The sequence below is a fragment of the Beta vulgaris genome, chromosome 4 (assembly GCF_026745355.1).
Source record: "Beta vulgaris subsp. vulgaris cultivar EL10 chromosome 4, EL10.2, whole genome shotgun sequence".
NCBI classification, from domain to species: Eukaryota; Viridiplantae; Streptophyta; class Magnoliopsida; order Caryophyllales; family Amaranthaceae; genus Beta; species Beta vulgaris.
The window spans coordinates 56875843-56994932 of record NC_079205.1 but is presented as its reverse complement, the minus strand read 5'-3'; the positions used below and the strand labels follow the sequence as shown (position 1 = coordinate 56994932).

The following is a 119090-nucleotide window of genomic DNA, read 5'->3' as shown; positions in this document are numbered from 1 at the left end:
AGAAGCAAGGGGGCAATGATTTTCGGGTTAATGAAGCTGAAATTCTTCGCAAGGTGGTTCGGGATTGTAACTTTGAAGATCTGGGATATATTGGTCATGATTATACGTGGACAAATAATAGGGGAGGGGAGCAGAATATCCAGGAACGCTTGGATAGATTTTTAGCCACTCCGGCTTGGCGCGAAAAATTCCCGGGAACGTTTGTAACGCATCTTTCAAAGCGTAAGTCAGATCATTTACCTATCCTTTGTTGTGCTCGGAAACTTGTTGATGTCACATCGAAAAAGAGGAAGTGTAGGCTATTTAGATTTGAGGAAATGTGGTTGAGGGATGAGCATTGTGAACTGGTGATTGAAAATGCGTGGCCTGGGGGAGGAGATTTTGTTTCTAAAATGGCGCAAACAACGAAGAAGCTGGGCACCTGGGGGCGAAGCAAGTTTGGGGATTTTTTGAAGGAGCTGGCGGATTGTAGAGCGAAAATGGAGAATCTAATGAAGGAAACACAAACGGAGAATGTAATTGCACAAATGAAGGCCCTTGATTATAGAATGGATGAGCTCGAGAGTAGAGAGGAGATGTATTGGAAACAAAGGAGTAGACAAAGTTGGCTTCAACATGGAGATAAAAATACCACCTTCTTTCACGCAAAGGCCAAACAACGTGAAACCCGAAATAATATTGTGAAATTAAAAGATGCCGCTGGTAATGAGTACAAAGATGAAGATCAAATCACGGAGCTGCTAGCCACATTTTTTGAAGAGCTCTTCACGACGAGTGGCAATGTCGAAGTCGAGGAGGTCCTCGATATGGTGGATGCTCGCATTTCGGGTGAGCAGATCACCCAGTTGGCTGCGCCTTTTACGGGGGAGGAAGTGTATGAAGCGATTTTCCAGATGCACCCTACTAAAGCGCCGGGACCAGATGGTATGTCTGCTATTTTCTTTCAAAAATTCTGGCATATTGTTGGCAAGGATGTAGTCGAGAAAGTGTTAGATATCCTGAATAGTAATGGTGAAATTGGTTCTATAAATCAGACTTATATTGTGCTTATCCCAAAAAAGAAAACATGTGAGTCCCCTGTTGATTTTAGACCAATTAGTCTCTGTAATGTGATTTATAAGATGGTTTCCAAAGTATTGGCAAATAGATTAAAGCTTATCTTGCCTTCAGTAATTAATGAATCGCAGAGTGGATTTGTGCCGGGAAGGTTAATTACTGATAATGTGCTGGTGGCCTATGAATGTTTCCATTATTTACGGAAAAAAACAAAGGGCAAGAAAGGTTATTTGGGGCTTAAGCTTGACATGAGCAAAGCTTACGATAGGGTGGAATGGGTCTTTTTAGAGAAGATGATGGTGTGGTTTGGTTTCCCGGATGTGTATGTTCGAAATGTGATGAAATGTGTAAATTCTGCCTCCTTTAAAGTCCTAGTCAATGGACAACCTTCTAGGGAATTCACGCCCAGCAGGGGGCTCAGGCAGGGCGACCCCCTCTCCCCGTTTTTGTTTATCATGTGTGCAGAAGGGCTGTCTGCTTTGCTTTGTGACGCGGAGAAAAAAGGCAGTATCCATGGTATCAAAATTGCCAGGCAAGTTGATCCGATCTCTCATTTATTCTTTGCTGATGATAGCCTTCTGTTTGTGCGAGCTAGTGAAGAGGAAGTAGAGCATGTGATGGATATTCTTACTACTTATGAAGCTGCTTCAGGGCAGAAACTGAATATGGACAAGTCAGAAATGTCTTTTAGCCGAAACATTGATCTTGAAAAGAGAAATTTGCTTCAGATGAAGTTATCTTTTAAGGCTGTCGAAGGACATGACAAGTATCTGGGATTACCGACTTATATTGGTAGTTCGAAGAAACAGGTGTTCCAAGTTATTCAGGATCGTATCTGGAAAAAGCTTAAAGGGTGGAAAGAAAAATATTTATCTCAGGCAGGAAGGGAGGTTCTTATTAAATCGATAGCTCAAGCAATTCCTACGTATGTAATGCAATGTTTCTCTCTTCCAAAGAGCATTCTAAATGATATTGAAAAGGTATGTAGAAATTTCTTTTGGGGCCAAAAAGGGGAAGAGAGGAAGATGAGTTGGGTAGCATGGGAGAAGATGTATGGGGCGAAAAAAGACGGAGGAATGGGATTTCGAAATATGCAGATTTTTAACAAGGCAATGTTGGCGAAACAAGCATGGAGAGTGATGAATAGAAGCGACACTCTGATGGCACGGGTGCTAAAAGGCAAGTACTATCCAAAGTGTTCCTTTTGGGAGGCGAAGGCGAGCTCAAATATGAGCTATACATGGCGGTCAATATTGGGTGCTAGGGAGGTCATTGAGATGGGAGCAAGAAGGATCATTGGGAATGGGGTGACCATTAATATCTGGAAGGATCCATGGGTTATGACACTACCAAAAGGATGTGTGGCCTCATTACCAAGTGCTGACGAGGGCTGCCCTCAAATGGTTCGCGAGCTGTGGCAAAACCGAGAATGGAATATGGGGCTGCTGGGCTCCCTTTTTTCTCACGATGAGATAGCAGCCATTAGGCGCTTGCAAGTGCCGATGTTCGATAGTGTGGATAAATGGGCGTGGCAACATTCGAAGGATGGTGAGTTCACGGTACGGAGTGCATACTATATGCTCTTGAAGGAGGAAAAAGATAACCAAGCTGCATCATCTAGGAGGAGAGATACTTTCGAGTGGAAACGGATATGGGAGACGAAATTACCTCCAAAAATCAAACATTTTGCTTGGAGAGCGGTTAATGAGGGGTTGGCAGTGAGTACACAACTTGTGAAGCGTGGAGTGGATATGGAAACACGATGTAAGATGTGTGGGGAGAAAGAGGAATCGGTCCTCCATGCACTTGTAACGTGCGCGGAAGCGAAGCGTGCATGGTATTTATCTCCTCTACGACTGGAGTTTGTTGGGGATGAGTCGCGTTCGTTTATGGCGTGGTGCAACTCGCTCCATGAGAAGGTTAGAGATATGGATTGGTGGACCATTTTCTGGAGTATTTGCTGGGGTTTATGGCTAAGAAGAAATGGGTGGGTGTTTGAGAGTAAGCAAAAAAGGATAGAAGAAGTGATACAACGGGCAGTGGAGATCATTGGAGAGTTTGAATTTGCAGTGGAAGTGGGGAAGTTGCCAAGCGCTCGTCCTCCTTTGCCTACGGTGTGGAAGCCTCCGGAGGAGGGTGTGTATAAAGTAAACTCAGATGCCGCCATGTTTACAGAGGATGGAGTTGGTCTTGGCGGGGTGGTGCGAGACAGTATGGGAGACATTGTGATGTCTACTTGTATGAAGGTGACTGAGGAGATGGAGGTTGTATTGGCGGAAGCTCTAGCGGTGAGGCATGGGTTAAAAATAGCATTGGAAGCGGGGTTTGTTAGGCTTGTGCTGGAGACGGATAACATCTCGGTTTTCTCGAAGCTAAAGAAAGGTAGCTCGGAGGCGACGGCCCTTGGAAGTATTCTTCATGATATACATGTCTTAGCTAGGTCTTGTCTTTGTGTTTCTTTTGCTTTTGTTAAAAGAGAAGGGAATGGGGTGGCTCATGCTTTAGCTAAGCTGAGTTGTAATTTTGAGGGGCCTCGGGTGTGGATGGAGGAATACCCTCCTGAGGTTCACACTGCTGTACTGGCAGATTTACCTGCCTGAATGGAGTTATAATATTGCACCTCTTTTCTCGTCAAAAAAAAAAAAACATGGTCATGAACCTACCAAAGTAATGAGGGCTAGGCTTAAGGCAATGTCGTTGAGCCAACAAAAATCTGCCTACTACCTACTCTTTTCTTTTAAGGTAACAAGGAAACGTAGAACTTAAACAGTTAAACTTGAAAATCCTTTGCAGACCAACCCCTGATTTAAATCTTATACTCTAGTGTTTTTTTTTTTTAATTCAAAACTCAAATAGTCAAGTATATTATTCCCATTTATATATTATGAATCTTATACTTCAGTTTTCCTATAATTCATCTAGTGGTTATGTTTGAAGTGTTGTGAACGATAAGTCATAGGTTCGAATCCCCCCTTTCCTTCTTTGTACTGCATTCGTAGCTCGTATGGATAAAAAAAAACATGGAATATTCCATTTGGTATCCATTGAATTTTTGACTTTTCCATTTGGTACCACTGTTATTTTAAAATTCCACATGTACCACTCTAATTTAATATTAATCTTTATCATACCATTTTTTTTAAGTAAAATGTTAGTTAATTGTTGAATAAGAATACGATTTTGTTTGGGTTTGCATGTTCCTATTTGCAGTTGCAAAAATTCAATAAATTAAGATTTTAGGGTGTCGTTTTAACCCTTAAAGTTCTATTTTTTAGTCAAAATTTTCATAAAAATGATCATAATATTTTATGTCTTTTTATTGTCAAATATGACATCAACTTTGACCTTAACGACTAAAACGATTACTAAAACCTTAACGCAAATTAAAACATGTAAATCGAAGTAAAACTCTAGCATATTCTAACTTAAATTAACACTTTACTAAGTTGAATGCTACAATAGAGAATAAAATAAAATTATAGTGGTACCATATAAAATATCTGAAAAATAGTGGCACCAAATGGAAAAGCCAAAAGTACAATGGTACCAAATGGAATATCCCAAAAAACATTACACTATGAGATTGCATGAGTTATTGTAGAAAATTATCGTAATGCTTTTTTGGGTATATTAAGAAGCACAAATTCAAAGAATTGTATGTAAACAAGATTACATCTCAGGTTTTGATTACCAACCCTACAATTATTTTACAACTAATTTAGCCGTCATCCACAGAACTAGGAATTCATATGGTTAAACACTTAAGTTTTGCGACAAAAACTATAAAATGGTTCTTCTCGCAAAAAGTTGTACTGAAAAGTTTTGTTTTGACAAAATTTGCTAACAGTGTGTTTGGTATAGAGGAATTGGATGGAAAAGAAAGGAATTGGAAAGAAAAAAAAGATTTACTTATGTTTGATAAAAAAATAACAAGGGATTTAATAGGAAAGGAAGTGAGGGGAAATAAAACCTTATAAATCTCCCCTTATCTTTCCTCCCAAAATTGGAGGAATTTGAGAAAAAAGAGATAATTAATTAAAAATTGATTTATCTTTTCCCAAATTTTACTTCCCTACATTACGTTATTTTTTCCCTCTCACATATAATTCTCCCTCCAAAAAATTATACAGATAATAATATACAAAGGTATGTCTTCTATTATCAGTTTTTTTTAGAGAATTATATTATCTCAGTTTTTTGCAATTAAATTGGTGTATATAATTCGTTGTTCTTGCCTGCAATTTCTTGATTTGCTACTTTCACGATTTCATTTATACCCAGAAACCTCTATCAAAATATTACTATTTTTCTCCTTGTTTTGAACATGACCCAAAAAAAAAATCTCAAACATTAGCTACTTATTTGTAACTTTTGACTTCGATCCACTTGTTAAAATCACATTATAAGAAATCCCATTATATTAGAATGTTATATGGTTATGAACCTTGAATGATTTGTGGTTGATGGTACATAATATAGTTATTGTGTGAACTGACTTGCTTTTTTTTTTATTATGCTGCTAATTGATGAAGCTAGTGTTATTGCACTTGTACACCCTGGTACTATCAATATATCTCTAATATATAATTTATTTTATAATATGTTATTATAGATGGAAGAAAATTTTACGAATGATAACTGGGATATATGAGAAGATGAGCAAGTTCACAATGATAACGAGGATAGTGAGTTTGAAAATTGGGTTGTGATTTGGGATAGAATGAGAAATTGAGCTACCATCAAAATGATTTGTTTAGTTACATATGGATTATACTACTAGAAAAAAAAAAGTTATAATATAACTCATATGCCTTCCAGAGAACAAACAATTGAATGGCATGCAGCAAGGAAAAACTACATTATGAGTTATAATCATTATGAGTTCTTTTCCTTCTTGTTCTTCTAAACATAAGATTTCTTTCCTTTCCTTCACAACAAGAATGTCACTCTTTTTCGTCCGCCAAAATCGGACGCTAAAAACACGGGATCGAACGCTAAAGAGATTAGCGTCCGTCAGCGGACTCTAAAAGGCTGATGCAAAACCCCTGGTCGCTAATGGTCCAATTAGCGTCCGCTAGACGGACGCTAAAAATTTAGCGTCTGAATTTTTAGAGTTAGCGTCCGCTTTTAAGGTTGGACGCTAATTAGCGTCCGATTATTGTCGGACTCTAATTAGCGTCCGTTTGCAATCAGACGCTAAATACCGTCCGATTACAATCGGACGCTAATGCTCATAATCGGACGCTAATTTGGCGCTGACACCAAATGCTCATAAAGACCCATATCAGCTTTCACATGCCCAATGTTTTACTTTCTTATTTTTATTTAATTCATTTTCTTAACTTTCAATTATTATTTCAAAATGAACAATGCCATAATAACAAAAATTGAGAATCTTATTTAAATTAAATATATATAATTACAATCTAATACCAAAATTTAGTAATATAATAGTATATTTACATTGTAACTAAAATCTAATACAATTTCAATCTAATACTAGTCGGAACCACTGCCAATGCCGAGCTACTGCACCACCGGGCCAGCCACCGCACCACCAGAAACCTCACCAGCAATCAAAATTAAAAAATCAAAGAAAATCGACAAAAGAAACTACATAATCAACAATCAAAACTAAAAAAAAAAACAAATTTATTAGTTAAATCTGAGTAAAAATACCTAATTTTGTGACATCTGAAAGAAAGAGAGGGCATCAAAACGTGAGATGAGAGTGAGGAAGAGAGAGAAACGTGACATGAGAGTGAGGAAGAGAGAGAAACGTGAGATGAGAGTGAGGAAGAGAGAGGGGCGTGGAAAGAGTGAGGAAGAGAGAGGCGTGGGTTTTTAGGGTTAATATTTTGGTCGCCTTGCGGTATTTTTTTATATTTATATCTCTTATTTAGCGTCCGTCTTTCGGACGGTAATTTAATCAAACGGACGCTAATTAGCGTTAGTTTAGAATGACGGACGCTAAATATCAGATAGCGGACGCTAATTTGCGTTTGTCTTTTATCGGACGCTAAGTTAAAACTTATCGTCCGCTTATACAGTCGGACGCTAAATTCAGACGCTAAAAAGGCGGATTCTTGTTGTGCTTCTTATTAACCAAACATCAGAAAGTTTAGTTTTTTTCTTTTCCCTTCCCTTTTACTTAAAAAAATACCAAACACACTGTAAATAATAATAGTGTTATTGATAATAATTGTGATAATGCAAGAATTAAGAGTCTAAATCTTCTAGAGTTTTAATAAAACTCTACAAGATAGAATTGTATTTGAACTATAGATTATAAGATCAAGGGCTCATATTGGTCAGAAAAAGCGGTAAAAGAAAGTAATTCCGAATCCAAATTGTAGTAGTAATTTGAAGGCGTAAGAAATTTTAGGTAACATAAAACTCTGCTCTCTTTATCGTTTATATATATTCATACCGAAGTGGTTGATCATATTATATTTTGTTAGGTTTACATTACAAGACTTGACGCAAACAATTCTTTTTACCACAATATTATTGTACCTAATAATGTCAGCAATCCAAGATGAAGTTATTGCTACATATGATATCATCGTCGTCGACCTCAATTCTACCGATCAAGAAGTAGTAGTCATGGTGCTAGCAGCCGTGGTACCGCCACCGGTCATGGTGCCAACAGATGGCTCAGCAATAGCAAGTTTGAAGAGGGTGTGTGCGGATGAATTGAGTGATGAATATACTGATGAAGTGTGCTCAATTTGCTTGGAAACATGGTGTAAGGAAAAAGTGTTAGTGTGTTTGCCGTGTAAACATGTTTTTCATGAGGAGTGTATTATTAAGTGGTTCAATACTAGCCATTTTTGCCCACTTTGTCGTTTCGAGTTGCCGGGTACACAAGATTGTTAAACATATATGCTAATCAAATCTTTGAAGGAAACTTTGGATCGGAGTAGAATGAGTATGTGATTGTTTTTTCTATTGATGTTAATTAGTGAGTAGATTTTATTATCCTTTTTTGTTTCTTGATATAATATCACTTATTTGAGTTGAGTTTATCAATATCTTACTGGTTCATTATACTCTATGGTAAAGATATATATGATTATTCAATACTAAATGTATGATCTATTTGGCTAGTGTGTTATATTATTGCACATACATCACCCCTAATTCATACACATTGTTTCTGCCATATGACCAAGATTGTAAGGGCCTGTTCTCTTCGGCATAAAACAGCTGAATTGAATTGAATTGAACTGAACTGATTTGAACCGAACTGAATTGAACTGAAATGAAATGAGTAGTGATATGTGAGTAAAAGTATTGTCAAGAGCAGAGCTGAACTGAACTGGTCTGAACTGGTCTGAACTGAACTGATCTGATCTGATCTGAACTGAATTGAACTGAATTGAACTGAACTGAAAATAAGCTGGGGAGAACAGACCCTAACTTTAAGTAACTTGGCACAACTTCAATATTTCAGGAAAATACTGTATTGAGCTTACTTACCATTTCCCGTAGCTTAATTGCAAATTACTTTAATTTTTCACAGTTAGTTATCTCACGTTGTTCTGTTGCACATTTAAAATTCTATCAAGATTTGGTTCTTATATCTGGTTTTTCTGTCATAAGTCTGTATGATTTACCTTTTTGAATTTTTTTAGCTCATATTTAGGCTGCACATTGCTACTGATTAATTTGGAAGGTTCAGTATTCAAACACGAGTGATGATTAGAGCCTGGATAGTTACTAACTGAACCTCGACACTCCCTGCGAATTCGATATTTCAGGATTATTGTGTATTTTCATCAGGCTCTGCTGGAGATCAGAAGGCGCTAATCTTTATGTTGTGTAATAGGTCGTTTCACTCGTCGGTGGATTGGAGGTAGCGATTGGTGGTTAGTGATTTTAGGTGGTGGCGAAGAGAGAGTTGTAAAAGCAGCCAAGGGTATAATGGTACAATGGTAGTTGGGGCGATTTTAAGTAATTTCAAAGTGGTGAATAGAAGTTCAATAGAGGGGGAGGTTCTCTGTTGAAGTGTTTTCTGATGTTGCTGTCCAAAATATGCACTGCATGACAGCATGAGAGAAGAAAGGGGCTGTCATGCTTGAAAGAAGCAATTTGGATGTAGCACTACCAAGAGATGAGGGCCCGTTCGACATCAATATTAGTTTATACTTTTTAGTTTTATGACTTTTACATAAAAATCACATATTCAGTAGTATGATTTTTACATTCATAAAACAAAAAATTGGAAACTGATATTTAATGTCGAACATACCCTAAATTATTCATCTTAATTTTGTGATTCAATAAGTGATAACAAAATATTTAGATTGGTATATATTGATGAACTAGTTTTCCGCCCGTGCAAAAATGCACGGGAAGTTTATTTTTTGATAGAATTTTGTATATCAAAGATGATATGTGTATATATTATGTTATCTATGGTAAAAGACTGCAAGTCTGCATGTCGCGTTTGTTTAAGAGGAAACGCGAAAAAAACCCTGCATCTCAACGAAGTAGATGAACATCACAAATGAATTATTAAATAACAGTAATAATAAGAGTATTTTAAAAACATTTTGAACTACGTCTTTGTACTGTACATTTATGGTAACATATGAGTTTCCACGTTCTTTATCAACTATTAATGTTTTCCGAACCCTTTTTGTTGATAACTCTTAATACGACAATATATCTTTTAGACCCGTGCAAATTGCACGGGAATTTTCCTATATTAGAAATTTAAAATCTATATATATATATAAACCTAGAAAAATCATCCAATGTGTCATGCAACCAAAGCTTTTGGCCACATGTCAGCTACTTAATGAAAGATTGCCACGTCAACTCTTGCCTGCTGCCTTGACATGTGTTGCTTGGGAAAGAATAATTAATGCTGATTTCTTCTATATATGTAGATAGTACATATATTTTGGGCAAGTAAATCAATTATGTTTAAAACTTCCATAATCACACAATGAGACGGTATCAATTATTCAGTGCAAACAAAATCATGACCATGACTATCGCAACGACGATCAATCGATGCATGATTTACATTTATAAATATTTCACCCACCTCCTATAAAACTGGTGATAAACATTAATTAATTTAAACATCTACCAATGATTTACATTTAGTACTCTTTTACAAACCTCTAGAACTCGCAAAAATTGAAGAGAGATAAAGTAATAAGTTTTGTTGTTAAAAGAAATTGAAAGCAAAATCTTCTCCAAGAGAGAAAGCAACCCAGCAAGATTGAAACCAAACATAGAGGTTAAAAAAAATGAACTCACAAAATTGAGATAATATGCAATTGGTTTTGTTCTTTAAATTATTTGAGCTAAAATCAAGTAAAAAGTTTAGCTGATTTGAGAGAACTGAAGAGAGAAGGTAAGAAATATTTGGGTTCGTTAGAGAAATTAGAACAAAACAAGAGAAGAGATAGAGTGCGTGGCGATCTGAAATTTTACAACAATCATCATACCCATGACCTATGGAGGAAGAAGGTAGAAGATGGAGGGTGACTAGGAGATAGAAAATTGATAGCCCTTGACATATGGTCTTCAATATTCATATTATTATTTTTCCCTTTTCTTTTGGCAGCTCTTCATTATCTTTTTTTTCAACTTTTGGTCTCCAATAGTTGCACCAATATTATTCCTCACAAAAAAAATAAAGTTTCATCAATAATTAAAATTGAAGGTTTTTAACATCGATATTAATTAAGAGTTAGGGTATGTTCTTCCCAACTTATTTTCATTTTAGTTTCGTTTAGTTTAGTTTAGTTTAGTTCAGTTCAGTTCATTTAGTTTAGTTCAATTCAATTCAGTTTAATTGCAATTCGTTCAGTTCAGTCCAGTTCAGTTGCAACCAATTCATTCCTAATTTATTTATTATCATTACTATATATATATAAACCTAGAAAAATCATCCAATGTATCATGCAACCAAAGCTTTTGGCCACATGTCAGCTACTTAATGAAAGATTGCCACGTCAACTCTTGCCTGCTGCCTTGACATGTGTTGCTTGGGAAAGAATAATTAATGCTGATTTCTTCTATATATGTAGATAGTACATATATTTTGGGCAAGTAAATCAATTATGTTTAAAACTTCCATAATCACACAATGAGACGGTATCAATTATTCAGTGCAAACAAAAATCATGACCATGACTATCGCAACGACGATCAATCGATGCATGATTTACATTTATAAATATTTCACCCACCTCCTATAAAACTGGTGATAAACATTAATTAATTTAAACATCTACCAATGATTTACATTTAGTACTCTTTTTCAAACCTCTAGAACTCGCAAAAATTGAAGAGATATAAAGTAATAAGTTTTGTTGTTAAAAGAAATTGAAAGCAAAATCTTCTCCAAGAGAGAAAGCAACCCAGCAAGATTGAAACCAAACATAGAGGTTAAAAAAAATGAACTCACAAAATTGAGATAATAATGCAATTGGTTTTGTTCTTTAAATTATTTGAGCTAAAATCAAGTAAAAAGTTTAGCTGATTTGAGAGAACTGAAGAGAGAAGGTAAAAAATATTTGGGTTCGTTAGAGAAATTAGAACAAAACAAGAGAAGAGATAGAGTGCGTGACGATCTAAAATTTTACAACAATCATCATACCCATGACCTATGGAGGAAGAAGGTAGAAGATGGAGGGTGACTAGGAGATAGAAAATTGATAGCCCTTGACATATGGTCTTCAATATTCATATTATTATTTTTCCCTTTTCTTTTGGCATCTCTTCATTATCTTTTTTTTCAACTTTTGGTCTCCAATAGTTGCACCAATATAATTCCTCACAAAAAAAAGTTTCATCAATATTAAAATTGAAGGTTTTTAACATCGATATTAATTAAGAGTTAGGGTATGTTCTTCCCAACTTATTTTCATTTTAGTTTCGTTTAGTTTAGTTTAGTTTAGTTCAGTTCAGTTCATTTAGTTTAGTTCAATTCAATTCAGTTTAATTGCAATTCGTTCAATTCAGTCCAGTTCAGTTGCAACCAATTCATTCCTAATTTATTTATTATCATTACTATTAGTCAGGTTAATTTAATTCAGTTCAGTTCAGTTTAGTTGCTATCATTTCAGTTCATTTCATTTATGTTCAGTTGCAATCAATTCAGTATAATTCATTTTAGTTCAGTTTAGTTGTTTTATACTGAAGAGAATAGACCCTTAGTCGTAGGTTTTGATTTATAATGTAGACAATTTATTTAAGAGTTGCAGGATAGATAATTTCCACAACTTTTTATATTTCTTAATTATCACTCCAGTATAGTATATTATTATTAGATATTATAGTAGTATACAATAATTATCTTTACGTGTTATTTGTCTACATTAATAATGTGAGGGTAGCAATCAGTTCGAGTTGGGTTAGTTTCAAGTTCACCTGATTTCTATTTCGGGCCACTTACCCATAACCCAAACCCGACTTGATTATAATTTCAGGTAAAAAATTAGAATTTGAACCTGACCTTTTCGATTTCAGGTTGACCCAAAACGAACCCAAAATTATTTGACTTTAAATTTAATCATTGCAATAACTCAATACATTGAGTGAGTTTTTAATTCAAATGTCAACTTAATAAAATTTAGAAGATTCGAGAAACGGGGTTGGTCTAATACAAATTAGATAAACATAAAATAGGTTATAAAAATTAAAAAAGTCAAGTTAATTTCAGGTTGACCCGACTTGAATTTGACCCCACTTCTAAATAAGATTATTCAGGTTGTTTTGAGGTTCCAAAATTCAACCAAGACCTAACCTATTATATTTTCAGGTCAGGTTGGGCCGAACCCATTTTTTATTTCAGGTTGAAAATTTTAACCCAAACCCGAATTTTTCAGGTTCGATTCAAGTCGGGTAATCATATTGGGTCAACTAATTTTGACAATCCTAATCAAAAGATTATATCATGAAATATAAATTTACAATTTATAATCTTTCAATTTTAAATTTAGTCATTCCAATAATTTTGGAATAAAAAAAAACTATTAAAAAAGTAAAAAAATTCATGTGCATTATGCACGGGTCCAGATAATCTTAATGTAAATTATTTCTCAAATAGTCAAGATGTAAATTATTTCTCAAATAGTAACAAATTTTAAAAACCATCTAATCTTTTATTTCTCATTTATATCTTTCTTCAATTATTTCAATAGTTAGTTGTGTATGATCACTTCATGATTCTAATGTAAATATCACAAAATATTAAATTTCTAAATTGAAGTATTTTGGGTTTCATTTTTTTTAGACATATGTTATTAATATTAATTATCAGCACATATTTTGCTATCCCGCAAATAAAAACCATGCTATCCAATGGGGATAGACATTTTTTTCATATTTAACAATATTGTTATAAACAATTAAATTCACTGTAAGAAAATTTACGTGAGCTTAAAGCGAGTTTGAGACAAGTATATGGATAATAATAACAATAATACTGATTATTATAGATAATTTATATTTCATAAAAATACATCGCACGGGTTGTAAGCCAATTTTAGACTATTCTCAATACAATATCATAAAATTTTAGATAACAAGCCCATTTAGTTCTTTTGTTTAAGGTTAAACCCATTATTTTAAACTATTCTCAATACAAGATCATAATATCGTGTAGGATATTTCTATATTCATTTCTTAGGTATATATTAGAAGAAAAATTTATACATTGAAATATATATTTCATTTATATTGTATTTATATATTACAATATAAATAAAATTTATTGTCTATTTGATAAGACGATTGACAGATTATTTTTCTAATAAACTGAATTGAAAAATGTATTTTTCTCTTTAATTTTTTTTAATTTACATTTACTATACAGGGTAAATTATAATGTCACTACTTTATGTAGGGCTTGCAAAAGCAACTCAATACGACATACGACCCGAATCTAAACTAAAATAAGCAAATTAGGGTTGGAATTTCGATCGATTTATTAACCCATTGATTAAACAGTTTAGGTTGAGGTTGACATTTTCAACTCGAAATTGGCATGCTTTGACTATATTAACTTACATATATATAGAAAGTTCTCGAAAAATATATAGATAAATCTAAAATTTGGTTTAAAAAAGTAAATATTGCTAAGATAGGTCATAATTATTACGGTTTTTTCACCATATAATCCTGGTAAATTTTATTTTGCACAATATACCCTTTCAACTTTCCGAATTCACCATATACCCTCCACTTTTCAAAAAATACACCCACTTATCCTTTTGACTTACGGTGTTAGACTTTCATTAGTCATTAGGATCTAATCCTCCCCTAACCCCTAATTAACTAACCTAAATCAAACCCTTCCGTTAGTGCATTTTGCACGGGGGTGGTGGGGAGGGGGACTACAGGGGTGGGGGTGGGGGTTAGCTTAGGTTTAAGGTATTAGGGTTAGAGTTAGGGTTAGGGGTAGATTTAGGATTAGGGATAGATTTAGGTTAGTTAATTAGGGTTAGAGGGAGAATTAAGGATTAATGACTAACGAAGATTAACGTCGTTAGCCATTAAGGGTAAGCGGATGTATTTTTGTCAAAAGTGAGGGGTATATGGTGAATTTGAAAAGTTGAAAGGATTTATGGTGCAAAAAAAAAAAAAATTACCATGGGTATATGGTGAAAAAAACTGTAATTATTATAAGAAATCTTAAACATGCATACTTTCAACAGTGAACTTTCTCATATATATTTTTAAGAAAATAATTAATTTTTTATATGATAATAATTATGCTTAAATGGGTTAAACGGGTAATTCGTTTATTAAATAGGTCGGGTCAGAGTTGAGTATTTCAACCTATTTATTAAATTTTTAGTGAACCCGAACGCGAATTCGACCCAACATGAACTGATTGCCAGCCCAACTTGGTTTCCTACTCTACTTTTATGTTTATACTATTACATATTTATAAATATATACACCGTGATTTCAAGGGAAGTATTATATAACTAGTTTTCCGCCCGTGCAAAAATGCACGGGAAGTTTATTTTTTGATAGAATTTTGTATATCAAAGATGATATGTGTATATATTATGTTATCTATGGTAAAAGACTGCAAGTCTACATGTCGCGTTTGTTTAAGAGGAAACGCGAAAAAAACCCTGCATCTCAACGAAGTAGATGAACATCACAAATGAATTATTAAATAACAGTAATAATAAGAGTATTTTAAAAACATTTTGAACTACGTCTTTGTACTGTACATTTATGGTAACATATGAGTTTCTAAAATTTTACTGTATTTTAAAATTTTATGATATTGTATTGAGAATAGTCTAAAATTGGCTTACAACCCGTGCGATGTATTTTTATGAAATATAAATTATCTATAATAATCAGTATTATTGTTATTATTATCCATATACTTGTCTCAAACTCGCTTTAAGCTCACGTAAATTTTCTTACAGTGAATTTAATTGTTTATAACAATATTGTTACATATGAAAAAAATGTCTATCCCCATTGGATAGCATGGTTTTCATTTGCGGGATAGCAAAATATGTGCTGATAATTAATATTAATAACATATGTCTAAAAAAAATGAAACCCAAAATACTTCAATTTAGAAATTTAATATTTTGTGATATTTACATTAGAATCATGAAGTGATCATACACAACTAACTATTGAAATAATTGAAGAAAGATATAAATGAGAAATAAAGATTAGATGGTTTTAAAATTTGTTACTATTTGAGAAATAATTTACATCTTGACTATTTGAGAAATAATTTACATTAAGATTATCTGGACCCGTGCATAATGCACATGAATTTTTTTACTTTTTAATAGTTTTTTTTTATTCCAAAATTATTGGAATGACTAAATTTAAAATTGAAAGATTATAAATTGTAAATTTATATTTCATGATATAATCTTTTGATTAGGATTGTCAAAATTAGTTGACCCAATATGATTACCCGACTTGAATCGAACCTGAAAAATTCGGGTTTGGGTTAAAATTTTCAACCTGAAATAAAAATGGGTTCGGCCCAACCCGACCTGAAAATATAATAGGTTAGGTCTTGGTTGAATTTTGGAACCTCAAAACAACCTGAATAATCTTATTTAGAAGTGGGGTCAAATTCAAGTCGGGTCAACCTGAAATTAACTTGACTTTTTAATTTTTATAACCTATTTTATGTTTATCTAATTTGTATTAGACCAACCCCGTTTCTCGAATCTTCTAAATTTTATTAAGTTGACATTTGAATTAAAAACTCACTCAATGTATTGAGTTATTGCAATGATTAAATTTAAAGTCAAATAATTTTGGGTTCGTTTTGGGTCAACCTGAAATCGAAAAGGTCAGGTTCAAATTCTAATTTTTTACCTGAAATTATAATCAAGTCGGTGTTTGGGTTATGGGTAAGTGGCCCAAATAGAAATCAGGTGAACTTGAAACTAACCCAACTCGAACTGATTGCTACCCTCACATTATTAATGTAGACAAATAACACGTAAAGATAATTATTGTATACTACTATAATATCTAATAATAATATACTATATTGGAGTGATAATTAAGAAATATAAAAAGTTGTGGAAATTATCTATCCTGCAACTCTTAAATTAATTGTCTACATTATAAATCAAAACCTACGACTAATGGTCTATTCTCTTCAGTATAAAACAACTAAACTGAACTAAAATGAATTATACTGAATTGATTGCAACTGAACATAAATGAAATGAACTGAAATGATAGCAACTAAACTGAACTTAACTGAATTAAATTAACCTGACTAATAGTAATGATAATAAATAAATTAGGAATGAATTGGTTGCAACTGAACTGGACTGAACTGAACGAATTGCAATTAAACTGAATTGAATTGAACTAAACTAAATGAACTGAACTGAACTAAACTAAACTAAACTAAACGAAACTAAAATGAAAATAAGTTGGGAAGAACATACCCTAACTCTTAATTAATATCGATGTTAAAAACCTTCAATTTTAATATTGATGAAACTTTTTTTTGTGAGGAATAATATTGGTGCAACTATTGGAGACCAAAAGTTGAAAAAAAAGATAATGAAGAGCTGCCAAAAGAAAAGGGAAAAATAATAATATGAATATTGAAGACCATATGTCAAGGGCTATCAATTTTCTATCTCCTAGTCACCCTCCATCTTCTACCTTCTTCCTCCATAGGTCATGGGTATGATGATTGTTGTAAAACTAGGTTTTAGGCCCGTGCATAATGCACGGGAACTATTTAGTATAATAACAATGTTTATATATCAGTTACAATGAAAACGTGTAAACGATTCTTACGTTAACTTGATAAAAAATTTGTGTTTAAGAGATATACACCTTTATATTAATTATAAAGTTGTTTAACATATACATGATACTCGTCGTTTTGGAAGACTTCTTTTTAGTGCAAAACGAAATTTATTAAGAAGTTACTTCCTCTGTTCTATTTCTATAATATTGCAAAATGAGATTTTTACACTATCCATTCACCATCATAACCTTTCACTATATATTATGATTTTTATGTAAGAAAAATATTCATGTTGGGTCTTGTTAGATTCGTCTCGATATATACTTTTAGAATATCAATTTTGTATAATTTTACTAAAAAGTAATAAAGATATTAATAGTTAAAATAGTGCATTGGCAAACGTGAAACTCAATTGTTGCAGTAGAAAAGAAGGAGGTTGTATAACATAGTCATAAGCAAAGCCAACAACACCTTAAGAGGAACTTTGAAATTCCATATTTTCTCCACACTTTCGATACGAATTGAACTGCTAATAATACTTATGTATGGGAACTTTGAAAAATTAGTGATGACATGATTTAATAAATATACCAATTTTGGTGTAGCCCCACAAAGCCATATCTAAGGTTGAGAAGACAAAGGTAAATTAATGATCTCAACTGCTTCAAAAAGGGAGAAAATTTGCACGAACTTGGTCTTATCCAGTAACCACTTAGGGGTCAATTGTCTTAGAAACCCTCTCCACATTACAGTCTTCATTTTTTACTACTCGAAATGGCCTTAAAGTGTTAGACTTCCATGTTTTTTCTCATAAATTAGTACTATTAGGCAATTTTTACTCGTGACTGAAAATGGCTACATAAAATTAGCCATGACTAAGAACTGGCTCGGGAATACAAACCTACCATGTGATAGGGATTGTCCTTGACTTTTAACACATGGCCGAAAAAACTGTCTTTTTTGAAACATCATACGAAATTTTGTTCCAATGACGAATAAGTACCATATGGGGTATAAATACCTTATTCCTCGTTGCTACTGAAATACCATAATTTCGATGATATATTGTATCATACCTTATTCCGAATTGTGTGTATTTTTTGAAACATCATAAGAAATTTTTTCCAACTGACGAATAAGTACCATATGGGGTATAAATACCTTATTCCCCGTTGCTACCTGAAATTACCACAATTTCGATGATATATTGTATCATACCTTATTCCCCGTTCCATCTGACATAATGAGTATCATACGGGGTTTCCCACTTTACTTTTTTGCCTAAATACCTTATTCCCCGTTGCTACTCGAAATAATCCTTACTCATTAGTTTTTCCTAAAAACAATTTTAGAATATATTAAGCCACCACAATTTTAATATTAAGAATAATTTAGAAAATGATAATTTTGTATAGTAAACAATATAAATACACAGTACTTGTATATGTATGTGTGTTTTATAAGTTCTCCATATGATTTACATTTCAATATTATCTTTTACATCAAAAAAAAAGAAGCTGTCAAAACAAAATGCATATGCAAATTAACAACTTTTCTAATTCGATAACTTCTGCTCTTTCAACAACAGTTTTACTCTCTTATAGACCAACTAAAATTGAATACTTATAAATCCCTCTTTTGATATAACTAACTCATTTTGTTGATTCACCTTCTCAATTAGTGTCTCGAAACTCATTAAAGAAAGCTATATTTTATAATTTAAGCACATGGGCCATGTTGCACTCTCTCTGCTAATCCTTTATTTTAGAATTTTATATATAGAATGAGCCAAATTCAAAGTGTACATTTTCTTTAAAAATGATATTAATATCAAGTGTAAGTTCATAAGTGGAAGTATTTATATTTTTTGTTTCATTTGAATGTAAGAGCGTGGGAAAATTTTGAGTAATCCTAAGGTTAACCCTCTTAGGCACAATAAAATAATAATATTAATATAGATACAATAAATTTGAGAGAGAACAATCATAAAATTAATGTCTGAATGTACTCTTGGCCAAGGAAATTTCAATAATTATAGGGTTGGCAACCCGTTGGATCACCTAATCATCTAAATTTTTTCGAACTTATATTGTCATAGTTTTGTCAAAATAAGTTGAAGTGAACCGACCTTTATATGTTGGTTTTCACTTTTTTTACCTAATTTCATTTCTTGTTTCATATATTGTCTCTTGTCTTACTTCTCTCACTTTAAAAGACTGTTCTCCCCAACCTATTTTCAGTTCAGTTCAATTCCCAAATTATTATCATTACTATTAGTTATAATTTAACTCACTGAATACTCATGTCCATGGCCGACTCATTTATTTTGCTTTTGGTTCGATTTTTCTCCGACCTTAGATTATTCACCTTTTTTTATCATAATTTTCTCTGTTTGAGGATTCTCAATTTGGTGAGATGTTTTGAAATTGTGGGTATGTAATATTTAATGGGTTTAAGCCGTTTAACATATTATTTGTGAATACTTATAGTTATAGAGTTGGTATTAGTCCTTTCTTTGCCTAAATTATAACAATTATAAAACAATCATAAATTCCTAATTAGTGGATATAAAATCGGTAACTATTGGACAAAAAAAAAAATCATAAAATGATCTAGAAAAATTGCTGAATATCCTTCAGCACAAGCATGTATCTCAAAGAAAAAAAAAGAGAGAGAAAAAGAGTAGATCTTTGCATGCATGTGTATATTCTTGTACGGATTTATAATACAGTCATTCAATAATGTGTAACTAAATTTCCTTAAATAATTTTAAAAAAATCAATGAAATCATTTTAATAGGATTGACACGTGGCTTTGAATTGTGTGTATATAAATTTCCTTAAATAATTTTAAAAAAAATCAATGAAATCATTTTAATAGGATTGACACGTGGCTTTGAATTGTGTGTATATTCTTGCACGGATTTATAATACAGTCATTCAATTATGTGTAACTAAATTTCCTTAAACAATTTCAGTATCAAATTTAAAACCATCCTGCAAATATTTTCCAACTTCAAAAAGAGTAGTTGAATGGAATATTTGACAGGAAAGGAAAACCCTTGGAAGATTTCCTTAAGTGGAGATTTCCTTCAAGTGAGGAATCTTTCTTTTATAGTCCAAAATCACGGATATATCTTCAACTTAAGGGAATTGGAGGTTTCCTAAAGCATTCAATGACTGATTTTCAAAATTTGGGAAACTAATAATAAAAGAATCAAACATAATAATTTTGATGGGATGTGACACGTGGCATCTATTTAATTGCTCTATAAATGTGGGGTGAATTGTGAGAGTAGAATTTATATGAGGCTGCCACATAGGCTAATTTTTTCTTGCTTTAATATTATATATGATTTTAGATCGCCACGCACTCTATCTCTTCTCTTGTTTTGTTCTAATTTCTCTAACGAACCCAAATATTTTTTACCTTCTCTCTTCAGTTCTCTCAAATCAGCTAAACTTTTTACTTGATTTTAGCTCAAATAATTTAAAGAACAAAACCAATTGCATTATTATCTCAATTTTGTGAGTTCATTTTTTTTAACCTCTATGTTTGGTTTCAATCTTGCTGGGTTGCTTTCTCTCTTGGAGAAGATTTTGCTTTCAATTTCTTTTAACAACAAAACTTATTACTTTATCTCTCTTCAATTTTTGCGAGTTCTAGAGGTTTGAAAAAGAGTACTAAATGTAAATCATTGGTAGATGTTTAAATTAATTAATGTTTATCACCAGTTTTATAGGAGGTGGGTGAAATATTTATAAATGTAAATCATGCATCGATTGATCGTCGTTGCGATAGTCATGGTCATGATTTTTGTTTGCACTGAATAATTGATACCGTCTCATTGTGTGATTATGGAAGTTTTAAACATAATTGATTTACTTGCCCAAAATATATGTACTATCTACATATATAGAAGAAATCAGCATTAATTATTCTTTCCCAAGCAACACATGTCAAGGCAGCAGGCAAGAGTTGACGTGGCAATCTTTCATTAAGTAGCTGACATGTGGCCAAAAGCTTTGGTTGCATGACACATTGGATGATTTTTCTAGGTTTATATATATATAGTAATGATAATAAATAAATTAGGAATGAATTGGTTGCAACTGAACTGGACTGAACTGAACGAATTGCAATTAAACTAAATTGAATTGAACTAAACTAAATGAACTGAACTGAACTAAACTAAACTAAACTAAACGAAACTAAAATGAAAATAAGTTGGGAAGAACATACCCTAACTCTTAATTAATATCGATGTTAAAAACCTTCAATTTTAATTATTGATGAAACTTTATTTTTTTTGTGAGGAATAATATTGGTGCAACTATTGGAGACCAAAAGTTGAAAAAAAAGATAATGAAGAGCTGCCAAAAGAAAAGGGAAAAATAATAATATGAATATTGAAGACCATATGTCAAGGGCTATCAATTTTCTATCTCCTAGTCACCCTCCATCTTCTACCTTCTTCCTCCATAGGTCATGGGTATGATGATTGTTGTAAAATTTCAGATCGCCACGCACTCTATCTCTTCTCTTGTTTTGTTCTAATTTCTCTTAGGAACCCAAATATTTTTTACCTTCTCTCTTCAGTTCTCTCAAATCAGCTAAACTTTTTACTTGATTTTAGCTCAAATAATTTAAAGAACAAAACCAATTGCATTATTATCTCAATTTTGTGAGTTCATTTTTTTTAACCTCTATGTTTGGTTTCAATCTTGCTGGTTGCTTTCTCTCTTGGAGAAGATTTTGCTTTCAATTTCTTTTAACAACAAAACTTATTACTTTATCTCTCTTCAATTTTTGCGAGTTCTAGAGGTTTGAAAAAGAGTACTAAATGTAAATCATTGGTAGATGTTTAAATTAATTAATGTTTATCACCAGTTTTATAGGAGGTGGGTGAAATATTTATAAATGTAAATCATGCATCGATTGATCGTCGTTGCGATAGTCATGGTCATGATTTTTGTTTGCACTGAATAATTGATACCGTCTCATTGTGTGATTATGGAAGTTTTAAACATAATTGATTTACTTGCCCAAAATATATGTACTATCTACATATATAGAAGAAATCAACATTAATTATTCTTTCCCAAGCAACACATGTCAAGGCAGCAGGCAAGAGTTGACGTGGCAATCTTTCATTAAGTAGCTGACATGTGGCCAAAAGCTTTGGTTGCATGACACATTGGATGATTTTTCTTGGTTTATATATCTATATATATATATAAAGCTAGAAAAATTTGCCTATGTGTCAAGCTATTACTCATTTCGCCACATGTCATTATTATACTTATTCTCATTTTTTTTAGTGCCACGTGTAAAATGGATCAATTACAATCTTATAAATTTGGTAAGTTTCACTCAGCAAATGGAAGTACTTTACAATCATATTAGTTCGAGTATATTTCCGACAAAGTTGCTAACTAATAATAAACAATGTTAATATTGATATAACTTACCATTTTACATTACCATTTATAATGTAGACAATTTATAATGTAGACAATTTATTTTGGAGTTGCGAGATTGATAATTTTCACAACTTTTTATATTGCTTAATTATTACTCCAGTAGAGTACATTATTATTAGATATTATTGTAGTATACAATAATTATCTTTACGTGTCATTTGTCTATATTAATAATGTAAGGGTAGCAATAAGTTCGAGTTGGATTAATTTCAAGTTCACCTGATTTCTATTTCGGGTCACTTACCCCTAATCCAAACTTGACTTGATTCTGATTTCAGGTCGAATTAGAATTTCAACCCGACCTTTTCGATTTCAGGTTGACCCGAAACCAACCCAAAATGACCTGATTTTAAATTTAATCATTGCAATAATTCAACATATTGAGTGAGCCTTGAATTCAAATGCCAACTTAATCAAATTTAGAATATTCAAGAAACGAGTTTGGTCTAATACAAGTTAAATAAACATAGGTTGGCCTGCCTTGAATTTGACCCCACTTCAAAGTCAGATTATTCGGATTGTTTTGACGTTCAAAAATTTAACCTGAACCTAACCCATTATTTTTTCTGGTCGGGTTGGGCTGACCCATCTTTTTTTCAGGTTGAAAATTTTAACCCAAATCCGAAATTTTCAGGTTAGATTCGAGACGGTTATCATATTGGATCAGCTTTAATTTTGACAGCCCTAATAAAAGATTATATCATGAAATATAAATTTACAATTTATAATCTTTCAATTTTAAATGTATTATTCCAATAATTTTGGAATTAAAAAAAACTATTTGAGAACTAAAAAAAATCCATGTGCATTATGCACGGGTCCAGATAACCTTAATATAAATTATTTCTCAAATAGTCAAGATGTAAATTATTTCGCAAGTCAATAGTAACAAATTTTAAAAGCCTCTAATCTTTTATTTCTCATTTATATCTTTCTTAAATTATTTCAATATTTAGTTGTGTATATCACTTCATGATTCTAATGTAAATATCACAAAATATTCAATTTCTAAATTGAAATATTTTGGGTTTTCATATTTTTTCTTAGATATATGTTATTAATATAATTATCGCATATTTTGCTGACCCGCAAATGAAAACCATGCTATCTAGGGGGAATAGATATATTTTTTAATATGTAACAATATTGATATAAACATTTAGATTCATTGTAAGAAAATTTACGTGAGCTTAAAGCGAGTTTGAACAAGTTTGACCACTAAATGTTACTCAAAGTTAATTAAATTAACCTAAGCAATGTACAGTATGTGCTATTAACTTAGTACCATTTAATCATTTATATGGATAATAATAATAATACTGATTATTATAGATAATTTATATTTCAGTATAGTGCATCGCACGGGTTGTAAGCCAATTTTAGACTATTCTTAATCCAATATTATATCATTTTAGATAACAAGCCCATTTAGTTATTTTGTTTAAAGTTAAACACATTTTAATTTATACGATTCTCATTACAAGATCATAATATCGTGTAGGATATTTCTATATTCATTTCTTAGGTACTCCCTCTGTTTTTTTTTATCATTCTCACTTTCTTTTGCACATCTTCCAATGCACGTTTTAAAACTTAAATATCTTTCATTATATATTAGTAAAAATTATAACGATTGAATATTGATAAAGTACTAATTGAGACGAATCAAATAAGACCCCACATGACTATGTTTTTTCTTATAAATTGAGAACATTTGAGAAGATTCTCTCTATGCATGAATAGTGTCAAGATTCTAAGTGAGAAAGATAAAAAATACAGAGGGAGTATATATTAGAAGAAAAATTTATACATTACAATATATATTTCATTTATATATTACAATATACATGAAATTTTTTGTATAATAATAATTATGATTAAATGGGTTAAACGGGTAATTCGTTTATCAAATAGGTCGGGTCAGGGTTGAGTATTTCAACATGTTTATTAAATGTTTAGTAAACCCGAACACAAATCCAACCAAACCTGAACTGATTGCCAGCCCAACTTGGTTGCCTACTCTACTTTTATGTTTATACTATTTCATTACATATTTATATAAATATATATACCATGATTTCAAGGACGTATTATATAATTTTAAATATATATTGTCATATCAAGAGTTATTAGCAAAAAGGGTTTGATGAACATTAATAACTGATATTTCTATATTCATTTCTTAGGTATATATTAGAAGAAAAATTTATACATTACAATATATATAAATTTATATATTACAATATACATGAAATTTATTGTCTATTTGATAGATGAGTTACATGTTATTTTTTTAATAAACTAAATTGAAAAATGTATTTTCTCTTTAATTTTTTTGTTAATTTACATTTACTATACAGTGTAAATTATAATGTCACTACTTTATGTAGGGTTTGCAAAAGCTAACTCAATACGAAATACGACCCGAACCTAACCCAAAATAAGTAGGTTAGGGTTGGAACTTTGACCGATTTTCTAACCCATTGATTAAACAGGTAGGTTGAGGTTGACATTTTCGACTCGAAATTGACATGCTTTGACTTTATTAACTTACATATATGTAGAAAATTCTCGAAAAATATATTGATAAATCTAAAATTTGGTTAAAAAAGTAAATATTGCTAAAATTGGTCACAATTATTATAAGAAATATTAAACATGCATACTTTCAACAGTTAACTCTCTCATATATACTTTTAAGAAAATAATTAATTTTTTGTATGATACTAATTATGATTAAATGGGTTCAACGGGTAATTCGCTTATCAAATAGGTCGGTCAGGGTTGAGTATTTCAACCTGTTTATTAAATGTGTAGTAAACCCGAAAGCAAATCCAACCAAACTTGAACTGATTGCCAGCCCAACTTGCTGGTTGCCTGCTCTACTTTTATGTTTATACTATTTCATTACATATTTATATAAATATAGATACACCATGATTTCAAGGACGTATTATATAATTTTAAATATATATTGTCATATCAAGAGTTATTAGCAAAAAGGGTTTGAAAGACATTAATAGCTGATAAAGAACGTGAAAACTCAAATGTTACCACAAATGTATTGTACAAAGACGTGGTTCAAAATGTTTTTAAAATACTCTTATTATTATTGTCATTTAATAATTCATTTGTGATGTTCATTCACTTCGTTGAGATAAAAGGGTTTTTTCGTTTCCTCTTCAATAAATGCTACATGTAAACTTGCAGTGTTTTACCATGTATAACATAATATATACACATTCTTATTTGAAAAAATTAAATCAAAAAAATAAACTTCCCGTGCATTTTTGCACGGGTGGAAAACTAGTATATATATATAGATGATTCATGGAGAAACTATAGTCTATGAGTTTTGTATCGCTTTTAAAGATTCTGCATGAAAAACAATGAATGTAAAATAGATTTTGAGATTGAATATTAAATGGTAATAAATTTTATTGAGTCTTGATATTAGAGTTATAGAAAGTACATCATATTAGAATCCTAGACTAATAACGAAACGAGTATAGTTTCATTATGATATTAGGTAAGTTTAGGATATGTTTTCCTAGTTCTATTTAAGTTAGGTTTTATACCATATCTTTCTCTTTATTCACATGCAATGTAAAAAATTATTAGCAGTTAATGCAAAATGTATCCATATATTTCTCTCTATTTGCATTCTTAATTCATGAATTACGAGTGACAACTAATTTTAAGCATGGAAAATAAAAATTGCTTTTTAGGATATTATATTGGCCTCTTCTTCCAGAATTGTAGTTATCCATCTAGGAAAGTATTGACCAAAAATGATTTCCTTCAACAATTAGTATGCTTATTATAGGGAAAATTAAGACTCAAAATTGGACGGTAAAATTTCATGACTAGGAAAACCCTAAACTTTCTCATTTCTTGGACTTAGGGTATAATACGAATCAATAATTCCCACACTATATAAAATCTAGTCATAGTAGCTAATAATAACTATCAACATGAAATGGAAGAAGCTTAGAATTCATCACATAGAGAAGATACATAGAAGTGATAAAGCTGCATGATATATGATGTGGTATTTTATGCCATTGAGTTATTCTTCTATTGAGAAAATCCCTACTAAATGCACTAATGCTACAACTATGCCTTCTATCCATGACTTGCCAATCTCAAAGCCCTCACCATCATCACATGCATCATCGTCATCACCATCATCATATGCATCATCTTCATCACCATCATCATCATCATCACTAGCATCCAGCAATGACAACTACTCTAGCAAGGATAAGCTATCATCTAAGGAAAGGCGGTTGTCGTCGTCTAAATCTTGCGTGGTGCCTTGCTTGGTTCATCTGTTATTGGGTCATGCTTATGGAAAATCATGGAATGTAGTTAAGTCAAGGTGTATGATACGTTTTAAGGCCAATAATAACAAGAGTAAGAAAGTTGGTAGTAATACAAAAAGTACTTCTCATGTTTTAGTTCATAAAAGGAATGAGAGTGCTGAACTAAGAGAGGAAGATTTAAAAGAGGCTATTCACTTTTGTAAGATTTCATGTGGATGTTAGTTGATAGATTTAGATGTTGATTATATTGCTATATTGCTGTCTAGAGTTAATATAATGGAGTATCTTGAGAAAGATGTGGTGATGATATATGTCTATGTCAAGTACTATTTCAATTTAAATTTTGTACATTGAATTTGTTTTAGTGAAGTTTTCTATGGATGTCAAAATTTGCTATCTTCGTTGTTTTGTCTTCGTGCTTGATTTGTGGTTCCTTTTCTTCATCCCCTGTTCGTCATCTCCCGGCCCCAATCCCCTGTTTGTTCGTCGTCCCCTTTCCCCATCCCATGTTCGTTTGTCGTCTCATTCACCCTCCCCTCCCCGGCACCCCGTTGCTCCCTTGATTCAGTGTTTTGAGGTTTCTAGCTTTTGGTATGCCCTCCCCGTTCCCCGGTTCTCTAGGTGTTTAGTTCCTAGGTTCCCCTTCCTCGCTCCCCTGTTCTAGTTTCGAGGTGGTTAGGTATTAGTCTCCCCATCCCCTATTCTAGGTCCGAGTTTAGTTTTAGTGTTCCCTTGCCCGTTTGTGTTCGTTGTTGTCAGTTTAGTTAGTTCGCCAAGGAAGCGATCGTTTGGTAAGTGAAGGTTACGTGCAATTTGAAGGTAGTGCGGTGTTGTTGCAGGCGTGTTTTATGAATTGGGTGGTTGTTTGTTTCGTTTATGTTCTCTGTTTTAGCGTTAGTTTATGTTTATCCGAATCCAATTACCCTTCCCATTGTGAGTATGGTTGTGTTTGGGTGCTTGTTAGTAAGGTTAGGTGGGCAATAGAAGGTTCTTGGTTTCCTATGAGAGGAGTACTCACTTTAAATCTGTTGTGGTTCTATCTTCTGGTTTAGAGATTGCAAGGTTGGATATTCAGATCTATAGTTTGGGTGAATTACTTCATTATAATTCCATCCAAGTTCACACGACTTTTGGAGTCATCACACTTCAAAAATGCATTTTGTGGGAGGCCTTCCAATTTAATTTGGGACAAGTTTCAACCTGCACGCATTTTGAGTTTCAGTCTTGTGAGACTAAACTCTGAAAACCCTCGCAGAAGGGTTATAAGTCACTAAAGGACGTGACTTATTTGTTACTTCAATCAGTAGAATCCCAAGAAAATATTTATGTTCAAGGACCTTGAAATTTATCGTCTAGTAGACATTGGCGTCTACTAGATGAGATGTTGCAATCTATTTCTGAAGATCGTTTGGGTTTTGTTTCTCAACAGGTTCCCTCTCATATCGGGTCTTCACAAGACATACAACCCACCTACCATTCATTGCTCGAGACAAGTTTAATTTGGATTAGACACGTAATAGATGATTTTTGTATTATAGCATATGTAAGAGCAAATTAATGAAGCTCCTTTAGTTTATGTTTGGTTGTATTAGCATTAGACTGTACTTCCTTTTCAATTAATGCAAGTTTTCTCGATGTCAAAAAAAATCTAGCATGAAGTAGGTGTATAAGGTAACTAGGTAAGGCTCTATTCTTTTTGACTTATTTTCAGTTCAGTTCTCGCAGTTCAATTTAGTCCAATTACTCTCTTCAATTCAGCGCAGTTCAGTTCAGTTAAATTTATTCCATTCCAAAATAACAATGTCTAACTATATATGCTATTGGCTATACTTTTTTTATACCTATATGTCATGTGTCTTATTTTTTATACCAAGATTGTGGATGGGGTCTATTACTACTAAAAAGAACTCCGACACCATGACATAAACGTTGGACTTAATGCGTATGTCATGTGCATCTTTTAATTTTGCTGAGAGATCAAGCATTAATACATTGCTTTGAGTTAAATCAAGAGAATCAATATGAGAATGAAGCTTACTTCTCCCAAGCAAAAGAAATAGAGACACAAACAAGACAAGAATATAGCATGAACCATACCTGATACCTCTACTATATAACTGCAATTAAGCTTCCTTAGAATGTTGATAAAAGACTAAACATAGCACAACTTTTGCAGTACTTATCTATGTAAATATGGCAAGCAAGCTGGCACTCACATGTAATTGTGCTTCAACTCTAGTAACATCAAACAACAGGGCTTCCTCTAGCTCATTTAAAGTTGGATTGGGCCCACATTCTGACTTCCTCAAAGCATCATCAAAGTCAAAGACACCTTCTTCTACAAGTCTTTCCTTGATAGTGAGAGCCCAAGAAGGTGCAATTGAGCCTCTTGATATCAAGGCAGGTGAACACTTGCATAAAAATGTGTTTCTCCATAACACTTCTTTTTACGGCAAATACTCCACATCTTCGACTGTTTTGCTATCTTATGTAGGTAAGGTGAGTTTCTTTTAGTTTACTTTTATCTTTCTAGCATATATGTTTTTATGAATGATTATATATGCGGTGATTATATTGGAAATAATCATAAAAATTGACGGTTTAAAATGATTTGGGATCCAATTTTGATTCTAGAATCATTACGGACCATTAGATTTCTCATGGTTATATTTAGCATGACCACCTTAAAATTTTCTAACGTATAGTAGTAAGGGGACGTTTGATTCATATGATTCTGGTATGAGGTATAGGTTTAGAATGAGCAAAACCCATACCTAAGATTTAAAACCAATACCTCAAACCCATAAGGTATGAGGTTTAGAAACCCAAGGGGGTAGGTGGGTATGGCTCATACCAATACCTCAAGGTATTAATTAGAAGAAGAAAAATTCATTCCCAAATAAAACCAAACACATGGTATTAGGTATCAGGTTCCAAACCTATATAACACCTTGATTTTATTCCTGATTCCAAACTCATACCACTATATGAATCAAACGGTGCTGCCACATTGGCAAAGTTTCGTAAAGGTGTATCCGGTCTACTGCCCTTCGAATTGTGGCTCTTTATACACCAAAAAAATATAGTTGTATGGGGGCGGCCGGCAGAGAAGGGGAAGGGAAGATTGGTTGAAAAATACATAGAAATTTATAAGTTATCCTAGTCTCAAAATAACCGAGGATGCTAATCAATTCACGTCTGCAAGTTAGACATGTGCTTTTTTTTATTGTGATGTGGTCATTGTTGTAGAGAAGCCTCGTTGGGTGCTCAAATAGTCACATGTGTTTTATGTGCATCTCTTCTAACTTATTATACATCATGAACAATGAATTGATATGTATTTTGAACTTTCATCTCACCAGGTGTAATGATGAATGATCGGAACTTCAATTTTTGAGAAACGTTTGAATTTCTATTACCAAGTTTAATGAGCTTTAGCTTTTCATGAAGTGTTGAGCTTTGGCTCTCTTGGGAAGAGCTTTGTCCCTTTTGCATTTCATTAAGATGGACTAATTACATTTTAGATTCTGGGTTGCAAAAAGTCGTCTTGTTTTTTCCTACTAACATCCTGAGCGTCTTTCTTTCTCTTTTCCCTCCATTCCCCATTCCCTTTTCATCCCCCCTCCTTTCCTTTTTACCTCTTCCATTCCCTCACATCTTTCACTCTCTCTCTTTCTCTCTCTCATCCCTTCCATTATTTCCTCCACTGAAGGACTATAATATTTAAAAATTTTCCAACAAATTCTCATTTTCCAACGACTTCAAGTTTTTTTTACCATCTCGTTATATTACGGGAAAACGCTAATGTAATTTAAATTTTGTTGAATAAAACTGGTAGAATGTCTTGAACATGGCGCTTCGAAAAACTTAGCACGGGGTCTCGCCATCAAAGAACATCTCATTACATGGGGTTTAGTGTAATCAATTCTTGTTTCAGTCCCTATTTTGACCGGTTTTATTTAGCTTTATTAGATCATTTCAGAGTAGAGTAAAATTTACCAAAAATTGACTTGAAAATGCCGAAAAAGTACCTAGGCGCGTTCAACCACAATAACATGCGCCTAAAATAGACCCTCGAACCTGTGGTCAGGCGCCTATTTCCTGTGGTTGAGCGTCTATTTCCTGTGATTGAACGCCTATTTTAGGCGCCTGTACCTGTGGTTGGGCGCCTGACCATAAGATCGGGCGCCTGACCACTTTTTCCGGCATTTTCAATTTTCAGCATTTTCAATTTTCGGAAAAGTTGCACGTATTGTAAACGGAAGGGTTGCTGGAGATGTTGTCGGAGGAGTGGTGGCGTGATGATGCCATTCTGTTAGAGGATATTGGACCGTAGGTCTATATCTACGGGCAAGGCCCATGAGGTTAAATTTATTAGGTTAAGTTTATGTTATGTTCTATATATAAGTAATATAATGTAATTGCAACATAAACTTAACCTAATAAATTTAACCTCATGGGCCTCGCCCGTAGATATAGACCTGCGGTCCAATATCCTCTAACACATTCAACCTCCTTCAGTATGTGATGAGAGAGAGAGTGATCGAAAAATTGGCCGGAGAAGTCCTTGGATGATGAGATAGTGTGAGGAAGTAGGAGAGTGGGAGAGTGAAGGAGAGTGAGGACGTATGAGAGTAGGAGAGTGAGGAAATGTATATGAGTATTAATACATAAGAAGTATGTATACAGGGTGTTAGTAGGAAAAAATAGGGTGGCATTTAGCAAAATCCTAGGAGTATATTGATTATATGTATCTCTTATACTATTTCATGTAAACCTATAACCGATCTTATCTTGGTCAGTCTTTTTAACTTCTATTTATGGAATTGAATCATTGCTTGTTATGTTTTGAAGTTTTTATACTTTCTCTTGAAATAAATGGAACGCTTTTTTCTTTTATGTGAGAGCTCTATGAGAGAAGCGTTTCACGTATTTGAAAACTGAAGAAATGTTAAATTTGAATTTTACTTATTAATAGTTATTATATAAGTTGATTTGCTAGAGATTCATGTATACCTACTTTTTTTATGATTAAAACTGATTTAACCTATTATTTAGAACTTTAATCATAAGTTTCCAAGAATTAATTAGGCCTTAAAAATAGCTTAAGTTTGATGGATGGAAGGTGGGAACTGGGAAGGATCATTCCCTTATTCTACATAAAATGAGTTTTGGTTAGTTGATTTGCTAGGGATTCATGTGTTATATATCCTCCATCCGCCCTTTGATAAAAAAAACTTGAATCGACGTGGTGCACAACGACTTACTATGCATAATGTATTGTATGATGTAATAAGTTTTTATTTGACATGATTAGTTTTTGTATGATATTGTCACCTTTTGTTCAACCAATTTTTGGGTAATGATTGGTCATTTTTATATAGTCACTTTTCTTTGTTATAGTAAGTTTTGTGTGATACAATCAGTTTGATTTCGCAATAAGTCATTACGAATTTGGTCTACCAAAGACTTGCTGGTCTTTTGATTAGCCTAGATTTTGTTTTGATCTCAAATGAGTTTTTATTAAGATTTGCGTTCCTCTATTCCTTCCTCTACGGCTCTACATGAACAAACTAATGATCTGCAGTGCGCACCCCATGGGATACGAACGAGGACGAAAACGAGATCAAGATGTGGTTTGACATGGCAGAACTAGAAGCTAGGAACGTCAAAGTGAACATTATGGATGACTTGCTTATCATCAATGGAGATGGTGGCATTGATGCCAATGGAACCAAGATTGATGGTGCCTATGACAGCATTATTCAACTGCCTTCTAACTGTTTGAAGGAACAGATAAAAGCTGTGTTTAAGAATGGTGGGCTATACATTACCATGCCTAAAATTACCAAAGTTGAGCACAAACCTATCCACATACATGTTAAATCTGTTCAATAATTACTGTTGGTTACTCCTACTAAACAAATGGTGAATAGACCAACTTAGCCTTATATATATAAACAATTAGTTGTTGGCTACTTAGCTTAACTCTAATCATTTCACAAGATAATGAATTGTTGGCTACTTAGCTTAACTCTGATAGGTGAAATGTACATATTCATATTTCTAGGCTCTATGCAATAAGATTCAGTTCCACCTATACTTTTGTTTAAGAGTTTTAATGGAAAAATATCACTTTCTATAGTACGGACGTAGTATATAGTGGAATAACAAGTTTTAAAATTAACTCACGCATCGCATGCATATGAGACTAGTAGTGTATCAGTTCAAGTGTAAGTCTGTAATGATTAATAATTTATTTCTATTTTCAGCAACCAATATTAATAAATATTTTGCTAATTTTTAACAACAAAAAAGTAATTATTTGTTGTTGTATTTAGCAACAATCATTCATAAGTCGTTGCTAGAGTTGGGAACAAATGCGCGCCAAACATAGCATAAGAAACATGGCAACAATATTAGAATATGTTGTGACTCAAAGTGAATGTTATTTTGATGATGATAAAAGATTTGTGCCATAATTTATTAAAGAAAATGTTTTTAAAAAAGGATTTTATAATAACATATTTTAAAAAAGAATTTTAGAAAAACCGAGTTTAAAAATATTTTGTAAAAATCGATTTTACGAAAAAATATTTTATAAAAGAATTTACAAAGCAAAAGGATTTTTAAGAAAAAGAAAAAAAGGAAAACTAGTTTGTGATAAACTATTTTGATAAAAAGGATTTCGAAATAAATGAGGAATATGAGATAAAAAGGAAATCAAATTGGTTATCAAGATTATGGATAAACATTGATTTAAGGAGAACTTATTTTTTTTTGAAATAAGGACGATAAAGATGAATAGGATAAAGTTTGTTTTCTTAAAAGAAAATGTTTTATCCCTTAACCTTAGGAGTAAAAGATAATCATAACTTAGAGAAGAGAATATATGCTATAAAAGGGATTGAAAATTAGTTTCATAACTCACGTTTTTAGAGAGGAAAAATCGGAGATATTAAGAGTTGAAAACAGTCTCCTAAGGCACAGAGTATAGCACTGTTTTGGTCAGGTTGAGTAACTATTCAGAATTTGTAATTGTCCTCTATTTGCTTGAATAAGAAGCACACACGCTTTTGAGGAATCATTCTTTCTGTAATTTCAATATTATAGAGAGTGACAACACTTGGACTTAAGTGTTGGGGAGCACTTTAGTAGTAGGGGAATCTTATTGTATCAAGGGTTTGATATTTTAGGATTCAAAGTAATAAAGAGTTTGGTTTGTGTGGACTTAAATCTCAGAGGTGAGATTGAACCACGTTATATCTTGTGTTTAAGTGTTGATTTCATATTGTTTTAAGTTTTAGTTTTCGCAAAAACTCAAATCAGAGATTTACGAACGAATCGCACAGTGCCTGATACAGTGCCATAACCAAGGTTTTGCGAAAATCGATTAGATTTCGTCACTCAATTGAAACCCCCCTTTCTTGAGTGTCACCTTGTGTTCCAACAGAATAGATGCATGCAATAGAAAAACAAATTTGTTTTGCATTTAGTGGCTAAAATCATATGGCAACAAGCCTTTTAGGAACTAATATTTTTTTCCAATTTGTTGGCAACTCGAGTTGGCAACAAATTTCTTGCGAGTAGCAACAAATTTTAGCAGTTGCTAAATTGATTTATTTTTGTATTGTTTGACTATCTTTTGTGAGTAATGGATAAGAAAAAGCCACGTGAGATCTTGTTTGATTCGTTTCGATATGTACTTTTGGAATATCAACTTTATATAATTTTTACAAACGCAAATTTAGAGATATTAATATTCAAACTTTTACATTGGCAATTTTGAAAAGGTAAAGTATAACTTTTAAAAATAAACGAAGGGAGTAAGGATCAGTGGATCACCACTCCAGTATATGAAAAGTAGAGGTGTCAAAAACTGGGCCGACCCACGGGTGAACCCGCATGCGACCCAGACCCAACCTGTTCCGAGCCGAGAGTGGTCGGTTGGAAAGCCGACCCATTCCGACCCAGTGTTCACCCGTGCCCAGTTTAACCCGTGGAATTAGTAATCCAACCTGAGTTGGGCCGACCCAGTTGTACCCGTACCCAGTTGCACCCGTGAATAACGACCCAGACCCAACCTGTTTCCGACCCAAAATGACCCGCACCCAACTTCACCCGCCAATGACCCAGTTAAACCCACCCAGTTATCACCCAACCCAGTTATCACCCAACCCAGTTGTGACCCAACCCAGCTATCACCGACCCAGTTATCACCCAATCCAGTTACCACCCAACCCAGTTGTGACCCAACCCAGCTATCACCGACCCAGTTGTGACCCAACCCAGCTATCACCGACCCAGTTGTGACCCAACCCAGCTATCACCGACCCAGTTGTGACCCAACCCAGCTATCACCGACCCAGTTTCGACCCAACCCTGTTAGCACCCGACCCAACTAAACCCGACTCAATGCCATTCCGACCCAACACCATTTATTTGTTTTTGGGGTGCAAGACCGAAGACGTATAAGATTACCATTTATTTCAAGTTTTATCTTTCTTTTATTTTTTTCAAAAATCGATGGAACACATTTTTTGATTTTTTCTGACAAGTACATTAATATTTGGAGTAGTTCTCGATTAGGCGGAGATGAAACACATAGTTTCTGTTGTTAGACATGCATTTAAGCCATGACTTCCGTACACCATTGGGCATAATCCATAAGGTATCTTAATTCTTAACCTCCAACTTTTTTTTATTTATGTAAATAGTTGAATTGAATTAATCATTATGTACATTTTCAGCCCATTTATATTTGGAACGTGTTTGAACGTGTTTGAACAAGTGTGTTTGAACGTGTTCATTATGTACATTTTCAGCCCATTTTCAGCCCATTTATATTATCCATAAGACTTACTTAATGTTTGAACGTGTTCGGTCCTTGTTACTTAATGTTTTAATGTCTAATAAAGAAATAGTGAAGACGTCTCTCTCTAACGATCAAACATTTGTTTTACTTAGTATTTAATAAATATTAGAAATAAAATAAATAAAATCAGACTTAAAGTATTAAATAAAAAAAATATAAAATTAAAATTGAACAAAAACTGCCATTAATCATTCCAAGCTTCCAACATCATTACAAAATCAGCAACCCTAATATAAAAGGGGCAACATCCATTACATCCATTAATCATTACAAACATTAGACCTTTACAACATTCCCTAATACCCAACAAGTTAGATTATCATTACTAATAAGCAAAAAAATTACATAATTATCATCATTTACATGGCCCAACAAAGCAGCAAAAAGTTAGTACAAAAAATTCCAATATCCTACAAGGCAGCCAGCCACTAATACCCCCTTCAATTCCAAAAAATTTCAAAAAGTTAGTAGAAAAAAGTTGGTATCTCATGACCTTCATCAATGAGAGTGTGTTCCCATGTTTCAAAACTTGGTATCGGGTGAATTCTCCATCTTCACCCTCTACATAAATCTCCAAGTCATCCTTGCTAACACCACCACCAGCCTCCAAGACACCACCACCAGCATGTACCCCACCACCACCAGCCTCCAAACCACCACCACCAGCCTGCACCCCAAAATAATCACTATGAACAACTGAACTTGAAAAACAGTAGCAAACATGGCAAAAGATCCCAAAATAATCTAGATCTGGACTCAAAAAAAACAAGTAAAGTTCAAAAAAAAAAGTATAGATATCAGATCTCACATAGTAACATTCTCACATTCACAATTTCACATTAAATTATAATTATGATTTATGAAGTTCCACATAAAAAAAAACTTAAAAACATAGTCACATAGACACATACTCACAATCTCACATATTCCGTAAAAAAAAAAAGTAAAATAGTAAAAAACTGAACTTTACTGAAATAGCAAACATGGAAAAAAATCTCACAATCTAGATCTCACATATTCCGTAAAAAACTGAAATAGCAAACATGGAAAAAAAATTCCAAAATAATCTAGATCTGGACAAAAAGAACAAGTAAAGGTAAAAAAAAAAGTATAGATCTCAAACACATGTCACATGATATTCCGAAAATAGTATAGATATCAGATCTGTAACTAACATACTGACATTCACAATTTTACAGATGATAAAAAGTAAAAGCATTAAAAAAAATCAAGATCTTCAAAAAAAAACAAGTAAAATTAAAAAAAAAACATAATATTCCAGTAAATCTGCAAACTGGACCAGCCACAATCACATGCAAGTGCAGATCTTCCTAAATCTAAAAAAAAAAAACGAAATCGAGAAAAAAAGAAAAAAGAAAACTTACCTGGTGGTTGCGACATAATTTTTTGAAGACTTAATTTGCGTTTTTTTTTGTTTTTTTGCTTTTTTATCTTCTTTTTGGCTTCTTCTTGGACGAAACCCAAAAGTTTTGTTTTTTATCTTCTTTTTTGCTTCTTCTTCGACGAAACCCGAAAACTTTGTTTTTTATCTACTTTTTTGCTGCATCTTCGACGAAACCGGAATAAGAGAGAGCTGAGAGAAGAGAAAATGAATGTATCAGACAGTGAGAGTGAGGAAGTGAGGAAGTGAGGAAGTGAGAGTGTGAGACTGTGAGAGTTAGAGAGAAACCCTAATTCACACTTAGAGAGAAACCGGAATAAGAGAGACTGAGAGAGGATGAGAGAAAATGAATGAGAGAGAAATGAAGTGAGGAAATGAGCGTGCCTCTTAGAAATTTAGGTTTATATACCAAGGGGCGTTAGGGGAGGTTTAGGGTTAGATCAAGGTTGAGATTGATTCATTTATGGTTAGATCAACGGTTGAGGTTTAGGGTTAGATCAAAGGTTGAGATTTAACCATTGTTTGAATGAGTGGGTAAGATTAATTTTTGTAAGTTCATTTAGGGTTTTTAGTTAAGATTTCTGATTTTAGATTTCATTTAGAGTTCATTTAAATTTCATTTATAGTTCTTTTAGACATTTAGTATTAATTTGTAAATTTGTTTAGTAATACTAATTACTAATTATTAATATTATAAATTAATAAAATTACAAACTTTAGAAATTTAATTACTATTTTTAATTATGAACAAGATCATTAATGTAAAAATAATTATGAATGATGTTTACTAACTGTTTTAATAATTCCTACTTACTTTAAAAGTTCAATGAATAATGATGTAATTGTATTGATGTGAAAAGTTTGTGAAACAATGAAAGTTTAAATTATTAATTGTTAAGTATGAAATGCATTAATGTGTGATTATTTAAGTAATGAAATAGACGGATTTATAGTATGCTTTGATTATTGTTAAAACTGTGTAATAACATCGATGATCAATCGTATGATCATTTGATGGTTTTGACTTTTGATTAATGTCGAAGACAATCAATCTTAATATCTTATGATCAATTTGATTTATGTCGCTAAGCTAACTAACAAACTGTTTAAGTTTAATAGTCTATTGACTCTAATACTATAAGTTTATAATCAATAATCCTTATGGTTGTTACTTGTTACATGTTAGTTGTTACTTGTTACTTGAATACTTATGCAATCATCAATAAGAATAACTAAATAAGTGAATAACTAATAGAGTAATAGGCGATACTTAGGCAATAGGCCAACTTTATGATCATTTGATTTATGTCAACCTTAACAGCTTAACTGAACGAAATTCGATCAATGTTTCATCCTCTACTGATACAATGACATGATTATTATTTCATACTGATTATAGACCATGATCTACTTTCATAGCTTCAATATTTCATCTTCATCCTTTAGTGATATAGTGTATGATTATGTATAATCTTCTGATCTTCATATGACATATTCGATTAAGTGATTAACATTGATGATTGTTACTTGTTGAGTTGTTCCATGATCGATGAAAAGTCGAACAATTTTATAATTACAAATTAATTAAGATGCTTTCATTAATGTTTTAACGTCAACCTAATTCTTTAATTCTAACTCTTTTTGTTGCTATATAGTAACTGATTCAGATTTCAGACAAAAGAGTAAGTAAGTCACTAACTAACAAAATGTTTAAGTTTAATAGTTTATTAACCCTAACACTATAAGTCTATAACTCTATAATCAATAATCCTTATGGTGTTTGTTGTTAGTTGTTACTTGTTACTTGTTATATGTTAGTTGTTACTTGTTACTTGAATACATATGCAATCATGAATAAGAATAACTAAATAACTGAATAACTAATGAGCGATACTTACTTGTTACTACTTAGTAACTTAGTCAATAGGCCAATTGCCAATAGCCAATAATGGTGAATGACCCAATAATATAAGTATAATTTATAAGTCTTATTGTAGTAACATTTCAAATTAATAATAATAATATAAGTATCAAACTATTAATGATTCAATGTATTATTAAAAAATTAACAATTACCCAACCACAATTCACAATATCAGTATAATTACAGATTATTAAATATACCATATAAGTATAAAGTATAATGACTATAATAGTATAATCTATACCACAATATCATAATACGCCACGGAGCCGCCGGTTCGATATTTAGTCGTTCCAAGAACCAAGTCGGCAAGTCCCACCGAGATCCGATTTTTGTCGACCCAACTCGAAATCCGATTTATTCTGACCCAAGTCCCAAGTCATTCCGATAGTCGATTTGTTGAACACTCAATTAATTCTGAAGGTCGATTTATTCTGACGCAATTCATTCCCATATCGATTTCTTCCGACCCAAGTAATTCCGGAATCCGGATTATTCCGACCCAAGTTATTCCGATATCGATTTCTTTCGACCCAAGTAACCCGAAAGCCAATTTCTTCCAACCCAAGTAATTCCGAAAGCCGCATTATTCCTACCCAACTTATTCCGATATCGATTTCTTCCGACCCAAGTAACCCGAAAGCCGATTTCTTCCAACCTTAGTAATTCCGGAAGTCGAATTATTCCGACCAAAGTTATTCCGATATCGATTCCGACCCAAGTAACCCGAAAACCGATTTCTTCCGACCCAAGTCATTCCGAAACCCGATTTCTTCCGACCAAAGTTATTCCGATATCGATTTCTTCCGACCCAAGTAACCCGAAAGCCGATTTCTTCCGACCCAAGTCATTCCGAAACCCGATTTCTTCCGACCCAAGTTATTCCGATATCGATTTCTTCCGGCCCAAGTAACCCGAAAGCCGTTTTCTTCCGACCCAAGTTATTCCGATATCGATTTCTTCCGACCCAAGTTATTCCGATATCGATTTCTTCCGACCCAAGTCATTCCGAAACCCGATTTCTTCCGACCCAAGTCATTCCGAAAGCCGATTTCTTCCGACCCAAGTTATTCCGAAAGCCGATTTCTTCCGACCCAAGTCATTCCGAAAGCCGATTTCGACCGACTTCACCTTATTCCATTCCGACCCAAATTCACCCAACCCAGATACCGGCCGACCCAGTCTCACCCGACCCATTTCCGACCCAGTTCCGAGATCCTCTCACCCAGTTTCACCCAGACCCGAAGTTCACCCGACCCACCCAGTTCCGACCCATGACACGGTGTCACCCAGATTATTCCGACCCAAATCATTCCGACCCAGCCTGGGTCAACCCAAACCCAGCCAGTGACCCAGATTGACACCTCTAATGAAATGTAGTTGAAATTACTAATCATATCCTTATAAAAACAATATATTTCTTGTGTGAGATCATCTTAGTCCAAAACAACTGATCAGACGGGTATCAGTTTACGAAACTATTTGATCGCAATTCCAAAACAGAATACATCCATCACTAAGTTGCTACAAGAATGGTTCTTTGCAATTTAGAGACTAAGAACATTCAGTTGCAATTTTGCCACGGTTTTGACTAGTCCTCACATTAGGGACAAAAAATATTTCAGTCACAAATTCGCGACATATATAAATTGCGAAAGGACAGTAGTGACGGGAATATAAGTCATTAATTCGTTGCAAATGCCTTTTGCGATGAAATTTCCTTTTGGTTAGCGACTGATTTTTCTGTCGCAAAAGAGCCTTCCCTGGTATAATTAAGCATGGCATCTATCATATGACTCTGTTTGGAGAAGTCTTTTAGTTACCTTAAATGATAAGGTGCTAACATATTTTAGGTGATGCTAAAATGATTAGTAGTATGTGGGGAGTACCTAAAATAATAGAATTTGAAGTGGTTAAGATGACTTAAATGGTATCCCGTCAAAAAAAAAAAAAAGATGACTTAAATGGTAAGTTAAAATTTTTACCTTTTCAAAATTAGGTGATTGAAAATTTGGGAAAATCTTTTTAAAATTTTGATAACAACTAATTTTTGCCGAAATAATTTATCAACTTAAATAACTAATTTTGCCAAACAATTAAGCTACTCATCTACCTTATTACTTCCAGCACTTTATTACTTTCAGCTTTATCTTATCAGTTTCAGTTAACGTATCAGTTTCATTTTATTTTCAGTTAGCATTCCCAAACAGAGCCTATATCAATTTAACCCATAAATTTATCAGTTTAACCCATAACATCTATCAGTTTAAGCCCATAAACTAATAAACATACTCGTAAATTGATATATAACAGGTCTCATCTCATTTGGTAAAGCCAAAAGTGATAAATAATAATAACTAATTAAACATGATAATAGACGTACTTAGTAAGTGCATCCTTTATCAAACATGATACACGTAATTAGTAAGTGCATCTTTTTGCTTGTAGAAGCCTCATTGCTTTGTTTTGATTAGACTGGATTCGCACAATTAAAGAGCTTAACAATTTCGGAAATGAGGCTTCTTATAGCAAAAAGACAAGCACACACACGCAAGACAAGAATTTAACAAGTACATAGTTCAGAACCTCATATAACTACTATAAATTAGAGTTCAGTGAATGGCTAAACATACAGCTAAACTTACCATAGTAATTACATTGCTTAGTGAAACTAATTAATTTCTAAGTAAGGTCTACTCATTAGTTATCTTCAATGGCAAGCAACGTGTTGACATGTTCTGCTTCAACTTTGGTGTCCAACAACAAGTTCAAATACAGCCCATTACCAGTTGGGCTGGGCCCAAGTTCTTTGGTGTCCGCAACTCCATCATTGAAGAGCCCTTCTTCAAGGCCTTCTGGCCGTTTGGTTGTGAAAGCCCAACAAGAGGGAAGTCCAAATTTTTTGAATCCAATAGCAGCTGAACACTTCAACAAAAAAGTTGCCCTCCTTGAGACATCTCCTTATGGTAAAAATTTCATTCCTTCAAATGCTTTGTTATGATAGCAAATATATACATCTCTTGCAATCTTGATATTGTTGCTAGTGAAGCAACGTAAATGTTTCAATTTTTATTAGTGACATCGATTTTAAGAACATATATAACAATTAGTTCAGTCTAATATATATTTTTCGGTTTTATGATGCTGTAAGAATGGCTAGTAGTAATTTTTCTGATTTTTCTATTTCTCATGTTAAGAGAGCGGAAAATACTATTGCTCATTTAGTTGCTAGATGGGAGATTGAGATGGACTCTGAATATGTACGATTTGATTCTTTTCCCCAAAGCATCCTAACTTTGGCGAAAATTGATTTAATATAATCCTCACCCTTTTCTCCTAAAAAAAAAGACTATCACTTGAAGGGAGCATGACTAAGATTTGTACTATGCTATACACAATGTAAACCATTCTTGTACATGTACATGTAGTTTAAGCACAACCAACTAATTGATTTCTACGTTGATGCATAATCCTTATGCCCCCATGCATTTGCATGCAGTGAGAACTCCATGGAATACGAGCGAGGACGAAACAGAGATCAGGATGTGGTTTGACATGCCAGGGCTTGGAGCTGACAACATTGACGTGAACATAGTAGATAACTTGCTTATAATCAAGGGAGATGGTGGTATTGATGCCTTTGGAAGTAAGATATCTAGCCCGTATGATACTAGGGTTCAACTTCCCTTTAACTCTTGGAAGGAAGAGATAACTGCTGTGTTTAAGCATGGTGTTCTCTACATTACTGTGCCTAAGGTTATGAAATTTGAGCACAAAGTTATCCATGTTCCAGTCAGATCTATCGTTTAATCATAAGTTATATGCGTATGAAACTCTCTTTTTTAATAAGATTAAGAGTTATGCTTTGAAATATTACACTCTTTTTCTTTTGCATGTTGTGTAAGATGTGTGAATCGTTGTTTATTTGTGGTGAAATTATAATAATAAGAAGATCGTTAATATATTGTGGTTATGAAAGTTTTAAATATGCTTACAAATGAATTACCCTTGAGAAAGCAACCGTGATCGATGTATATTAATTAAAGATCATTTTAGGTCAAGTATTCATTTTAGGTCACAACTTCTCTCTCTGTATCACATTATTACAGGGAGAGAAATCGTGTTCTACTCAATAATGTCAAGCTAAAAGAAGAGCCAAACAAGTTGAGCCATCGAACACACCTCTGATTTTCAAAACCGGTAAATATACGTCCCAACCATGAAAGCCTATCATCACCTCGTCATTGCTCACGAACATCGTGAGTCACCTTGTCCCTCAGCACATATTCCAAAAAACAGACATACTCAATTGTTACTACTTTGAACCACCAATCTTGATCCAACTCACTAATAATATTTTTTGATGGCCACAACCAACCACCGTTAACAACTTTACCAACTCAAAACAACGCACTCCTATTATTTGAATATTAAACGCGCTTATTACTAAAAAAAACTAGACATACGAACATCCTACAAAACTATTTGGAGAACCCGACACTAACAGGGGGAGGGGAAAGGGCAGCCCGACACTAACAAGGGGGGAAGGGGAGCCCGACTAACAGGGGGAGGGGAAAGGGGAGCCCGCAACAAGAACTACAAGGGAGGGGAAGGGGAGGCCCAAAACAACCACTACACTAAACTGGAGATTGTGCCAACTTGACAAGAAGGACAACACTCGGAGACAGTGACGAGAGGGGAAATATTGACCAGCGCAAAAACTAACCAACACGAAAACTAACGCATAAGGGAGGAGAGAGGGAGAGGGAGAGGGAGAGGGAGAGGGAGAAGGAGGGTGAAACTCGACGACCACCTTGACAAACAATGAAATTCAGGGTAACCAGAAAAAGGGGAATACCTACACGACAGCAGGGGAGGGAAGGAATCCCACGCAGCCACAGGGGAGGGGGAAACCATACGCACGACACTAAAGTAGGGGTAGCAGGACGACATGACGCGACACTAGGGATGACAAACAACGGCGGCTGGGGGCGGGGATGACGAAACAGCGGCAAAGACGCAGATAAGGAGCGGAAAAACGAACGAACTAAACCATATGCGAAACTAATAAAATGAAAAGGTGAATGAAAAAAGGGGACGGGGAGGCCCCGACTGTCGTTGTGAGTAGCGTGAGGTGGTTCGCGAGGCGGTCGAGCCCTTAGGGTTGCTGGTTATTGAAGGTTTGCGGCGGGGATATTTTGGGGGCTAGATAGAGGAATTTTTTTTTGTACGTATAACTTAAAAGCGAAAATGAGAGCTAGCAGATCGATCAGAAACCGTATCGTTTTTTTTATGTGCTATATTTTTTTTTAGATTCGATTTTAAAGTTCATTAACTATCTGCATTTATGTACTTTCAGTAGTATTTAAACTATGACATGATACATAAGATCTTGTTAGTTTGTCTGAATTTAAAGGGTTTTTTGTGGGAAGGACAAATTAAGATAGGGTTCTTAAGGGGGAAGCACTGCTTAAAAAAAACTTGGAAGGATTTTCATTATGATTTTGTGGAGGAAGCACCATATTATGATTTTCAGGCGAAATTGTCAACTTTCCGGCTTTGGCAATTGTTTGCCTCCAAAACCTCGTTTTTTATTTTGTCTTACACTCATCAAACCCATCACCTAGCAGATGTTCTCTTTCCTCCCATTAACACCATATTAGTCCTTCCTAACCATAAAAAATCAACCTTTTTCATTTTCGAATTATCAATAACCTTTTTCTCTCCTATGTCATTTGTACTCGCTCCTGTAAAATTGAAGATTATATTGTCCTTCCAGGATGATCCTGTCTAGCAAGATGAGCGGATTTTGCTATAGAACGTCCTAATTGAATCCCGCAAAAAAACATCCTAAAATACACGAACCTCAAAAAACCAAAGGAAGGACAAAATTAATTTCATTGTAATGAAATTAGAACTAGCCTTAGCTTGGTGAGAAATTATTTTAATGATTGAGTATCTTAGTTGAGGATGAGAGCTCCAACTTCAATGGTGTGGAATTAGGAAAAATTGGGGGAAATTGGGGAATTTGGGGAAACTGGAGAATTTGGGGGGAACTTGGGAAATTTAGGGCTTTTCAATAGTAAGAAGGGGTTGAGTATTCGCCTGAAAATTAAAAAAACGAGGTTTTGGAGGGAAAATAATTGTGAATGCGGGAAAAGTTGACAATTTCGCTTAAAAATCGTAACGTGTTGTTTAGTTGCCAATAGAGATGGCAATGGGTCATGGACCCGACCAAACCCGCTAGGACCCGACCCATTTATAAGGGTCTGGGTCCATATATGCTAGACCCAGAACCGGCCCGCGGACCCATTTACATATTAGAAAAAAAATTAACCTAAAATCTAAGGTTTTATTATGAGTTGTGATTTTGTGAACTCGTTAGTATTGTAACTCCATCCAAGACTTATAACTTTGTAAGTTGTAACATTTTTATATTTTATGAGTTAATTCTTAAAATTTTGTTTAGAGAATGCTTTGACCTTGGATACAAGAACCTATATATATTTGGGAGAAAATTTTTAATTACATATATTCAAAAATGTGATGAAAACTTAAAAACTAAGAACGACCCATTTAGGACCATGCTAGGACTCGTGGACTCCCTAGACCCAACAGATCTTGGTCTGAAAAATCTAGGCCCAACGAATCTGGGGCGAGTCTGGGTCCGGGTCAAGGTGGACCCAACGCAGACCCGCCCCATTTCCATCTCGAGTTGCCAACGAATGTATTTTAATTAGTTCTTTCCTTCAAAAGAAATTTTGAGTGGTGCTTATACTCAAAAATTCTATTTTAATTGGTCCGTCCTCAAAAAAACACCCAATTTAAACTATGACAAATTTGTCTTTTTTATAATGTTAACTTTCATAATTTTCTATAAAACTAATAATATTATGTGTGTCTAGCAGATAAACCGTGAAAAAAATAAGCTATGTAGTTAAACTAAAGATAGAGAGAGTAGTTAATATTAACTAGATAGAGAGAAGTTAATATTAGTATATTTAATAATTTTAGAATTTTTTTTGAATATAATAGATTTTCCTAGGACCCCTTTTCACAACTATAACTTTTTTAAGTTCTTATGTTTTAAGGATTATTATTCCTTAAAAGAAAAAAAGGATTATTGTGTACCCCCTAAAAGAAGGATTGTTATCTCCTTTTTTTCTAAAAAAAAAAAGGATTACTATCGTATTTGATGCCTTGCCTTAATCCTGAACAGAATGACTTATTACTCGATTGAATCTGAACCATCAGTTTGCGACATCTACTTCTAAGTTCTAAGTAGAAAAAGTAAATTCTAAAGGAAAAGCCTATAGATGTGAACGATATTGCTACTTTGCTAACTAGGGCTATACAGCCTACAGCCTACAGCCTACAGCCTACAGCCTACAGGTGATGAACACCTCTAAATCTAGAGCCAGGCTTGCCAATTGCCATGGTAGAAAAGATTGAAAAGAAGAGTAGAAAAGAATGAACATATGTGAACAAAAAGAAGAGTAAAAGAAGAAAAGACAAAGCTGAAATATGTTGCTACTGGGCACTGGCTACAGAGAATGGAATCCGATCAAAACATTACAATGTTATGTTTATAGCCGGCAAAATAGACTCATACTTGTTGACTCGATCCAAAATATTCGACTCGAAACCCGTTTCTCACCCGAAATAACGACGTGAAATAACCCGGCCCAAATAAAAATAGGCCCGAACCTGAAACTACCAGACCCAAATTGACCCGATAATTATGACTACAACCCCAACCCGACTCGAAAAGTTGTCATATTAGTTACTTTTTAAACAAATTTAAGGAAAATATTATCGTGAAATACTATATACGATTTAGCCATTATCCATTAATTATCTAATTTACTCTCATTAGTCTTATATGTGTTTTATTTATTTGAGAGATCGGAAACCCGATCCAACCCGACCTGATATGACCTGAAATCTCATGTAGCCGTTATTAACCCATATTCGAACAAACTCGATTGAACACAAAGTTAACCCGACCCGACCCGTATTGACCCGTTTGCCACTCAGACACCACTTATAGGAGCAAAAACTGAATTACTAATGACCGCCCTAGTTTTTACTCTTTAACGTCCTAATGCATATTTTTATACGTATAACATACTTAAAAGTTTCATACTCTCTCTTCTCCAGTTCTCCTTGTACTACTCTCTGTGTCTCTTTCTCTCATACCCTCTCATCTGCCCCTTTCCCACTCATCTTTCCACCATTGAAGAACATGAATGAAGTACTTAATTAAGTTTGTCCCACCACTGGAGCAACTCTAATATAATTATAAAATCAAGAAAATATAGTATAATTACTTTTTTGAAACTCTAATTTTTGTAATCCTAAATGATAATATATTCAGAATCTATCTCAATTCAACACGAGTCGAGCAAAAAAAATACGACAAACAATGAAATCCGACTGAATCCGACTCATTGTACTTATGCAGCCTCAATATCCACTACTATAATTGCAACCAATTCTAGTACTCTTTAATAGTTAATCTTTCAGTATTTGTCATGATAGTATATTATCACATATTGATGTACTTTCGTGATTATTTATGAGTATCAATGCTGATTGCTGCATATATTCTCTCCGTACGCTATTAGTTTACCCCTTTCTTTTACACACGGTCTTAGGAGAAATAATGTTGTGGATCATAGAAATAAAGAGAAACTACTCCCTCCGTCCCAAAATATAGTTCCCATTTCCACTTTAAGTGTCCCAAAATATAGTTCCCATCTCTAAATTTAGTTCCACATTCTTCCATAATTTGTCTAAGAAAACCGTGTCCAATCATTTATTTGCTTCTTGAATTTTGTTTTTTCTTTTGTTTATTCAACCAAAATATTACAATTAATGCTCTTTCACCAATTATTCTCCATTGTCTCTCCTAAAATCATCTTTTCCCATACAATATTTATTTAAATAAACAAAAAAATATTTACTATCCTCTTAGATTCTACTTGCATAAATTACCGTAAAAAAAGGGAAATGAGAACTATATTTTGGGACGGAGGGAGTATTATTTTATATTAAAGTTGAATGTATGTGTAATGAAAAGTTTGTAGTCCCATTCCAAAAATAGCAAAAAAAAGAAAGGGGTAAATTAATAAGGGACACCCTTAAAAGGAATACGAATACGGGTAAACTAATAAAGGACGGAGAGAGTATATTGCTATCAACAATGATCATAATTAGAGGTGATCATGGGCCGGGCCGGGCCGGGTTCGGGCCGGGCCGCGGCCAAAAAAATTTGCCCATTGGCCGGGCCGGGCCTAAATTCGGGCCGAATTTTTGTGTCCGAAGCCCGCTATTTCGGGCCGGGCTTAGCGGGCTTTTGCGGGCCAAAACGGGCCGGGCCAAAAAATAGACTAAAAAGTCGTTTTTAGCTTGCCCAAAGCCCGCCCAAAAACAAAAAAAAATGACCGGGCCGGGCCCGGCCCGGCCCGCGGGCCGAAAAATTCTGCCCAAACCCGGCCCAAAAACGGGCCGGGCCGGGCCAGCGGGCCGGGTCATGTTTGATCACCTCTAGATCATATGATGAGTAGTACAATATATATTCATATAATAGACAAGATCTTGGTAGCCTGGATTTGGAAATGATTAAAGAAAGAAAACTATAGCTCAAGTAAGAATAAATTACCTTGTTGTAGATCCTGTCTTCCCCTTTTTGTCAGGAGAAGTAGCATAATTTAGCATACTTTGGTTAAAGTACATCTACATTGGGAAAAAAGAGGCTTCTCTCATAATAAAGAGAAATTCACACATGAAAGATACAACCTTCCTCTACTACTATAAATAGGTTTCCAATAAATGAATAAACATACAACTTGTTATCTTTAGATCATTTCCATTGTTTTCAACTTTCAATAAGTTTATTATTCTTAGTAAGTTCTCTAATTTAATTATCTTCAATGGCAAGCAATGTCTTGACATGTTCTGCTTCAGTTTTGGTGTCGAACAATAGGGCACTAAAAAGCCCATTATCAATTGGGTTGGGCCCATGTTCTCTGGTGTCCTTAACACCACCATTGAAGGCTCCTTCTTCAAGGCCTTCTGGCCTGGTGGTGAAAGCCCAACAAGGGGGAAGTCCAAAGAAGATGGATCCATTGGTAGCTGATCACTTTCACAAGAAGGTTGCCCTCCTTGATACCTCTCCTTATGGTAAATATTACATTCCTTCAACTAATCAACTACTTTTGTTAGCTTTTACTTGCAAAATTATACCAATTGTGAGCAACATTTTGTATATATGCATCATTTGATATTTCTTCATGGTAGGAAGTTATAGTTGATGCTGTAATTACATACATTATCGGTTTTTTTTAGATATGTAATACTTTGACTTTTACATCTTTCACATATTCCACTTGATCATATTTTTCAGCTAATATATAAAAACATATGTTGTTAGCCTATTATGTAAGTATTATGTTGTGGACATTGCTACACGTACCCACCGGGTAGACAACCAACTACTAATAGAGGATTAAAAAAATATTAATTATGTTGAGTTGGATTCTATTACTAGAATCCTCAACAAGTCTTTATTAATGGTGGGTAGTATACCCGATGGGTAGACTAAGTTTATTTCGTATTAGTAAGCACAAAGTCAAAATCATTTAAAAAAAGCACAAAAGTCAATGTGTTGCAATTTCAATCATAACTTAGTAGCTTTATAGTCTACTAGGTGAAAGAGGTTAAGTTTCTTCTATATATATGTATAATTTCATCTAATATGAATGTTCATCGTATAAGATCACGTTCTAAGCCGTAAAAGCATCAATTTCTACTATAATTGTGTAACACTTGTATATTTGTAGTACGTACTCCTTGGAACACTAACGAAGACGAGCATGAGATTAGGATGTGGTTCGACATGCCAGGACTTGCAGCTGAAAACATTGATGTAAATGTTGTGGATGATTTGCTTGTGATCAAGGGAGATGGTGGTGTTGATGCTTTTGGAAACAAGATTTTTAGCCCTTATGATAGTAGGGTTCAACTCCCCCTTAACTCTTGGAAAGAAGAAATTACGGCTGTGTTTAAAAATGGTGTTCTCTACATTACTGTGCCTAAGATCACCAAATTTGAGCATAAAGTTATTCATATTCCCGTGAGATCTGTTTAATTTATGAGATATCTTAACTATTGTTTGCGCGCTTTTAAATTAAAAATGTCATCTATATGTTTTGAGAGATTCATTTCTAAGTGTGATTAGAAGCTTTTCTATGAAAAATTGCGACACTTTGTAATAGAGAAGCTTTATGTACTTTATATGCTTTGAAGTTTGAAGTATTATAAGTTGCACGGCGTTTTGGTTATGTCAAGTGTTACTTTACTCATTATCATAAACACGGTATGTGGTTATCTCAAGGTTAATTTTTTTTGGGTGTGTAAAGAGGCCACGCAAGGACAAGAGATGATAATCAATTTCAAAATCTCATAAATCGGCAGAAAAACTCTAATCAACTGAGTTATTCCTCCCTCTCTAGTTATCTCAAAGTTATGATGTTTTATAAGCTTTAAGCTAACTAAATTTGCTTCTTAATCAGCGAAAACTACTTTGATCCCTGAACACAAGTTCCTATCACCGACTATGACAACATTAATCTTCATTTGACATCCTAAAATATAGAATGACCTATTAAAAGCAAGGAATCCAAAAAAAAAAAAAAAAACCTTATGAATAGTGTTATGAATCTCTAACATGACATGTTCTTAGAAAAGACGTCTCAAATCTCTTACTTTATAATTCATGATCTTACTACTAAATTATAATGTGTAATTATGACAAAATATCAACCCTAAGTTATACATTATTTTTTATAACTACGACCATATATATATACACCTTTGAAAATTTCAGTTTTCGGGAAAAACTAAAAATTACTCAATCTGTCTAAAAATATCCGAACACTTGTTTGAACACATGTTTTAAGGAAATAAGTAATAATGTGGTTATCAAATGTTATTTTATTAAAAAGTAATATGATATGACTAAGTGGTGTACTTTTTTATTAAAATGATCATAGAAATAGAATTGTGGGCCGAAAGATGTAAAAAATTAATGCAAAAAATAGAAATTTTCAAACTAATCTGACACAAATAAAAAAGAAAACTATTCAAACTATTACGAAAAGGAAAGAGCACTTAATTAAAGAGTTCATATTCAAATCTTGAAAAACCTATAGTATTTTGGTCTTTATTACCAAGAATAAGATACCTTAAATTTTTTGGGCTTTCACCTTGTGTTATAGGCTTTCACCTTTGATGGTTACGTGATTTTAAAGTGAGTGCACCCAATTTACATAAATCAGGTAGACTTTTACATAAATATAACCAAAAAAAAATAAAAAAACAGAAGCTCATGATTTGTGTCCCATGGTGTTACGTGAAGAAGGAGATATACTCCGTTAATGAAAAAGCTCCAATATTTGTCACAACAAGTACTAATATTAGCAACCCACATTCCAAGAGAAGACTTAGGGCCTGTTCTCTTCGGCATAAAACAACTGAACTGAACTGAACTGAACTGAATTGAACTGAACTGAACTGAACTGAATTGAACTGAACTGATCTGAACTGAACTGAACTGAATTGAACTGAACTGAACTGAAATGAATAGTGATATGTGAGAGTAAAAGTATTGTCAAGAGCTGAACTGAACTGAACTGAACTGGTCTGAACTGAACTGAACTGATCTGAACTGAACTGAATTTAACTGAACTGAACTGAATTGAACTGAACTGAACTGAATTGAACTGAACTGAAAATAAGCTGGGGAGAACAGGCCCTTAGAAGACGAGATTACCTGGAGTCTCACCAAAGCAGGGAATTTCACTGTAAAATCAGGTTACTGGTTCTTGAATAATGATCAAAACAATCTTGCTTCTAACATCCCTTTCTGGAAGCCTTTATGGAAAGCTGGCTTCGTTCCGAAATGGAAACTTTTCTTATGGAAGATCTTCAATAACGCGCTTCCTACAGCGGATAATCTCATCAAGAGATCGATTTCGGGGATTAACCCAACTTGCAACTTGTGCAAGTCAAAAGCAGAAACTCTATCTCATCTGTTTAGAGACTGTGATGTTGTCCAAAGAATATGGATTGGGTCCATGGGTATCAACGCAAACAATGGAAATCATCTGAACATTCAGGAGTGGATAAAAAACTTTCTCCATCTTTTCAAGCAATGGAAGAAGGAGGATAGCACATCCATGGAAATAGAGTTCATCTCGACACTCTGGGGTATTTGGGTTCACAGGAACGAAATCATTTTCAGAGAAGTGCAGCCAAGCCCGGGAAGAATCATGCTCATTATCAAAGACCACATTCTAAGATCGATAAATATGGAAAAAGACCAGAAGCATAAGCTGAAAAAAGACTCTCAACGGCTAACTGCGGATCATTCCAATTTGCGTCAGCATAGATGGGTAAAAGGTAACATGGACAATATAAGTGTACAAACAATTGTAGTCGATGGAGCTTGGAAAAAAAATGCAAAGACGAATCAATGGAAAGCAGCTATAGCTTGGAAAAATGTTAACAATGACCCTAAGGAGGAAGCTGTCACAAGGATCTTTGCAACCTCGGCAGTTCAGACGGAAGCCTATGCGATTCTTAAAGCATTATCAGATATGGAATGGCGAACACCAGGGTTGATAATCAAAACGGACAACTTAGAGGTTATTAGAGCTCTGCAAGTGGACTCTATCACAAATAAGAATATAGACAGCATCATCAGAGATATCAAGAGAATAGCTAATAGTTATATATTTGTGTCTTGCGTCAAGGTAAGTAGAGAAGAGGTTAGGTTAGCGCATCATCTTGCTACCTTAGCAAGAAAAAGCTAAGCACCTCTTGTATTTTATTGTTTACCCTCTGTCAAAAAAAAAAAAAAAAATGACTTCAAGTCATGCGATCAAATCCCATTAGAGGTTCTTTGGAGGTGAGGTTTTCCATTTTCCTTACCATCCCTCTCCTTCTACAGAGTCTGACCTACAAATCAAACTGATTATACATGTGCGAGGTGCCACTTCAGTTAGGTCCTTTATCATACCAACTAAAAAAATACTTCCTCCGTTTAGAAATAGTTGCACCATTTCTATTTTGTGCACTATTCACATCTTACACTTAGATTGTCTTTGGTGATTTATATTTTAGGAAAAACATAGTCATGTGGGATCTTGTTAGATTTGTCTCGATGTAAAATTTTTTAATATCAACTTTTTATAATTTTTACTTATTGATAATTAAAGATATTAATGGTTGAAATCATACATCGGCATGCGTGAAAAGTAGAAACGGTGCAACTATTTCTAAACGGAGGAAGTACTATACTAGGAGAGATATTATTTTCTCAAATCATCAGTGATTGGTAAACAAAACACAAAAACAAAAAGTGTGAGACGAATTCATGAGTGAAAGTAGTGGTGTTCATAAATGAAGATAATTGTGAGGGAGATGATGTTGCGGAGTAAAATTGCTGCAATTCAACTTGCTCATTCTGGTATTCTTTCCAATTTTCAATTTCTATTTTCTTGTCGAAATTACAAACATAAAACAACCAATCATGTTGATGTTGATGTTGATATTGATGTTGATGACCGTCAATTGTTCCTAAAATATGTGAGACATGATTGTAAATTAGGGTTTCACAAGATTAATCATCCCTTTTCTCTCTTTCATTCTATGATATCTTTGACTCCTCTTCCTTCTATTGTTGATTTCTGTATGCTATTTTAATGGGTCATTATCGACAAAAAGTTTCGATTATAAATATAATACCATATGAGAACGATAATTCAATTCAACGTAATCGAAGCATAATTCAGCGCAATCAAACCGACAAAAGACATATTCCAACAAGAAATTGTACAACAAAATGTACTCGATTATGCAATCAAAGGAAGTGAAAGAAAGAGGAAGAAAAGCAAAGACTTATATCGGAACCCTAACCTTTGCTGTTTACGATAACACCTTCACGAGACCAACATGCCAGATAGGCAGATATACACCCAAGTGCATGTAGAGCATGGTGCACCCTTTTCTAAACTACGTCGTTTTATCATTTTTAGAGTCTATAATTTTAAAAAATTATTATTATTTGTTTCCTTAAATTTTGCAAATAAAGATTCCTTTTTCAAATTTAAATTTAAAAGGTATATGTTCTTTTATCTTAAGTGTAGATGTTCATTTACTATATGTTCTTTTCATTATAACATTTGTTCTTTTATAAATATAGATTTACACGTTCTTTAATTTTAAGCTGTGTGTTCTTTTTTAGAGTAGAAAAGTTGTTGAAAAAAGTTCGTGTTCTTTTATATTAACTGTATGTTCTTTTTGGGTGCACAATGAGCATTGTGCACCCTAGTCCATAATCCACGCTTTAATTTTTTCCTTGTGAATAAGGGCGAAATTTGCTTTTTCTTGTTTTTTGTAGGGGAAGGGAATTTGACAATTTGTCTTTTCTTTGCTTTCATTTTTGTAACGATAACTAGATTTATTTATGGGTAATGTTACATGTAGCCCTAAGGGCTACATATAAGCATTAAATACATTTCTTTAAATGGAAACAGTTTAAGAATTCAAGAAACATTTTCACATCAATTGAGGTAATAAATGCTTGATTCAATATTTTATTTCCATTTTAAGCACCTTATACATAGCGCTAAGGGCTATGTATATCATTTTCCTTCTATTATTTACTTATTTCTCAACCTATTTCGAAAATTACGTATGATTTTTCAAAATTTTAAGCTAAAAATTATCAATAAATAATCACTAGTACAGAAAAGGCAATTTGCGTCGGATGTGAGGCGCCTATTTGCGTCGGACTCTGGTGCGACGCCAAAGCCCTCGACGCAAATGATTCAGAAACAATCTGCGTCGTATGCGGAAACGACGCAGATGGTTCAGCTATTTGCGTCGCACCCGTATACGGTACGACGCAAGTGAATCTTACCAGCCCCAAATTCCATCCCCAGCAGCCTGATTTGCGTCGCATGAATCACTATGTGCGACGCACATTGATCTTGAATGAGTGATTTGCGTCGCACATGGTGAAGGGTGCGACGCAAATTTCTTTATAACAAACAAAAAAAAAAGAGTCCACTATTCCAAAAGTTGAAACAGGTAAAAAAATTCCACCATAATCATTTTCTACAATCGCTCTGTTAATTGAAACTATGAAACCAAATTATAAACTGATAAACAATCTAAACTTATAAAAAAGAAATCAAACAAAGTAGAATTATATTACGCAAATGAGAAACTTGTACAAATTATACAAAATACGCACAAATTCTGTGTTTCAAAAAGAAAAGTTCACCATCAAACAACCATAAAAAACCAGTAACCGCCGGAAAGTTCGCACATATTCTAGATCTAACACAGAAAATAAAAATAAGCAAATCAACAAAAGGAACAAAAGTTCAATGACATAGTTACAGAAATTACAAAAAACAAAACGCTTCATCTTCATTTTGAGTTCGCTACCGTCTTCGAGGACGCCGGCAACAAAACTTGAAACAAAAAAAATTCCGCCGGCGAGAAAACTACCCAGATACCGCATATTTTTTCTCTCTCGCTGGTAATCCATCGACAACAGTCCGCACTGAGAGCTCACAACAATGAAAAACATCAAAAATGGAGGAGAGAGAAAATGGCGTAGATAAAAGAATGAATTTTCAGATCTGATAATTAAAACATAAAATAAGATCTAAAAAATTAAAAACGAAATAGACTACAAAATTAATAATTTCGGAGAAAAAAAAAACGAACCTGGTGGTTGGTTCTATTCGTCTTCTTCGTCAGAAATTAGATCTACAAAATGAAAGAGTTTTCGAGGAGAGAGAAGTTATCATCCATGGTGGTTTTCAGATGCATGAACTGAGTTTTCGCTGATTCTTCAATTTTCGTTTGTTTCAAGTTTTTTCGAGTAGAGAGAAGTATTAGACTACTTTGTTATGTGAGTCGAAATTAGATCTACAAAATTAAAAAGAACTGAGTTTTCGCTGGTTCTATTCGTCTTCTTCGCTGACCAAAGAAAGTGAGAAGAACCAAAATTACTCCATAACACAACCTGGGTTTCGCCATTTTTTTTGGGGTTTTTGTGTTTTCGTGGGTGTTTTTCTTGTAGAAAAAAGAGAAATGGGTAGCAAGAAAATGTTTATGGGTGTTTTCGCTGAAGAGAGGGAGGGGGTGAGGGTGAGGGTGAGGGTGAGGGTGAGGGTGAGAGAGAGAGAGAGGGGGTGTGAAGGTGAGAGAGAAAGAGAGGATTTTGAAAAAGAGGCGCTGGGTTGTAATGTTCGCTGCAACTTTTTTTAGGGTTTGAGGATATATTTGAAACACGGGGCTTTGTGTTGGGTTGGTAATCTGCGTCGCACCATGGGCTTCATGCGACGCAGATTACTTTGTTATGTGCGTCGCACCATGGGCTTCATGCGACGCACATAGATGATTTGCATCGCACATTATTTAGATACGACGCACATAGTTCGTCTTATGCGTCGATTCATTGTTGCATGCGACGCAAATAGTATATTTGCATCGTTTCCGTGTTTGTGCGACGCAAATGGGGCGACGCAAATTGACCTTTTTCTACTAGTGAATATAAACAATGTTTTTACAAAAAAAAAAAAATCTGATAATATGCTTAGGTGCCTAATTTAGATGTCTGATTCTGGGTGAGGCCGGCGCCTGACCAGCGGAGCAAGCGTCTAAATTGGGCGCCTGACCATAGGATCAGGCGTTTATTTTGCACGTTGACCACGACGACGGAGTTTGTTTTCTCTAATTGGTCAACGTCGGTCAATGTATCATGTCGAAGATTCTACTATTTTCATATGTTATGATAGGGTTTAGTAAAAAGAAAATGAACAGTGAATAAAGAAGTGGGGTGGGTTTAGTGTGAAACTTATGAGACATGGAAAATGAGGGAAACAAACATATGCATTTTTGTAGAAAAATATAGGGTGTTATTTAGCAATACAAAGGATCTAGTTATCATTACCAATGATTCTTGGATCCAATACTCCACTGTATGGTTCCTATCTCCCACATGGGAGGAGGGGGGTATAGGGCTTGTGTGCCTCTGTGTGAGTGATCCTGTACGAGGACAGTCTAAAGGATTTTTTATTTTTATTTTTTAAGAGAGGAAATTTTTCTTACCGAGAGATTCTCGAAGGGACTGAAAAGTGAAAAAAAAAGGAAAAAGAAAAATAAAGAAATGTATTTAATGCTTATATGTAGCCCTTAGGGCTACATATAACATTACCCTTATGTTGAATAGATGAAAATAGTTTTGAATATTTGTAGCTTAATGTAACTGTAGTTTGTATCCTTGAGAAATAGTATATAGTTGTTAGGAGTATTAGGCCATAGCCCATTAGGTTAAGTTGTGTTAGGTTAAATTTATGTTATGTTTCTCTATATAAAGGGTTGTAATCTTTATGATATAACACAAGCCATAATAACATCATATTATTCTCTCTATTCTCTCTCTAATTTAATATGGTATCAAGAGCGGGTTAAATCTTGGAATCATCAAGAGAAATTTCCTCTTGCCGGTGGGTTAATAGACTAAACCTACCAGCAGGATTCACAAATTAAACCATCACAAAAGCACAATTTTTTTTTCTTCTTGTTGGGACGTATGGTGCTCACCGCTTCCACCATTATTTGTCCAAAATTCTTGTGCCACCAATCTACAAACTTGCAGCAAGTGTTTGTTGATCTCATCTTGCATGCAAGAGATTTTGTTATATTTTACTATTGCGGCACCTTTTCACGATTAGCAGTCCAATTCTTGGACTACAACTTCTCTTTATTCTAATTTGTCCTTGTGTCCTTTTTCCATTATTTTTCGGTATTATTTTTGGTTTGGTATTCTGTTCAGATCTGTTTCAAAACAGACTAGTTTCTACAAAATATCGATGACGTTCATTCCATCGAAATATTTGTTCTTTTGTTTCTGTGATGATGATCATTCCATCACAATTTTCACAAAAATTGGTTCTTTGGTCTCAATTTCAGATCTGTTTCAAAACAGATTGTGAGACTTATTTCGGCTCTCCGTGTGTCATGAGACATGGATTTTATTAGAAGCGGCTCTCTGTGTGTCGTGAGACATGGATTTATGGGTTCTCCTTGATTTATGGGTTCTCCTTGTACCTTGAGACGAGGTTTCTTCCTTGAAGAATTGAAGATTTGAAGAATAATTGAAAATTTTGAGTTTTTTTTCCCTAATAATTGTGATTGTCCAATCGTAATGTTCGTGTTACTGCCGTTACGATTGCGGGAGGGTGTTAGGAGTATTGGGCCATAGCCCATTAGGTTAAGTTGTGTTAGGTTAAATTTATGTTATGTTTCTCTATATAAAGGATTGTAATCTCTATGATATAACACAAGCCATAATAACATCATATTATTCTCTCTATTCTCTCTCTAATTTAACAATAGTAGATATAATTTATTTAGATAGTGGAAAATATAAGTAAATAATATATTAATATTTGAGTTTAAATAATATATATATAAAAATAAAGACATGCGCCTAGTTTGGACGCTTGCTCCCCTGGTTAGGCGTCTGAATAGATGCTTGCTCCACTTGTCAAGCACCTATTTCAGATGCCTAAGCAGGGTGCAGGCGCGTATCTTAGATGTCTTACCAATGGATCAGACGTCTGTTTTGGGCGTCTGTTGATGGCCTAGGCGGATTTTTTAGTCGTTATTATTGTATTGGTTTAGTATTGGATTTTTTACTGTCTAATTTTGATATATAATATATTCAATAGTTGAAAATATATCTAAAATAGTAGATCATACATGTATGCTTATTAAAAGGTTTCATACTCGAGCAATGATAGAGACGAAGTTAATCGTCATAGTAGATATAGGATAAGTGAATACTTCAATCCGGTTAAAGAGGCGGTAGAATATCTTTACGAAATCGTAGTTTCCTTAGGTTTTGAATTAGTTAAAGAGTCGTATAAGAAGAATGCTTCAGGTCATCAGAGGTCAAGTTATGTGAAATGTTTTCCGAGGACGAGATACAAGTGGAATAAGGCGGACCCGAGAACTGTGAAAAGATCTAATACGTCGATAAAGTATTGTAGATGTCCATCTCGGATTAATTTGATTTTGGAGTGCGCTGGTCTGTGTTGATTCTCGACATTGAATATGTTGGCACTTAATCAGTAATATGGAAGAACTTTCAGTTGTTACTTAGGCTATGTTTAGTTCACCTGAAATTTTCTGATCTGAACTTATCTGATCTGATCTGAACTTATTTTTTCTGATCTGATCTGATCTGAACTGATCTGATTACAAGATCTTATCTTTTAGATTTTTCTCAATATATAAGAAAAAATATGTCATGTGGGGTCTTGTTTGATTCGTCTCAATGAGTACTTTATTAATATTCAATTATTATAATTTTTACTAATATGTAATGAAAGATATAATGATTTTTAAATATAAGCATAATCTGAACTGATCTGATCTGAACTTATTTTTTCTGATCTGATCTGATCTGATCTGATTAGATCTGAAATAAGCAAAAATAAGGTGAACTGAACATAGCCTAGTGCCAGATTTTTTTTGGTTAGTTATTTTGCAACATATAGCACTTGTGACTGAAATTGTGGTAGTACCAATTTATTAGGGAGTGAATAATTTCCAGTGGCTCATTAGTGATGGATCTTTTTGCAGTAGTTAACTTGTGACTAAAATTTTCGACTGAAATTATGTGAGTATCAAATGAGGGACTGGATAATTTTCGGTGGCTAATTAGAGACCGATCATTTTTCAATAGTTACTTTGTGATTGATATTTGCGACTGAATGTGCGTTAGTAGCTAATTCAGGACCAAAATTTTATCAGTGTCAACTAAGTGGCGGACATCGGATATATAATTAATTAGCAACTGATTTTTGAGTGGTCGCAAAAATCCGTCGCTAATGGGGCTCTTTCTTGTATAATTACATATGTATATTTAATTGTTGATAGGGTAGATGATGAGTTTGTGTCTAAGTTCATGAAGAAATTCTATATAGCTTCATCAACCCTTCATATCGTTAACAAATAAACTTTTTAAAATAATTTTGCTCAATAGCACATCAAATTTGATATGGAGTGGTATTTGATAACATTGTATAACACTTTTTTTCTAGATAAGATCAAGATCTCTTGCAAGTAGGAGGAGAATTTGGGGATCACACCCTACAAGGGCAATAATCGAACTCGTGTCGCAGGGGTAAAACTTAGAAAGAGAAACTCCAACCAACTATGTCAACCTTGATTCTTATCACATACACATATAAACATTAATATACATATTTCTTACAAGATTATACATAAATCTACTTGTCTTAACCATATCCTAAATACTTGGGATAACCATAACATGAAACATGTGATCACTTTGTGTGTGTTTTATTGGGAGAATTTTCATCATTACGTACGTACCTATTTGGTTCTTTGCTTTTCTTTTGAGTAAAGAGCAAAGAATAATATGAGGAATGATGAGTCTTCTCCGAGCAAAAAGTGAAAGACAGCCTAGCTTAAGACAAGATTTCAACAAGTAATCTTATATGCCGCTTATATAGCAACTACGTACTATAAATAAGCACCCAATGAGTGCATGAACTTACAACTTGCCACACTTACATCTATTGTTTTAGTGAGCTTATTATTATTATCAATAGCTTTACTTATCTTCAATGGCAAGCAATGTATTGACATGTTCTGCTTCAACTCTAGTGTCCAACAATAGGGCATTAGGCAGCCCATCACTGATTGGGCCGGGCCCTCGTTCTGCGGTGTCCTTAACACCACCATTGAAGGCTCCTTCTTCAAGGCCTTCTGGCCTAGTGGTGAAAGCCCAACAAGGTGGAAGTCCAAGGAATGTGGATCCATTGGTAACTGATCACTTCCACAAAAAAGTTGCACTCCTTGATACCAATCCCTATGGTAAGTTCCTTTAATTGCATTTTTATCTTAAATTTGCAAGGAAGACTCCTTATAATCCAATAATAATCCAATAATAATCCCTTAATTAAAAAAACTAATATGAACTCGGTGCACACTAATTAGTGTGCACCCGATCCATATCACGTGAGTTTATGATAGTGTATATTGATATGATATAGTGTATGTTAAAATGATATAGTGTATATTAAAATGATATAGTGTATATGTTAAAATGATATAGTGTATGTTAAAATGATATAGTGTATGTTACAGTGATATAGTGCATGTTAAAGTGATATAGTGTATGTTAAAGTAATATAGTGTATGTTAAAGTGATATAGTGTATGTTACAATGATATAGTGTATGTTAAAGTGATATAGTGTATGTTAAAGTGATTTAGTGTGTGTTAAAATGATATAGTGTATATTACAATGATATAGTGTATGTTAAAGTGATATAGTGTATGTTAAAGTGATATAGGGTCACGTGTCTGGGCTTGGTCCACACTATTTTTAGTGTGAATCGGGTCCACGCAAGTCGGATTGTCCTTTAATAACACGATATAAAATAACTCACCATAACTGGGTGGATGGTGACAATTAGTTAATTTTTAATTAAATAAAATACTTTAATGTCAAGGATCTCTAAAATATAAATATACTGCTTATTTCTTTTTTACACTGTCTTCAAGACGTAATATCTTCAATTTCGTGTTAATAAAAAATATAAAAAGTTGATATTATGAAACAACATATTGAGACGAATCTAACAAAATCCCTCGTGAATATGTAATTTTATATATACAAATGAGAATATTCAGTCAAAGATTTTAAAGTTTGACCCACAAAAAATAAGTAGGCACTAATAATAGCTTTCATTATATACTAGTATTTGGGCTCGGGAATTGCTCCAGATTGGTATTATTTTCCGAACTTAATATGCATTTTTTACCCGCATTCTCGTTAAAATATATTTAGGAAAACTTCTATTTATAAATTTGCAGTGCGTACTCCATGGAACACGAGCGAGGATGATCACGAAATCAGGATGTGGTTCGATATGCCAGGACTTGCAGGTGAAAACATTGATGTAAACATTGTGGATGACTTGCTTGTGATCAAGGGAGATGGTGGTGTTGATGCTTTTGGAAACAAGATTTTTAGCCCTTATGATAGTAGGGTTCAACTTCCCTTTAACTCTTGGAAGGAAGAAGTTACGGCTGTTTTTAAGAATGGTGTTCTTTATATTACTGTGCCTAAGATCACCAAAATTGAGCACAAGATTATTCACATTCCTGTTAGATCCGTTTAATAATAGTCATTAATTACTTATTGGCTATTGCATATACATATGAGATGTCTTCTATAGTATACTCTTTCTTTGGGAGATTGAGTTATGAGTGTAACTTAAGAGCTTCTCTCTAAGATACTCATGCAATAGAGAACCTAAGCTCTATACATATATATTTGTTTTGAATTCTTTAAGTTGTATGATGATGTTGTTCCTTGGTACACACTATAATAATATAAGACATTTCCCTTTCTGTTAGTTGTTATCAGCTTGTATTAAGCTGCTTGTTAGTTATTAGTCTATTTAAAATTCTATACTTATTCCCTTAACAAATGGTGATTGATCTAAATTGGACTCTTTATAGTACTTGTTAAATTTGAGTATTGCTAACTAAAATTGATTTATACTAATAGATTAGCTGAAAGTAGTTGATTTACCATTTTATTCGTCTTTTATTCTATATAAGAGTATGTCAGCATGTGGTAATTAATCGGTGCCATCATAGGGGTAGTAGAGTGAAAGATTTGCAAGTAAGGTCGGTGGTGACATGATGGGAGACACCGCTACAAGGAGCCATGTAGGGGAGGAAGAGGAGACAAGCAAGGGCGGCATTGGCTTGGGGAGGGGGGTTTGGCGTGGGGTACGGGGGTGGGCGGATGGTAGGGTGGAGATCTTTAAAAGTAGAACAGTAAGTTAATGTGTGGCCTTGGACATCTCACTGTTCCCTTAAAGGGATTGCATGGATTTTGGTTCGGAGGAGAGGGGTATGGTTGGCATGAGGTTGGCAGTAGCAGGGAAGGAAGGGAGCGGGTGGCGTGGGTGTGGGGTTTTTGATTTGGGCTTTAAGTTGTTTGATGTGACCGCGAGATGGCTTAGCATAGGTTTGTGAAAGGATGTCTCATGCTTCTTTGGACGTAGTAGCACGAAAGACAAGGGGGCCAAGCGTAGGAGATAGGGTGCCGACAAGTGTGTCGAACAACAGTTTATCTTGGCGAACCTACATAAGAGGATGGAATCACCTTCGACGTTAGTGATTTTAAGGGGGGCATGGAGGAGCCATCAATAAATTAATATAGGTTATAGCCAATGAGGAGGGCTTCAAGTTGTGCTTTCTATATGATGTAGTTAGAAGAGGTGAGTTTTTGAATGGATTGGGCATTCATGATGATAAGGGGCTTGGAGCGTTCAAGGAGTTAGTGAGACCATAGGTGTCGTGCGCCATAGTTGAGGAAAAAAATCAAAGGGATAGATCGCTTTGTTGTGATACCATATTACCATGTAAGTGTGGAAAATATTATATGTTTTATCATTAATCAAAGGTAAGTATATATTACAACTAGAACATCAACAAAAAGGTCGCGAGATAAAGTAGCAAAAATCCATGATTTTACTTATTGATCAATACGAAGATATTCATAGAAGTGTACATTAGGAACAGAATTATGATATTTATCAATCACAGTAGCAGAAGGAATAGAAGCAGTACCATCAATAATGCCAAGTAATTGATGCGAAAGAAGTAGGCAAGTAATTTGAGTTCACCATAGAAGATAATCTTTAGGTGAGGAGAGAGTTATGGTTACCAAGATCGTGAGATTAGGGGTAAACAACTGAGGAAGACTAAAAACCATCGATGAGATGGTATTCGAGGCCGTAGGCATAGTCAGGTTGTTGAACTGCAGCGTCGGGTGGTTGAAACCAGATGGAAATCGAGGAGAGGGCCTCATAGGCTTGCTAAACGGCAGCGTGGCGGAGGTGGCATCAAAGAAAGATGTAGGCAGCTAAGGCTGGGGGATTGAGAAGCCATCAGCGGCTGCCGACATGGATAGCACGGTGGCCGAAGCCAAGTGCACACGTGGTTGCTGCGTCGTGGAGGAGGCAGCAGCGGAAGACGATGTGGCGGCAGGGGCGACGTCCATGGTGGAGGATGGTAGGCCAAAGGAAGGAAACATGGAAAAAAATTAATTTAACCTAGGTTGGGATACCATGTACAAGTGTGGAGAATAATTGTGTTAACCTGATTAGGTTAACTCCAGCATTATAATATATATAGGGTACATTACAGACCTAATATGATTAGAATTCCTCTCTATCTTGTGTATGTACAATATTACACTAATACTTAGTAACATTTCTCATCTATTTTATATCGACTTATTTAAAAAATGACCGAAGTATTATATCGTTCCGATAATTTAATATAGATATGTATGAATTTTCCGAAATTTTAATTTGATAATTTGATATAAATATGTATTGACTTATAGTTCCGATATAGAATAAAGTCATTTTCTGATATATATATATATATATATATATATATATGGGCAAGATCACATGAGAATGCTCCTTACATGAGAAATGAGAATGAATCTCAACCACACGATTGGATTAGAGTTACAACACTTGTTCATTATTAGAGTTATACCCCCTAAAAAAATTTGAACCCCAAAAAAATTTTTGAGTTTTTTTTCTCTAGTATTCTTTTTTTGGAGTTATATCACTTTTTCATTAGAGTTACGTCACTTATTCATAAGAGTTATAGCGCGTAAAATTCATTCTCATTTCTCATGGAAATGTGCATTCTCATATGAACTCACGTATTATATGAATTTTATCTGCAAAATGAATGAAGTACTTCCTCCGTTTCAAAATAGATGCTACATTGTTGACTTTTCCACTATTCATGAATGAGGTTTGACCATGCATTATTTACTATTAGGTAAAATCAAATGTTATAATGTAATATGTTGTTGGATTTGTCTTAATGTATATTTTCAGAAAATCAAAATTTTATACTTTACTCTAATACATAATTAAAGATATTAGTAGTCAAAGTAGTGCCTCGACAAGCGTTTTAGTCAACAATGTACCATCTATTTTGAAACGGAGGAAGTATTATATTGTTCCCATTTTTGTAAATTGATACTGAAGGTCTATAGATGACATCACGTCATTCCTTCTTTTCCTCTAAACCCAAAAGGGAAGAAAGCCCTGTGCAAAACTAAGGAAGTAAAAACTTCGGAATGTGTAAAACTCACGTGCCATGTCTCTTTCACTTGGATCTCCATATCCTATAGTATTATGATATTATCAATCAAATAAAAAATTATTCTATGTATCAGTCCTTATATCTCCTACTACTGTTTATTAATATATCATTATCACATAACTTAACACCTATATTGCATTTGCGGGTAAAAGAGTGATTGAATACAACTAAGAAAAATCTTATGAATAAGCTTCACGTCTTGACGGTCTTCGTAATAGAACAGACTTTTGTCGATAAGCTTGTGCTTGTTTGGAAAGATCATCCCAATAAACTTCTAAACTTTATTTTGCTTTATGAATTTTCATGAAGAAAGATAGCATTAGTTATTAAACAATTCTACACAAGCCATGAACTAGTAATTGGAACCATAGTACTCCTCCATCTTTTAAAGAACATCCTAATTATTGTAACAACAAAAGATAAGACAAGAAGGAAAGACCTTAATCAGTGATTTTTTTCCTAATTTAAATAGGAAAGAGAATGTTAAGCGAGTTTAGAATATACTATGTGTAATGTGTCTAACAAGTGGGCCAAGGTAGTTTGGATAGGCAATAAAATTTGGGCAAAATTGACCTCAACACCATGACTATAGCTCGGGTGCACCCAACACCACCAACTATACGACTAGTAGCCTAAACACCACCAATTATGGAGTGGGGTGCATTCCATACCATAATTGAGGCTGGAAGTCTAAAATGTTGTCGGAGACGATGGATTTTTATGGTACAGACTACACCCCCACCCCATAATTGGTGTTGTTTAGGCTACTAGTCATATGGTGTTGAGTGCACCCGAGCTATAGTTGAAAGTGTTAAGGCCAATTTTAAATATATGAGATCGATCGAAAGTCGAAATGAATTAAATTGAAACGTAGATCGATCTATAGAAAATGGAGGGAATTGTTCAGAGCAAAAAGTCCATTCATATCTATATCAAATTATCAATATCAACTAAGACTTTCAATCTAGTAATTGTCCTTAGTTATTTAAATTTTTACATCTCTAGTAAACCATTGTAGTCTTTCTTTTAAACTTTTAATGAAGATATCATTATAGGTATCATGCAGAAGTTTACGTCTAAGGGTGCGTTCTGTTCAACTTAAAAAATTAAGTTTCAGGTCTTATAAGTTCAGACAAGTTCAGATAAGTTCAGATAAGTTGCAATAAGGTCTAATAAGGGCAATAAGTTCCAATAAGGTCTAATAAGGTCCAATGAGTTACAATCAGGTGCAATAAGTTTCAATCAGGTGCAATAAGTTCCAATCAGGTCTAATAAGGTCCAATAAGTTCAAATCAGGTCTAATAAGGTCCAGGCTAATAAGGTCCAAATAGTCAATGTTTAATAAACATTTGTATTATTGTCCATTATTTTGTTATTCATAATTTCATATCACTATTAGCTGATCATGCTATTATTAGAATTTTAATTAAAGTACCACAATTATTATATAGTATTATATATACTTGTATTAGTGTCTATTATTTTTTATTTATTTTTATTATGCCTATTATTTTATTATTTATTTATATTATGTCTATTATTTTATTATTCATATTACTATTAGCTTATTATGTTATTATTAGAATTTTTTATTAAAGTACCACAATGTATATTATTATTGTTATGCGGAAACGTTTAATTAAACCAACAAGAATTCACAACAACCAAGCACACACACACAAGAAAAACAAGAAAGCGAATAAAGGACACACAAATTTAACGAGGTTCACTATCAACGTGATAGCTACGTCCTCAAGGCAGGGAAAAAGATCGTTTCACTATGAACGAGACGATTACAAATACAATAGGCAAGATTCAATTGAATGGATTTCTAATTGAATCTCAAGGACTCTCTCTAATCTTCTCTATTGTGTTTTCTCTAATATATCTCTCTAGTATTTTGTGGTTAATTAAAAGCCTTAAATATGACAAAACATATTTATATGAAGTCTAAGATACAAAGCCCTAAGTCGTAAAATAAAACCGGAAAATTTCGCATCCCCGATAGGTGCGGCCACACCATCATCTGGTGCGGGAGGACCAGCCCGATGTGCGGGCGCACATGCCTCGAGTGCGGGAGCACCAAAGTGTTCTGCCTCAACTTGAAGAAATCCGTCGTAGCGACGTGCGGAAGCACCACATCTTGGTGCGGGAGCACCTGACACGGTGCGGGCGCACCTTCATTTGGTGCGGGCGCACCACTCGTGCCGAGCCATTCTTCTCTCGCGCAAGTCACACTTCACAAATCTCCACCTTGACTTGCATCTACCACACAACTCCACCTCGAAACCATCTACACAACATGTATCTCTGCAACAGTACGCGAGATACTCCTTTCCCTTCCTGCTCATGCATCTTTCACCCGATGCCAGGCTTGCCATCATATGAGTCTCACCCAATCTCGCCAAGATCACTGACCACTCATCATGAACGACCCAGTCTCACAACCTATGAGACCCATGTTGCGCATTCATCTGAAACCCAATTTATTACCCGTCGGAAATCAAATCGCCTTCATTGAACCGCAAACACACTAGCTCCACCTTAATCAAGACGAGCCAGTACCCTGCCAGTTGCTCCAACTAGAGCCATTTGCACTTACGTCTAAGTACCCAAAACAAATCACCCTTGGCGCAGGGGAACTTCCGTCGAAGTTCTTCTATGCTCGCGCCGGAGCACTCCACCTCGTTCTCACTGGAACGCAGGTAACTCCTCCCGGTGACTTCTCCCAGAATCACCTCTCAACCCAACACTCCCTGGCAAAGACATGTCGCTCGAGATCCCATAGCTATAAGTTGGCACACAAGTATCGATAGAACCGAACCTTATCATACCAATCTGCTGCTGAGAGACCCTTGGTTGTTCTTCTTGATGACCCTTAGTTTCAACCAGTTGTGTAGAAGTTCCCACAAAATCTACCTCATTGTTGACACTCTCATCCTCAACCCAAGTAGTACTCTCAAACTCGGTTGTTGAACTCATTCCCGTTGACTCTGACTTCTCAACCTGTGAAGAAGCCCTCATAAGCTCAACCTCACACTCAAGACCATCACTTGTTAACTCAGAATGCAGCTTCAACTCATAATCATCTCTAGCCAGTGTCGTACCCTGCAAATCATACAAGTTACCCACACCTGACTTCACGCTACGAAGTAACTCACAAGAACCCTTCACCACACGCAAAACTCCATCCACTCCTTGGAATCGAAAACCCTTACGGTCTAACATCCCAAGAGATATAAGATTTCTCTTAAGTTGTGGAACATGCCTCACGCCTCTAAGATCCTTAACTCTCCCATCATGCATTCTAAACCTCACAGAGCCTACTCCAACCACCTCATACACCGTATTGTCACCCAAAGTAACACTACTCTTGCATAAGCTATAGGTCGAAAACATCTCCTTGTCAGAACACATATGTGAAGAACATCCACTATCTAAAACCCACTTATCTTCTAAGCGTTTCTCCTCATGGACAATTAGAGCTAAATCCTCCTCATAATCGTAGTCAACCTTATTTTGTTTTGCAAAAGAGGCCGAACCGTCCTTCTTAGGACATTCACTCTTCCAATGCCCGGTTCTTTACAATAATGGCAAAGATCACTACTTTTAGGGCCCTTCGACCTAGGTTTTCTCCTATCCCTACTCGAATCTCCCTTATTTTTCTCAGCATTTGCTACCAAACCTGCAGAATAATCACGATCCTCTACCATATCACCAGTTGCTTTATGACGCAATTTCCTAGTGTAAAGTGCCGACTTTACCTCCTCTAGGGACACAGTGTCTTTTCCAACCACAAAAGACTCTACAAAATGTTCATAGCTACTTGACAATGAAACCAACAATATCAACGCAACATCCTCATCCTCAATCTTAACATCTAAATTACGCAAGTCCAGTAAAATAGAATTCAAACGATCGAGATGATCTTTTAGGGACATACCTTCTCTCATGCGTAGGCCAAACAACCTTTGCTTCAATAGCAATTTGTTTGTGAACGACTTTGTCATTACAAACTCTCCAGTTTCAACCACAAACCTGCAGCCGTGATTTCATCTGCAACCTCTGTGATGACATCGTCCGCCAAGCATAGCAAGATAGTGGAGTGTGCTCTTTCCTCCATAGATTCCAACTCAGCCTCAGTTAGACCAGTCAGATTTCCCTCTTTTGATGTCGTTGTGAAACCCTTAATCAATGGTTTCCAGATACCTTGTTGTTTCAATAAAGCTCTCATCTTTATCTGCCATAGCCCAAAACTATTCCTTCCCGTAAACTTGTCGATCTTTAAGGTTGTTGTTGCCATGTCCCAAAAGCGATTAACCCCGGTGTTAACCTGTAGCTCTTGATACCACTTGTTATGCGGAAGCGTTTAATTAAACCAACAAGAATTCACAACAACCAAGCACACACACAAGAAAAACAAGAAAACGAATAAAGGACACACAAATTTAACGAGGTTCACTATCAACGTGATAGCTACGTCCTCAAGGCAGGGAAAAAGATCGTTTCACTATGAACGAGACGATTACAAATACAATAGGCAAGATTTAATTGAATGGATTTCTAATTGAATCTCAAAGACTCTCTCTAATCTTCTCTATTGTGTTTTCTCCAATCTCTCTCTCTAGTATTTTGTGGTTAAAAGCCCTAAATATGACAAAACATACTTATATGAAATCTAAGATACAAAGCCCTAAGTCGTAAAATAAAATCGGAAAATTTCGCATCCCCGATAGGTGCGGGCGCACCATCATCTGGTGCGGGGGCACCAGCCCGATGTGCGGGAGCACATGCCTCGAGTGCGGGAGCACCAAAGTGTTCTGCCTCAACTTGAAGAAATCCGTCGTAGTGACGTGCGGGAGCACCACATCTTGGTGCGGGCGCACCTGACACGGTGCGGGCGCACCTTCATTTGGTGCGGGCGTACCACTCGTGCCGAGCCATTCTTCTCTCGCGCAAGTCACACTTCACAATTATACTTGTATTATTGTTTATTATTTGATTATTCATATTGCTATTAAATAATATTATAATCATGGTCAAATAATTAAGGTTAACAATAATAATTATTATTATAATTACAATATTTTGCAATAATAATTATAATTACATTATTTTATTATTTATTTGTATTATGTCTATTATTTTATTATTTATTTGTATTATGTCTATTATTTTATTATTCATATTAAAAAAATTTCTTTTCTACTAGTGTTTTATAAAATCAAAACAAGACTATTAGATATATTAGTGGTGAAAGTTATGTATAGGCAAATATATAAATAGTATATTTTTTTGTTAAATTAATTATCATGAGAGATAATTAATAATCATTATTTTTTAAAGGACGAATTATAATAATTATTACTCCATAAAAAAATTTGAGGGGTAGTATTTACGTTAGTGGTAATATTTATGTTATTAATGATCAATTTTTTTGTCTAATAAGGTCAAATAAGTTTCAATCAGGTCCAATAAGGTCTAATAAGTTTCAATCAGGGCCAATAAGGTCTAATAAGTTTCAATAAGGTCAATAAGTTCCAATAAGGTTCAATAAGTTTCAATCAGGTTCAATCAGGTCCAATAAGTTGAATCAGGTCCAATCAGGTTTAATAAGTTCCAATAAGTTCAGTTCAGGTTCAATAAGTTCAGTTCAAATAAGGTCTAATAAGTTCAGGGCCAATAAGTTGAATAGAACGCATCCTAAATTACTACATAGAAGAATCAAGAAAGTGTCCCTATTAAAGTGTGGCCTACGAAGTATACTATAGGAACAGTAAAAAAATACAGTAAATTCATTGGAGAAGGGGGACCATGCATGGTATCACAGTATCACTAATACTATTACAGTATTACTAAATTTGAGCTCAAGTAACAAGTACGAACAAGATGAATCTTGCTAGTTGTTGCCATAATATAAAGACAGACCAAATTTTAGTTTCACTTTTTAAATTTACATCACTAAATGTACCACTTTATATTATTGGTAGGTCTACATTATTAGCTTAAAACAAATGTCTTATTTTACAGAAAAAAAACTAGGCAAAGAATAATTAACATCAACTAATAAAATTAAGTGGCACAGACAATGTCAAATTTGCTTTACAGAAGATTTTTTTTCATATAAAAAGATCTTCAGTTAGAGTATCTATACAAATATATTAAAAGGCGTGCATAAACAAGAAATTGTGCCACGTGGCGCTCTCCTTAGGGAGTTTTAGTTCATGTAATCTGTGTACAATAAAAAATTTAGAAATTGCATAGTATAGGGTTTGATCTTGAGACCTCAAGTACATATAATAAAGTCTTAACCACTAGGCTAAGTTGTTTTTAGTGTTATTATCATAAAGTATTATATTAATAAATGAAATTTTTTCTTACCCAGAGCATAGTCGGCCTAATAACTAGTTATTATATAAACACTAGTTATTAGGTCCGGACTATGTCCGAATAAGAAAAAAATTCATTTATTAATATAATATTTTATGATAAAAACACTAAATATAACTTAGCTTGGTGGTTAAAACTTTAGTATATGTACTTGAGGTCTCAAGATCAAACCCTATATTATGCAATTTCTTATTTTTTTATTGTACATGGATTACATGAACTAAAACTCCCTAGGAGAGCACCACGTGGCACAATTTCTTGTTTTCGCACGCCTTTTAATATATTTGTATAGATTGTATGGTGTCATCTAGCTTAATTAGTGAAGTCTTATGAAAGTAGTGCCCAAAACCAGAAATCGAATACTGTCTACATCATTACGCTTAACCGTTAATATTTTAAAAAAAAAAACATTGTACTTGCTAATAATAATTATGTTGTTTTATTGTGAGAATCCGCATTACTTTGCTTTGATTTGCGTGAAGAGCATCAAATTGTTGGGAATATTAAGAGGCTTCCCCCAGCAAAAAGCAATTACAACAGACCCACAACCTAAGACAAAGAATTTTAACTAGCTAGTAGTAGCTACTAAACATACTTTATCTACTACTATAAATAAGCTCCTAATGAATATTACAAAATCACAACTTTCCATATTTGCATTGTTTTGCTGAAGTTATTCTTAGTAATAAGCTTTCCTTGTCTATCTCACCTTTAAAATAAAAGGTTTCCTTAATTATCTTTCATGGCTAGCATCAATGCATTGACATCTTATGCTTCAACTACTCTGGTGTCAAACAAGGTCTTATGCAGCCCATTTCCACTTGGGTTGGGCCCACATTCTGTGATGTCCCCAACCAAAACTCCTTCAAGGCCTTCTTTGGTGGTGAAAGCCCAACAAGGAGGAGGCCCAATGAACATTGATCCAATGTTTGCCGGAAACTTCCATAAAAAAGTTGCTCTCGTTGACACCTCTCCTTATGGTAAATGTTCTTCTCCAACTTAAGTAAATTCTAGTTACATAAATGAGTATATTCCTCTTCTAAAATAAAAGAAGACTACATTTCTTATTGCCATTATTAGTAAATTACTCATTGACAAATCAAATAAGATTTTACATAATTGTTATTTTTTTAATATAATGTTGAGAAGATTTCGAAAAATTCTCTTTAGTGGATAACAGTGTCAAGATTCTAAATTAAATGAACAAAAAGAAAACATAGGAAGTATATTACAAATTTTATCATACACCCGGGGTACCGTGAGCATGCTACACGTAGAGGTGATCATAGGACGGGACGGGCCTAAAAAATTTGCCTATTGGTCGGGCCGCTATTTCGGGCCAAATGAGCAGGATTTACGAGCTAAAAATAGGACCGGGCCAAAAGATAGACTAAAAAGTCATTTTTGACTTGCCCAAAGCAAAAAAAATCGGGCCAGGTTCGACCGCGGGCCAAAAAAATCTGCCTAAAACCCGCACAAAAATCGAGTCGGGCCAAAATGATCAGCTCTAGGTACACGCAATGATTTTTATCTCACTGCTTATTTGAAATAATCTTAAGGAGCAAAATGTTCTAAAAAGAAGAGTTTCAAATAAACAGATAAACAAAGATTAGTCTTAGGGGTGTACTATACAATAGTAGACAGTAGTATGGTACACCTAGGCGTGTGATGAATTAAAGTTTCTAATTTTTCAGTCGCCTTTTTCCCTATAATACTTTAAATGGGTAACATCCCTACCAAGTTTAGTGACTGACATATTACTTACTGTTAAACAGTGCGCACTCCATGGAACACAAGTGAAGACGAAAGTGAAATACGAATGTGGTTTGACATGCCTGGACTTGGAGTTGACAATGTTGAAGTGGATGTTATAGATGACTTGCTTATTATTAGGGGAGATGGTGGTATTGATGCCTTTGGAAGCAAGATCATGAGTCCTCGTGAAACAACAATTCATCTGCCTTTTAACTCTTGGAAAGAGGAAATTATAGCTGTGTTTAAGAATGGTGTTCTCTACGTAACAGTGCCTAAAATTATCAAATTTGAGCACAAAGTTATCCATATTCCAGTTAGAAACATAATTTAGTAAATTCTACGCATTGCAATTGTACTAAGAAGACTGAGTATTTCTCTTAAATGTGCTGTATGATTAAAGAGCTTTTACTTGAATTACTACGTAAATAAGAAGCTTGACCTATTTTTATATGTTTGATCTGAATAATAAATCACCAAAATCATCTATTTTTTTTTTTTTTTTGGTAGGTAAGATGAATAACGCTACTAAACTGACACATCGCTCAGGTTTAACCAGTCAGGTTTACTGGTCAAACTCTTTGGAGGAAGGGGAGATTGTAAGGGAATCCTAGAGCTTCTAATGGGACTTGATCCCATGACCTAAAAATCACGAAGAACCTTTAAAACTAGGCTAAGCCTTGCTTGGTGATCATTGATCAATTTGTTCTTATAACAGGAACTGAATAACCATAGCTAGATCCATATAGAGAACTACATATACATGCATGCTTAATCAACCAATAAAACTATTAACCATATATCAACATAAAATCTAAAAATTCAAGGCCATATATTTCTATACCTACCAAATATATTTTAGAATTTTGAAAAAACAAATACTTCCTCCGTTTCAAAATAGATGCTACATTGTTGACTTTTTCACTATTTATGAATGAGGTTTGACCATGCATTATTTACTATTAGGGAAAATCAAGTGTTATAATGTAATATGTTGTTGGATTTGTCTTAATGTATATTTTCAGAAAATCAAAATTTTATACTTTACTCTAATACATAATTAAAGATATTAGAAGTCAAAGTAGTGCCTCGACAAGCGTTTTAGTCAACAATGTACCATCTATTTTGAAACGGAGGAAGTATGAAATATTGACTTACCAACAAAATCTAGTAAATGTCGGAAGTCTTAGCATTTGTGCAATATATTGAGGCATTTGTGAAATAATCCACCTAATCCTAAAATGGTTGCATCATTTCATGTTTTTTTTATATAGTGAATACATCATTTCATGTTTGTTCCACGTATACTTTCCTAAAATGGTTGCATCATTTCATGTTTTTTTTTTTTTATATAGTGAATACATCATTTCATGTTTGTTCCACGTACACTTTCCATGATGTTGAGGAGTTGAATCCACCTTGACATATGTGCATTGTAGGTCTTTCCCAAGGTCGTTGAATCCACCTTGACATATGTGCTCAGATTAAATGCAAACTAGAAGCTCAATTTCAAGCTTCTTAATTTCAAACTCTATTGTAAAACACAAAAGTACTAACTCTTATATTACTGGTATATTCTATATTTCCTAAACTCTTATTATATATCATTCGTTACTATTATAAAATATAATTAATTAATTAAGAAAGGATCATAATTAAGCTTTTTTTAAAAAAATAAGTCACAAAAGCAATATAAATCATAAATAGGAAACAAAGGATACGAACTTGTCGCAATCAGTAGGCTGTCAGTTTTAACCATTAGGACAAGGTCTTATCGGTTGGATTATAAATCTATAATTAAAATTAATTGATCATGATCATATAAAGACTAGTATTCCACATACAACAAAATGAAGTATGTAATGGAGACTTCCACAAAATATAATCAAGTCTTTATAGCACTCAATCCATTAAACCAATTTCATACTATAAATATACATGTATACAATAACACAACTAGCAGTTATAAGCGACAAATAATTGCAAGAGATTAGTTATAAGATGAGAATAGGAAAAATAAACTATAGTGGCTTAATTCTTGTTTAACTACTTAAAATAGGAAGAATTGGTTACTCATCAAAGTTTTTTGTTTTTCTTTTGGAAGGAACAACTAGCATTAATTAAAGGTAAGGTTCAATACATCCCTTTGTGGGTCACTAGTGTGCCCTCTTGGGTTTGAAATATGAGATGAAATGTAGGTTGATCATCCAAATAAGTGCTAATACAATTTGAGGGAGGGGTACTCAAAATACATAAGTTGTTAAACCATCAGTTTTCCCCTTAGCATTCTTCGCCATGCTATCAGCTAACTTGTTAGTTCCTCTTCCTTCAAACAACAAGCTAATACCTCTTTGATCTTGGAGTAACTCCCTGCACAACGGAATTTCATTTGATTCATTGATATTAAAAATTGGGCCTTGTAGTATGATCATAGTAGCATGTAGGCAATCAGTAGTGACTATAACATTTTTCCAGATATTCATTTTATCAAGCGCAAAGCATAATGAAAATTGGTTTGAAATATAACATTACTCATCAAAGTTTGGTATCCTATTTACTGCGTCTCGTTTTTTGTGCAACTCATCAAGCAAAAACAAGCAAAGTTTAGTACCTTAAACGGATAAGTTAACAAAAGTTGGGTTGAATACCTTATTTGCAATTTCTACAATAGAATACCTTATTTGCAACTTTAGTGAAAGTTCAATACCCAACATTATACTTAAAACTCCAATTATTTGTGTGTTTAAAAATAAATAAAAGTAAAACCCAAAAGTTGAAGGTGCAAACTATGGACGGGTCATTCCCTGATACAAGGCAGTTCAACAACGCCCAAGGTTCAGCCATAAAAATCGCAATTTTACATTACTTATGTACATTTAAAATTGGGAAAAATAAAGACGAAATAAAAAAAATTATAGATAATCAGAAATAGCTCACTGGTATAACATTTCTATGTTTTGATGACCCTCATTTTTGTATCATATTATTATTACAAGGAGTGATAAAAAAGAATATTTTTAAATATATGTTAATTTCTTATTCAAGGTTGTATACTAAATAATATTTTATGTTTTTACACCTGAAAAAGAGGGTTTGTTCATCTATATTATCAGTTTATTAGTTTTGTATCACACTAAATATCAATTAATCTTACAGGTAAGAAACTCCTTAAATTGTCGAATCTTAACAATATTTCTAATCTAGATGCCTACTTCGAGTACGCATGGAAAGTACACATACGGCTCCAGAATTTCAAATTGGACGGTGAATAAGTACTTTAAGAAATTCGTGAAAAAGCTCTCTTCGACATGCTTAATAATAAAATTCATGATACTGGTAAGTTAATCAATATTAAAGTAATGCTAAATTACTTTATCTTATTTACAATATGAATTGTTTCTCACTCTTTTTTGTTTTATTCCAATGGAGAAAATATTTAAATACATGCATGATAATTGTTTAATGGAATGATAAAATGGCAAAAATTATAAATTGCATAGTCTTTATTTAAATACTGAATAATAACAATTGTTTCTCTTATGAAACTGGTTTGGTCCGGACCGAAACTTTATCATACCATGGATGCTTGTGCCTATGGTGGGGCTTCCATTGTGGACGCCTCACCGTTTTTTTTTAAAAAAAAAATCAGAACTGATGGTATGGTGGTTATTGCGGTGTTATTTAATGTTGTGGTGGCGGTGGCACAGTTGGTGGTGCTGCTGCTGCTTGTGGTAGGGAAAGGGGAAGAGAAAGAGAAAAGAAATTAAGGTACACATATAATATACGGTATATAAACACTGTATTTAGAACGTTAGTAGATAATCTTAAAACGTTATTTAGCAAAACCCCATCTAAAAGCGGAAGCACAAGAAATATAACATTATAACATTTCCTTCAAGGACTACGTACCCAAGAAAAATGCGAAAGAGAACAAAATTCAATGTGATATTCTCAATTTCACCCACCCCCAGTCCTTGGTGATATACCGACATTTAAGACAATATTGTAGATACATTTCACAAGCTCCCCAGAAACTAAGTCCGTCATAACTCAAAAATCCATTCCAAGCCATATTTAAGCATCAAATATTTCTAAATTAGTAAATTGCAAGCTAGATATAAGCAAACCACATATAGACTACCACAGTACCAATTCAGCACAGCAATTTGTAGCCATCCATAATTCATAAACAGGTAGACTACACGCAGTCGCGAGACAGCATCGCTTTTTTCAAACATACATACATACCGAATATTAGCTAAGAGTACTACTAATAGCTATACCGAGCCTAGCTAGCAAAATATGACAGCCCCGAATCTAACATCCATCAACTATATCGACAAAATACTGTTGTACGCCAACGTACTAGTTCTCAGCAACAGCCTGGTCAATATCCTCAGCATGATCACGGAGTATCTTCCACTACAGCCAGAGAAAAAATAGAAACTCAAGATCATGTGGATTCCCCATCAACAAATGGAACATAACAAACAAACAAAAAGATTCCAATTGGCCAAAACATATACCTGATCCATGGTGAGTGAAATACCTGAAATGAGCAATGACTACAGATCAGTAAAACGCCATACGTAACAAGAGTATAGAGCAATGACTACAGATTAGTAGCATGCCATATGTAACAAGAGTATAGAGCAATGACTCAGTAAAACTAGGTCTTGAGTACTCCCATAAATTTTAACATGTAATAATGGAGGTACATCTTTTCGTTTGTATAGTCCACAAAGGACAGTGTTATCTATAAAAGTTGGTCCTGGGTCTGTTTCTTTGACAAAATTATCTTGTAAATATTCATATAAAAATCACCAAGAGTTAAAAGTGGTGCTAAATGCAAATTTATATTCCTAGAGAACTTCTTCCTCTATCCCCACAATTAAGAAAGGGATGGAGAAAAAAAAAAAGAGAACATAAAAAAGAAGTTTGTAAACCTAACCCTCCAATCCTTTAGAGTTTGTGCTAACCCTCAATTAGAAGGGAAAGTCCATCTCTCTACATTCATATTCATCCATTCCAATTTTCTATCTATAATAGTTTAATTTCGCATTTCCAGCATCGATTCAATTTACTTTTCTAGAGCTTGGAACATGGGAGCAGATAAGAAGAGTGGGAGGAAAGAAAATGAAGGATTTTTTAGACGATTCAAAAAAAATTGCCGATTTGTTTAGGACTAATTTTACTATTGTAAGTTTCAAGATTTGCATTTTGTAGTTTACACTTAAAACATTTGAGTAGGAAATAAGAACTTTTTTACAAAAACAGAATTCCAGATAAAAAAATCAGAACTTTTTTTAAAAAAGATCCACTGGTTTGCTAAAAAAGATCCAGATCTTGGAAGTTCAGTTGAACCCACTGAATCCTCCTTGAATATGCCACAGTTCGCACATGCACAAAAATCTCAGAAACGGATAACTATAGTTGTATTCAGAGCAAAGTTTCTTGTAGTGCAGATAACTTAGATACAACAAGTCTCAGCCTGTCAAACTAGCAACTTCACTCCAACCTCTTCATTTATTGCATAATTACATATGGTATGACACAAGCGGAAGAGAGTCCACCACCCATTGTTCCTCCTTAGCCCTCCTTTAACCCCAATACACAACCAAACGGTTCACATTCCAGTAATTGATTAATCATATTGGACAACATCTCCACATAAACAATGTTTCCCTCTAAAAACTCAGATGCCAAGGATATAGTGTCAACTGTCAACCAAAAAAGGCTACAACTGAAATCCATGCAATGGTAAAATAATCTGCTGTCGGAACAGCTTAACCCAAGGGAAACCAGGGACCACCAGCCAAAGCACCAATTAACTCCCCAAAAAAAAGCCTAATTCTAGCGGAACCTGGATGATTTCTATCTGTGAAGGATCTTTCCTATTGAGTAAGGGTCGTCTAAGGTAAAAGAGTTTACGGTAACTATCAGCCAACGATGAAACAAGAAAAAAATTGCTTCGGCAATACTTCAAGATTTACCAATTACCACTGATTAATCTACTGAAGGATAAAGTAGAAACACCCCTATAAAACCATTCCATTTTTATCATATCTTTGGCAAGTTATTGTACAAACAGGGGTTTGCTATTATTCCAGAAACGAAACAAGCAAACAAAAATCACAATAATGTTTTTCTTCTGCAACTTTATCTTTTACCCTCTTCATCCACTTGGTCACTTAACACATGACATGGGTGGTAAGTAGTCATATATCCACCATACATTCCTAGTCTACCTTACTGTGGCAATAATAGTAAGAACTGTTGGGTTTATGTGGCTCAAGTGCTCAACTTCCCTCCACTCATTGTGGCAATTAGCAACATTATTATGGTGGTACGCATCAATCGCCGATAAAATTTGGATATATAAAGATAAACTTTTTATGATTAATCTAGGACCTTCACATTAGAGCCATGATAAGCAAAAACATGAGACTGCTACATTGTTCATGTCAGCAAGCATGTATTTCTTACACTTCGGTAAACTTCATTTTCCGACTCACTTTCCCTCCCTACTTCAATTATGATTATAAAGACGTGCTTCCATTGTGCATGATCCATCAATCCACAACATATCCAAGAAGACATACATTCTATCACTAACCTTCCTTAATATAAGCCCTCCTTGTATTACACACAATCTCCCTATTCCACTATTCCATTTAATTACTCCTTCGCGAGTTCATTACTAAATAATGAGAGTTATAATTGTATCATCCATCCCTTATAATTAAGGGTCTTATATTCTCCTATTTTTATAGAGTGGATTTTCAGGTGCTCGTCGTTCATTGGTTTCTTTGCCTCTATTGCCACGTTAAATTGTGTCTCCATTTGTATTACTCTTCTTGCCATTATTTCACCCTCTGTTTATTTTTCTCAATCTTCACCTCTTTGCTTCTCCTCACACTCCTGAACTTCATGGCAAACCCTATTACATGCCATATCGCAACTATTATCTCATACACAAGAAGCAAGAGTCTATGGCTCACCAATACGGAGGCAATACCTACTGAAAACCAAATACCAATGAAAGTCCAAACTATCCTGTTAAACTAACAATTCAATAATTAAATCATAGACCAAAAATGCATGAATAAAAACCTCTCCAATTTGAAATAATTCCCTGCATCAACCTAAGTCACTTAAATACACAGAATTTACCAATCCCAGCCCCAAAAAAATCCCATATTCAAGGAAAATAACTAAAACAACCCCAAGATAAACAATTATTCATAAATTATAATAATTCTGTTCACGATTCCTTCAAAAGCAAAGATAAACTTAATTGTAACAACAAATTCTTCAAAATGCCCTAAATCAATTAACACTCAAAATTCACCATAATAATCACAAATCTTAGAATAAAACAAACAATTCTTAGTAAAACAATACAAAAATTAGAAGAAAAACAACCTTTGCGACCAGGCAATTCCTTGCCATCCTTAGTGTAAAACTCACGAATATCAACAACTACTTTTCCTTGCCAACTCCTCACAGTTACCCTCCGAGACTTCGAAAGCTAGGGTTTTCACATTCAAAAATCAAACAAAGAAAAGATAAAAAGTCAAAAACAGTAGAAAACAAGTTGAATTTAGTCGTAGGAGAGAGAAAAGTGAAAAGAATAAACCTCGCAAACGAGGATGCCATCTTCATCGTTGTGTTTAGCGGACTTCTTAGGAGGAGCGTTTCCGTCGGAATCGGCGTCGGAAGCGTCGTCTTTTCTCTTCGATTTTGCAGACATTGTTGATTTGTTGAGGATGAAGAGAGAAAGTTGAGAGGTTTTGGAAGACGAAGAGAGTGTTTGTGGAAATTTTAGCGGTGAGAAGAGAGGTTTGAATTTGTTCAAAAACATTTCGAATTTTGGCATTCCTAGATATATATGGGCTGTTTTTTCACTTTCATTTCTTCCTTCTCTTACAAAGTACCCCTCAAAAAAAAGTCTTACAAAAAATTAGTTTATCCATCTTTATTAGTTTACCTATTTATTTTACAGGAGAAATAATATTGTAGAACATAAAATAAAAGATAAACTATTATTTTATGTTAAAATGAATGTATGAGTGAGTAAGTGTGATGAAAAGTTAGCGATCACGTTCCAAGAAAAAAATAGGTAAAATAATAAGGAACATATCAAAAAAATGAATACAGATAAACTAATAAAGACCGGAAGTAGTAAAAACTACTTCTAGTTACCTTGTGGGTTATGAAGAGAGTATAAAAATAACAAATAATATTCTCGTCGGACGACTTCAGTTAGAAGCACTTGTGCTTCAGTTAGACTTACTTGAGTTTCAGTTGGTCTTTATTTTTTTCAGGTAGTCTTCATTTTTGTTTCAGGTAGTCTTCATTTTTTTTCAGGTAGTCTTCATTTTTTTTCAGTTGGTTCTTCTGCTTCAGTTAGACTTACTTGGGTTTCAGTTGGTCTTTATTTTTTTTCAGGTAGTCTTCATTTTTTTTCCAGGTAGTCTTCATTTTTTTCAGTTGGTTCTTCTGCTTCAGTTAGACTTACTTGGGTTTCAGTTAGTCTTTATTTTTTTTTCAGGTAGTCTTCATTTTGTTTCAGTTGGTCCATTATTTGTTTCAGTTGGTATACATATTACGAAACAAAGTCCAACTGAAACAAAACAAAGTCCAACTGAAACAAAACAAAGTATAACTGAAAGAAAACAAAGTCCAACTGAAACAAAACAAAGTCCAACTGAAACAAAACAAAGTCCAACTGAAACAAAACAAGTCCAACTAAAACAAAACAAAGTCCAACTGAAACAAAACAAAGTCCAACTGAAACAAAACAAAGTCCAACTGAAAATGAAAAATAGGAAAAGAATGAAGACTGAAATTAAGAATTTCATGAAGAGCCCAATTTGTCACCACCCTAGCTAAACGCCCTTCCTTCACAATCAAGTCTTCAGCCATACTCACGTAGTTGTCTTGCTCGTTATATATAATGTGCTACATTCAAGTGAAATTAAGAATGAAGACATGATGGTTGAGGTGAAAAGAGCAGCATGTTTGATTACAACGTAGTTGTCTTGCTCGTCATACTCAACACCAATCTCGTCTAAGAAGAGGTGTGCTGGTTTACGCACCACCATGGCAGAAAAGAGCTGAACACTGTACCAAGCGGCGAGTCTCTGGCGTCGGTGAGGGTGGGTTTTTTGCTACATTTTTTGAGTCCCATTTTTTTGGGTTGTTATGGAGGAGAGAGAATGTGGGAAAGTTAGGGGTTTGGGGAGGTGAAAAGTGTTGGGAAAATGGTGATGATTGAGCTTTGTGAAGGGCCAAAGGAGACGGTGTTTTGAGGTCACTGGATCAGCCCGTCTGACAGTAAGTATTTGGTCAGACGGTCTGATCCAATACTTTCACAAAAATAATATTAGTTTATTAGGAGAGAGAAAAAATTTGGCCAAAAAACGATGTCCAGCTCTTCATGATGGACCAAGAAAAAGAGGAGCAAAGAAGGAATTGGAGGAGTGAGAACATATGGTGGGTAGATGGAAGAGTCAGAACATATGGTGGGAAAGATGGAAGAGTCATAAAGTAATAAAATAGTGACCACAAACTATAGGACCACCATTGATTGTACTCTAAGGTGCCATTTGGGTGAAGGCCTCCACGCTAATGCTTACAACCTTGGCTCGGCTCCCGTCTTTGTAGCTGAAGCCACTGCACTTCTTGAGGCATCGTCTTTGCATTACAGCTTAATGTCACCAATCTCCTAATTGAAGGCGACAACCTCGTAGTTATTAACGCGATAAAAGGTATCTGGAATGCTCTATGACAAATTCAAGTACTTATCGAAGACATACAACTTCTCCTTCGTCAATTCAACTCCTGGCAGATTTCACTTGTGTACCGTGAAGCAAAAACAAAGCGGTCGATTGGATTACCAATGCGGAGCATCTTGTAGATTCATCTTTTACTATTGATCTTTGTAATGCTCTAGCTCTTTCTAGAATTGTTGTAACAGACGCATTAGGTGTTTCCCTCGAACGGAGGATCTTCTAATGCTTTTTTCCTTATCTATTAAAAAAAAGGTACGGTGTTATATCACAAAAAGAGGTTTAATTGAGGTAAGTGGATAAATTTGCCTAAAAAATTAGTATCCATGCTAATTGTAGATAGCTAATAGAAGAATGCACTAAATTTTATAAATAGGGAGTACATTTTTATATGATAAATAAACTTTTTGAATGAAATTTTAAAATGCTAGTAAATGACTTATAGTCAAATGGAGTAACATATTGTACAATTCTTAGTACTTAATAGCCGAGTTATTTCCTTTTAAATAGAAAAGTCTTCTTAAAACTTGAAAAATATATAGTAAGAGATAAAAAAGAATCAAATTAAAAGGTCGAATTGATATTTGTAAAGGTCGAATTGGCTCAAAGAAAAGGGACAAAAGAGAGGGAGGAGGAAAATTAAAAAAAAATCATATATAACTGATTAAATCAAATATACGTATGGATATAATTATTTCAATTGGTAAAGTCTTATGGAGGTGAAACTCAAAATCTAATATTGAATCACATCTATATCAATGCACCTAGTCATTTATTTACATTAAAAAAAAAATTATAAGTTACTTGGAGAAGGAACTCTTCTGGTTGAGATGACTATGGTCTATGGGTATGGAAATAGTCACTTTCAATTCTATAACCATGTGGAAAACACATGATAAGGCTAATCTTAATGAGCCTCGTAGACAAGGTTGGCTTTGGACAAACTAAATTTCAGTTTCTCCATACTAACCCTTTTCTTCTTACTCTATTTCTTTTAAATCAACATTTGTGGCTAATTTCTTTCAAAATGTACATTTGAGATTACAAAATAATAATTTGTCGTATTTGTGTCGTAAAAGAAAATTTTCAAACTTTAACCTTAACAAATGGAGTGATAGTTTCAAACTTCAAATTTTAGGTAGGGAGTAGTAGTTTTTTTATTTATATATTGCTCTAGTTACTAGGCCTTACAATTACAATTTGTCTATACTTCAAAACCACTAGACTTCTAGCAAAGCTTCCTAACATTAAGAACTTTTCATACAGACGGAGTATTTATAGGGGTACTGCAAAACATGTATGAGCCCCTTCTAATGGAAAAATCCAATTCAATGAGAATTTGGTTCATCACACACGTATACATATGGACACCCTGCCTTTCTATGTTATATCGACTTGTATATCACTATTGAAAGATATTCTGCATAATGTGAATATTCCGCCTAATCCAGGAGCACCAAAAACTAGGTGCTCTTCTATCGTACATTTTGCTCATTTGAGTAAAATATGTGACAAATGTGAAATAAAAAAAATGCATGGGAACCCATAATTTTAGGTACTTCCAAGAACACCTATGAATTTGCGGAGTAATAGACATCAAGTGTGATTAGCTATTCAACATTTATGGTAGAATATCAACTTCATTCCCTATTCTCTACTCCAGCTCCCTTTATACTTTTTTCCACTCTTCCATGATTATTTTTCTTTCTAGATTTCTGAATACTAATTAGTAATGCATTGTTATCCACATCAGAATTATTCAAACATATGCTTGCATCTGAGATTGTGGATACGAATTTAAGATACAAATCACCAACCAAATACTATAACTAATAGTAATTTTACCATCACTGATCACTGTTACAATCTTGCAGAAACTGCACGCTTGGACAAACCAAAATTTCCCAGCAAGGACAACTGTAAGGGCGTTAGAGCTGGTGCACAACCCTGCCGCTAGGCGCTAGTTAAAACCAAAAAGAGGGTGATACAGACCTAATTTACGCACGCTGTTGCCATGCAGGATAACATTTGCCTAAGCGATCACGAAGAAAGCTACTAAACATACCGCGTACATATTCACTTTTTCACAGGATGAGCTTATCAGATCAGTTGTTTGCACTGCACGTCTGAGGAGCAGCATATCTTGGCTGGTTTAACGTGTGTTTGGCAGGTTGCTCGTTAGATTTGAGAGTTTCATGCTCCTGCTTCAAAAGGAATCTCACTTTCACAATCGGTTTCTCCAGGACCAACTGCTTCGGCTTCTGCTCTATTGCTGCTTTCTTAGGAGTTTTCTTGCTGGGAAGAGAAGGGATGGGATTACAGTTGTTGCTTGAGTGGATAAATTTCCTCTTTGCGCAAGGAATTTGATCAGGATTTCTCTGAATAATTTTCACCACATTTGGAACCTGAAAACGAGATTAATTATATAGCAAAGTGGCAATTTCCATCAACCCTTGATACAAAAGGCAACTGGCGAATTCTTGACAAGAATTTCAACTTTGTTTGGACTTTCGAGAGATGTTTGATTTAGTAATGTAATCTAAATTGAAGCCATGAGAGACCAAAGATGACTCCGGTAAAAGGAGTTAAAAGGACATCAAAAAAATGGGTATGCGGAAGCATATAATACTAGATAAAGTGTACAGAAGAAGAGGACTTGTCTCGACCCCATCTTGTTCATACAGCCAACCATCTTTTGGGATTAAGGCTTTAGCAATGTTATTGCTATTGTTATTGTTGATGTACACCAAAACTTTGGACTTTCCTGAAAAAAAAAGTGACTTGTGCAGGAATTTTCATCCATGCTCCATATCCACAACAAATGCTACGTACCAGTAGCTGCTTCAGTCTTTCCTTACGACTTATGAGCAACTAGTTTCTTTCCTTTAGCGTGGATGGAGAAATTTGAAGGAGGAAATGAAAAAAAGAGATGGATGGATGGGGAGCCAAAGGATGCCAAATTCCTGATAACTGATAGAGGGACTCAAGTTTAGATCTAGCAGGCACGTACCAGCTCAAAGGTCCCTTCAGCAACTGAACTGTTTTAACACAAAGAAAACGGCAGAAGCTAATAGATAACCAAAAAAGGACTAACACATGGATTTTACTCAATTAGGATATGAACGCATATGACTACGTGAGATAGCTAGGACTTTGGAGTAACGCTGATAATATTGGAAAATGAAGCATCATAGAACTTGAGATGCTGACGCAATAACCCTCTTAACCTTGAGCACCCATGTTTCAGAAGATTCTGTAAAGGAACTAAACTTCTCCTTCTTCAACCTTGATGTGTGTAAAATACAGTACGGTGTTTAAAACATACTGAACTTTATGTATTTTTCTGACTTGGAGAGCCCCCACCCATCCCACCCTTGATTGCAAATTTTGAGGTATCCAATCTATATTCATTACTCCAAAAATCTCCAGAATATGAAGTGCATATAGTCCCAAAGTCAAGATCTATATCATCAGTAACCTCGTATAGTTAGCAAGTAGATCAATGATCAATCCTTCATATTGCCCCGAACTCATGGAAGAAATTACATACGTTTAAGGTTGAATTTCACACCCTGGTACAAATAAGCTAGTATAAAAGTTGTACTGAGTTTTAAATATCAAACTCATGCCAACATAACACAACATGCTTTCTCGCTATCCTCAAATCAGACAAAAAGAAAGGACAACAAATTTTCCAAGCAACGAAAGATGGAGGGATTGTTGCACATAATGTTCCAAACATGGAAAAGTGAGGAGTTGCTAAATGCAGTCAAAATATACTTGTAAAAAAAACGAAAGGGAAAACTACCCTAAAAGATACCGTTACTTGCCCTTTCCTTACTCCTCACATGACAACGTAGCTTTCTTCTTGTCTCTCCACTCACTTTTCGTGATACAGTCAGCTGCCCGGACAGTAAACCACTAGACTCTCTTTGTTTCTCTCCTCTTCATCACCAACACCATCACCATCACCCACCATCCCACCACAACCCGCCTCATTATAGGAAAAAGAACAAGCTCGAGAGTACAGAAAGAAAAATCCATCAACTGTTTGTGATGGCTTTGTTACAAAGCACGGAGAAGAAAATATTATTCAATATCAATGGAAAAGGACTTCCATCAAACTCCAGGAAGTTTCTTCACAGAAAAGTGCCTCTGTTAGAAGAACCCACAAGCGAGTTGTCCGGTTAGACCACAAAGATGAAGAAGAGGGAAACTGATTAACAATGAACATATAAATCTAGTGGACTACTCTGCTTCCAGCTATTGGTCTTCACAAGGAACTCCAATGGAATGTGTATGTGGTTAGATATCCAACTTAAGATACAAGTATTTTTGACATAACCCAAATGAACAAAGGGTAAAGTCTTTTAAGACAGCCCGTGATTGAAAATGGGTAAACTACCTTATAAAAGAACACGTGCAAGTCACGTGCAGTCAACTGACAGAAAGATGGTTCAAGCCTTCAAGGTACCAGATTTCATTAGAGGGTAGTAACTCACAGCAAAAGAAACATATAAGGTAGTTTCTCACAACAAATTTTTTACAAGGTGGTTTCTCACAAAAAAATTGTTTTATAAGGTAGTTTCTCACAAAAAAGAACCCATAATAAAATAAAAAATATTGAGCTAGAATGTTGGTACTTACTGAATCTTTCAACGATGACTTGTGGCCCAACGACATAGTATCAACGTTTTCCCTGCTTCCATAACTCTTGTCACTATGCCGACTTTTGGACGATACCTTATTATGTGACAGAACCTCAGATGTAGAAGTAGAGCTGGCTTTTACGGGAAGACTTCGGCCCTCGATATTCTGATGCATAGCAGCAGATGTATCACCTTCAACTCCTACTTTGATATTTTTGTAAGTGATATTCTGAGTGCTTTGCAGGATATCAGGCATTGTAATTAATGGGGAATGAGCATCCATTGTGATTAATGGAAACACTGGAGCATCCTCAACTGCATTCAAAGGTGGACATCTGGATTTACTACGACTTGAAGATTTCTTTGAATAGGCCAAGACAGGGGAATGAGGATCCACTGTAATTTTCTGCAGCTTTTCAGATCGGTCATCTTTTACCATAGCGGGTAAGCTAGAGTGTCTAAAAGTTTCATTGAGTAGATTCCTATCTTTGTTATGCTGTCCCCCTGGCTTTATTGATGAATGACTATCATTTTTCTCACCTTCTATTTTTGTCCCTCTGCGCTTGCTCGGTTGCATGTAGCCTGATGGTGTGGCTCTATTTCTGAGAACATAAAAATATTCCAAATAAGGTCATGATGTAGGTTTTGTGCAGTAATGATGTTAGAAGATCCTGAATGTTAGAGAAGATCACATACTAGTTCGATTATAGGAATCCAATCAGTCAAAGATGGACATGTATTATTGTACTAGTTACAACTGTATACACAACACTTAATGATCATCTACATAGCATAGTAAGCACAGCTATTTTTTACAGTATTAGAATAAAGGTACCAATTGTAGTAGGATCTTTGTGCGGGACAAATTTTAAGAAAAGCTCTTTCAGATTGCAAACCATCAACTATTTAGCATCATAAAAGATCACAACAGAGAAGAGGAAGGAGCATACACATGTTTGACTCTCTTATTCCTAATGACAGAATCATGATACTGGCCACCATCATAATTGTCATCCTGAAATCAGAGGAAAATATGTTTCAAAGGCCACAAACTTCAAATAAACCGAATATGGTTAATTTTTCAGATATATGGGATTTGCTTATTAGAAGTAGCGAACAGGACAAGCCCATATATCATACTAAAAGAATATAGTCACCAGCTTTTTTTAATGTATTTGTTTCCCTATTTATTGATGTATCCATTTCTCCCATTTCCATTTCTTAGCTAATATAGTTAGCTACTTAGCTAGAATACTTGGCACCAGAAACTCTAGAACTTAAAGAGCTAATAAGGGCTAGTAACCTTTATAAACCAGTGATGAAGTAAGAGATCATCAAGATAAGAAGTTGGTCAAGAACATGACAAGAAAATGTAACCAATACATTGGTACAACCTCATTCACTTTAAAATGTCATTTGGCCATTCAGTATATAGGTTTTGGAGCTCCATCAAAAGAAATAAAAGAACTTAGTCCTACTTTCAGATTATAACAGAACTTAATGATAAACTATATCTACAAGTGGCCAAGGGGAGGATTAATATCTAATTTTTCTTTAGTATTTCGCACCACTAGGCCCCCTTTCTACCATGCACAAAATTGACCTCTGGCCACATGTTGAGTAACTGAGATTCAGTTGTTGTCAAGGCCAGGAACACTCAAAAAGCAAGCAAAGTGGCAAACTTACCATAGCATCATAAGTTCATAACAACGACCTTGTTAAACCTAATTATAGAACTAGTCGATTTTTAGTTTACTCCAGTTATTTCTTTCAGTCACAGAAGGGGAAAAGGTAATTTAAAAGCCAAGAGGTTGGGGCTGTCAAAACATCTTAATTCATAATGGATTGATGTAACTTTTGTCGGGAAAAACAAGTGAAACCACTCTATAAGTCTATACACCAATGGAGCTACTATCATTTTATTTTTTTTCAAAAAAATGGCAGAAGATCCCAGTATTGTCAAGAATGAACAAAGACCCAAACATCGCTAGAGCAGTGCACCTAAAACTAAGGCAGTAAAATCATAATTAGATTCAAAAGGTCATATATTGCTGCCACAATCACTAATAAATAGCACAAATGGTAATTAACAATTCAATATCAAATTAAAATTTGCATGTCATCTAGGAACATTTCTTTCTGAATGATGGTAAATTATCAAGTGATATGCTGGACTGCGTGTCTGCATCAGTCTTCGCAATGACAACAGCCTGTGTTGTATATCAGTATAGATTCTTGTATAACCTTGAGCTTGAAGGACTATTTTGAATATCTAACATTCTTACATGAATATTGTTACTTGGCCAGATACAACAAGCCAAAAACATACAGAATTTTCAAGAGATGACCTAGTCCTAACAAGGGGGAAGTCTTTGAGGAGGCAAGGTACGCCACAATCCCCCTCAAATTTCTGCACATATCTATACACCTGTTAGAATCATAAATTATGTAAACATTCTTGTTTCAATACATTTATAAGTGGATCCACTTGTTTTTTTTTCTTTCGCAATGACCCAAATATCTTAGATATAGGCATGTTTCTTTTTTTTTCTTTGTTTTGACAAAGGATATAAGCTTGTTTCAATAATAATTTCAGTTTGAACCCCTTTTGTAATGTTTACAAATCTGCTAACTTCTACATATTTTGCCCTTTTTTTCTATTGTAGAGACACCCTAGCTAATAAAGTAATTTTACACAATAATTTCAAGAAAATACACATAACAAGGTGGTGACACACAACGACCAATCCTGAAAGACCACAAAGTTCTACGAGAAAGAGAAGTTTACTGAGACTAGGTTTTTCTTTCCTTTCTTGAGAAAATGAAAGAAGCAACTTTGTTCAACCAATGAATTTTGATTATGATACAATTCACTTTTTAATCAATGATAACCGTTTACAATCGTTTACACTTCATAATTGCTACTAGAACAAATATTGTTGGAACATTTATACATAAATGGACTTAAGTGTACAAGGCAATGAAACAACATTGGATACCTTGTGTTCTTGGATGCTCTTAGTTGATTATGAGGGATGTTACTAGTCATTGATTTAGCATTAATCTTGATGGTTAAGTGTAGTATGTTACATGAGGTTTAATCATTAACATGCTAATGAATTAAGATTTTAATGAGTTCTTAGGTGTTTCATCACTCCTTTGTGACTAATGGCATCCTAGGTTGATGGCTATAAATAGGCCATTGTAGTTCACTTTGAAAGATATAGAAAAAAGGTGTTAAGTGTTCTCTCCTCTAAACACTTGCTTGCTCTTTGAATTTCTAGCTAATTTTCATAGAGTGTAAATCACAATCCAAAACACAAAGTCCTTTAGAATTCACTTTGATTGATCATATAAGTGAATTACAACTCCATTGTATCTCATTAGTTATTTCGTGGTAACCCGGTGATCCTAGTGGGGCGAAATTAAACTAATAGGAAAGCGTAGATTCCGTTCCTTGGAGTGATATATCCGGTTCTCTTATTGATCACACCTAACAAATATACCGCACAATCATAATTCGGCCATGATATGTAAATATACGTTATTATCTATCACAATTTATAACATAGGCCCAACCACCTAGGTGTACATAGAGTTGTGTACACCCAAGGCCAATGAGTATGCATATGATCAAATGAGTATGCATCTGATCAAATGAGTATGTATCTGATCGAATGAGTATGTGTATCATCTTTTCAAATGAGTATGCCTTTCTAAATGAGTATGTCTTTGATCAAATGAGTATGCATCTTTCAAAATGAGTATGTATCTGATCAATGAGTATATATCTTTCAAATCAGTATGTCTGTCATCAAATATGTATGAATTCATTACAGATGAGATCAGTTACATACTCATTTGATCAAAATATCAGATGCATACTTATTTGGCCTTGGGTGTACACTGTACACAGCTCTATGTACACCAAGTTGTACCTTCTACCAAATGTATTATTGCATGCTCCTGAACTAATGGTCCACTCTCTCACAACTAAATAATCATCAAATCCCAATCAATAAAATTCCCAATCATCAATTAATTTTGAAGGTAGAGTCTCCAATTGTAGTATGAATAGTCACCCATATTGCAATAGTTTCTCCCATATCATATAAAAGTACATGCAGAGTGCATATTGTAGACTACCCATACATAACACATGCTTACACTTCAATTTAATCAGAACCCTTGTAAATGTTGTAAAACCATAACTAAGAAATTAATCAAACAAAAAAACACCCATATCAAAGTAAGATAGACAAATAACACAAAAGAACACATGAATTCATTCAAAACTCATGTAAACCTACAATATCAAAAAAAAAAAATTGTAGATGATTTTCTAAAAACACTCACCAAAGGAGAAGATGAAGAGGTGGGTCCACATGAAGAAAAGCCCTTAACTTTAGTAACAGAAGAAGAAATAAGAGGGCACTGATCTTTTTCTTTTGCTTTTCTTAGTAACTTCTTCCAAGAAACAATGGTGGTTTCACCAGGTTTAAGTTCAACATAGAATCTCTGTCTTTGGGTTGATAAACAAGCATCACCCTTTTCTTCTTTAGCAGCCATTTAGTGGGAAATTCAAAGATAATGTGAAGAAATTACCACAAATTTATCTAGAGTTGAGTGTGACAATTATAGTTAGTGTGTAAAATCCCAGAAAATGAGTAAAATCTGAGCATGTGTTTGAAGAGAAATTGCTGAGAAAATGGTGTATATAAAGTGAATAATAGTCATTGAATTTGGGTTATGTTTGGGGAAGTCCAGCTGTTGGGAGATAATATGTTGCCAATTGGAGGATGGACGTGTGTATGATCATTTGCTGCTTCTTTTTCCGTGATGATATTCATACAAGTACAGTAGAGTAGTAGTAGTACTTAATTCAAATATGAGACTGACATGGTCACATGGACTAAGTAATTTGCACATAGAGAATGTCTGATGAAGCAGGGAGCTAAGCTAACTCAAGTTCCCAGAAATAAATCCTTTTCAAAAATTATATTTTCTTTTTTTTTGCAAACTAGGGTGACTTTATACAGTATTTTTCAAAATTTCCCTATATATTTTTTTGTTGTTAGTGAGAAATATAAATAGAGAGAAGCTATATAAATATATCAGACAGTGTATTGTATTTGTATTGATGTAAAACTGATTTCTTAAATCGATGGTATTTATAAGCAAAATTTTTCTACTGTACACAATTATAAATTCAACGATTTCAGCGCGGCGGAAGAAAATTTACCTGACATGCATTAAATGCATGCAGGAAAATGTGGACTTCACATGTAACAGTGGAATTTTTCAACACTTCTATTTTAGTTGGAAAAAACCCATTCTAAACAAAATTGGTTACCACTCTCTAGAGGAGTTGAGGTAGTCTACTAGTCTATAAACATGTGTTTGGGCGGTGTTTTTCTCAAATAATCACCATTATCAACTCTCAACTAGTACAACTCCTGTAAAATTAACAATGTTTTTTTTATGGGAAACTTAACAATGTTAGGAAGATGCTATTAAGGCTATTTAAACAAGGTCACACCATAGAAGTTCTCTCCAAAATTTCATCTACTTATCAAAATTTGTTCCCTTTTTAACATCATTCTTGAGTTTACACAATATAGTACTAACTTTATTATATCAATGAAAATTCAGAAAGAAATGGTGGGGTATGGGCAAACATGGCAAGGGATAGACTTGAGCTTTAGCCCCAGCCAAACTAGTTTTTAGGATCAAACTTCACTAAAAACACTTTCGGATGAGAAATTTCCTTACCCTCCCCGTTCGGAATATCTTTGCTTGTTAAACTAGGTGGCTTAACCTGCATAAGATTCCCATAGAGTAGGCACTTTTCCTTACTAACCTGTGAATAAAACAAGAAGCTTATTCTTACACCACAGTAGCAAAGACCAGTTTTGTAGCCACCACCATTATTTATACTCTTGTACATAAAAATTTCAAACATAACATCTCTGATACATGATTTTGACCCGCAATATACAAATTAGTACAATGCTACTGCTACATATGTACATTACATCGTAATCCTCCAAAATATATGCATGAGACTATAATTCCGAGCGTAGATCACTACTGCTGCAAGTGGCGCTCTTTACATTAGGTGACTTTGAATATGCTTCAGCATAAAGTCTTGACAAGATTAAACGTGCTATATTCTCACCGGAAACTGCACCCGTTTCCATTGCGCTAGCTGCACTCTCAAAGGCATTAACATAATACAAATGTGTATCATCCAATATAAAGGGTGCAAATGCCTCTGGAGCTTCATAGTGAGGATATGCGGCCCAATCGATGTGAATAGTCTCCTTCCTAATGCTGCATTGACGACGACAAAATTAATTATTAGATGACAATAATGAAGGAAAAAAACAAATAGCATCAAGTGATTCATACAGTGTGCTTGTAAAAGCTCAAACAGAACAGAGAAGATCGCCATCAAATATGTTTAGTGATGAGCAGGTAAGGAACCTAATTATGCCAATAAGGAATGGTGGTTGAAGAATCAAAGACTTGCATTGGATTTAGTTTGATATAAAAGGAAGCACCATCCGAACCCTAAGTAACAGCTAGGTCTTTTCACTACAAAACTCGAGAAGCCATGCTAGTAGTCATATATACATGGAGTCCTTGCAGTGCAGTTGCATAAACTTGATAGCAGTGTTCTAGAGCATTAGAGAGCCAGCTAAACATAAGCATAGCATGAGTAAATCAGATATTACCTGAATATTTGATCAAGCAATGCATCATCCAAAGGTTTGCGTGAAAACATCTTGTATGTCATATCTTCCTTGTGTTTCTTTAGGACAGATATACATGAAAAGGGAATGTTGGAATTCTCAAGGGTGCCAACCAGGTCTGGAATATCCCCAACTCTTGTCAAGCCAAAATATGCCTTCATCAAGTGAAAACATTGAGCAAACTTCAAATGAAGTTATTGGACAATAAAACCAACAGAAGAATACAAAAGGGAAAAAGAACCCAACAAAATTCTAATATAGCTTAGTGAAATAATAATGACAGCTAACAAAAGGAGAAACATACAGGATTCAACAAGCCCCTGATAAAAGTAGTGTGAGTGTGCTGCATCTTCCTCTCCGGAACTGATATTGGTGGGTCAAATCTAACTTTTAGTTCATCGAGTGGTGTAGCGAAAACAGTGACTTGGCAAACATAATTGTTTCCTGTAGTTGAATTAAGCTCATAATGAGTTCCGAGGTGGGAGACAGATTGTATCTCTTCATTTAGATGCAAATCAACATCTGAACTATTAATAAGTCCTGCAGCCAATTGCCAATTGCCACCTTCTATTGCCCATAACCCACCACCTGAACCTGCTAAAGATACTGCTCCTGCCAGTCCACTCATGCTGACACTTTGACCATAATTGATCCGTGTAATAACCTGCAAAATATATAGATCAGCCCCAAGTTCAGTCCTACTCACTAAAGTGGCATCTCTGTGCCTAACTGCAAAGATGCTATGAGCCTATGAGTACGTTTGTTTAAGTTCAACTTACATCAACCACTGTTAAGCTCGATTCTTCCTAAGCTCTTATATCATTATTGCTCAGTCTCACTTTCAAAGGTCACTTTGTACAAGGCTGTCCCAAAAAATATTGACCACTTCCCTTCAACAGCAAAGGCTGGTTCCCCCTCTTTCACTATAATTTCTTTGATGTTACCTATTACCTTAGTACCTCTATTTAGGAGAGGGACATTTACATGCAGACAGCCCTAGCCTAGCCATACAAATGTGTAAGGGTAACACCTGTTCAATGTCTTATTAAGTGGGGGATGTGTCGAGTAGCAAAGCTGGCTGGGGATTTACTGAACTGGAATAAAGAAACTTTTGGCAATATTTTTCATCAAGTGCAAAAACTAAATTTGGTACATATCAACCATGAAATGACAAGAAAAACGTAGCTGATATAGGGTGAAGAGCAACTGGATATAATCAACTAAAGGTTAATCATTGATAGTCAGAAATAACATTAAAGAAACTTATTGCACATGCTTAGTAACCAGACGCAATTGTACACCAAGATCATAAGCAAATTAAATTTGAAAAATTGTCAACGATTGTTACCGTGACAAGCTCTTTTATAAGAAGAGGGGACAAGCCGGCATCAAGTAATTCATCTTCCAATGTCCGACGGGTGAGATTATATAAACCTGACCATTTGAGCATGTCCTCCACACCATTAAAGACAGGCCTTGTATCAAAGCCCTCATAGTAATTCAGGAAATTACCTAGCATAGCCTGCAATAAAAAGCTATATCAACTATTGTTATTTTCATCATAAAAACCACTACCACCCCCAGAAACAAATTCATTGAGAAGTAGCAAAAAACAAAATGTTGATCAAGCAGTGAAGAAACCATATAAACAAAAATTGGCAATATTCACCATGAAAAGACTAACAATTAGACTAGCCGAAATTAGAATTAAATTTAATGGCATTCCAATTTTTAGCTTTCACCTATCCATATGACACACCGCGCAACATCCAAGAGGATCCCTATCCCAAGCGATCCGTCATTAACAGACTAAATAATTCTAGCTTGCTCAAAACCTCAAGCCCTCAACCAATGATTAACAAAAACCTGCTTTGGTACTTAGCACAAACTGTCTTGATTGATGCCAATTCTAGTTGTTTTAACTTAATAGTCACCCAAACTGCACATAGACCATGAACCTAGTAACCGTTAAAGGCTTCAACCATATGATCTGAATGGAACGGAAGCGTAGGAAGAGTGATGAATACATCTTCCCTTGTTTAGCTATGATATGATGGAAGGAAAATGAACAAATCCAAATCCTTCCAAAATTGTAAAGATTCAGAGGGGGAATCTCACCCCACATCTCCCTTCTTCTACCCTCTTATACAAATCATAAAATGCATATAACACCTCCCAAATTCGAGTTTTCTCGTTAGCTTCATAGTGCTGGCAAATTCAACATAATGATCACTATTCACTAGGCCATTCATTCACATAAATCCCATGTATTTTTCCAGGCAACAGAATAAAAACAACACCAACAACAAAGCCTTAGTCCTGACATGATTCGGGTCGGCTAACACAAACCGTCATAAGACATCGTTTCCTATACTTGCATAGCTCAAATTAAGTATAAATCTACCTCCATTTGCAAAAACAATCAAAATCATCTCATTCAATCTAGAGAGAGGGATAAAAAAAGTATGATACCTCAACAAAATTCTGCATTCTGAGCAAAGAAAACCCATACCTCCAAAAAATCTTAACCGAATTAACCAAAGAAATAACCTTATTAACAAACGAAAACCCCCAATTCGAACTTCTTAACGTCTTCAACACGAACTGATTCCCATCCCAAACCCCTAAAGAATCACAATCATCATCATCATTCGAAAATCTCTTCTTCAAGTGAAGAAATTCGGTGAAATTTGACGTGTGGTAATTTTTAGGGTGGAGAATCGAAGCACCAGCTTCGAATGTTTCGTTAGCAATGGTGATAGTAGCCATACGACCTCCGACGACGGAGTTACGATCGAATATGCGAATTGTAGAGATCGGCGAGGGTTTTTCCGGCGAGTATTTGCGGAGGAAATGAGCGACAGATGCGCCGGAGATTCCACTTCCGATGATGCAGACGGAGGCGGAGGGTGGTGGGGAGGAGAGAGAGTGGGAGGGAAGGAGGAGAAGAGAGAGAAGACATTGTAGAAGAAATTGTGGTGCTCTCATGGTGGAATATACAGAATACTGGGTAGTAGAAGATGAAGAAGACTAGGAGTTTATTAATTTGATGGGTAAGGTGTTACTCCCTAGGGTGTTTGGTATGGAAAACGTAAACGGAATGGAAAGGATTTGGATAAGGAGGGGAAATGAAAATAATAACCGTTACCTTTAATTGTTGTTTGGTATCTTAGAGGGTGTTTGATATGGAAAACGTAAACGGAATGGAAAGGATTTGGATAAGGAGGGGAAATGTGAAAGTATTGGGTCAAACCATCTGACCAAATGCATATTGTCAGACGGGCTGAACCCAGTACTTTGAATTTGTTGAAACAAATTTAAAACCCAAAAATTTCCACTTTCACTTCCTCCTGAATTTCACAGGTTCTGCAAATGCCCTATTTCTCTCTCCCCTATTCATCTTCACCATCTTCAAAAATTCTGCAACTACTTTCACCGGAAAAGGTGGCGAACTCGGAGCAGGCGAATTTGTCTTAATGAAAGCGCACGTTAATGGCAAGAACAACTCCAATTACCAAGATCTCTTCACCGGAAAAGCTGCTGTTGTTTGGTTTCTTTGGCATCTTCTTTTTCTGTTTTTTGATAATTTCAAGATCTCTTCTCATTGCTGGGTTAGAATAGTTCACAATACATTACCAATTACAAAATTACAATCAGTACTCTAATCCCTACATTCATATCAGATACCATGGAAAAAACTCTAACCCAGTACATCAAAGAGGAGAAAAGAAGACTAGAGCCACGCCAAAAAATCAGATCTTCTTTGGCATCTTCTTCACATTTATTCTTTCAGTTGGTATTTTCCATTTTCAGTTGGACTATTTTTCATTTTCAGTTGGACTATTTTCCATTTTCAGTTGGACTTTGTTTTGTTTCAGTTGGACTTTGTTTTGTTTCAGTTGGACTTCGTTTCGTAATATGTATACCAACTGAAACAAATAATGGACCAACTGAAACAAAAAATGGACCAACTGAAAGAAATAATGGGCCAATTGAAAGAAATAATGGACTAACTGAAAAAAATGAAGACTACCTGAAAAAAAATGAAGACCACCTGAAAAAAAATGAAGACTACCTGAAAAAAAAATGAAGACTACCTGAAACTGAAGTGAAGTGGTCCGACGGGCTGATTGTGTCGGACGAGTCCGACACAATACGAACTCATGAAAATAATAACTGTTACCTTTAATTGTTGTTTGGTATCTTAGAGGGTGTTTGGTGTGGAAAACGTAAACGGAATGGAAAGGATTTGGATAAGGAGGGGAAATGAAAATAATAACCGTTACCTTTAATTGTTGTTTGGTATCTTAGAGGGTGTTTGGTATGGAAAACGTAAACGGAATGGAAATGATTTGGATAAGGAGGGGAAATGAAAATAATAATTGTTACCTTTAATTGTTGTTTGGTATCTTAGAGGGTGTTTGGTATGGAAAACGTAAACGGAATGGAAAGGATATGGATAAGGACGGGAAATGAAAATAATAATCGTTACCTTTAATTGTTGTTTGGTATCTTAGAGGGTGTTTGGTATGGAAGACGTAAACGGAATGGAAAGGATTTGGATAAGGAGGGGAAATGGAAATAGTAACCGTTACCTTTAATTGTTGTTTGGTATCCTAGTAGAATGGAAACAATTGAGAGGATTATGATTGAGGAAGGAAACATGATTTGTTTCCACTAGTTTGATAAGGGTAACAAATGGGGGGATTATGTTTCCCCTTGGAAACGGTATTTGTTACTTAACACTCATACCAAACAATTAGAAATGGAAACACTTATTTGAACCCGTTTCCTACATCAAAATTTTCCATACCAAACACCCTCTTAGAGGGTGTTTGGTATGGAAAACGTAAACGGAATGGAAAGGATTTGGATAAGTCCCAAAATATAATTCTCATTTCATTTTGTACAATCTCCAAGATGTATTTTTGACCTACGATATTTTCTATTTCTTATTAGAAAAAAATATAAAAATTTGATATTATAAATTTGAAAAATGATATATGTAGTCCTTAGGGCTATGTATAAGAAGCTTAAAATAGAAATAAAAATTTGAATCAAGCATTAATTACCTCAAATGATGTGAAATTTTGTCTTGAATTCATAAATTGTTTCCATTTTAAGACATGTATTTAATGCTGGTCTAAGTTTTTAAAATTTGACTCTCAAAATAGAAATGCGAACTATATTTTGGGACGGAGGGAGTAGTATTTAAACGGTGATTTTTTGCGCTATTGCTAAATAAGATTGTGTTCTTTTTGAATGAACTGAGTTGAATTTGTCTTATTTTGTTCGAATTGAACTGAATTGTATTAAATTGTAAGAAAAAACTTATTGAACAACTGAGTGAATTTATCAACTAATTTTAACTCTATTTTCTCGCTATTATATAATAAAAAAAATAGTCAAATGTGATCTTATTTACGGAATCTTATTAGATTTGTTTGAATATAGTCATTCAATATATCAACTTTTTATATTTTGTGCTTTTGCGCAATTAAAGATTACAATGATCAGACAAGCGCATTGGGTTATGCAGAAAAGTAAATGGAATGTTTATTTATTTAGGATCGGAGGAAGTATTTTTGTTGTACGAGACAAAAGCACATATTTTTCTTTGACCATATTTTAATCAATAGTTCCTTTGTTATGATAGTTGTCGATTTGTCGTACATGATTTTTCGTGTCTCTAATGTACTATTATAACTATTAATATTTTTGATTACGTAATAGTAAAACAATAAATTTTGATGTATTAAGACTATATTGATATGAATTTAACAATGATTGAGTCATAAGAAGTTAATATTTATAATGGTGAGAAACACGATCAAAGATATATAAGTTTGGCTGTAAATGTAAAATTAGATAAATATTTGACGATAGAAGCAGTACTATATAGAAACATATGTTATGGCAGCATTTTGAGTATCTCTCCAACTTGGAGTTCCTCCCTAAGAAGCAAAGGCTACAGTTGCTGCCGAATCTTCTAATGGTACATGGACAACTGTATGGACCGACTTACTTATTAGTCTTGATCGTTACAAAGGATTACCAAATACCCTCGAGTTTTCAGAAAATTCACGAGCTACTTCCCCAACTTTTCAAAATACATGGAGTACCCCTAAGTTTCATAATAATGCACCCAAATCCCTTAATGACTAACAGCGTTAACTGTCGTTAGTCATTAACCCTAATTTTCTTTTTAAAACCCTAATTAACCCCTAACCCTAACATTACCCCTAACCCTAACCCTAAAACTAAACCTAAACCATAAACCTAACACTAACCCCCTCCCACAACCCCAACAGCCCCCCATCCCCCACCCCCACTCCCCGTCGAATCTCCATTTTCCTAAGGTAGATTGGTGGTACAAAGTGTCGACATAGATATGAAAGACACGGAGAGCGCACAGAGAAATGAGGAAAATAGGATGGGAAAATGAAAAAAGGGTTTAAAAATGTCAAATGATATTACGTGACATTAGAAAAACTAAAAAAAAAAAAGCGTCAATGTCGGAAACTAGAATAAGATAGTTGTCAACAAAAAATGGTAAATATAAGATAGTTTTGGACAACAAATTTTTTATAAGGTAGTTTGTCGCAAAAACTTGAAAGTTAAAAGTAATTTGGAACAATAAATCTAACATTAAATGACAAGTTCAATGATAAATCTCAATTGATAAATTTTTCCACAAACAATGTTGCATTTACGATTAGACCATATAATTTATGGCCCCCACAAAAAAAAGCATCAATGGAGAGGGAAATATGGACAAAAACATGAAGTATTGTCTCTTTCTTTCTGACTAGAACAAAATATAACTTGTCCTCAACTCAAGTACCAGAATTACAGTCCTTTATAAGAGCAGGAGAAGTACGGAAGTGAAAATTTACCTCAACTCCATTATGTACTACTCTATGCTAAAATATTTGATTTCATCATACATAACTATAAGTACCTAAGCATTATTGATTATACTTATGTATACACTTCATTTCTGTATAAAAATCATATTATTTTTGAAGGATTTGTGACAATTACGAGAAGAAGCATCGATGAGTCGATGGTTGCCAAGGCTTCAATGCTTCCAAATGCAACCTTATCGATCCGTTTGAACCAAACCAATAGCCGTAGAACTGATTTTTCTGTACATAGACTTCAACACATCCTATATATGGTTTTTCCTGTGGGTAAAAGAAAACAAGGGACAATCATTAAACTCATGGGATTACAGATAATGTGGAAGATGCCAAGTTACATACCAATAACAGATATAATCGCAATTGTAGCATCAAATGAGAAGTAAAAACGAGAAGGTGCAAACCAATCACATATACAAGGAGTCAAGGGGATTTAGCAAAGTGAGAAACTTCACACCACAAGATTCAGACTGCACGAAAAAGAAGATCATACTCTACATGTCAAACAAATAGATGCTTTTGGGGGGGGGGGGGTATACCCATCAGCCAACTGTAGTGTATTCTTCACCCAAATTTCAGTTATCTGAAATAATCTAAACTTATTTGAACTATGGATGGGCCTTTATTTAGCCTTGGGTTGAGCTTGATAGCGCTAACATGAACTTATCGGCCCTAAATTGAACTTCTCACTCAAACTAATTTGAATTTTGAACTGAAGTAAAGGAGGAGAACGTAGCCTAATATTGGATAATGATGGAAGTTAACACATCTGATATGCCAAATTTTTAAAGATATATGAAGGTCCTAACATTAGTAGATTTGACAAGTCCATCCTTGTCGAAGACTCATACTTTGGGACTTTCTTTGGTTAACCTATAAACCAGCATAACCTCCAAATAGCACACAATCTAGAGCATCAAAATTTCATGACGGGTTCAATCTGTTTCCACTATTGCAGACATGGATGCATGAAAGCAAAAAAGGAGGTATATGATTCTGCAACTATTACACTTCAAATCTTTTTTTAGAGTGGCAAATTAGTGAATTACACAAGCAGGCAGGCATAATAGAGGTATATGCTTCTGCAGTAATACCATTCATCAAAGTGGCTGGTCATACACAATTTTTACGATTTCTTCGAAAAGATTCAGACAGGACACCATTGTAAATTACAGCATTATAAAGGACCTATAGGAATATTCCAACTACCATCCTTCTGATTTCAGATCTATGTACTTCCAACTTGGCATTTTTGCTTTCTCGCCTGTTTGACATGGCACAACAAGAACATGTGCATAACCAACATTGGACATTGCAATCAGAAACTTTATGCCACTATAAGGTATACAGCATCCACAAGTAAAATAAGGAAAGAGGGTGCAGCAACAGGACAGCGGCTTAGGAGAGTGCAAACTACTTACAAGGAGCAAATATACTATTCAAGGCTTCAGGGAAGATGCAGAGGCGACCCCCTCCTTGCTCTCCCTCTCTCTCTCCTCAGCAATCAGCACCTCAGATCCAGAAATCTGGATCTTTGGATAGAGTGATATTTTATGTGTGGACCCAATAGCCCTCTAAAAAAAACTTGCAAACAAACTGACTTGTTTTGTTGGGATTTGGGTATGTTTCCCTAATAAGGTTAGTTTCATGTTTCTATATTTGGATCACTATTGACAAAGATTAGGAAAAAAAGTTACAACATGTGTCCATGTCTCCAAACCCCTATTTGATATTAGGACAATGTCCCCATAACCTAAATGTCGCACTATGGCAAACTTGATACTCCTATACAGAAACGCATCCAACCCAGGTCTAGGCGGCAGCTTCTGATATATTTGATTAAGCAACCCCCCCCCCCCAAAAAAAAAAAAAAAAAAAAAAAAAAAAAAAAAATATCTCTGCTTTGATGCTTTGACAAATAATCCCGTGATCAACATCCTGTGATGACAACTCAAAACTACTAGATTGGGCATCAGACAGACCATTCGCATTCTCTATTTCCATCTTCCTCCCCACCCCCAAAACTCCTAAAACCAATTCTACTCACTCCCCTTCAGAGCACGCTGAATCTATTGTTCGCAAGTGTGAATAGAAACACACCTGACATGCATAACATGCAACTGCACCCAGGCCCTTCATTAGTCAAGAAAAATTGCCAGTTATTCAGCTAAAAGTCAATAAATTCAGAATGGGGAGAGGTAGAGTGAAGTACCTAGAAACCCAGGAACTGGTGGCAATATCTCCTTTTAACCAAGGTTCCAAAAGACAGTGCTGGCATTAGACCAACCAACTATATTAAACCACCTTGTATTCCTCTAGTACATAAATGCCATCCAAAAATTCAAATTTCTCATTAACAAAATAAACTTGTCACTTCCATGCGAAATATCGATCATCCATATTTCTTCATACCACCAAACTAGGTTCAACCACTCAAGCACCACAGTCTTGTAAAAGCTTTAAAATGTAACAGTTCTTTCACATGAATATCTCATCCAATATTATTATTTACAAAACTCTATACCACAACTTTGACTAACCAACGTCATCTTTAAATCTGATGCCTGTCTCTTAATCTGTCTGTATCATCCATATTGCTTCAGACCACCAAACTAGGTTCAACCACTCAAGCACCACAGTCTTGAAAAAAGATGCTTAAAAATGTAACAGTTCCTTCACATAAATATCTCATCCAATATTATTATTTACAAACCTCTATACCACAACTTTGACTAACCAACGTCATTTTTCAATCTGATGCCTGTCTCTTACTCTGTCTGTATCATGACCCACTAAAAAAAGATGGGAATATTGGTTCCTATTAGAGATTTTACAAACCTAAAACAAGAATACTTACCAGGAATTATATCATTAATTGCGTTATTTGAAACAAGGTCCAAACATCTGATGAAACCATGTTTGCTAATTTATTTGTCCAAAAGTTTGATGGAACATAGCTACTGACGAGAAATGGTGAGCAATATACACCAAAATGTAAAAGAAAACACACAAACACCCACAGGGCATAAGACTATTTTTCGACTCTTCTTTTGCATAGAGACAGCGAAACTTGATAAATTCTACATTAATGTGTCATTTCCAACATATTATATTCACAATTGATTCTTTCAGTGACTTCATATAAAGCACCTTAGATAAAGGGCAACAAAACAACCACTGGAAAGTAAAAACAGAGGTCACTAGGAAAAATTATACCAAGAAAAACAAAAGCTATGAGTTTCCAGAAACAGTGTATCTTATGAGTTACTAGTACACATAAATTCTATTAGCTTATGTACTTATTAGCCAGTGTTTTCCTGCAAAAAAGCAACAACAATATACTATGTTCATCATAGAGCAGAACTTATACACTTACAGCATGTAAATATGGATTTTTTTTACTTTAACCACCTTATATAGTCAACTCTTTCATATAACTACCTTATAAACACTTTTTTTTTAAATAACCGTCTCATATGATTGTTATTTTTCCTCGCAAAAGCCGTCAATTGGTGATAATCTAAAACAAAAAAGTCATATAAGGTGGTTATGTATCAAAAGGTGTTTATAAGGTGGTTATTTAGAAAAAAGTCAACTTTCTAAGGGGGTTAGAGTCAAATAATACAGTAACTAATAATGAGGCATACCTTGGTGAAGTTAAAGAAGTTGTCGTGTTGGCAAATCCCGCAAACACATTTGAATAGGACTTCGTTAGATATGAAAAGTTAGTGATTGGCGGAAGAGCGGGTACCCTTTCACCTTTCTTCAGAAGGTCTCCCAAATCAAGCCTTTGCAAGGTCAGAACAGCCCTGGTTTCTTTCCACAGAAAAGCAAGCATTCCATCTTGGAGAACAAAAAGTGAACCAGGCTTTGAGCCAGGATATCTAAAACCATAACCATTAGCAATACCTTCACCAGGAAAAGATTGCTTGACAGTAAGAGGGAGTGGATCTGCACCAGATTCCCAAGGGAATGGCTCATTTGAAGACTCGTTAATATTTACAATGAACATAGCTGAACCATTTGGATGCAAAACATAATGGGTGCCTTCCAAAATCTTGGTGCCAATGAGTAACTTTTGCCCTGGTGACTCCTCGTAATAGGAGAGAACAAGAAAAAATAATGCCTTTCCTGGCTTGTCTTCAGTAGGCTTTCCTGGGGGCCAGTCAAAAGTTCCTCCCCACACACCAGCATAGTCTTGATCACCTGAGGCTACTTGAACAGGCAACTTGTACAAAGCAAATCGACTATCATGCATATTTGGCCATGCTCGATATGACGACAACTTCATGGTTGACGCATGTAATGTCAATCCTATGGTATCTCCCGAACTCAGGAAATCGTGAAGTTGAGCATGCTTATTCTCGCTGCTAGTGGAACTATTCTTCCTAACTCCATGGCCACTGTTTGTTAAGCTAGATCTCCTAAGCATCTGGCGAGTATAATCTCTGACATAGTCACCAAGTGTTTTCTTCCTTGCACACTGTGTGCGAGTTTCATCTCCACTAAGAGAATTACGAAAGCCGCTTGAACGATCTAGCATCTTCTTTATCTCACTCAGATCTATCTGGTTTGGGAGACAAGGTAGTTCATGACTAGCTGTCCAATCAATGTACTCCCTGCCAAGCCTATGCATTTTGGTTAGCATAGCTTGACGTTCAGTTAAGTGCACGACATCTTTCTGAAAATTATCTTCAGCACTCCTCAAACAAGGAAACAGAGGCGCGGAAACTGAATCGGGAACTTGCATGCGTACTTGGCTAGTAACAATGTCAAGTAATTTTCTCCGATCTCCAAATGACAGCTTGCTGAAAGGCACTGTTTGCACACTTGGTTCAGCAAACCTATGTGATTTTGAAATCCGACTGTCTGGTATATAGACCTTCCTACCCACTTCCTCGTCTGAATGGTGCTCAAAGCTTTTACTATGCAACAAGTTGCTTCTCTTTCTCCCTTTTATAGGCTCAACTTCAAGCAGCAACACATTACAAGTCTTATCAATTGACTTGACTGAACCAGGGTAGATATAATCATGATCCTTATCTCTTCCATGTAATATAAACATGCTTACCCCATTATCATCACCAATCACCTCAAACACAGGTGCCCAAAGAATAGGACCATCCTCTATACCTAAAGGACCTACCTCTTGAGGAATAATTCGGCAACCAACCACTGAAACAAAACCAGGCATGACATAAACAACATTGCCAAGCTCTGGGTTCTGGTGAACCCAAATTCCGAACAATGGCTTCACGTTGATAAGAAACCTACAAAGGGCCTTATATGATAAAACTGCCTTTCGCCACTCAACAAGTTCTTTGGGAGAAACCACCTCTACCATCTCACATTGAGTAAGCCAAATCTTATCTGAGGCAGCAAGCGAATTAAGACTCCTACAACACAGGCCAAGATTGCAAATGTCCCGTGATGAAAGAGACTTTCCGATGATAGCAAGAATATCATCTGGCAAATCCACTAGCAAGCTAGAACCACAAGCTTCAGTTGACATAACAGTTTGCTAATGAGCCAACACCGAAAACTCGGATTTTCTAGCTATCACCTGAATTCTTTAATTCAGTCTACCACTAGTACCCAAAACTCCACCAATGACCAAAACTTTATCAACCAACAAATAAGCAGAGGAACATCTCAGCCCCACTATCTCAATAAAATGCCCATCCAGAATTCCCCTTTTCTTAACTAAAAAGGCACATAAATCGATTACCCATCAATAAATTTCCCTTTCCTTCACTCAAAGAGCATATAAAAAAATTGCTCTAACCTAAGAATGAAACGGGTTTTTCCCAATTTGGCCAATTTTTGCATCAATAGGAATAGATTAGGCACTAATTAACTATGTATAGTAACATTTCAAGGAGGGTTTTTCCAAGAATCAATCAATCAAATCCAAAACAAACGAAGAAAGAAAAAAGCCAATTGAAAACTGGATTTACCTGGAGAACTCCATCCTTCAGCACCCACAAAAAAAATTGCAACTTTGGCTCAAATATACAATCTTTCAATCAAAAATTTCATGGAAAAAACGGGGGTAATAGATGAATATATAGAGCGATAGAGTAAAAGAAAGAGACTTTTACACCCTACAAAAAAACGCACCCCATGAAATTTGGGAGGAACAAAATGTGTGAAGTGAAGAATGAAGTAATTGAAACGTAAACTTACACATTAACATTACATTAAATTTATTTTCTTGAGGTACTATTCCAAATGAAGAAGATGGAATAGTCAGCAGAAATTTCTCCACTATGAGATCAAATTCACTTTTTTAGCCTTGGAATGGTCATCCTTCCTTTTCTTGGAAAAATCCTCTCTTTTCTCAGACCATTTTTCTTCTTTTTATTTTTTGTGAGTGAGACTGACTGGTGTGAGCCAGCCAATGTGGAAATTTGGGAGCTTGAGCTAGAAGACTAGTTAAGTGGGACCTCTAAGAGTCTGTTCTCCCCAACTTATTTTCAGTTCAGATTAGCTCTTGAGAATACTTTTACACTCACACATTACTATTCATTTCAGTTCCGTTCAATTCAGTTCAGTTGTTTTATGCCGAAAAGAACAGGCCCTAAGAAAGGTGGGTCCATGACACCTAGCCTACTAGGCTACTACCATCAAAGGTTAAGGTAAAGGGGAAAGAGATTCCAAATGTGTCATTGTTTTTTTCCTTAGCTATGGATATGGACATGCTCACTCCAATCATTCTTGGTGTTATGGAATATTTGGGGGGAGCTGGTGAGTACATGGGGTTTGTGGGGTAAAGTGAATAATCAATTGATAATTCAATAGATTTTTGAGGAATATTGGGTTCAATAATTGTGATTATTGTTATATCAAAATAATTTGGTGGAGAAAATGTCGTGCAATATTAGTTTTTATACATTTTGTTTTAATTAGTGGCTTTTCAAAAAAAAAAAAAGGTTTAAGGGTTCTTTTGAAAAATAGTTCAGCTTTTGTATTATGCTCTTATACTTTTACGATTCTTAAAAATAGTTCAGCTTTTGTATTATGCTCTTATACTTTTACGATTCTTACGTTTGACTTCAATTTTTTTCCAGTACGTGTAGACTTACCTTTTTTAACGTATTGTCGCTTGCCATTAGAAAACGATATCAATTTCGTTTGCAGTTCATAATCTAATGGATATAGTTTAACTTAGGCTTGTTCTTTAAACAACTAAACTAAATTGAAATGAACTGAATTGAATTGAATTGGACTGAATTGAATTGAATTGAACTGAACTGAATTGAATTGAACTGAACTGAACTGAATTGAACGGAAATGAGTAGTGATATGTGAGAGTAAAAGTATTGTTTAAAGCTGAATTTAACTGAACTAAACTGAATTGAATTGAACTGAACATAAGCTGGGGAGACCCTTATATAGTTATATGTAATGATGATGTAGTTGTTATAGAGTAAATTTGAAAGTTAAACTATGTTAACGTGTAGAAAACAAATTGAGTACGGTATGTCGTACATCGTAGTACCTGAAAAAAACACGAATGTGTAACGTTAACAAAAATAAATTAAATGCATAAGTAGTCAATCCCAACTCAAATAGGATCACGCCCTTACGGGTAGGGATGCACATGTGTTAGGTCCCGAAAACCCCTGACTCAGACCCTGCATTTTTTTGGACTCGGGCACTAAAGGTTTAGGAAAGTTGGACCCTAACCTTTATGGTCCTGGACCCATGTCAATCCATAGACACGAGAAAATCATGTAATATCAAATAATGTTCAACAAGTGGTTATGCATGAACTAGTTAGATTGTGTTTATGCTAATGTACAAAGATTTGTTATATAAGAAAGACTATTAGTCTCTTTAAGATTTTTGAGATTTTATATGCTTCATTTGTTTCGTAAAGATTACAATATTTTACGTACGTATATGCTAACGGGTCGCTTCAATCATTAATATATTCGCAAATTATTAGAATAAGCGGTTTAGTTTTAACATAAAATTGGACAAATTCAAACCTAATTCTCTCAATTAACAAGCCCATTTAATGTCATTATGACCTAATACTATCCCTCGACTCTTGCACCAACCTAGTCGATTTTCCCCTTTTTTTTCCTTTGAATCTCAAACTATATCACGCAAATTTTAAAAATAACCCAACAGTCTTGCCGAGTTGATTAGACTAGTCAATACACAGACTAAAGAATGTGATTAGTTAGTGGATTAAAATGGTCATTAATAAAAGGTGATCAATTTGATTAGCGGGTTTTGGGCAACACTATTTGGCCCTCAGGTTAAAAAAGTTGGCTCGTCGTAAACTCAAATTCGAAGATGCAAACTAAATTTTTTTCCAGTCTGAAAAAGTACTTCGCTAAACTTATTTTGGCCCACCCCGAAATAGTGGGTTTTGGTGCAAAAAAATGTGGGCCACTTTTTTTTTACGAAGTTCGACTCGGCATATGATCAAGTCACTAAATGGAATTATAGTCGTATTGTGAAAGGTGATCCGTTCTCTTCTTATTATTGGGTTTGGACCGTCGCCTAATCCTAAGTTGAAAATAGTATGGTCTCTTACAAGACCAAATGTCGTACCTTTGAACATCTGTTAGTGTAAGTTATAAAAACAATGATATTTTGTAAATATACATACAAAACAAATCCAATATCTCTTAAATACTTGATCTTGTTGTATATATTAGTATTAAAAAAAGTCACCAAAAATTGATATGTAAGTAGTGTAAAAATCAAAATATTGTAACATTTAAAAAATAGAGGAAATAATTTTATAAAAAATATCTCTCATATCCATCAAAGTCAAATATATACCAATAGACTTGTGTAGACTATTGTTCGTATTTTAGTTGAGTGAATCTTTATATACTAGTTTCTATTAAGAAAGTTATAGATTACCGGCAATAATTTGTCAATATCTATTACATAGCTGAAGGAGGAGCTATGGTGTCCCCCCATGAAGAGACTTTTAAATCCTTATTTCAACAAAAATAATATTATTTATTAAGATTTCATGCCCTTCCTGATTAAAAATATGCATATCAATGAAAGTTCAACGTTACTAAATAAACTGTCATAAAAATAGGTGTAATGAAAGAAAATGTTTATGATTGAAGAATAAATTAACATAACTAAAGCAATTTCCAAATCAATTACAAAATTAAAGGCATAAAATTTTAATTATACTTAAACTTTTAGATCCAACTAACAACAAAAACAACATCCATTAACAAGTCATAAAAACACTGAGAAAACAAAGAGGATAATCTTATATTTTTACTTGGGTTCAACAATTGTCCTGTGTGTCAGTTAGTATAATTTGTCATTTTATTTAGTTTGGGAATCATAGTTATTATTTGTGTCAGTTAAGATACTCTTATCATTTTACTTTTTAGGAGAAATATAATGATTATTAAATAGATAAGCTCATCTCCATCATATAAGTCAAAACAAGTGTATGGTGTTTACTTAAAATTAGTTATTAGACCCGAGCTATGCACCAGGTAAGAAAAAATTTCATTTATTAATATAATACTTTATGATAATAACACTAAATACACTTAGCCTGGTGGTTAAAACTTTAGTATATGTACTTGAGGTCTTGGGATCAAACCCTATACTATGCAATTTCTCAATTTTTTTTATTGTACATGGATTACATGAAGTAAAACTCCATAGGAACGCCTTTTAATATATTTGTATAGATTACACTAATATAACCTCTTTGTATTTTTATTACTAACTAGGTTTTGGACCCGTGCATAATGCACGGGAACTTATTACAATTAAAATGTTTATATATCAGCTACATTGAAAACGTATAAACGATTCTATACGTCTACTTGATCAAAAACTTTGTGTTTAAGAGAAATACACATTTATATTAATTATAAAGTTGTTTAACAGATACGTGATATTCATATGTTTTGGAGACTTCTTTTTAGAGCAAAACAAAATGTATTAAGAAGCTACTTCATCCATTCGTAGTCTAATATAACAATGAGATTTTTACACTATTCATTCACTATCATACCCTTTCACTATATATTGTTATTTTTATGTAAAGACAAATATAGTCATGTGGGGTATTGTCGGATTCGTCTTGATATATACTTTCAAAATATCAAATTTGTATAAGTTTACGAAAAAGTAAATAAAGATATTAATAGTAAAAATTATGCATTGGCATGCGTGAAAAACCAATTGATGCAGTAGAAAAAGAACACAGGAAGTATAACATAGTCAGAAGCAATTACATCATCATAAGTAAAGCCAACAACACTTTAGGAGGAACATTGGAATTCCAAATTTTCTTCCACACTTCCGATACAATAGAACCGCCAACAACTTTTGTATGGGAATTCTTAAAAAAAATTAATAAAGTGATGGCTTGATTTAATAGAATATACCAATTTTGGTGTAGCCCCACACAAAGCCATCATCTAAGGGTTGAGATGGTAAAGGTTAAGGATCTTAACCGCCTCAACATGGAGAAAATTTGCACAAACTTAGTTTTCATTCCAGTAACCAGTTGGGGGTCAATCATATCAGTAACCGGTGGAGGGTCAAGCCATCATTATAACCTTTTTTTTTACTTATAAGCTTGACAATTGACTCATTTTGTTGATTCACCTTCTCAATTAGTGTTGCGATGCTTATTAGATATCTCTCTTTCGAGTCTAAGGGCCTGTTCTTTTCGGCATAAAACAACTGGACTGAACTGAACTGAACTGATCTGAACTGAACTGAACTGAACTGAACTGAACTGAACTGAATTGAACTGAATTGAACTGAAATGAATAGTGATATGTGAGAGTAAAAGTATTGTCAAGAACTGAACTGAACTGAATCGAACTGAACCGAACTGAATTGAACTGAACTGAACTGAAAATAAGCTGGGGAGAACAGGCCCTAATATCGTCCACACGATTTATGGTTTAAAAATTATAACATTACTTTTGTGTAAAATTATAAGATAAAATAGGTTACTCATTTATATTTTAATTTACTTTTCAACTAAATACCTTTTTCCCTGTTGTTTCCTAAAATGACCACAATTTTGGTGATGTATTTTATCTTACATTATTCCCCATTTCATCTAATGGAATGAGTATTATACAGTATTAAATTTATAAGTAAATCGTGGCGCTGCTTAACTTCAAAGAATAAGTGAGTAACATCTATTTTAGCAAGGAACAATATATTTCATCATGCATATAAGAAATAATTATTGATATCCTGTAATGTCAACTACTTCATGATTCACTCATTTCATATATAATTTGAGTTTAGGATGTTAAATTTATAAACAATTATATTAGTTTTCTTTTCAAGAATAATTAGTTAAATAATATTGAATTCTATAGGAGAAAAAGAATTACTATTCTTAGTTTCTTAATACACACAACATATTTCTTTTTGGGGATATTTCATAATACTTGCAAAATTTCTCTTATTCGCAAACTATTATAAAAATTAAAGAAAGCTTTATTTTATAATTTAAGCACATGTGTCATGTTTTCACACACTCTCTCTCTCCTACTCTTTTATTTTATCATTTTTATAGAATGGGCCAAATTCAAAAAGTGTGAATTTTCTTTAAAAATGATATTAGTATCAAGCATAAGTTCATAAATGTATGTACTTATATCTTTTGTTACATTTGAATGTAAGAGTGTGGAAAATATTTGAGTGACCCTAGTCCCTAAGCCTAAAGTTGTCAACCCTCTTAGTCGCAATAATAAAATAAAATATTAATATATATCCAATAAATTGGAAAGAGAATTGTCATAAAATCAATGTTTTAATGTACTCTTGACCAATAAAATTTCAATAAAATTAGAGGGTTGGCAACCCGTTGTTCACTTAATCACTCCCCGCAGAGCGTGTAGGATGACCTTAACTTTTTAGTAGTGAGAAGAATATCCATGTTTATCTTTAAACAACTTATCTTGTCTGACATTGTCTTAATGCTGCCTTAAGTTGTGTGAAAAAACTTAATTATTTTATCTAAATTTATTTAATCTTATCTAAATTTTTCCGAACTTATATTATCGTAGTTATTTCAAAATAAGTTGAAGTAAACTGACGCTTATAGGTTGGTTTTCACTTCTTTTTTTTTTTACCTAATTCAATTTCTTGAACACAGATGAACTCTTATCTTACTTCTCTCACATTAACTTTATTTTTTTTCAAAAAAACTTTTAGTATGTATTGGTCATGTATATGATTTTTTTATGGCAATTCATATTAGCCTATCTATACCACTATGGGAATAAAGATTAAGTATTTGAGTTGTTATTGTTTTTTGTTATATGTAATCTCTAATCATAATCATGGTGTGTTATATTTTTTTTCAACAAAAACATCTTTTTATTTCTTGTTTGGTAATAAAATAACCTTGTATTACTAATATTATTACATTTTCAACTTTTCATGAAAGGGCTAGCATCTTATGTTCATGGTGTTGTATTCATTTTCAAAAGTGAATAATATTAAAAAACTTATTAGACCAATGTGCCTATTGACTTGAAATTAGATAATCTTTAAATTGATAATATTATAAGTTTGACAGGTGTGATGAAAAACTTAAAGTTGTTGTACCAATGTACCCATTGGCTTGAAATTAGCTAATCGTTTGTTTTATATTTGAAAATTTCGTGTTGACTTTTGAGTATCTTGTATTAGTGAAATCATCTTCCTCTCCTAATTATGATTTAAAGGTATTATTTTAAGGGTAATAACTTAGTTTTTCCCCGCTAATAAAAAGAGGAGCTTTATTCTTTTCTAACTTATATTTGCTTATCCAAGTTTATCTTAAAGTATCTGAACTTATTTGACCTTATTAGTCCTTATTAAATTTTATTCAAACTTAGATCAACTTATTTAAATTTATTAGACATTATTAAGTTTGTCAGACCTTATGAGGTTTTGTTTTGGAACTTTTGATGCAGAAATTTTATAAGGTCGTCAACTCTCTAGTTTTTTGTTTGTTTTAAATATCAGAATGTAAAGTGAATTATCACTCTGATTTTGAAAAGAATTGGTAGGGTTTTGTGTACATATTTAATTTGTTGAATTGTTGTCTATGGTTATGCTATTGCTTAGTACTTGTAGAGTTAAGGAATAGGACTATAAGAAATTCATATTAGTTGTAATTTTGGTTACTCACTATAGAAGTTCATATAGATGAAACTCTAAGGATTGTTTTTTATCATTTTTTTGCGTAAAACAAATAGCATAAAAGTTATGATATTCTAAATTGGTTTCCTACAAAGCATGCTTAAGTAGATTTATTATTACCTTAAAGATCTACTATGTTAAAAAACACTAACAAAAAAGGAAAACAGACCAAGAAAGTTCAGATTAATAACCAAATTAATATCACATTGACAAACACACAATAATTACCCATTTCCAATAACACAATATGTATATATATATATATATAATATAATATATATATATATATATATATATATATATATATTATATATATATATTATAATATATATATATATATATATATATATACTCCCTCCGTTTCCTAAAGATCTTCCTTATTATTGTTCCTACAGATACCAAGGAGGATTCATTTGTGTGGGGTGTGGGGTGGGTAAAGTAGGAGAGAGAAAAAGATTAAGATAAATAAACATATAAAAACGGGTTAAAGTAGGAGAGAGAAAGGAGTAAAATTGAATTAATAATGTTATGGTGGACCATATGATAGTGACATGAGAGGGTAAAAAGGGAAAAAAAATATTCAAAATAAGGAATAAAGTAAAAGAGGGAAGATCTTTTGGAAACACACTTAAAAGGAAAGAGGGAAGATCTTTAGGATACAGAGGGAGTATATCTTTATATATATATATATATATATATCAATTTTAATCCATAACACACAATTTAAATTGGAGTATTATGAATTATTAACTCTAATTGTATAGACTAATTTATAAACTCAAATCATAATTCATAGCATCATGATAAAATTCATACTCTTGACCAATAAAAAATTTCAAATAAATTAGAGGGTTGGCAACCCGTTGGGTCACTTAAACACTCCCTGCAAAGCGTGTAGGATGAGCTTATCTTTTTTAGTAGTGAGAAGAATATCCATTTTTATCTTTACACAACTTATCTTGTCTGACATTTTCTTAATTTTACTGTATGAAAAAACTTAATTATTTTATCCAAATTTATTTAATCTTATCTAAATTTTTCCGAACTTATATTATCATAGTTATTGAAAAATAAGTTGAAGTAAACTGACGCTTATATGTTGGTTTTCACTTTTTTTTTTACCTAATTCAATTTCTTGAACACATAGATGAACTCTTATCTTACTTCTCACTTTAATTTAATTTTTTTTAAAAAAAAACTTTTAGTATGTATTCGTCATGGATATGATTTTTTTATGATAGTTCATATTAGCCTACCTAGACCACTTAGGGACTAAAGATTGAGTATTTGAGTTGTTATTATTTTGTTATATGTAATCTCTAATCATAATCATGGTGTGTTATATTTTTTCAACAAAATCATCTTTTTATTTCTTGTTTGGTAATAAAATAAACTTGCATTACTATTATTATTACATTACATCTTTTCATGAAGGGGCTAGCATCTCATAATCATGGTGTGGTATTCATTACCAAAAGTGAATAATATTAAAACGCTTATTAGACCAATGTACCCATTGGCTTGAAATTGGGTAATATTTAAATTGATAATATTATATAAGTTGACAGGTGTGATGAAAAACTTAAAGTTGTTGTACCAATGTACCTATTGGCTTGAAATTAGCTAATCTTTAGTTTTACATTTGAAAATTCATGTTTTGACTTTTGAGTATCTTGTATTAGTGAAACTAAAAACGCTTCTCTTATTACTTTTTTGTATTCTCCTGTTCTTCGAATACAATTTGATCATCTTCCTCCCCGGATTATGATTTAAGGATATTATTCTAAGGGTAATAACTTGGTTTTCCTCTGCTACTAAAAAGAGGAACTTTATTCTTTTTTAACATATATTTGCTTATCTGAGTTTATCTTAAGTTATCTGAACTTATTTGACCTTATTATTAGTCCTTATTAGACTTTATTCGAACTAAGATGAACTTATTTAAATTTATTAGACCCGATTGAGTTTGTCAGACCTTATTAGGTTTTGTTTTGGAACTTTTGATGCAGAAATTTCATTAGGTCTTCAACTCTATTTTTTTTTTGTTTGTTTTAAATATCAAAAAGTAAGTTGAACTATCACTATGAATTTGCAAAGAATTGGTACAATTTTGTGTACTTATTTGTTGAATTGTATATGTGTTTATGCTATTGCTTTTTCCTGTAGAGTTAAGGAATAGGACTATAAGAAGTTCATATTAGTTGTAATTTTGGTTACTCACTATAGAAGTTCATATAGATGAAACTCTAAGGATTGTTTTTTATCATTATTTTGCGTAAAACAAATAGCATAAAAGTTATGATAAACTAAATTGGTTTCCTACAAAGCATGCTTAAGTAGATTTATTATTACCTTAGAGATCTAGTATGTTAAAAAAAACTACTCCCTCCGTCCCAAAATATAGTTCCCATTTCCATTTTGGATGTCCTAAAATATAGTTCTCATTTCCATATTTAGTTCCACATTTTTTCGTAATTTGTCTAGAAAAACCGTATCCAATCATTTATTTGCTTCTTGAATTTTGTTTTTTCCTTTGTTTATTCAACCAAAATGTTACAATTAATGCTCTTTCACCAATTATTCGCCACTCTCTCTCCTAAAATCATCTTTTCCCATACAACATTTATTTAAATAACCAAAAAATCTTTATTATCTTTCGTATATTCTACTTGCATAAATTACCGTGAAAAAAGGAAAATGGGAACTATATTTTGGGACGGAGGGAGTAATAAAAAAAGGAAAACCGACCAAGGAAGTTCAGATTAATATCCAAATAAATTTCACATTGACTAACACATAATAAATACCCAAATCCAATATATATATATCAAAATATCAATTTTAATCCACAACACACAATTTAGATTGGAGTTTTATGAATTGTTAAATCTAATTGTATAGACCAAATTATAAACTCAAATTGAATTAGAATAAAAATGATGCAAACTCAATCTTCGTTCTTTCTCCTTCCACCAAACAACATTTTGTATGTTTATTTAGTAGTCAAGAGACATTTCACCTTCTCCTATTACTCTTTAACTCTCATCAACATTGCATCAAACATCTTGTGTGCATCCCTTCGTTCTTTCACCATTATCTCTGTTCTTCCTCTGCAACTGCAAACCCACCACTTTTTCTCTCATCCCCTCAAATCATAATTCATTTTGTGGTGATGTGTTTCCTCATGCTGGTGTTGCTCGTGATTTTGTTCTGCCATGGCCCATGGCCGTACATCTGCATGTATTGCATGCGTTGCGCCGCCGTGAGCTGGTGGTGTATTGCCGGCGCCTGTTAGATCTCCAATCTTCCTCTTCTATTTGTATTGTGTTGCAAGTGAATTTTCATCCTTCATATTATGCAATGTCGGTTGAGATTAGTGTCATCCCATTATCCCAAAATGTATCAAGATCTTCGTTCTTTCACCATCATCACTGTTTTCCTTATTTCATCATTCAAATTTGGTTTTTTTTTTTACTCTGCCACGAATATTGAAAATCTACTTACGGCCACTACCACCACCGCTTTGCCGCAATGCTTCTGCTCGTGTCTTTCTCTGTTCATGTCTTCCTCATTAATCTTTTTCATTGTATTTTCTCTCTCCTCTAAATTGGTATTTAGCTTGAAAAAAAATTACATAACTGGTTTTTGTGAAAATAATAACAATGACCGCTAAGATAATATTTGATTTGTTTCCTTAATTGATTGAGGGTTGATTGATTCCTTTAGCTATTGTAATTGATATTATTTCCTTAATTGTTACACAATCGCAGGAATTAATTGACTATTTTTGAAATTTGTACCACCAACATATTTCATAGTTGATTGTTTTCCAAAAAAGGTACAAACTGTTAGGACTTAATTCCTCCCAATTAGGGATGGCAAATGGGCGGGGCGGATGCGGATACCCCTAAATCCACACCCACCTCCACCTAAATTTTCCATACCCACCACCTACCCACCAACCATGGCGGGTACAAGTTTCCATATCCACCTCCGCCCACGCGGGT

At 34.2% G+C, this 119090-nt stretch overlaps 9 protein-coding genes and 1 long non-coding RNA gene across 10 annotated transcripts; 5 read left to right on the top strand and 5 right to left on the bottom strand.

Annotated features, from left to right (window-relative positions):
• Positions 1-29267: 29267 nt before the first annotated feature.
• LOC104890570 (uncharacterized) lies at positions 29268-33209 on the top strand. Its single transcript, XM_010676110.3, has 2 exons — positions 29268-29604; positions 32698-33209. Exons 1-2 carry the CDS (start codon positions 29304-29306, stop codon positions 33006-33008), a joined length of 612 nt encoding a protein of 203 aa, XP_010674412.2. The 5' UTR covers positions 29268-29303; the 3' UTR covers positions 33009-33209.
• Positions 33210-41931: 8722 nt separating this feature from the next.
• LOC104890571 (small heat shock protein, chloroplastic) lies at positions 41932-43273 on the top strand. The gene is made up of 2 exons (XM_010676111.4): positions 41932-42277; positions 42811-43273. The coding sequence occupies exons 1-2, from the start codon at positions 42025-42027 to the stop codon at positions 43119-43121; spliced, it is 564 nt and encodes a 187-aa protein (XP_010674413.2). The 5' UTR covers positions 41932-42024; the 3' UTR covers positions 43122-43273.
• Positions 43274-49147: 5874 nt separating this feature from the next.
• LOC104890572 (small heat shock protein, chloroplastic) lies at positions 49148-50656 on the top strand. The gene is made up of 2 exons (XM_010676112.4): positions 49148-49496; positions 50156-50656. The coding sequence occupies exons 1-2, from the start codon at positions 49247-49249 to the stop codon at positions 50461-50463; spliced, it is 558 nt and encodes a 185-aa protein (XP_010674414.2). The 5' UTR covers positions 49148-49246; the 3' UTR covers positions 50464-50656.
• Positions 50657-55572: 4916 nt separating this feature from the next.
• Positions 55573-57238, bottom strand: LOC125497050 (uncharacterized). The gene is made up of 2 exons (XR_007273600.2): positions 56118-57238; positions 55573-55950 (listed from the first exon to the last, which is right to left on the bottom strand). It is a non-coding gene; the product is annotated as an uncharacterized LOC125497050 (long non-coding RNA).
• Positions 57239-60970: 3732 nt separating this feature from the next.
• On the top strand, positions 60971-62851 carry LOC104890574 (small heat shock protein, chloroplastic). The gene is made up of 2 exons (XM_010676113.4): positions 60971-61307; positions 62312-62851. Exons 1-2 carry the CDS (start codon positions 61058-61060, stop codon positions 62617-62619), a joined length of 558 nt encoding a protein of 185 aa, XP_010674415.2. The 5' UTR covers positions 60971-61057; the 3' UTR covers positions 62620-62851.
• A 9835-nt stretch (positions 62852-72686) lies between these two features.
• Positions 72687-74245, top strand: LOC104890575 (small heat shock protein, chloroplastic). Its single transcript, XM_010676114.3, has 2 exons — positions 72687-73020; positions 73816-74245. The coding sequence occupies exons 1-2, from the start codon at positions 72783-72785 to the stop codon at positions 74124-74126; spliced, it is 549 nt and encodes a 182-aa protein (XP_010674416.2). The 5' UTR covers positions 72687-72782; the 3' UTR covers positions 74127-74245.
• Positions 74246-77865: 3620 nt separating this feature from the next.
• LOC104890576 (RNA polymerase II transcriptional coactivator KIWI) lies at positions 77866-81694 on the bottom strand. The gene is made up of 4 exons (XM_010676115.4): positions 81432-81694; positions 81218-81323; positions 78319-78341; positions 77866-78214 (listed from the first exon to the last, which is right to left on the bottom strand). Exons 1-4 carry the CDS (start codon positions 81669-81671, stop codon positions 78158-78160), a joined length of 426 nt encoding a protein of 141 aa, XP_010674417.1. The 5' UTR covers positions 81672-81694; the 3' UTR covers positions 77866-78157.
• A 3647-nt stretch (positions 81695-85341) lies between these two features.
• LOC104890577 (ubinuclein-1) lies at positions 85342-93146 on the bottom strand. Its single transcript, XM_010676116.4, has 4 exons — positions 92592-93146; positions 89186-89250; positions 88234-88837; positions 85342-85991 (listed from the first exon to the last, which is right to left on the bottom strand). The coding sequence occupies exons 1-4, from the start codon at positions 92802-92804 to the stop codon at positions 85692-85694; spliced, it is 1182 nt and encodes a 393-aa protein (XP_010674418.2). The 5' UTR covers positions 92805-93146; the 3' UTR covers positions 85342-85691.
• Positions 93147-94100: 954 nt separating this feature from the next.
• Positions 94101-98032, bottom strand: LOC104890578 (farnesylcysteine lyase). The gene is made up of 5 exons (XM_010676117.4): positions 97463-98032; positions 96339-96512; positions 95295-95654; positions 94973-95145; positions 94101-94568 (listed from the first exon to the last, which is right to left on the bottom strand). Exons 1-5 carry the CDS (start codon positions 97976-97978, stop codon positions 94301-94303), a joined length of 1491 nt encoding a protein of 496 aa, XP_010674419.2. The 5' UTR covers positions 97979-98032; the 3' UTR covers positions 94101-94300.
• A 3729-nt stretch (positions 98033-101761) lies between these two features.
• On the bottom strand, positions 101762-108308 carry LOC104890579 (F-box protein At5g39450). The gene is made up of 2 exons (XM_010676119.4): positions 105561-108308; positions 101762-102177 (listed from the first exon to the last, which is right to left on the bottom strand). Exons 1-2 carry the CDS (start codon positions 107423-107425, stop codon positions 102162-102164), a joined length of 1881 nt encoding a protein of 626 aa, XP_010674421.2. The 5' UTR covers positions 107426-108308; the 3' UTR covers positions 101762-102161.
• Between the last annotated feature and the right edge of the window lie 10782 nt (positions 108309-119090).

Excerpts from the sequence above, each read along its gene's own strand:
- LOC104890570 (XM_010676110.3), top strand. The coding sequence starts at position 29,304 with ATGGCAAGCAAGCTGGCACTCACATGTAATTGTGCTTCAACTCTAGTA. Across the intron at positions 29,605-32,697 it reads TGTTTTGCTATCTTATGTAG|TGCGCACCCCATGGGATACG; the intron begins GTAAGGTGAGTT and ends AATGATCTGCAG.
- LOC104890571 (XM_010676111.4), top strand. The coding sequence starts at position 42,025 with ATGGCAAGCAACGTGTTGACATGTTCTGCTTCAACTTTGGTGTCCAAC. Across the intron at positions 42,278-42,810 it reads CCTTGAGACATCTCCTTATG|TGAGAACTCCATGGAATACG; the intron begins GTAAAAATTTCA and ends ATTTGCATGCAG.
- LOC104890572 (XM_010676112.4), top strand. The coding sequence starts at position 49,247 with ATGGCAAGCAATGTCTTGACATGTTCTGCTTCAGTTTTGGTGTCGAAC. Across the intron at positions 49,497-50,155 it reads CCTTGATACCTCTCCTTATG|TACGTACTCCTTGGAACACT; the intron begins GTAAATATTACA and ends GTATATTTGTAG.
- LOC104890574 (XM_010676113.4), top strand. The coding sequence starts at position 61,058 with ATGGCAAGCAATGTATTGACATGTTCTGCTTCAACTCTAGTGTCCAAC. Across the intron at positions 61,308-62,311 it reads CCTTGATACCAATCCCTATG|TGCGTACTCCATGGAACACG; the intron begins GTAAGTTCCTTT and ends ATAAATTTGCAG.
- LOC104890575 (XM_010676114.3), top strand. The coding sequence starts at position 72,783 with ATGGCTAGCATCAATGCATTGACATCTTATGCTTCAACTACTCTGGTG. Across the intron at positions 73,021-73,815 it reads CGTTGACACCTCTCCTTATG|TGCGCACTCCATGGAACACA; the intron begins GTAAATGTTCTT and ends ACTGTTAAACAG.
- LOC104890576 (XM_010676115.4), bottom strand. The coding sequence starts at position 81,671 with ATGCCAAAATTCGAAATGTTTTTGAACAAATTCAAACCTCTCTTCTCA. Across the intron at positions 78,342-81,217 it reads GGAATTGCCTGGTCGCAAAG|GTATTTCACTCACCATGGAT; the intron begins GTTGTTTTTCTT and ends TGCTCATTTCAG. Across the intron at positions 78,215-78,318 it reads TTTCACTCACCATGGATCAG|TGGAAGATACTCCGTGATCA; the intron begins GTATATGTTTTG and ends CTCTGGCTGTAG.
- LOC104890577 (XM_010676116.4), bottom strand. The coding sequence starts at position 92,804 with ATGGCTGCTAAAGAAGAAAAGGGTGATGCTTGTTTATCAACCCAAAGA. Across the intron at positions 89,251-92,591 it reads CCTCTTCATCTTCTCCTTTG|GATGACAATTATGATGGTGG; the intron begins GTGAGTGTTTTT and ends CTCTGATTTCAG. Across the intron at positions 85,992-88,233 it reads AGTCATCGTTGAAAGATTCA|GTTCCAAATGTGGTGAAAAT; the intron begins GTAAGTACCAAC and ends TCTCGTTTTCAG.
- LOC104890578 (XM_010676117.4), bottom strand. The coding sequence starts at position 97,978 with ATGAGAGCACCACAATTTCTTCTACAATGTCTTCTCTCTCTTCTCCTC. Across the intron at positions 95,655-96,338 it reads TTATAAAAGAGCTTGTCACG|GTTATTACACGGATCAATTA; the intron begins GTAACAATCGTT and ends TATATTTTGCAG. Across the intron at positions 95,146-95,294 it reads TCAGGGGCTTGTTGAATCCT|GCATATTTTGGCTTGACAAG; the intron begins GTATGTTTCTCC and ends CACTTGATGAAG.
- LOC104890579 (XM_010676119.4), bottom strand. The coding sequence starts at position 107,425 with ATGTCAACTGAAGCTTGTGGTTCTAGCTTGCTAGTGGATTTGCCAGAT.